We start from the raw sequence: 125,252 nt of genomic DNA on the forward strand, positions 1-125,252 counted from the left end.
AGCCCTCAGCTGTACGTGGTGCCCCATCCTGCCTGCTTCGAGAGCACTCCACTCCACCCACACACAACCTCCCTTTCCAGTCCGTGTCTAGGGAGCCTGACCTGAGGCCACCCCAGAGACTACCCGGCAAAAGAGCACAAATGAGAAAGCAACTTGAAGTGATATGATCTAGGATTTTGTGATGACACAGTACAAAACAAAAAGCAACCAATCCACAGTAAGGATAAGAAAGCACAAGAAAAATACAGACAGGCAGCAGGAGGCAGACAATGTCACTGGGGGATGGGCAAGTGGAAGGACGGGCACTGATCAGGCCAGCACGGCCACCTCCCCTCTCTGTACCCCGATGGTGGGGACAGGGCACACCCAAGGGGCAGCTGGTCAAGCAGTGCTCAGCAATGTTTGCTGTTTCTTTTTCAGCAGCAGCTTTTTCTTTGCCTGAGATGAGCACTGTGAGAGTCGGCATAAATGTTATTTTCCTGTTTGGCTCATTTTATTTTCATTTGTACAATGTTGATTGGATTTGAAAGTGTGTGCATCAGAGGGAAGGCAATACATCTTGTTCAGAAGGCAGTAAATAGGGTCTTTGCGGGGGGGGGGGGGGTGGAGGGGGAGGGATCAACTTGATAGGGAAAGGGAAAGGACTGGGGCTAGCTGGCAAGGGGCAGCACAGGCCAGATGTGGGAGTTGAAGGTCTCTCCGAAGATGCCAACCCTTTGATTTGTTTTTATTTTTTATCTTATAAAAAGAATGTATGTCGTGTATACTGTAGAACAGTGGCTTGGATTTCATAATTCAAGTGGCCAACTTCACAGTTTATTTGAAAGGTTATTTTAAAAGTTTCCTAAATTCCCATTTGTTTTGGTTTGGGGAGGTCAGATGTTCCACTGGGGCCCCAATCACAGAGTGGCAGCTGTGTGACAGGAGAGCCGGAGGGGGCCTAGCCAGGAGGCCTGAAGCAGGCACAGGGTCTTGTGTGGGGTTACGGCTTGAAGGTAAAAGTGTGAGGCTGAAGGATGCCCGTGAGATGGGGGGAAGGATGCGAGGCCTGGGAGACTGTTGGGAAGTGTGGAGAAGGAGAGGCTGGTGGAAATCACTTCCCCCATTATCCGTTAGGCAGTGTTTGAAGCGTGACTGTTTCATGTGTCACTAAGTGTAAGAACTGACATGCACGGGGCACTGTCTTCCAGACGCCAGGAGAAGCACATTTCATGTGCTTTCTCATAAATCCTCAAAACAACCCCCAAAACAACTCCACGACAACAACAAAACACAAGTGGGCAAAGCAAAAATGGGAAAGGACTTGAACAGACAATTCTCCAAAGAAGATACCCAAATGATCAATGAGCACAAGGAAAGATGCTCAATTTATTAATCATTAGGGGAATGCAATGCAAAGCCACAATCATATCATTAGGGTGGCTACTATTAAAAAAAAAAAAACACTAAAAAAGAAAAAAAAACACCAACAACAATAGAAAATAACAAGTGTTGCCAAAACCGGTTTGGCTCAGTGGATAGAGCGTCAGCCTGCGGACTGAAAGGTCCCAGGCTCAATTCCGGTCAAGGGCATGTACCTTGGTTGCGGGCACATCCCCTGTGGGGGGTGTGCAGGAGGCAGCTGATCGATGTTTCTCTCTCATCGATGTTCCTAGCTCTCTATCCCTCTCCCTTCCTCTCTGTAAAAAAATCGATAAAATATATTTTAAAAAGAAAAAAAAAAAAGAAAGAAAATAACATGTGTTGGCGAAGATGTGGAGAAATTCAAACTTTTGTGTATTGCTACTGGTGGGCATGTAAAATGGTGCAGCTGCTGTGGAAAATCGTATGGTAGTTCCACAAAAATTGAGAATAGAATTACTATATGATCAAGCAATTCCACTTTGGGCATGTACACAAAAGAATTGAAAGCAGGGTATCAAAGAGACATTTGTATGCCTATGTTCACAGCAGCATTGTTTACAACAGCCTAAAGGTAGAAGCAACCCAAGAGTCCATGGGCAGATGAATGGATAAACAATACGTAGTTCATCCATGCAATGAAATATCATTCAGCCTTGAAAAGGGAGAAAATTCTCACATAGACTACAACATGGATGAACCCTGAGGACACTGTGCTGAGTGAACTAGGCCAAACACAACAGGACAAACACTGCATGATTCTACTTATATAAGGTTCCTAATGGAGTCAAATCCATAGAGACAGAGGCTGCGGGAAAGGGGAGAGGGATCATTTAATGGGTACTAGTTTTCACTTTCACCAGATGAAAAGAGTTCTAGAAGTTGATGCACAACAGTGTGAATGTACTTAACACTACTGAACTGTACACTTGAAAAAGGTTAAGATGGTAAATTTTATGTTATGTGTTTTATCGCAATTTAAACTTTTTTTATTAAAAAAAAAAAAAAACACCCCCGGGGCGGTGCCTCTGATAACCTGATGTTACAGAGGAGAACACCGAGGTTCAAGCACTGTTCCAGGTCCTGGGGCTAGTCGATGGCAGAGCTGGGATTGGGGTCACTCCACAGACTGTGCTCTCAGCAGCCACATTGTACTGTCCTCCCTTGACTGACTGGAACATTTCCCTGAGACTGCCCCAAAAGAGGGAGAACACACTCATTTCTGGACCCTTCCTGAGACAGAAGCCAGGCATGAGGTGTTTCTTAAGAAAGGCACTATCTGGCTAACAATTTAGACATTAGTCTTGTCCATTCTCTTGGTTCACTAGAAATAGATGGATTTTATATTATGCCAACCCTTGTTATAAATTTAAGGCAGGTAATAGTGGACACAATGCACCGGTGAATGCCCACTGCACCGGTGAATGCAGCCCCTGAATGAGGCTGGGCCCAGCCCCAGGACTCTGGGGTCCACGTGCAGGAGGATCAGAGAATTTTCAGGGGTTAAGCAATTATTTTTTTATTGTAAGTGCAATGAAATTTTACCAACGAACCAAACACAGTTCAACTTGCTGGGACTTAGAAGACTCTCGACACATGCTGAGTGCACTTGGCTTGGCTTGAAGCTCTCTTGAGAGGGAGGGGCTCAGCCATGTGCAGGAGCTCACCCTGGTCTCCCCATGGCCCCCCAACCATCTGGACGCAGGCTTTCACTGCCGGCTGCGAGTCCCAGTTACCAGCCAGGTAATGCTCCTAGGATATTCCCATTGTCCACTGTGGACTTTGTGTCTAAAGAGAGGTTTAAATTATGACGGAGTAAAAGGAAACCAGAGCCTTGGAAATTGTCCTGAAAGAAAGGAGATGAGAGTCATGGTTGTGCTTCCTTCCCACCTGCTAAGCACCCACCACTGCTCTCAGACACAGCTGGGCTCACAGGCAGGCATATTTAGGCCTCCATACAAACCCAACAAAGCCCTCACCCACTGCAAGAAGGTGGTTACTGAAAATGGGTCAGTCTTTTGATACCAGAGGAAAATATGGGTCCCTGGTGATAGGCACACCACACTACACACACACACACACACACACACACACACGGCCGTGCAGCTGGAGGCCCAGAGCACCAGGGACAGACATGACTCTTCCCAATCTTGGCCAGGTCTTTGGAGGGATGATTCCGAGTTTCAGAAGCTCTACCTGCAGCCTACAGCGAGTTCCTTTCTTGGCTGGTGAAGAGTGTCACAGAGGGTAGCTCATCTCTGCAGTAACAGAAACGTGGCCTGAAATCCTGGTGACCTGAATGTTGAGGGGGAGAAAAGAGAAGTGGAGATAAAATATGGGAGAAAGCCTGGCTGGTGTGGCTCAGTGGTTGAGCGTGGACCTATGAACCAGGAGGTCACGGCTAGATTCCCAGTCAAGGTACATGCCTGCGTTGCAAGCTCGATCCCCAGTTTGGGACGTGCAGGATGCAGCCGATCAATGATTTTCTCTCATCCCTTGATGTTTCTCCCTCTCTCTCTCCCTTCCTCTCTGAAATCAATAAAAAAAATATTTTTAAAAAAGTTTGGGGAAAAAACACAAATATCCTTCAATAGAATGAGGTAAAGCTCATCCTTGAAAAAAGGGGGGAAATAATTCTTATTTTGAGTACGTTCCAAAAGGATTTGGAGAGCACTCCTAAACCTAGATCCCAGGGTGACAAGAACACAGTCCCTAAGAATTAAAAATGCCTCCCTTCATTGTCCCAGGCTTGGATGCTACCCAAAGATGACTACAAGGGCAGTTGAATGATGTGTTCTTTTTTTTTTTTTTTTTAATATATTTTATTGATTTTTTACAGAGAGGAAGAGAGAGGGATAGAGAGTTAGAAACATCGATGAGAGAGAAACATCCATCAGCTGCCTCTTGCACACCCCCTACTGGGGATGTGCCCGCAACCAAGGTACATGCCCTTGACCGGAATCGAACCTTGGACCTTTCAGTCCGAAGGCCAACGCTCTATCCACTGAGCCAAACCGGTTTCGGCGGATGATGTGTTCTGAGACTGGGAAGAATTCTGGAGTCCTGAGGTGAGGACAGAGAGGCGGGCAAGAATGGGAGCTGGGGACCAGAGTGGGAGGCATGGGTACACAGTGCCTTGTCTCAAGCTCAGGCAGAAACGGAGAGCTGGGGACAGGTGGAGACTTCTCAAATCAGGCGATTGCCAGGACACTCACTAATGAGCCCCACCCAGTGCTGACTGACGTGTTATTTCTGGGCTCCAAGTCCTCACCCTGATGACACAGGTGATGAAGAGCGTGAGCAGGGCAGCCCCACATCCAAACCCAGTGCCCACAGGTGTCAGAGGAGGAAGGGGCTGCAAAGTGATCCAGAGGCTTGCTGAAGCCTCGCTGGGCTGGGCGGTGAGGGTCCAGAGCTGTGAGCAGGAGGTGGAGTAGACGCAGGGATGAGCCCACCTGCCGGCCCAGGGCTCACCGGGCACACCCACCTACCCTGCTCTGGCTGGTGAGGAAGGGCCTCACCCTAGTTCTCTGCGTCAGACACCTGAAACCCACTCGGGAGACCTGATGGCCTGCAAGCAAACCTCCTAGAAGGTTTTCATTTTAAAAAATATATTTTTTATTGATTTCAGAGAGGAAGAGAGGAGAGAGATAAGTCCACGCACAGAGTGGGGAGGACACGTGAGGAAAACAGTCACTCCATCTGCTGACAGGAGTATGTCCCTCTGTGGCCCCTCCCGGGGTTGTCCATCGGCGCAGATGCGCTGTGGCTGTGCACAGAAGCTACAGCCCCCAAGGTGCAGACTCTGCTTGCCTTCACCCCGTGGCCAGGTCTGCCTGTTTTGACTTCACACGTATGTCCACCCCCATCGTTATGTTTGACCTTCCTATGGCATTTGTGTCCTGGCATGACTCTTACCTCCAAATACCCACTGTGCTCGCCCACCTGATGTCTCAGCTCCTACTCCAGCCACTTGTGTACTGCCCTCCTGGTCACATCTGGCCATGTCTGTCGCATCCTTTTTTGTAGTTTTCTTTTGTTGTTTTTATCTGATTTTTGTTCTGTCGACTATTTGTTTAAAATTTCTGTAAAGATTTGGACCATAAATATAAGCCCAGTAAATCTCCAATGGCGTGAAACTCCTATTTATCTAATTATCAAGACAAACACTGGAGCATGAATAGGAATCAAATAAAAATACAGTAACTTTGCAATATGAAGAATTCAGTGCTTTTGATTTTTATTGCTCTGGTCCTGATTCCCCACCCCTGTTCATGTAACCCAGTCACAAAACAAGTGATTTTAAACTGATACCAAACATCATATTCAAAATTAATTTTTTATTTTATGTTTATTAGATTATAACATTTAAAACTATATTTTTATACTTACGTTTATTGTAATATATAAGTTCAGATTATATAGAATTTATAATTTATAAATACAAAATATGTAACATAATAAATACTGTAGAACATATGAAGAATATTAATGTCACCCATATTCCACAACCCAGAGAAAAATCTCTTGCAAGTTTTGACATTCTTTTTAGTTGTTCTTTGTAAAGTCACACAAACACACTTCCCTAAAAACATAGACTGTTAATTTATGCCCCTCGTCTGTAAGGTAAGTCCATTTTCTTTTTATAAATTGCAAGTCTGGGTCTCTCTGGCCAATAGTGGACATCAAAGGCAGGAGAGTTTGGGTCCAGCTCATCTATGCTGGCCATGCTCACCCTCCCCACCACTGTGAACAATCTGGCAGGGACATTTGCTGACCTCCTCCTGGCCTTTGACCCTGAGGGCTGGAATTGGTTTCAGGGCTGGAACGCCAAGGTCAGCCCAGACTCCGGCTCCGCAGGCTCTGACGGTGAGAGACAGGGGCCAGGAGGCACTGGTCATTCCCAGAGGAAGAAACAGGGATGGCCCTGCCAGTGTGGATCAGTGGTTGAGTGTGGACACACGCATCAAGAGGTCACAGATCCATTCCCGGTCTGGGTACATGCCCGGGTTGGGGGCTCGATCATCAGAAGGGAGCGTGGAGGAGGCAGTGAAAGAAGTTGATGTTTCTATCTCATCTCTCTCTCTCTCTCTCTCTCTCTCTCTCTCTCTCTCTCTCTCTCTGCTCTCTCTCTCTCTCTCTCTCTCTCTCTCTCTCTCTCTCTCTCTCTAAAAAAAGAAAAACATGTTAAGAAAAAACAAAGAAACAGCAACACCTGGAGCCACCTCTCCTTCACTGAAATCCTAATCCTAATGACCTACACCAATACTTGGGTGAGCAACGCTGTCCTAACCAGGGCCCTCACTCGGGGGACGGAAACTTGAGCAGCCTCCTTTGTGCTGACAGCAGACCTTATGGCCACCAAGAGCAGGAGTGCCCTGAACAATGAATTGTTACACCACAGAAATGGTAAAGGCCACACCTTGCACGGGCTGCATGTCTCCCCCTTCAGAGAGGTCGCTTGTTAACCTTTTACTAACACACCACTAGAGTCATCTCGAGAAATGATCAGAACCAATCCCTGGTGTCCTTGCTAAGACATTGAGTCCTAAATCCCAGCTGAGGGTCCCTTGACCATGAATTCTCCCATAGCCCCCAATCTAGCCTTACAGTTGCTCCTGCAACACTTGGAAGATCCCCATCGTGTGTGTCCCTCAGGCCCTGCTGGAACACATTAGGCCAGGCTTGCAGTTCCTTGGATGTGCACGCTGGTCCTTACCTGAGCAGGGCTTACACTCTCTGCTCCACTTGTGCTGAGACCTGACCTCATCACAGGCCTGGAATTAAAGAGAGGTGCTGAGGGGGGGTCTTGAGGAGGACAAGCATTATCTGGCTGCTCCGGGCGAGGCGTTCAACAAGGACAATCTGTTCTCTGGCAAGGGGGAGGCGATTGCTTCTGCCACCTCGGAGCCTCCTGAGAACTCGGGGCTTTGAAATGTTCAGCTCCTCGACTTGGTTGCCCACGTCCATGGCCTCCTGACCTTGTGACTCCTGACCTTGACATAAAGGACCTGTCAAGGCTGTGACTTTGGTCTCCTTTGTAGCCCTGAAGTCAGTGTAGGCCTGATTTCAAAGTCAGCCCGGGGTCTGTAGGAGAATGAATCTGCTGAGCTGCCACGAGGCCCCCAGGCCTGCAGAGTACGCCTGAAGTTGACAGTGAACTGTCCTGAGCCTCTCCTTTTCCTTTCTCAAGGTCTCCACCACTTTTCCATTAATAATATCATGACCATTGTTCCCCACTGGTGGGGCCCCACACCTATTTGCCCTCTGCCTGCGCCCCATCGTAACCGAGCACCGGTGATGACTTCAGTAATAACTATGCCACCACATGATAGAGGGTCACCAGGGGTCAGCAAGCTCTTTCTGTAAAGGGCCAGATAGTAAAATAACTTAGGCTTTGTGGCCTTGTGTGATCTCTGTAGCATAGTCTTTGGCTTTTTTTAACTTCTCTTTCCCTTTAAAAATGTAAAAACCATTCTTAGCTCAAGGGCTGTACAAAAATAAACCATGGCTGGACCCCGGTTACTACAATCCCACTTACCACTAGCAATGGGACCCCTATGACCTTGAGACAAGTCGCAGCTCAATTCCAAAATGAATCCCTGAGGGCCTGCTTTCTAGAGCCAATTTCAGCATCTGAGTCCTAGTCTGGGTGCCCGAGAAACCAGCCTGAGGACAGGCATGAGAATTAATGCTTTCTCAGGAGATGCAATCCCAGGCAGCGAGAGAGGGGGACAGGGGGAGAAAAAAAACAAGATGAGGCTCTCCGTGCTGGCCTCTGTCTCCCGATGAGCCCCACGAGATGAACCCTGTAACAAACCAGACACCCAGCCCCCTGGGACCTCTCTGGACTGGCTGCATGAAAAACCAGGCCTTGGACTTTTGCCCACGGGAGGGCAAAAGGCGAGGAGTTGGCTGGCTGGCTCTCTCCTGCCTCCCACCGGTTAAGTGTAAGGCCTGCTCCGTGCCCACGGAGGGCTATGGGAAGAACCCAGCAGCATTTATGACAGTGACGGCCACTTGGGCTCTGAAGTCCAGCAAGCCCCGGACTGTCTGGGATCCCTCATTTTCAGCATGCATGGGCTGGAGCACACCACCGGTGATCCCCAGGAGGGAACAGTGGGGACAGGGACTCATTCTGTTGATGAAGGATTCAAACAGGGTGAAGAGGACTCGTCCTGCAGGGTGGACCCTGGAGCCACAAGAGCTCCCTTCAGGAACCCACCCAGTATTGTCAGGATCTGGTGAGCTAGCTCTCTAGCTTCACCTCCCGAGTCCTCCAGAGGGACGAGAAGCTGGGCAGGGTGGACCTCAGGGGTGAGAGTAACAGGCTCTGATCTCCAGAAAGCCCCTGGTCCCAGGCTCCAGCTAGTCCCCCCGTTTTCACAGTCTACCTTCACCATCTCCCCGTCTGACATCACACACTTCCCCACAGTAGTCCCATCACCAGGGTTGCCACGGGGCCTTTGTCCTGCTTCTTGGTCTACCAGCCTTCCTGGCCTGGGGCTTGGCAAGCAGTCATTTTCCTCTCAGTGACCTTTGTTCCCAAGCCATAGCCACACGGTTTGGGAGGGAGGCAGGGCTTCCCTGTCTTTGCTCCCCTCTCCTGACTCAGGCAGAGGTTTGGGAGGTCCCCGGGAGTGCCTCCCACCCGGAGGAGCCATGCCAAGGACATCACCGCCGTGCAGGGCCCCACCGACATGAAATTTCTCAGTGTTTCCTGGGTTCAGAGCATCTTGTCAGGGGTCTCTCTGGATTCCCACAAGCTATCTCGGGTGCCCGTAGCCTCAGTGGAGTGTCCTCATTTATGCTCAAGGCCTCAGGGAACTCCTCTGGCATAGGTATACTGAATTCCCTTGAGCACCCATCCCAATACTCGGGCAGGAATGCCAGCCAGTCCAGACTGTTGACCTTGCAGTCGGAGTCCTGGGTTGGCCCCCTCCACCTGCCACTTGCTTTGCTCAGCAGCATGGATGTTGCTTCTTACTGTGCAAACAAACCGGAAGGCTTTCTGAGAGTCCAGGATGCTGGTGGTGGCAATACCAGGAGGAGCCCCCCTCTCCTCCAAGCACCCCTATACTCCCACCTACACGTGGTCCTCCCCCTGCAACATGGGGCAGCAGCAGCCTCCTAGCACCGGGGGCTAGCATCTCCTATTTCCCCCTCCTTTTCCCTCTTAGGATTCAATCCTTTGAGGAGGAGGGGGGGATGACACACAGCAGCTTCCCCCCTAAGTGTCCCCAAGTCCCCTTCACAATGGGACTAGTGTCCCAAGGCCACTGTAGCCCACAGTTACCTGGGCTCCTGCCTTTGCAACTCAACCAGGCTACCTGTCACCACCCCGAGAGGGGATGCCTTCCACCCACAGAGGTCCAGTCAAACCCCTTTGTTGCTTCCAAAAAGCTTTGGTCTGGAGACAACTAGTGTTTTCCCCATATTGGGCTCCAAGAGAAGCTGGTGAGCAAGGACCAACAGTGCAGGGAACGTGCGGTGAGGCAGAGACTCAGGCAGGATGCAGGGGCCCTGTCAGTCCAACAGAGCCGCTGTGAGCCCCAGGGCCTGCACGCACGAATGGTGGGGGGTGGCCCACCAGAGGGACTGTACCCCTGGCGGCCCCACCCGTGAGCCTCTGTGAATTTGAAAGGGAGTTGAGAGGGTGCAGGGAGCACTGGCCAGCCCTGCACGTAGCAGATGGGCGGGGAGGGAGGGAATGTTCTGGGGACAAGAAGGACTTTGGAGTTTGGACTTCAGTCACCTCATTCCCAGGCTCTGCAGGGGTGGGGCGGTGAGGGCAGCCATGAGGTCATTCTGCAGACAAAGGTTGTCTTTCCTCGATGACATAGGCACAGTCCCACACAGTTCCTTACTACACTGTGACATCGAGGGTGTCTTTACAAAGGGGAGAGGGACCTGGACACAGGCCACACAGAGGTGTGAGGGTTAAATAAGAGCTCCGAAAAGTGCCAAGTGCGATGCTTTCCAGGGTAAGGGCACCCTGAGGTCCATGCCCATCAATGAACCCCGGTTCCTAAAGGATCAGATACCCTGACAGGAGAGGCCTTATTGGCCCCCAGGTCCTGACATGGCCCCGGACATCCAGGGTGGGGGTGTCAGCTGGGCTACCTCCTAGCACCAGCCCCAGCAATGCTGGCAGAACAAAGCGGAGGTGACAGCCTTGGGGGTACACACCAGGCACAATGTGACAGGGCAACAGACTCAGCAGGGGCCTGCCCAGTCCAGGTCCATGACCTCAGAGAGCAGCTGGATGATACACCAGCTGATGAAACATCCTCTGACCTCCGAAGGAAGAGTCGCCTCGGACATGGGTGTCATCTCGGACATGGGGGTCACCTCGGACATGGAGGTCACCTCAGACATGGGTGTCACCTTGGACATGGGGGTCACCTCAGACATGGAGAGCCTTGCTGGCAAGCTGCCTGTCCTTGGCCCGCCAGGACAGTGAGGGGGATGGTGGCCCGGAAAGGGCTCAAGCTGCCAGAGACCAGAGAAGCTGACCCAAACATTGACCCTCAAGTCCCGATGCAAAGATCTGACCAACTCAACCTACATATCTCCCTCTCCAAGGGGCACAGCTCTCATCCTAGTTAAGTCCTTGGCTTTTCATTTAATGGCCTCAGGACCAGGAAGTTTGAACTTTAACCCTATCTTAAGTGACACAATAGCAAACAGTTTTTTGGCTTCAGTTAAAATAATGCCTTTTATCTGGAAAACTGATAAGAGAAGTAGGTTGTTAATCCTCAGCTGAGGATATTTTTCCATTAATTTTTTTAAAATGCATTTTTTATTGATTTCAGAGAAAAATGGAGAGGGAGATAGAGAGAGAGAAATATCAATGATGAGAGAGAATCATCGATTGGCTGCCTCCTGCACACTCCCTATTGGGGATGGAACCCGCAACCCGGGCATGTGCCCTGACTGGGAATCGAACCATGACCTCCTGGTTCATGTGTCGACACTCATGCACTGAGCCATGCCAGCCAGACTCCATTGATTTTTAGAGAGAGTGGAAGGGAGGGGGAGAGACAGAGAGAGGGAAACATCCATGTGAGAGAGACTCAGCCACATGAGCCCTGGCCAGGGCCAGGGATCAAGCCTGCAATGGAGGTACGTGCCCTTGACCGGAATCAAACCCAGGACCCTTCAGTCCGCAGGCTGACTCTCTATCCACTGAGCCAAATCGGCTTGGCAGCAATTTTTAAATTCATTTTTTTAAGATACAATAATGAAGTACCAGTAAGCAAGTCTCTACAGAATGCAGCATAGTAGAGACAAAGTTGTATGATTTAAGTTCTTTGCAGACCAGCAAATATAGATTAGATTTATTGGGGGAAATATTTTAAAAGAGTAGTTGCCATGGATTAAAAGTCCCTTGTAGCAATGATTTTATAAAAAGGCTCTTGGCAAACTATCAAAGAAAAATACTGTCTCTATATGACAAAGGGCAGCTATTTAAAAAAACAACACACACACACACACACACAAAAAAAACCACTGAGCACTTGAAACTAACGTCATACTCCCTGATGAAATTTTGAGCACTTTCCCCCTCCCACCAGGAACAGAACAAGGATGCCTATGAGCAACACCTCTCCTAGACACAGTGCTAGAGGTCCTAGTCTGTGCCATCATACTGTGATGTCCAGATGTCTCACAAAGAGACAATGGAGAGATGGCCAAGTGGCACTCCGCAGAGACGTGTTCAGTTCCCTTTAGAGTGTCTTCTCCAGGGGTGGGGAGAGAATGATGGAGGCTGTTCACTGCTAATGCTTCAACCTATGACCTCCTGGGGAAGACCTATAACCACATAAAACACCCACATATCTCCCAAAAACAAAGACCAGCCTTCCCCGGATCTACATTTAGTTAAAAACAAACAAACAAATAAAAACACCCTCTCAGCAGGTGGCTGGCACCCAATAAATTTGCCTTCTCCATACTGGTCCATAGACCACTTCATGATGGATGCATCAGCTCTCTGGGTACTGCCTGACCCAGGGCCTTCCTGACCATGAGGGATAGATGGGCCTTGTCTCACCGGTGTCTGCAACCCCTGGAAACAGCTGCCCATTTCTGTGGGCCCAGCCACCTGAGGGTGTCCCTGCCAGGAGCTGCCACTGTCTCCAGCCTACAGCAGTTGGGTTGAGCAGCTATGTACCAGAACCAGGCATGAAGAAAACTGAGGTCAGAGTCAGGCATTCTCATCACCAAATCCCTGGGCCCAGGAAGGGGGGCTCTGGGTCCAGAGGACCAGAAAGGTTGGCAGTGTCCTTCCACCTCCTTAGAGACACTGGTCCTTCCCTGTTTACAGATATAATTCTCTTCCCAGCCCCCTGTCTTTGCCATCCCAGCCCATGTCCTTGCTTGCTGACCCGCAAATGATGTGATTGGGAGAAGAGGAAGCAATGACCAGCACAATGCCTGTCCTATAGTAGCTGCCCAGAAAACAGCTGGCTGACTGCATAAGCGAATCAGAGAGCCAGTGAGTGGCCTGGCAAGGGCATGGAGACGCAGGTGTAGAGGAGACCTGCAGGCAGGGCCCAGGCCTGGGTGGGCAGGGCCAACTTGGGCCAGACCCATTGGAAGAAAAAGGGTGGTGGGAATGGACCTGGGACTGGGCCAGGGCAGCCTTTGGCTAGGAGAAAGGGGGAAGGCTGAGACTGGATCCCAGCCCCTTCCAGAACAGCATTCCTCAGGCAGCTGGGGACCTGGCTCACCACCCCACCCCAGGCTGCCTTCTTGCCAGCCTGCCTCCCCTGAGGCCAAGAGCAATTTGCCTGGCGAACAGTTCTGGGCTAGAGGTGACAGCTAATCCCAATATGTTTCCAGGTCAGTGCAGGCTGATCAAGAAAGTATTCGTCCTCCCCCTCCCCAACCTGGATGCCCCAACACACACTCACCACCTTGTTCAGTGGGAACGGCACCCCTGGACTTGGACTGGTCCTGGAGTTTGCACCCCTCAGCATTCTTCTGTTGGAGCTGGTGTGGAGGCTTCTGCTCAGGGCTGTCCTGTTTTCCCGGGACTTACACCCCATCTTGGACTGCCTCTGAACTGCCTCATCACTCCTATATTGCAAACTCCTGACGAGCAAAGGATCCAATGAGTTGCATATTTGCACCCTCCTCACCCCCCCCCCCACCCGTCCCGTCCCCCTCCCCCGCAATACCCAGGTATCAACAAATATCCGTGCAGTGAATGAAAGTTTCCCATAACAAGATGAAGAAACTAGCTCTGGGAACACTGAACATGGATTAGATTCTGAAGAGTTCTAGAAGCCCACGACATTTAATTTCTAAAAAATTTATTTCAATATTTTAAATATCAAAATAGAAAAGGCGAAGTTTAAGGTGGAAATGCAACATTAGGCTGCAGGCTGACGATGGAACAAGTCCTAGGAAAGTTGAGCAGCAGGAGAATCTCTGTGTGGATGAGCTGTCTGTTTACACTTGTTTCCAGAACAATGGAGCTCACCATTGACGTCAATGCTGGTGAAGAGACAAAAGGGCTTGTGGGTGTGTTACTGCAGCTGGGCCTGGATTTGCTTGCTTGCGCGCGTTGTGTGTGTGTGTGTGTGTGTGTGTGTGTGTGTGTGTGTGTGTTAGGGAGTGGAGCAGGAAGTCTGTTCAGGTTTCAATGTCAGAGAAACAGGAGGAGGGGACAGTCTCCCAGTGAAGTGTGGGCCACACAGCAGACCTCCCAGGGCCTACATGGGAAGGCCTGTCCCGATGAACTTTGTATTTGCCCTAGTTTGCATCTATGTCTGACCACGTTGCATACACACCTTATCAAGGAGAGGGAAAGAAGTGGTAAGAATTCCTGAATGTGGGTTTGGCTTCAGGAACTGGCAGCTTAGTTTGCCTGCAGGCTATCAGATCATAATTCTTCCTTCCCTTCCATCCCTGGTCCCCAGGAGAGGCCGAGGAACACAGGCACGTGGAGGGAGATGCTGCAGGCCCCAGCTTCTTGGACAGTTAGTTCCCCTTCAGCCCTTCGGAGCCCTGACAGCCTTGCCTCTCCCATCAGACGCTGCCTTTCAGAGCCTGCTGCCTTGGAGCCTGCATTCTGTGTCAGGTCCTACAAGTAAGCTTCTGCTCTCTACTGCGTCACTATCCTGACACTTCATTTATTTATTTTTTAAAACATATTTTATTGATTTTTTTACAGAGAGGAAGGGAGAGGGATAGAGAGCCAGAAACATTTATCAGCTGCCTCCTGCACACACCCTACTGGGGATGTGCCCGCAACCAAGGTACATGCCCTTAACCAGAATCGAACCTGGACCCTTCAGTCCGCAGGCCGACGCTCTATCCACTGAGCCAAACGGCTTTCGGCACTATCCTGACACTTTAGACAGAAGGCTGGGGGCTTAACATGCTCCAAACAGTGTTTACTCAAAGAACAAATGGCCTCAGCCAAGGTGTCCAGGGCCCAGCGCGCTGTGTCTCTGTGGCTTGTGCCTTCCTTCCAATCGCCTCCCTTTCTCACTCACTCTTCAAGTGCTGCCTCCATCATGGAGCCTCTGGGATAATTCCCGCCCTGGTTAGTTTATGATTCACAATACCCAATTCAGTATTTGACTAAATTCCCTTTACACAGGACGGTCCCTAATGACGTGGGGGATGCAGGGGCAACATCATTTCATTCGTACCTCCCATAGTAAAAATGATCCTATTTCCTGAACCAAAAATTGAGACACAAGGTCTAAAAACTAAGAAAGGCCTCTTGGAAGTTGGCAGTTCTGGAAGATCTGGGACCTAGGTGGCCTGGGTGGGTGTGCTCCGGGAGCTCCTGCAGGACCGCCTGATCTTGGTCTTTACCGGAGCTCCAGCGCCTAGCGGCGAATGAATGAGAGTCAATGAATGCGAATGTGTGAATGAAAGATGTCCTCAGGGAGTTTCCCGCGGCCGCTGGGGACGCGCCTCTGGCCTGTCGCTGAAGGTGGTAGCCTCCCGGGCCTGGACTTCAGCGAGGGCTCGCCGGCCAGCCGGCTGGAACGAGCTGCGGAGGAGCCTGTTTCCTCCCCCCATCCCGTGGTGGTACGCGCCACTCCGCGCTCCCCGAGCTGGGGACGCGAGCTGTCTTGAATGGAAGACACCGAGGCCGGAAGTGGAGGGGACCACTCGGGAGGACGAGGAGGGGTGCAAGAGAGCGCCGCGTCTTCATTGAGGAACCGACGCGGTGAACATGGAGTTCCATGTGCGTCTTATGTAAAGAGAGCGACGGGCACCGCGGCCAATGGGTGTGTGGCACACGCAGGCCAGCCCCCCTGGTATGCAAATGAAGATTCGTCGCGACCAATGGGGGGCGCCGGGGGCGGGCGCAGCGCGCGCGGTCACGTTTTCCACTATGTGACAGCGGCAAGTCAGCGGCAGCGGCGGCGAAGGCGGGCTGTGCGGCGGTTACACGCTGCTCACTACGCGCTGCTCTCCGCGGCTGCGACAGTGGGCGCCAGTTCGGCGGACGGACGCGCGAACGGACAGGCGGACAAGCGAGGACGCGGCTCCGCGGTAAGTGCGCGGCGGGGAGGACCAGTGCCAGGTTGGCGCGCCCCTAGCCGTCCGGACGCCGGCTCGCTGGTTACGTAACCGCCGCCCGGCCGGCGCGGCCTCGGGCGGGCGGGTGTGGGGTACCGGCGGGCGGCCTCCGAGCGACGGCGGCGATTCCGCCAGCCCAGGGAAGCTCGATCCCAGAGCTTCCTGGGCCATTTGATTGCCTCTTGGCTTGAAACTGGCCTGGGGTGCGTGGTGGGTACTGTTATCCCCATTTTGCAGATCAAGAAACAGGTTCAGAGAGGTTATGCAACTTGTCTAAGGTCACGGAGCTGCTGGGATCACCACACCGGCCTGTCCTTCTCTAGATGATTTTCTTTAATGAAACCTCCCACGCCCAAAGTGGAGAGGGCCGGAAAGGTGAAGGCAACCAACGGTCAGTGCAGCTGTCTCTGGGAACACGAAGGGCCCCTTCGGAAACTGGCTTCCTGCTCTGGGACCAGAGAGCCAAGTCTCCAGCTAGGGAAGGGCCACTGGTGGGCCTGGGAACCCTGTGGGCAGGAAGGCCTCACCTCATGCTCACTCCCTATGCCCACCCTGGACTTCCCTGCCTTTATTCTCTCTCCCCAGCTTGGGTAGAAGAGGGGGTCCCACTGTGATACATCAGTCACTCCATCCTTCTTGGTGTCCCTTTGGCTGCCAAGTCCCAGACATAGGCCAAGGGGGCAGGTGGCAGCCTGCTAAACTCTCCAGGAAGGCCAGGGTAAGGGATGACAACTTGGTTGCCACGGTTTCTGTAACCCACGCAAAGAAACCAGTTTGGGAAGCTGATTCATACTCAAAGAACAACGGAGCCAGCAGGTACCCTGGAAATCATCCAGGGTAACCCCTTGGCTTGACAGATGAGGCCACTGGAGCCCAGATTCCTGTGGGGTACACATCATAGTCCGGCCAGGCCTAAGCTCAGGGTGTCTGCTGGGTCATGAGCTGGGTCAGGTTGAGCTTCTGAGGTTCCATGAAGGCCTAAAGTTGGGTGCTGGCTCCCTGAGAGGGCTGGAATTTGGAAGGAGGGGCCTCAGATCCCCCAAATGTTAAGAACCCTAGCAGCATGGCAGAGGCCCCCACGAGTACCTCTCACCTCCCCCGTTGGACACAGCAAGGCCACTGACTTCCCTGGCTGCAAATGGGAGATGCCCTTACCCTTACCCAGGGTTTCTGGTCCCAGGCTGGATTTGACTAGGAAGGGAGCAGGACTCTACCTGAGGCTTTAATTGGCCATTGAGTTTTTAAATGCAAGGCTAATTACTCTTTATAAGGTGCGTGGGTAAAATGGGAAAAGGACTCCTTAAGTGGAAGCTACGTGATATGCCAGCACAGGGACGGTATCGTGGGTGTCTGCAGTTATCTGTCACCTTCCTCCTCCTGTGATTCACTGGTACAGCACGAAGGCAGCCCTGGCTTTCTGTGGAGACTGGATGCTGGGTGCAGCGGGGGAGTCCTGCTGCCAGCTGCTGCTGGGTGACTCAGCTCCCCTTCTGGGACTCAGTTTCCTTCTCTATAAAAGGGGCTCAGGTTAGGCCATCTTTGAGGTCTGTTTCATATCCTAGGTCTGTTTCATATCCTAGGATCCTTCTCACTCTAAGGATGACTTCCCCAGGCACCTACACAGATTTTGACACAGTCTTGCTCTCAGGCCACATAAGGTTACTCTGTAAAGGCACATCCCCTGTGAGGCATGTTTGCCAGCTTAGAAGGAAATAGGAAAGTTTCCTTTCATTTGTACTATTTCTGATGCACACACTTAACTTTTAGAAAAATCCTGGCAAGCACACCTCTGTGTTTAAATGATGATGTAACTTCTCTGGGCCTTAGCAAACCACAGGCTCTGTCAGGTCATGGAGTGCCTGGCAGGACCTCTCAGCATTTAGTCAAAAGAAAGAGTGACGCCGAAAACTACGTCTTAGGCAAAGCTCACTAGAAACACATAACCCCAAAGCTATGCAGATGCTCCGTGCCCCTCCCTTGCAGACGCTGGCCCACCTGCGGACCCAGTAGGGGACCTGCAGGTCCTGACAGGGGCCTCTGTCAACTCTTTATGCTCCTTTGTGCACATCTGTAACAAGTTTGTTACTGTGTTTCCAAGTCTAGTGCAAATCAGAAGCAGTAAGTGACCAGGTGAGCAGCCACAGGCTGTGGGCAGGAGTCAAGGCCACTGGTAGTTCTGACGGCAGAGGGGCTCTCGCTCTTGAAGACCTCGAGGGCTCCTAGTGCTCTTCTCCCTGGGGTGACAGAGAGGAGAGTAAGAACAGCTTGGTGTTCACAGGCACTAGGGTAGCCGGTTCCCCGAGTGCCACAGCTGGAAAGCTGGCACTTTTGCATTGTTGTTTTAAATCTGTGCTGCTCCATGTTTGGGGAGTCACCAGGCAGAGCTCAGCGTGTGGAAGTGTCCAGTGAGGCCAGGACGTGCGTCTCCCCAGCCTCCTTCCCCTCCATATTTGGACACTGCAGTCACATTTTCCTCGGTTACCCAGCTGTTGCCATGGAGAGCACGGTGTTTGTTTAGCAGGACAAACATTTTCTTCAGATTACAGCAGGCTGGCCTCGGGGACTTGGCTCCTACCAGGAAGACGCAAACGTATTATAAACCTTGGGTTGTAACATACCGCCAGCTTGTGGTCACGGAACACAGGCTGTGAGATCCTGTTACATAAAGTGCAAAGGCAGGCAGGACCCATCAGGCTGTGAGAAGTCAGACTGGCGGTGGGTGACCAGGGTTGGGTGGTGGCTCGAGGACCACCAGGGGCATCTGGGGGGCTGGGGACACGGGTGCTCAGTTTGTGGACATATATCAAGCTGTGACCTTATGATTTGGGACTTTTCTGCATGGATATATACTTTCATTTCAAAAAGTCATTTGCCTTAAGTGATTGAGCTGATTTCTGATTTCCACAAGGAAATGAACTTCCCCTTAGGCTCAAGGCTATTGAATGAGAGCAGCCTTTACCTGTCCTGGGGTGGCCATGGTGGGTGGACCTGGGGCCCAGGTTATGCTTTTGTTCCCTTTTTTATTTTTTTACTATTTATTATGGAACCTCTTAATATATGACAGTAGAGAGGATAGTGTACTGAATCCCCATGAACCCATCGGTCAGCTTCAAAGAGTTTTAGCTCTGGCACCCTCCTTCCATCCCCACCTCTTCGCCCTCCTGTATTATTGTGAAACCCATCGCAGACTATGACCTCATTGCAGACTGCACTTTCTAACGGTCCTCTCTCTGTTCGGCAGAGGCAGCCCTTGCCACCAGAGGTATGATCAAATGACCCAAGTCAAGGCCTGAGCTTAGCCCCTTTCCTTGGGTCTGACTGTTCTCCAGGGACAGAGCCAGTGTGTAGACATCTGTGAAGGGGGCAGCAAAGGAACCTCGAGGGGCAGGTGTGCAGGCCCCAGCTTCCCTGTCAGCCCCTTTCCTTCCTGGGCCCCTGGCACCCTGGACCATGAGCACCAACCCCAGGGCTGGAAACCTAGCTTTCCCGGGGCTCCCTGGGGCTTGGGCAGTGCTGGCATGAGCAGGTGCTCCATAAATGTTTGTGGAAGGCAGGAGGCAAAGTCTAATTTGATGGGCACATTGGTTTTGCCAACTTGGCAATTTGAGGTCGGTCCATTAGAGCTGTCAGTGCTGAGCGATGCATTTTCTGGAATGATGAAGTTTGGGATGATTTCGTTTCGTTTGTTGTTTCACATTTCTGCATGCTTGCTTGACCCTCTTTGCAAAAAGATTGTCTTCCACCTAAGGTAATCATGTGACTCCTACTCAGTGAGCCCTACTCAGTCTTGCAGGGCCCGGACCATGAAAGCCAGGAGCTCCTGCAAGGAGCTAAGCGAAGCCCTCAGGGCATGATGGAAGCAAAGTGTATGATGCTCTTTCCTGGGGATGTCTGTATGCCTGGGGTGGGGCCAGCTGAGCTCTTAGTCCTTTACATACAAGCCAGAGATAGCTCTCCTGGCAATGAAATATCTCCTTTTACTTTATCTTTTTTTTCTTAAATATATTTTTATTGATTTCAGAGAGGAAAGGGGAGAAAGAGAGAGACAGAAACATCAATGATGAGAATCATTGATCGGCTGCCTCCTGCACGCCCCCTACTGGAGATTGAGCACACAACCCAGGCATGTGCCTTTGACCAGAATTGAACCTGGGACCCTTCAGTCCGCAGGCTAACTCTTTATCCACTGAGCCAAACCAGCTAGGGCTGAAATATCTCCTTTTAAACAAATTATTTCTGTTACAGTGTCTGTGTTCCCATCGTAATGGACAGTGATGATGAAAGCTAGCCTCTCTTGGACACTGACTGCATCCCAGACACCTTGCACGGGCTGCATCCTTTCACCCTCCCAGCAGCCAGTAGGAGGCAGGTGCTGCCGTTGCCCCATCTGACAGATGAGGAAACAGGGACAGGGAAGGGAACGTGCTCAAGACCACACTGTCAGAAAGTGGGGGACCCACTGAAGCCCCCCCCCCCCACCCAGGAGCTGCTCATGTAACCACTCAGCTTTCATAATTCACTCAGCAAAAAAGGACTGGCTGCTTGTCTGAGGAGGACGGCAGGATGGCATAGGAGGTGTCCAGGAAGTTGGGTGGGCAGCCCCTTGGCAACTCTACTGAACCATAGCAAGAGCCCTCTGAGAGAGCTTGCTTCCACCTTGCCCAGGCCTGGCAACCCTGTTAAAGTATGAGTCACATCGTGCATAGAACTCTCCAGCAGTTCCCCATTGCACTCAGAATAAAGGTTCTGCCACTTTGATGTGCAGATCTGGCTCTGATCTAATATCACCCTCCTCTTGCCTTGCCCTCTGCTCCAGACTCAGCTATCTTCTTCAAACTCCCTGCCTCAGGACCTTTGCACTTGCTGTCCCTACCTAAAATATTCTTCCTCCAGCATCCAGCTAACCTGCTCTGTCACTCTGTTCAGTCTGTCTTCGTTCAGTTTCTTTTAAAAGGTGGGGGAGATAAGAGATCAATCAAAGGACTTGTATGCATGCATATAAGCATAACCAATGGATGCAAAACTCTGGGGGGTGAGGGCATATATGGGAGTGGGGTGGGGGGTGGCAATGGTAAAATATGTACACATATAATACCTTAATAAAAAAAATTGGAAAAAAAAATAAATAAAAATAAAAATAAAAAAATAATAAAAATAAAAGCAAAGTCGGGATAGAGGGTTATACTTTACTGGGAGATGCAATCCCAGGGCAGCCATGGTGAGGGAAAGGGAAATGAAGAGGAAAAGGCAGGACACACACACATGATGACGTCCTAATGATGAGGCCCTGCTTCACGGACACCCAGCATACCACTCAGCCCCGGGAGATCTCATCAGCAAGACTATCCAAAAAAAAGACACAAAGGAAAAGACAGGAAAGGAAAGGACTGACAGCTTCAGAACGCTCCAATCAATGAGGGATGGAGAGAGGACTTAGCCGCTGACCACTTCCACTGACCTGTCCCCTGTGGCCAAAGTTCACCCCAAGGAGTGTGATTGCCCTCGGGTCCAAATGCAAATTAAGTCACATCAGTCTGTACTTAACAGTGCTTCAGTGGTTCCTAGTCGTTTCCCAGATAAATTATGTGTAATTTATGGGTAAACTCCTCGCTGGCCTCCCTCCCTTCTGCACTCAACCTACTTCCGCATTCCACTTGCATCCCCTTAGTCAAGCACTGGAAATGCCTGCAGTGCCTGGAACTCATGTGCTCCCCACCTGCTCTGCCCTCTTCACGGGTTAACACCCACTCCTCACAGCCTCACCTCTCCCTCTGCCTGCAGCCTGGTTTCAGGGTCTCCTGTAACTTGTGATGCTCGAGATTTCTGAACCCAGCTGCTCCCCATATCACCTGGGGAGATCCCAGACAACCTGTAGGGTCCCAGGCCCTGCCAGCCACTCAGTGGGAACCTGTGTATTTCCCAAAGTTCCCACATGCTGAGCAGTGATCATCAATGCTCTTGTTGCCTTCTGACGAGGCCATCAGCAACTTGCCATGTCAGGGGGCTGCCTAATTCAACTGCCTTCCTAATTCATGGCAGGTGGGAGGCACCACAAAGAACTGGAGACCAGTGAATAAGAACAAATAAAAATACCCATGAGATACCTGTGAATGACCCTGACTACTACCCCCTCACTTGGCAAAATATGGAGAAAGACCCTGAGGAGACAGCCACGGAAAGGCTGCATTCTTTCTGGCTGACATTTCTCTCATTTTCCAGCTTCCTTCAGGAGCCAACATGAATGAATTTGCTGGATTTGCCCCTAACCGCAGTAGCCCCACCAAGGAGCCCATGGAGTCCACACCCAGTGGGGTCTTGCTCCAGGAGGATGTCGACATGAGCAGTGGCTCAAGCGGAAATGAGACCAACGAGAACTGCTCCACAGGGCGGGACTCGCAGGGCAGTGACTGTGACGACAGTGGCAAGGAGCTGGGGATGCTGGTGGAGCCGCCCGATTCTCGAGAGAGGTAGGGGCAGCCAGGGCCCGTGGAGGCAAGGCCCTTGCTTGTTTTTCAGGGTCTCATTCTGTTGTCATTTGATTGCTTTTCCATTTTTAAATCATGATGATCAACTTTTTCCAGATTTTTGAAAATCTTGTTAACTTAGAATAACTAAAATGTACTAGGGTTTGTCCTTCCTAATGATACCACTTGGCAATTGAAGATCCGGTTGCCAACAGATCGGTAGTGCATAATGAGATCTTAGAGGCGACGTGTCAGGTAACCTCACCTGCAGCTGAGTGCTTTGTAGAAAAGGAACTTGCTCCTTTAGCACTGGCTCTCCACCTCCCAATACCTAGTTTTCCTGGTCTCTGAAGTGTTTTTGTTTCAGTTTTCCCTTAACCTCGTGTTTCTTACTGTGGTATGATCCAGCCTGTTATCGCTGATTAGATGGGGAGCCGTGGATGGAACATTCTCTGAGTTCTGTCTTTATTTCTTGTCCTTATAGTCCAAGTGCCTACAGCCTGATGCTGGCGAAGTCTGAACACAACCCATCTACAAGCGGCTGCAGGTAAGGCCAGTTAGAACCCCTTTGACTTAGAATCTTTGGAGAAACCAAAAGATTTGTCCTTGGCGGTTAGGTTTGGGGGATATGTGACTTGTTTTAGGCTTCTTCTAGAACCTATTGGTCTGCGTTGTGAACCCAGCTGTGCCCTTCCAGACACGACTGTCCCTGCAGGCTGCCTGGAGCCCCCCATGTTGCTCTGGGTCTATTGCTCCTCCAGCTCTATCCAAGCAGACCTTGTCTGCATCTGAGACCTGTTCATCTGGAATTTCCTCACCCTGTTTAGGTATTTGTAACAAGTGTATCCTTAGTTTCCTATCCACAGACACTTTCATATCTCACTGGAGCAACAGCCAGCTCTTAGTCCTGGGCATGAGGGCACTTTGCCATTGTAGACACCTGATGTCATCATTCTCTCTGCACCTTCTGCTCTACACACGTCCATCTCCTTCAGCAGGTGCCCACCTGCCCTGCCTTCCCCTGTCTCTGCTCCTTAAGTTTGAAGATCCTTCTATAAATCTCCTCTCCTCTTGGGGGGTCTTCTTACACTCATCATTCATGTTTATGCTCCAGGAAGCTACTGCTGTCCTCTGTATTCTCCATCACTTAATCATCTTCTAGCTAAGGCAGACAAGGAAGGCCCAGCTCAACCATCAGTCTGCTCAGCCAGACTCTGAGGGTCGACCAGCAGGCCTTGCTGGGCACAGCGTGGCTCTCACTCGTCGGGAAAAAGCCAGCTGGAGGGATGTCTGACCCATTCACTTGTGTTAAAGCAGTGGTTCTCAACCACGGGCGAATCGTCTGCCCCAAGAGACATGGCAATCTCTGGAGACATTTTTGGTTGTCACAGCTGGCGGGGTGCTGCTGGTCTCCAGTAATTGTTAACCTAAAAATAAAAGGCCACACTGAGAGGCAACAAGCATTTATTTGAGGTAAAAAAGAACAGCTATTTAGGATGCACTGATTCAGGCAGAAACCCAAATAGTGTTCCAATGGCAAGGGGTGTTTATGAGAAAGGGAAGGGGAGCAATTACATCCATAGAAGGAAGGCATTTCTGTAGTGCAAATAAGGTAACATAGTGACACTCATTCTAAACACTGTTTTTAATTTTCAGTTTGGCAGCTAAAATATCTGCTTTCCTGTTACCTTTGTGAACAGTTCTTTGGGACACAATGTTGCCTTGTTTTAACACTCCAAAGTTTTGAGGAGTAAGACTACAAGGCAGCTTGCTTGGGGATGGCAGCTCCAACTCCATTTTAAAGTGCCCCCAATTATGTTATTTTTCACATGGGTGAGGCCAGGGATGCTGCTCACCATCCTGCAGGCACCACAGAGAACTATATGGGCCAAGATGTCCTAGTGGCCGGTTGAGAAACTGGACCAGACGGACATCTCTTCAGAAAAGGGCCCCAGAAAGCTAACGTCTGATCTTTTTCACTCTGTAGCAGTGAGCAGTCTGCCAAAGCCAACACGCACAAGGAGCTGATCAGAACGCTCAAGGAGCTGAAGGTCCACCTCCCCTCAGACAAGAAGGCCAAGGGGAAAGCCAGCACGTTGGCGACCTTGAAGTACGCCCTGAGGAGCGTGAAGCAGGTGAAAGGTATGCCTGCCTCATGTGTTTGTTCCAACCTGTCGAAGTAAGTTTCCAATCCCCCCAAATTACAGCTTGGACTGTGTTGGCTTTCAAAACTCAGTCCTGACACAGAAGAAAGAAACTTAGGAGTCTTGTGGGGCTGCCACATTGAAAACCCCAATTCACTGGAAGCTGTCTATTGCATTTGACTTTTAGAGGAAAAAATAAAGTGGGTAGAAAGCCAGCTGATAACAGAAACCTATTTACAACATAAAACTTCTGTGCTGTGGGCTAGGTCAGGTCATGGTGAGGAGAGTGCAGCATCTTCCAGGCTCTGGCTGGAGTGGGTGACCACTGATGGCCCGGTGATGTGGGCAGCTCAGAGTGGAATTGAAGCGAAACATCCCACAGTGTTTAGCTGAGGACTTGCCCCTCCTTTAAAAGAAAGCATGAAGGAATCCCAGGGGTGGGTGGGTTTAACAGAGCTCATCCTTGAAAGACAATATCTTAGAGCTTCTTCATTCAAGACCCCGGGCTCTTTATTTCTTTTTGTTTTAAATATGTTTTTGTTTATTTTTGTAGAGAGAGGAAGGGAGAGGGATAGAGAGATAGAAACATTGATGAGAGAGAAACATCATCAGTCGGCTGCCTTCTATACTCCCTGTACTGGGAATTGAGCCCACAACCCAGGCATGTGCCCTGACCGGGAATCGAACCAGTGACCTCTTGGTTCATAGGTTGAAACTCAACCACTAAGCCACACCTTAATTTCTTGTTTATCTAAAAACATGTGAGTTTCAGTGGTGGTGGTCTTTGGACCAGGAAATTCAGGCAGGGCAGAGTGCCTCCTTCCATCACAGGTGCATGGTAATAGGACCTCCGAAATCCAGCCTCCATCCACCTGTGGGCATGTTTGGATTTTTTATCATTAGACTAGAGGCCTGGTGCATGAAATTCGTGCATGGTGGGGGTGTCCCTCAGCCTGGCCTGCACCCTCTGCAATCTGGGACCCCTCTCACAATCTGAGACCGCTGGCTCCTAACCGCTTGCCTGCCTGTCTGCCTGCCTGATCACCCCTAACTGCCTCTGCTTGCTGGCCTGATTGCCCCCTAACTGCCTCCCTGCCAGCCAGCCTGGTCGCCCCCTAACTGTCCAGAAGGAAGTTGGACATCTGGAAGATGTCCGGTTGACCTGGTCTAATTAGCATATTACTTTTTTATTAGTATAGAAGTATAGATGGCAGCATGTGACAGCTTTTAGCGCTGGTTGGTGGACTAGAGAAAGGATTTTGTCTGTGGACACATTGCAGGAACCTTCACAGATGCAGGAACCTATGAGCAAACACTGCAAACCCAAAATGTTAGCTCATTGGGCTCAAACACTTTCCATTTCAATCAACTCTAAGCCCTTAAGTATCTGCCTTCATTTGCTCCTGCCACCAGACCTTCCACTGGGCAGACACCCCATGTCCTGGGTCTCAGGTCAGCTCGGTGCCTCTGCCTCCAGGCCAGGATCCTGTGCTCAGGGTCATCTCAGGGTGGTTTAGCTATACAGTTGGTCGAGAGGTCCTCGCAGCCTGGCCTCTCAGTCTGCTGCTGGGAAACGGGATGAGAACTTGGAGAATTCTTAAATGTCCTCAGTGCCTCAGAGAAACAGTAGAAGTCTTGGGGCAGGTATGCATGTGTGCAGTCCTGGTCTTGCAACCGGGGCCACTCCATGGACCCTTGTCATTACAGTGAAACCCCAGCCCCTGCACGCGGAGGGATTTCTCAGCTGTTTGGTCCGTTGTGACGAGTAAGCTGAGTCAGAGGGAAAGTCAGTATCTCCTTGGGGCAGATGTGTGAGCCCTCCCCCCACTTTACCTTCACGTACGTATTTCACACGCACTGAGTCCCAGGGGACACCACACATCAGAAACGTGCATAAGAGTAGAAAAACCTCCAAGGCTGATAGAAAGGTGAAGCAGTGCTTTATTCTGTTACCATCAGCTACTGTCTCCAGGTACAGCCTGCAGTCAAAGCAAAGCCTGTCACTAATGAGGATACCAAGCCACGTTTCAAATAATGTTCACATTTCTAATGTTTGGATGACTTTTGTAGGAAGGGCTTGTTTCATGTAGTCCGGCTGGGAGAGTTTGTGCCAGACATGGAAGGTGGCTATGTGCTGGTTTGTGTGGCTTTTTAGGGGGCCCTCTTCGGCCCCTGGGCCATGGCTGGGTCACCCCAAAGCCATGCCAGATGTTCCAGGATGAGTGGCCCTTGTCTTCAGGGTCTGTTCTGAACAGTTTGTTCCACATGTTGTTTCTTGTGCCCAGTGACCTTAGCAGTTGAGTCTGTCTGGATGGGGTATCAGTTGAGACCACCACGGGAGGCAGAGCAGGGGTGCCACAGCCATCCTGCATGGAAATGATGACATTGCATCATGATTAACAACCTCGTGGGGAAAGTGAGCATTAGGTGGAACTCTGTGGCCTTGTTATTTAAGATAACGTGTATTTATTGTTTACAAAGTTCTGTAACCATAGGCCTTCTGATTTTCACAGAAACGCCCAGATTTCTGTTTTGTCTTTGTCTTTCTGTGATTTGTTCTCTCAACGCCCAGGAGATAGTCTCCTAGCCCACTTTTCATGAAAAAAGTGAGTTAGGAGTTGCCTCTTGGTCTCTCCCGCAGCCAACGAGGAGTATTACCAGTTGCTCATGTCCAGCGAGAAGCACAGCTGCGGCCCTGACGTGCCCTCCTACACCATAGAGGAGATCCAGAGCGCCACCTCCGAGGTCATTATGAAGAGCACGGTGAGTGTCTCCTGTTGGGGAGTCCTCCTTCGGTGAGCTGGTGACTGCCTGGCCGGTGGCTTGATGGCAGCAGAGTTTAGAGTTTCAGGAAGTGAGTTCAGACCTTAGAAAAAGAATGTAGTCAGAGGTTCAGAAGTCCTGTTGCAGATGTCTCCCAGACCCTGTGCTCTCCTGGCCACTCCACCCCGCACTTTACGTGTGGGAGAGTAACCCCACCTTGACCAAGCACAGTGCACTTCAGGGTGAGGACACGCCAGGGGGCAATTGGTTCACTGTTCAGGGCTTCATGGGGAGTGCCCTGGGATTAAACTCGGCTTCATGAGACTCCAAACCTCATGCATTTTATTTTATTATTATTTTTTTAAATCTTCACTTGAGGATATTTTCCCATTGATTTTTAGAGAGAGTGGAAGGGAGGGGAAGAGACAGAAAAATCGATGTGAGAGAGACATACCAGTTGATTGCCTCCTGCACCAGAGCCAGGGAACAAGCCTGCACTGCGGTGCATGTCCTTGACCAGGATCCAACCTGGGACCCTTTAGTCCACAGGCTGGCACTCTGTCTACTGAGCCAAACCGGCTAGGGCCAAACCTGGTGCTGATAAAGGTGGGGCCCTTGGAGGTGTGGGGACGGGGAGCAGGTTGGCCGTGCCCTGAGCCCCCATTTCTCAGAGAGCAGAGAGCACCACATTTCTTTTTTTAAAAAAAAATATATTTTATTGATTTTTTTACAGAGAGGAAGGGAGAGGGATAGAGAGCTAGAAACATCGATGAGAGAGAAACATCGATCAGCTGCCTCCTGCACACCCCCTACCAGGGATGTGCCTGCAACCAATGTACATGCCCTTGACCGGAATCGAACCTGGGACCTTTCAGTCCGCAGGCCGACGCTCTATCCACTGAGCCAAACCGGTTTCGGCAGCACCACATTTCTCAAAGCTGCCTGGAGAACTGGGCTCCCACTCCTTCTCACCTTCCTCCAGTACTTTCCCCCCGCACCACCAGTCCTTAGCTCAAGAGGTCCAGAGCCCTGCAGCCTGCGGACAGTCCCCGGCACCCCAGGAGAGGGACACCCCAGCCCAGGTGACAAAGGGAGAGGTATGCAGGGCCTCTTCCACCTCTCAATTCAGACGCCAGGGGCTCTGTGCCCAAGAATACTGAATGGATGGCACCCGTGGGAATCCGCACCCTGGGTTCCTTTTGGCAGTGGAGCCCCGATGTGATTCTTCAAATAATATCCTGTTTGGACCCCAGTATGTATGAGGGGAAATAGAGTTATTCTGGTCAGGACTGAGGAAGGGTCCCAGAGGCCTTCCCTGACCCTCCCGCCCCTTCCTGTCACCTGCCCCAAGTGTGTGCCCGTCCTGTCCGTCCCCTCTGCCCATTCTGACCGAGGATGTTCTTCCTCTCCAGGACATGTTCGCTGCGGCTGTGTCCCTGGTCACAGGGAAAATCCTGTACATCTCCAACCAAGTGGCCTCCATCTTCCGCTGTAAGAGAGACACCTTTCACGATGCCAAGTTCGTGGAGTTCTTGGCGCCCCATGACATTAGCGTGTTCCACAGCTCTACCACGCCTTACAAGCTTCCTCCGTGGAGTGTCTGCAGTGGGACAGGTGAGGGGAAGGGAGCGCCGCCCACCTCACCTCTGCCGGAGACCAGCATAGCCGTGGCAGCCTCTGTCTAAGCGGGGAGATCAGAAGTTGTTCAGAATAAATTTAGAGAGGAAAAATAGTCTTTTCATGAATTTCAGAGAGGGAGAAAACATCTCAGAGGCTTGTAGGACATGTTAGGCATTTTAGAAATGAAGTTCTGAGAAGCTGGAGTCTGAGGTGAGTCTGTGGAGGGGGGAGGGCCCAGGTGCATCTGGGGGCATCAGACCCCTGGCTGTAAACTCTGGAATGTGCCACATTCATGAATATATTTCATTTTAGTCAGAACTGGGATAAAGGCTCTCTAAGGCTTCGCTTTGAGCTCTGGCAGGTTTGTGTCACACCGTGGCTCTGAATCTGATGCTGTCTTTAGGAGGGCACAGTGCTCTCTATACCTCGTTGTGTCATTGGATGGGTGACTGTGGGCTTTTCTTTTAGATTCTTTCACTCAAGAATGCATGGAGGAGAAATCTTTCTTCTGCCGTGTCAGGTAAGCCCAGTTACTGGTCTTCCTAAACTTGAAATGGCCCAACCATTTCATCCTGAGCACCTGGTGGGAAGTGCAGGAGGCCCAGGTGTCTCCCACCAGTCCCTGCTCCACGACAGGCAGTTAGGGCCACGAGCCTGGCTGTCCTCCCATCTTTGGAGCGAAGGCCTTACAGCACGCATACTCCTAAAAAAGTGAGTGAAAAGAAAACACGTGGCCAGAGCTGCATTTTAAATGTTCACAAGGGGTTAAGACAGCCTGGTCAACAGTGGGGTGATTTCAACCAGTCCTCACTGAGTATGTCAGCCCGAGGAGCCGGGACTTGCTGTCCATCACCTGGAAATGGGCCAGGGGCCTTCCCGGTGGAGGCGTGTATCCTGGGGTCCTTGAGGACCTCAAAAGTACATGCAGCCTTTGGTTTGAGTGTATATTTTTTTAAGTGCATTTTCCAGGGGAGAGCCCCGTAGCTTTCCCAACGGGCTTTTAGCCTAAAACGGGGTGACCAGATAAGCCTCCAGCTGCAGTGTCAGGGGTAACCGCTGGTCAGACAGTGGTGCCCTCAGAAAGTGGGCCAGGACCCCACTGTTGGAGCAGCATCTCTTTCCCTAATTAAAACTCAAACTGCTCTAGAGATGGCTCAAAGATCTCTCAATGCTCAGGGCTGATGACTGTGACTTACCCTGTGACGTCATCGGAAATCTGAGGAGCCAGGTGGTGGGCCCCCGCTTCTCAGGTGGGGAGGAGGCACAGACAACAGGCCAAGGGCAGCCCATCCATCTACCAGTATGCTGGGGTGGGATGGGAGGGCATCTTTACAACAAACGAAGGGATTGCTGAGATGACAGCCAGCTGTGGGGGAGGGGACCCTTCTGTCATAATTCCACCCTCTAATGGCACCCTCCTCTTCAGCTTCGGGAAGAACCATGAAGATGAGATCCACTACCACCCGTTCCGTATGACGCCTTACCTGGTCAAGGTGCCGGAGCAGCAGGGCGCTGAGAGCCAGCTGTGCTGCGTGCTGCTGGCAGAGAGGGTGCACTCCGGCTATGAAGGTGACAGCCAGGCCCAGGCCAGCCAAGGGCTCCTCTGGTCCCTCAGTTACTCCCCTGGCTCAGATGTAATGTCTGTAAGGTAGACTCCGGCCCAGCCTCCCCCAGCCATGGACAGGGTCTCCATGTCCCTCGAGACTCAGCACACCCGCCTTTGTCACCTGGCCCTCCTGGGACCCTGCCACACCACCTCCCACGCAGTTAAAGGGTCTGTGTGCCAACATCTCACTGTGACCGCGGGTGCCCTTCCCCTTCCCCACCCACTGCCTTCCATCCATGCAGTGAGAACAGCCCTGACAGTCTGGGCCCAAGTCCCTCCCATCCTGTGTACACCCAGGCCTCGGCTGAAGTGCAGGGACACCAGCTCTTCCTCAGAACCCCAAGCCATCCCCACTCTTACCTTCCACTGAGTCTGCCATCCTCCTGACACCAGGCTCCTGCAGATAGTTGGCCCCCTAACCCCGTGTTTGCTCCTAGCGCCCCCCTCCCCATCGCTGCCTATAGAAACCTAGTCTCTATAGCAGGCTTATCTCGCCAGGTGTCCTTTCCTGGTCCTGCCAGCTCCTCAGGCCACCCCCCAAATTACCAAATCTGGGTTCTTTAAGCATCCGGATCATGTCCTTCTAATGACCCCCCCTAACAAGCTGTGACATAGTCTCGTACTGGCCACAGCACTGTGGCAACTCAGCACATCCCCATGTCAGAACCTCTGAAAGCAGAGAATCTATGACCTTCTCTCAGTGGTTAGTGATGTCTTTTTTTAAAAGGCATTTTATTAAATGGTAGAAATGTTTTAGGTATGTGGCTTGCTTTTAAATATTCGATGGGTTCCTGCATATAGAATATTGTCTTCCAAATAGTTCATAAAGATTTGTAGGGTTACTTACATTTCAGCAGGTTATTCGCCCATAAGGTCAATTGCCATCAAGAATGAAGCATTTGGAATTTGGAATGTTTTGTCCATGAATTTGGAAGTTGAGGAAAGTTCTGGATATGGCTTTCTTTATGCAAATTATCTTTGCCCACCTTATAAACTGAAGTCCCAATACATTGACGTTTGCACAAGTTTCAGTCCAAATACTTAACTCATTTTTAGAAAGAATTTGTTCCGTTCATCTTGTTGGATCTTAAAATCTTGACCATGGCCCTGCAGCAGCAGGAGTTTCTGAGAAGCCTGTGCGTAGCGTGTGGTTTTGTAAGCGGGAAGTCCTGGCTTTCCTGAGTAGGACTGGCCCACAGAGCCGAGGGCCGGCTAGGGCTCTCAGGCTGCTGTCAGAGCCCCATCACTGAACGAAGCACGTGGTTTTCTAGTAGTTGTCATGTAACTACACAATGTGTGCATTTCTCAGAATCAGACATCTGAGCAAAATTCTATTCTTTCAGCCCCTAGAATTCCTCCGGAAAAGAGAATTTTTACGACCACACATACACCCAACTGTTTGTTCCAGGACGTAGACGAAAGGTAAGCCCCGTGTGCTGTCCCCCTGCCCGTGCACGCCTTGTGCTCACCCTTGTTTCAGAACCAGTGCTGCATCCCCGGGCCCGCAGGTGCCCTCACTAGACGTTTGGTGTTCTGTCGCTGTCTTGGTAATTACTTCATAACTAAGGAAAGCTCAATGGATGTTCATGGTTTTGACATGAAGCTGTTAAGCTAAAGCTAAGCCTGCATGTTATGTGTGGTAATCAACAAAAGCATTTGAGTATGTTTAAGCAATGAGATAAGTGTGGAATTATACTAAAAACCCCTGAGATGCAAAGACTGTAAATGGGCTGTCAGGGGAGCTGGTAGTTGTTCTAAGACTGTTTAAACTCGTTTCAAAGTTAGACACGGATAAGCACTGGTGCAGGTGGGGATGGTGTGCCTGGGACAGGTGCACATCAATGGGCGGGTCCCAGCACAAGTACACCTGCCAGCCTGCGTGTCACCTGAGACCCTCTTTGTGGGTGTCCCAGCCAGGATGCTGCAGCTGCTGGGAGCACTGACATCTGAGGGTTCGCTAGCATTGGACCAGGGCCCTGGGGTGCCTTCCGCCAGCTCCTTCTGCACAGAAAATGCTCCAGGGAAGGAGTTTGCTCAGAAGACACACGGGAAGTAGACTGAGAAGAGCCAGCATGCTGAGCTTTCTGAAATGGGACAAGGTCACCTCCACAGACACCATCGAGAGTTAGGTCCTCTCCACTGCCACCCGTGGGCACAAACCTTGGGGCCTCCTGGGAAAGTTCTGCTCTCAGGTGGCCCGGGATCAGCGGCCTCCAGCTCCGGGCTGCTCAGGTGCATGCTGCCCACCACCTGTGGCAGAATGGCTGCAAGGAGTCTTCAAGGCACAGGTTCCTGGGCCCCACCAGCCCTGCTCAACCCGGATCTCAGAGGGTGGGGCTGGGAGCTGAATTTGTGAGGCAACCCCAGCATAATTTTTATTCCTCCAAAAATCTAAAAACTTCTATCTGCAACCCACCCCTGGAGTCTACTTAACTCCCGTGCAGAAGGGTTGGCAAGCAGGCGCACATAGTCTGCACAGCCTTCCTCAGCAAAGCCGCCTCCTCCCCCTTCCCCTCATCTCCTCTCTTCCTTCTCCCTCTTCCTCCTGTTCCTCCTCCCCCTCTTCCTTCCTCTTCCACTTCCTCCCCCTCTTCCTCCTTTCCTCCTCTTCCTCTTCCCTCCTCTTCCCTTCCTCCTCCTTCTCTTCCCCCCTCCCTCCTGGCCAGGCCTAGAACTGGGAGGACGCCAAGAACATTCTGTACATCCGGCCAAAGGAAAACACAAGGCCCAAGAGAGTTCCCCACCACAGGGAACAGGGAGGCCTCTCTCTAAGACTCAAAGGAGAATGTCCTTCCACATGAGCAGAAGAGTTTGGAAAACATCTGTGTGGGTGCAAGAACACTGCCCGAGGAGAGGAAGGCCGAGGTGCAGCTCAGAAGAGGGGAGAGTGGCCAAGCTGCAGAGGGCACTGGACAGCAGAGGGGACAGGACTCTGGGAAGATTGACACAAATCATTTCTCGGAAAACAAACTAACAGCTTTCACAAGATCCATGGGCACTGAGGGCAGGTCCCCAGGCAGTGCTGGTGACACCCAGGGAAGCCACAGTAAATACGGAGTAGGTACCGTGGCCAAAGTAACAGGAGCAGGAAAACCTCTTGGGCTGGAGAAGATGCAGGCAGGGTTTCCAGGTGCAGGCTTGTTAAAAAGCTTTCAAAATGCGTTAAAAATATCCATGCCAAAAAAAATTTTTAAAATGTCCATGCCAGACCATATCTGGCCAAACTTAGGAAACACAAAAAAGAAAAAGATCTTAACAGAAGAAAGGGAACATTTTCATGATTGATTCTTTCAGGAAATGGACACAAAGCTAAAGCCACTCAGCTTAGAAGGGTAGGACCTTGTAGGGTCTTGTTTCATATTACAGACCCATGGGGATGCTGTAATCTTTTACTAATTGAAAGATTGCTTCTCTGTTAACCTAATTCCCAAATTTTGATCCTGTAAATGGGGCTATCAGGGGAGCTGGTAGTTGTTTTCTTTCCTTGTGAATGGACAGACGGTTTTAGAGGTGGTCTGCTCCCCTGTTGGGGGCTGCATTATGGAATGTGTCCCCAAGCACAACTGCAGGGGTAACACTCCTGTGCACTTGTCTTGCAGAGCAGTCCCGCTCCTGGGCTACCTACCTCAAGACCTGATCGAGACCCCTGTGCTTCTGAAGCTTCACCCCAGTGACCGGCCCTTGATGCTTGCCATCCACAGAAAGAGTAGGTCCCTTCTCATGGTGAATCCTAAAGGCTTTGACAAAAGCTGGTTTGTGCCTGGGTGTCTCCCGAGGTCAGCACCTAGCAAAGATGGGTCAGACTGGCTTGCGATGTATGGGTAATGGATGCTCCACCTCCTGCCGGAGTCCTGGCACTGTCCGTGGGTTCCTTTGTGGCCCATGGCCTGAGTGACATCTTGTTCTTACTGTTGGTATCCCCGGCAAGTGGGAGGAGGCGGCACAGGTTCAGCTGCGGTGGGCGAGGTAGTGGCCAGGCTGGGGTAGTGGTCAGCACGTATGCCCCCAAGCCCAGGCCTCACAGATACAATGACACTTGGAGACATCCAGTGGAAGCTAGCAGAGATGTGCATCCTGAAACATGATGATGTGGCCAGAAACAAACATTTGTTGTGATTGAAAGTGGAATGGTTGTATGTATGTATGCATAACCCATGGACACAGCCAATAGGGTGGTGAAGGACTGACGGGGGGTGGTCGGCTAGAAAGGGTCAATGGGGGAGAAGGGGGACATATGAAATACTTTTAACAATAAAGACTTTTTTAAAAAATATATTTTATTGATTTTTTACAGAGAAGAAGGGAGAGGGATAGAGAGTTAGTAACATCGATGAGAAAGAAACACCGATCAGCTGCCTCTTGCACACCCCTTACTGGGGATGTGCCCGCAACCAAGGTACATGCCCTTGACCGGAATCAAACCTGGGACCATTCATTTCGCAGGCCGTCGCTCTATCCACTGAGCCAAACCGGTTAGGGCAACAATAAAGACTTTTAAAAAATATTTAGTATCAACAAAATAATAATTCAAAAAATAAAATAAAAAGACACACACACGAAGAAAGTTGAGACTGAGAGCTGCAGCTTAGAACAGGTGTTGGCAGCTCTTAAATTTTCAAATAGCTGTGAACTTGAGGCATCTGGGCTTGTCTTTTTTCTTCCTGAAAGCCTGGTTGCTTCTCACCCCCGAACGCTCTTTTCCCTCCTAGTCCTGCAGTCTGGCGGGCAGCCCTTCGACTATTCTCCCCTTCGGTTCCGCACCCGGAATGGGGAGTACATCACACTGGACACCAGCTGGTCCAGCTTCATCAACCCCTGGAGCAGGAAGATCTCCTTCATCATCGGGCGGCACAGAGTCAGAGTGTAAGTGCTCCCAGGGCCCTGGGCCGCTAGGCAGTCCTGTGGGGACCTGTCCCTGCCCCTGCCCCTGCCCCCAAGTGGGAGGGACCTAGTTCACGCAGAGCTGTGAGGGGAAAAGAGGGGGTGAGCAGGCAGGTGGCAGCCTGGGGGGCTGCAGAGAGGAAGCAGGGCCTTGCAGGGGTGTGCAGCACAGCCTGACTATCAAACCATGAATATCATGCAGGGGCCCTTTGAATGAGGATGTGTTTGCTCATCCATGCGCAGAGGAGCAGCAGGCCCTGCACCCCAGCATCCAGGAGCTGACGGAGCAGATCCACCGGCTGCTGCTGCAGGTGAGTGCCCACCCGCAGGACAATCTCTACCTTGTAGGCAGCCTGAGGACTGCTCTGAGTCCTGAGGTCCCATCCTTCTGGCGTCTCACTCTGCCCTGCACCCTGGTGCCTGTTCTCTCTTCCACTGTGTGGGTGGTTTGGGCAAAGTCTGTGCCAGGCCCAGACAATTGGGCACACCTGCTGCTTGCCCAGGTTGGGGCAGCCCCAGCCTTGCACTTTGGGGTCTGTCTCTGACCTGCAGCCTTTTGCTAATGGCTGAAGGATGCACCCACACCCCTGCTCCCAACTCAGCTCCCAAGTCCTGGGTACTGACACCACATGTTGCCTCCCACAGGTGGATGGGATCACTCCAATTCAGGATGCTGTGCTGGCACGAAGAGGGACTTGTGAACACCTACCACTATCCTTGGGGACATAGTACTCAAGGAAAACTAGTGCGAGCACAGTAACCCCATGGCTGAGCAGCTCTCGGCTTCCTGGCTCGCCAACTAGGGCTAAACTGTAATATATCGAGTTTAGTTTCTAAAACCCTCGATAGAACCAAGATCAGCCCACCCATGTGAGCAGAGGGGCAGACTGAATGAAGTCCCTCTTAGTGGGTTCTCCCCAGGGCCTGTGATCCGGGGACCCTGGTGCTGTGGGTGGAGGCTGAGAGCTGTGAATCGGGCTTCGGGAAGACAAAGCCACAGGCCAGCTGTGCCCCTCCCCCAACCCTGTACCTAGGCCTCCTGTCTGCTCTCTCCCCAGCCCGTCCCCCACAGCGGTTCCAGCGGCTATGGGAGCCTGGGCAGCAATGGCTCCCACGAACACCTCATGAGCCAGACCTCCTCCAGCGACAGCAATGGCCAGGAGGACGCCCGCAGGAGGAGAGCAGTAGGTCCCTCTGCCCCACCCCTGGGAACCTGTCTGTGGTGCATGCGGGAGTCACAAAGCACATTCAAACAACCCTGGCTGCTCTCTAAGTTCTGTTCATGGGGACTTACTTTACCATCTCTAAGAGTTGAAGCAGCAAGTCCTGGCCGGGTGGTTCAGTTGGAGCCTCGTCCCATACACCAAAAGGTCATGGGTTCAATCCTTAGGGCACATACCCAGGTTGTGGGTTCGATCCCCAGTTAGGGTGCATAGGGAGGCAACCAATCGATGTGAAATCTCTTTCTCCCTTCTCTCTAAAATCAATAAAAACATATCCTTGGATAAGGATTAAAAAGAAAATGAAGGGGAAAAATAGTTGCAGCAGCTAAAACTGTAGTTTAAGCTTTGGATGAAAAGTTATTTAAAGAAGGCAAATCAAGCAAAAGGGAAGGTTTAACTTCAGGGTAGAAGGAAGAAAATGGAAAGTGCATCCCCCTTTCCTTTTATTATTCTTCCAAATCACCGGTCCGTTTTCTCTAACTTGGCCTCACAGATTCCCACTCAGCACCTCCTCCTCGCTGAGATTACTCCTGCTTCTCCCTCCTCGAGGTGGGGCTGAAGTACTATGCAGTCTCCGATGGAGAATAATGTGCTTATTTTGTCTTTATTCAAGGAAAATTCTAAAAACGGTAACAAGGTCAAAAACAAAAGTCATTATTCTGATGAATCTGGAGAACAGAAGAGAAAATCTGCTACAGGTAAAAAATTACTCACCCTTTTCTTAGTAAAACTGTAGTCTGGTCAGGTTTTTCTGGCTTTCACCTGAAATGTGGGTAGCAGAGAATTTACCCTTTAAATGTGTGCACATCCCCCGCCCTGTCCCTCAGGCAGCAGGGCCTTCACTCCTTCAACACCAGTGTGGCTCAGTTGGTTGAGCATTGTCCCATGCACCAAGAGGTCACTGGCTAGCTTCCCAGTCAGGGCACATGCCAAGGTTACAGGCTCGATCCCCAGTAGGGTGTGTGCAAGAGGCAGCTGATCAATGATACTCTCTCATCAATGTTTCTCTCTCTCTCTCCCCTTCCTCTCTCTGAAATCAATAAAAACATATTTAAAAAACAAAAACAAAAAACACAGCCCTAAGCTTCAGTGTGGGCATCTGGCACCCTGCAGGCCCTCGCTCCACAGAGTGGCTGTGGGCCATGTGTTTGCACTCAAGTGAGCATGTGCATACGCTCGCACCAAGGACGCTGCCCAGCTGTCCTGCAAACACTCAAATCCCACCCTGTCTGAGTGGAAAGTGCCAGCTTTGCTCCTGGGCCACCTTCTCAAGTGGGGCCCCACTAGCATGAGGGGCTGTCAGCCCACCCCCACTGCAGCCTGACCCTGCCTTACCATGTCACAACTTTACACCCTCACGCTTGGGCTCCTGCTCAGGTGTGCACATGCATGCTCCCCAGGCATCTGCCCTGGGGGGCTCTCATTCATCCTTTGTGCTTGGGCCACATCTTTCCAGGGAGCCTCCTAGGGAATCTTGCTGCCAGAGCTCACCTCTGGCCAGGACTGTTGGCCTTTGGGATAGACGCACACTTCTGCCTTGTGCTGGGTGCTGGAGACACACTAATGAGCAGGACACAGCTCTGCCCTGGAGGCTCCCAGGGGAACAGCGTGCAGTGCATGTGATGACAAGAGCAGAAGTGTCCACGGCAGGCTGCCCCAGAGGCTGCTGAGTCACCTTTGAAAAGAAGGGACTTCCAGGAGGCAGGGAATACTAATGGATCATAAAGCGCCTGGGATTTATTGGCCCCAAAGTTTCAGGAGTTCAAGTAAGAACTGGCCTCTCTCACTGCTGAGTCCCTGACCCAAGTGCCACTGAGTTATATCCCAGTCAACAGCATCCTCCAGGCTCCATCCTCAGACAGCACAGTGGCCGCTGCCCCAGCAGGGCTGCCCAAGTGTCAGGCTGACTCTGGGTGACTGTGTGTGTGAGCCATGTTCTGAATCCCCAGCTGTATCCTTAGGTAGAAATATACAGAGTGTACTCTTTGAGGGAAACAAGTATTAACTGAAAGCAATTTTGCCATTCTTTCAGAAGCACACAGTAGTTCTCCCGCTCAGATGACAGCTGTCCCGGCCACAGAGGACAGGTCCGGCGCCAGCCCGCCCACTGCCGCCTTTCCAGAGGAGCTGGCCTGCAGGAACCAGCCGGCTGGCTCCTACCAGCAGATCAGCTGCCTGGACAGTGTCATCAGGTGCAGGCACTTCCCATCTCCCTACTCCATGATGTCCTGCTGTCCAGGCTCTGGCCCCGTTATGTGAAGCCGTTTGTGATCCTCCTCACAGGTACTTGGAGAGCTGCAGTGAGGCCACCACGCTGAAGAGAAAGTGTGAATTCCCGGTGAATGCTTCCACGCAGAAGGCCAGCGACAAGCGAAAGGCCACAGGCAGCCCCAGGCCACCTCCTGCAGGTATCGTGTTTAGGCTGTTAAATCCCCCAGGCATCATTAGAAGGGCTGGGGCCCCCTTCTCTCCTCCCATGGGAGTTGTGAGTGGCTTTGGGGACACAGTATATGGTGTAGGCTCTTTTGTAAATGACTATAGTACATAAACATCAGCCACTTTCCTACAAGATAGATGTGAGGGTGACGCTGGACTCTGAGAACAGGACCCCTCAGGGCTGCTGGAGGCCCAGGGGCCTCTCAGGTTATCATTCTCCGGCAAGCCCTTTTCCGTGATGTCTGAGTATTAACTGAGGTTAGGTTAATGGCAGGCCACTTGAACGTGGTGCTCATGCCGGTGGTCATTACTAGGATGGTAAATCAGGCATCCCCTTTGATGGAAGCACATGCAATTGCACAGTCATGCTGTGACGGACAGTCTGTGCTCTGCCCAGCAGAGGCCCCTGACCTGAGCCCCCTGAGTTGCCCAACCGCCTGCCCCTCCCAGACGACCCAGGATGTAAGAGTCGAATTGTCCACATTTCAGAATTTCTCTTCTCCACCTTTCCCCCATGAATAAACACGTGAGGATAACCCGTCACCTGCCAGGATGTGTGCAATCACTTGGGTATAGGATCTGACTAGACAGTGGCATTTCTTACACAAATGGTTCGTTTTCATTGCATTTTTGTGTCTCCTTCCATTTTCTCTTATAAAGAGGCAGTGGTGCCCTCTAGAGCAAACACACATGCGGACGTCAGCGCGCACTTGACCTCGCTGACGCTGCCCGGCAAGGCGGGGAGTGTGGTGTCTCTTACCAGCCAGTGCAGCTACAGCAGCACCATCGTGCACGTGGGTGACAAGAAGCCACAACCTGAGCTAGGTACGCTTGTGGCTCTGGGATGATGTTGAAAGTAATCTAATTTTAACAATGAAAATGAGAAGTTTTGACTGCCATCTTAACTTTTTCTTTAAGTTTATGCAAGTGCAGAGCAGCCCTACCACAGCCTGATAAAGGGGGTCCAGGAAATCCAGAGAGAGACCTGATGTGCAGGGCAGGGTGTGGCCCCACCTGTTCTGATTCCTGCTGTGCTCTGGCGCCACCTACTGGCAGTTGTCTGCTCAGGCATAAATATGGACAGCACTGTGGTGGTGCTGAGCCAGGGATCCAAAGCAACCTCCCCGCATTGGTCTGAGAGAACCCTCAGGCGTTGGATCCTTCTCCCTGCTTCCCATGCCCGGCTTCGCCCTTCCCTTCAGGGTCCCCGCTTCCCTGTTTGAGGGCAGGAAAGAGCCAGTACAGGTCTGAACAGCAGTATAGCCCAGGGTGGCATCTCCAAGTTGTTCTCCAGAAGAGGGAGACGATGAGGAAAAAAATACATGTCAGAGTCAGTGTCCAGACCCCCTTCCAGGACGGTCATTGCATCCACCTGCCCCTGTCCTGTCTGTACCCCAGTTCCACATGATCCGAGCTGCCATGTCCATAGTCCTGAACCTGGGCAGGGCACACAGCAGCCTTAGTCTGTTGTGCTCTGAAAGCTGATGACAGCCAGAGAGTATCTTCCCTGTCAGAGGCTGAAGGCCCGAGGTACCTGAACTTCAGCCTAAGCAAACTGACCCTGGAGCCCTGGGTAGTAGGGTCTCTGCCATTGCTGTTTGCCTTTTATTGTGAACCTTCTCAGAAGGTTTCACAGATATTCATGGACTTCACCCCCATGTTGGGGCTTTGTGCAGTATCTCTCATGGCAGTGGTCTCAGGGTTTGTCAGTTGTTTTAAAACACAAGGGCCCTTGCAGATGAGTGGTCTGCATCTTCTCTTACAGAGACGGTGGAAGACCCTGCAAGTGGACCTGAGTCCCTGGACTGCCTCGTGGGCTCCGCCATGCCCTGCAGCCTCAGCCAGGAGAAGGAGCCCTTCCGGAGACTGGGCCTCACCAAGGAAGTGCTGGCCGCCCACACCCAGAAGGAGGAGCAGAGCTTCCTGTTGAAGTTCAAGGAAACGAGGAAACTTAGTGTTCTCCAGTCTCACTGCAATTATTACTTACAAGAGAGATCCAAGGGGCAGTTGAGTGAAAGAGGTAGGTGGTGATACCTGAATTGTATGTGGATTTTAAAAACCTTTATTCCTAATAGTACTGAGTCCAGTGCAGCTTTCAAAGTGTGAAATGCCCCCAGCTTAGGAAGCCTGAGTTTGTAAGATTGCTGTTGGGACTTGACTAGGGATGCCATCTGTTTCCATGGCCCCCTCTCAAGGATGTCATCTCGTGTTCCCCAGGGAACCGTGCTTTAAATAGTGGTGGAGTGCAGGATGGGGCAGTTGCAATGCCACCTCATCAGATACTTCTTGCCTGGGTGACTGTGAGGTGCAGGGGACTCCACCCCATCTGCCCACCCCAATGGGGCTCTCAGAAAACCAGGCAGGCCACAGCTAACTCAACCCAAAGAGAATTGGGCACAGTACTGATGGGGTATTTGGTGTTGGCTCTTGAGGAAGGAGGGAGTTCAAGCTGATACCAGAAGATGTACCCTCCTGGCCAGGCTGACTCAGGGCTGGGCTGCAGCCTCCAGAACCTGTGTGTGCATGAAGCTGTCCTTTAGGCAGATTGCCACCAGGTGGTTGAAGGGCAAGGGATGAGGGAGAATAGACTAGCTTCTTTGCCCCTTTTCTGGTCCGGGAGCCTGGCTCCAGACCCCTAGCCACCTTCCCAGGCCCCATGGACAAGGCTGGGCTGGTCAGAGATGCCACCTTTGTCCTGGGCTCCCAGGGCTTGACCCAGGGTCAGGGTTAGCGAGCTCAGGAGACACAGCACATGACCCCACTCCCCTGAGCCTCAGGGCAGGCACAGCGAAGTGAATATGAAGTGAGAGAGGCCAACACCCTCTATAAAGATTGTCTTTTGTACTTTTTCATTGCCTTCTTCTTCCCCAGACCCAAGGTCACTGCCAGGCCCTAGGGAACCTCTGGAAATTACAAAAAGGTGTTCTCCCAGCCCTGGGCAGACTCATCCAGTGGACCTGGCTTGGGACAGAGTTGCAGCTCCTTGCCCCCTTGGCTCAGCAGTTTGCGAGGTGCACAGACTGCAGAGCTATGCACAGCAGCCTGCCCAGACCCTGACATGGTATTTCAGGAGCCCAGTGCTCTAGCCACCAGTCCCACCAGGGGCAGATTTCCTTCTGGAAGAACACCCGCTAGAGAGTCTGAATCACAAAACCTCTACCCTCTTAGCAGTTTGCCTCTGGCTGGCCCACTTGCCTCCAGCTTGTAGCAAAGGTGAGGACCCCCTTGGCACAGCTGACAGGTGTCCCGCACACCTGCTGCAAGAGCCCTGAGTCAGCCTGTGTGCCAGGACAGGAAAACCTGAGGTTCCTCGGACCATCCCCTTGCCCATCCCACCCAGCCATAGTACTCCTGGTGCTGGCCCATGGCCAGGGGAGGCATGGGGACATGCCCAGAGTCCCTTTTGTCACCAGTTGAGACCCTCCAGCCTCCTAAAGAAGCTCAGCCACTTGTCACCGGAGAGGAAGAATCTGGCTCTGAGGGCAAGTGCTCCTTCCCGCCCTTTGACTTGCACTCGGGTGGAATCACAGGCAAGACAGGAAGCATCTCTTTTTAAGGACCAGTAGTGGTAAAGCTCATAAAATTCAAAAATCAGCTTAGATGACATCAGATTTCACAAACCAGTACTGGGGAACAGCATAGAAATGCCAGCTTTTTAATTTTTATTTTTTTGGACAAATAAAACCTTTTTAATGCCACTTATCACCATCATTATTTCATAAAAGAAAGGACATTTTAATGCCAGAAGAAAACAAGAAATGTGATCTTGTAATTAAGAATAGTCCTTTAAATTGATTGAATCCAGTTTTATAAAAACTTAACATTTTGCCCTAATTTTTCTCACGGATCAGGGAAACCGTATGGTGTTTCTGACAGTGTTTAGGCTAACATTTGGGAACATTGGACTGTTAAACTAGGAGGTGCCTTCAAGTTTCTGAGATTCTATATGTCTCTGAGAATTGACATAATAGAAATCACGTACATTTTCAACTCTGGTTGTTTTTCCATTATTGTAGTTGCTCCTGGACTAAGAAACACCTGTGGAATAGATTCAGCCTGGAAAAAAACTGGGAAGAACAGAAAACTGAAGTCCAAACGGCTCAAGCCTCGGGACTCCTCCGAGAGCACTGGGTCTGGGGGGCCCATGCCCCACCGGCCCCCGCTGGTGGGCCTGAATGCCACAGCCTGGTCACCATCAGACACATCCCAGTCCAGCTGCCCCTCGATGCCCTTCTCTACCCCAGTGCCAGCTTACTCCCTGCCAGTGCTCCCAGCCACAGGAATTGTACCAGTGCCAGGGGCCGTGGCAGCAGCACCTATGGAGCCCCACACAAGCTTCACGGTGCCCACTGTGCCCATGGACATCCAGCCCCCACCTTTCACTGCCCCCTTGGCCCCAGTCATGGCCTTGGTGTTACCCAGCTATCCCTTCCCCACAGTGACCCCGAACTTGCCCCCGACCCTCTTCCCTGGCCAGATGATCCCTGCCTCGCAGCCTGAGTTCCTTGGTCAGACCTCACTCCCCAAACAGTCGTGTGCTTGTCCTCGGGCAGAGTGTTGGCCACCGGTGTCACGTGTGGCCACCCCGGCTACGCCAGTGTCGTCCACCGGGCCGTTGGGTCGGGCCTCCCCACCACTTTTCCAGTCCCGCAGCAGCTCACCTCTGCAGCTCAACCTGCTCCAGCTGGAGGAGGCCCCTGAGGGCAGCACTACGGCTGCAGGGACAGCAGGGTCAGCAGGTGCTGGGCCAGACTGCAAACCAGGCACATCCTGGGACTGGCCACCAAAGGCACCGCCGAATGCAAGGATTCCCTGCTGCTCTTTCTCTACAGCGGGTGGCCCCGCAGCACCCACGGTAGGTCATCATCTCAGACACCAGTGTTTTATGGCAAGGGTCCCACCAAGTATTTCAATTTTGACATAAATACCTGTGCTGGAAATTAATGTTTTCCAGCTAAACAACCTGATCAGAGTAGACTTGGGGCCTTTTTATTGTCTTGGATCTGAACGAAGGAAGATTGATTGTCTGATGATAAGTGCAAGGTCCAGACAGCCCACATGACTTTGTGACTTGTCATGGGCCTTGAGGTTTTTGTTTGTTTCTTTCTTTCTTGTTTTGTTAATCCTCACCGGAGGGTATTTTTTCCATTGATTTTTAAAGAGAGTGGAAGGGATGGGAAGGAGGGGGGGGCAGAGAGAAACATTGATGTGAAAGAGACACATTGATTGATTGCCTCCCACGCATTCCCTGACCAGGGCAAAGGATTGAACCTATAACCCAGGTACATGCCCTTGATCGAGAATCAAACCCTCAACCCATAGGTACATGGGGTGACACTCTAACCACTGAGCACACCAGCCAGGGCGGGCTTGAGATTTTATGTGACAACTGTGAGCACACAGCACAGCTGGTTAAATGCCAGAACTCAGCTCCTGAGAGGGCAGTGGGGGCAGAGGTTCTCACGGTGAGCCAGCGGCCCCATTCTCCTGTGCCTTCAGGACTGCTGGCGTACTCTTACTCCATTAAAGAAATCATAGTTTCCCACAGGTTTTGTGTCCTGACAGCTCAGTGTGCAGTGGCCTGAGCTATGCCAGTGCAACCAGTAGGTGCTCTCTGAAGGGCATACTCCCAGGCGAGGAAGTGGGGCCCAGGAAACAGATCAGCCTCCCAAGGTGTCTGCCACCCTCCCCACTCCTGTTTCTGGGGTCTGGCCTACAGTTTCAGTTCCAATGGCCAGAGGGTTGGGGTGCTCCCAGGATTGCCCCCACTCTGGGGCACAGGTACAGGAAGCCAGAACCCACCACCAAAGAGCAGCCTTGGGGTATGTGGTGGCCTCTTCCTACACTGGGAAGAACAGAAAACTGAAGTCCAAACGGGTCAAGCCTCGGGACTCCTCGGGAGCACCGTGTATGCTGCAGTGGAAGAGCAGGCATAAAACTTTCCCCCCAGGGATCTGAGAACTGCGTGGTTCTCCCAAAATCTACTTGAATGAGATGCATTCATAGGCCACCACCTAGATCCTAATTGTAGTCCCAATACCGACAGGTCTGTTCATTTGGCACATGAAAAGGCAGGGTCTGAGGAGGAATGCCATCCACTTTCTCCCTGAGTGGCTTTGTGCAGACAGTCGCTTTGCAGCTGCCCGCCAGCTCTGGGGAGCTGTGTCCTGACTGTGTCTTGACTGGTGTCTTCTCTTGTTCCTAAAGAAAGTTGAGCCCTCAGATGCCCAGAACAGTGATGCCCTCTCCACGTCCAGTGACCTGCTTGACCTCTTACTGCGCGAGGACCTCTGCTCAGCTGCAGGGTCAGCTCTGTCTGGAAGCGGGGCCTCTGCCACCTCAGACTCCCTGGGCTCCAGCTCTCTGGGCTGCGATGCATCCAGAATTGGGACAGGTATGTTGGTACCTGAGGTACTTGGGCAGCTTTCACTTCTCCCGCACTAGAGGGACCCAGCTGCACCGGAGCCACAGGCTATGCGTGCTCAGGGCCTAGTACCAGGTGCACACCAGGCCCAGCGGGTGTCCAGCTGGCACTCAAAGCTCACAGCAGGTCAGACAGGCAGACAGGTGCTCTGCCCCCAGGTGGTGGGGCCCTACCCAGTCAGAACCCGCATTCTCACCTGCTGGCTTCCATGTCAGGGCCACAGCAGGCCTCACACCCCACTGGCCCTTATTGGACCATCCCCCAGGCTCCCTGGGCAGGCTGGGAGGGCCGGCCAGGGTTTGCCTTCCTGAGTTGGTTCCCCATGGGTAAGCCTAGCATATGGGTGCCGTGCTTCACCCACCAGATCGCACAAGTGGGTGGACCTATTAAAATGGGACATGAATCCTCCCCACAAACTCAAAGATCCCTGCTGCCCCAAAGTGAACTTCCACTTCTCCATTCTCTGGCCTTGCTCCTTCCAGGAGGCTCGCTGGAACATACTTAGGCCAGCTGCCTCGCGCTTACAAAGCCAAAACCAGCTTCTCTGTGGCCTGTTTTGGTAGAGAGGTGCTGAGCGCTAGGAAAGGGAGTGTGATTTCTAAGACAGGCTCGACCTGGGCTGCTCAGGCCTCCCCAGGAGAGCCACTCCATGGCATTAGTTGGTATCCCATTTTAATTATCCAGGTAATTCGAGGATGGGGAAGAAAAGGGGAAACCCACCAACACCGGCGCAAGTTACCAAATAAGACTCTCGGCTCCCTAACCCGGCATATGTCCACAAGCACGGTCTGCAAGGCATCAGGGGTCTAACCCGCCACTTTTTGTGTTTTGAAGGCAGTAGTAACACCAGCCACACCAGCAAGTATTTCGGAAGCATTGACTCTTCAGAGAATAACCACAAAGCAAAAGCGAAGGCAGACATGGGAGAAAGTGAGCACTTCATCAAGTACGTCCTCCAGGACCCCATCTGGCTGCTGATGGCCGACACTGACGACAGTGTCATGATGACGTACCAGATGCCTTCCCGGTAATCACTCGGCCTTTCCCTAGGGACACGGAAGGGTTGGGTAAAAGAGTCCTCAAACAAGGCCGCCAGCCAAGGGGGAACTTCCCTCTGAAGGCCACCTCTCAGGCTGAGTTGAGTGGAGCAGATAGAGAAGCAGGTTCTCTCTAGATGGTTGCCTGGCCCATAGAGCCCTTCAGAGTAATCCGTTGCGGGCTGGGAGAAAGACAAGCTCCCGGCGACCCTCCAGGGTGTCGCACTACACGTTTATGAAGCATCTGTGCCAACTTCATCGCTTTTGCTCTGTTGCCCAGTAACTTTGTGGGGTAAATGGGGTGTGTATGTCTTAGAGATGCAGAAACCAAGGGTTAAGGTAGATAACCATCCCATGGCCACCAGCTGCTATGTAGTGAATCGGGTCTGTCCCCAGCTGCTCCAAGGAACATTCATGGTCCCTGCCTCTGTGAAGCCTCTTCCATAGGGCAGGTGGGAGGAAAGAAGGGAAAGGGGGAGGGAGGAGGGAAAGGAGGGAGGATTAACTCTGAGGTCAGGACAGCTAGGTCTCTGGTTAAAGTAGACCAGGGCTCCATCTCCAGGGCCACTTCCCAATGGCCCAGCATTGGCAGGAGGCAAGGGAAGGTATTCTACCCACCGCCTCCTGATAGGAACTGCACAGATGAATTGCCCTGTACAGAACCAAGCATCTGCAAACACCCAGCTCCTGTGTATAATTTAAAGTAAAAGTAAAATTGTGACTTGGATTGTCATTTTAATAGAAAAACCACGATTATTACTAGGGATGGTAAGTAACCCTAAACAGGGTAACCTATTTTAAATGAAAAGGAAATTTGCATTAATCAAATTCATCTAAAATTCCATTATTGATACTGAAAGAAAAGGTGTATTCTTTAAGGAAAAAGACATTCTAAAGCTTACCTCTTTCTAAACATGCGATGAAGAAACGTCGACGAGGTTTTGAAGGAGGACAGAGAGAAGCTGAAGCTGCTGCAGAAACTGCAGCCCCGGTTCACCGAGCGGCAGAAGCAGGAGCTGCAGGAGGTGCACCCATGGGTGCGGGCAGGCGGCCTGCCCACGGCCATCAATGTGTCGGTGAGCTCACCGAACTGCTTTTCTGATAGCGCGTTAAAAGGCTCTCCGGAGCACTCGGTATTCTGCTTACTGTTCTGTGAATTTAAAACTTCCAGAATTCAAAGTTTATTGAGAAAGTGAAAAGATACTGGGACACTGTAAGTCTGCTTCGAAGAACTTTCTTCCAATGGCTTTTCAATGTTGTTCCCAAAAAGGTCTTGTGAAATATCTAATCTCAATCATGTGCTGAAATTTGAATTTTTTTCTTTCTTTTAGTTGTGTTTTCTATTTAAAAAAGGAATACCTTACCCTGACCAGATAGCTTAGTTGGTTAGAGCAGCGGTCGCCAACCGGTGGTCTGCAGACCACTGGTGGTCCGTGAGGCCCGAAAGGTTGGTGACCGCTGGGTTAGAGCGTAGTTCCAATACGCTGCCAGGGTTGTGGGTTCAATCCCGTCAGGGCACATAGAAGAATCAACCAATGAATACATAAATAAGTGGAACAACAAATCGATATTTCTCTCTCTCAATAAATAAATAAAAATTTTAAAGTCTTTTTTATATATATATATTTATTGATTTTTTACAGAGAGGAAGGGAGAAGGATAGAGAATTAGAAACATCGTTGAGAGAGAAACATCGATCAGCTGCCTCCTGCACACCCCCTACTGGGGATATGCCCGCAACCAAGGTACATGCCCTTGACCAGAATCGAACCTGGGGCCCTTCAGTCCGCAGGCTAATGCTCTATCCACTGAGCCAATAAATAAAAATTTTTAATCTTCCTATGAGATTAGGTATTTAGAAAACCTTTTTGGGAACAATGTTGAAAAAAAGAACACCTTCTTATAACCCCTCAATATCCAGGTAGACTGTTCAGTAACGATAGGAATATTTAATTTCTGCTCTTAATGGCTGCCTCCCTCCAGCTGTCCCTTCTGTCTCTGTTTCTTTCTGAGAGTTCCAAAGACATGTCTGTACCCCAGCTTCTCTACCCACTCCCTCTTGAGGCCCACACCCTAGAAGCTGCTCTTGCCAGTTCTCGGTGTCCTCCAGGCACTGAACTGCTGCAATTTTTGTCCCAGTCTTACATAACCCCAACCTTAGCGGCATCCGGAGTGAGTCACTCCCTTTAGGACCCTCCCTCCTTTGGCACATTATTGATATCCCATTTTACAGATGAGAAAACTGAGGCTAGTAACTTAATTCCAGGTCTCATAGGCAGACCACCTCTCAGATAAGGGTCCAGCAGAGCTGGCCTCCTCCTAAAACAGGCATGACTCCCACAGCTGAGCAGCACCCTCAGAAACAGCTGGTCCTCTCTCCTCCAGCAGCCTTATAGCTAACACCTCGTCACTGTACCTCACTCAGGTTGAACTGCATTTTTCTTACTGATTTCATGTTTTTTCTCTTTAGGAATGTGTTTACTGTGAAAGCCAGGGAAAAGGCAGCTTTTGTGTACCATATGAAGAAGACAGCCCTCCTCTGGCACTCAGCGAAGCCACAGACAAAAAAGAAAGGGAAAATGGACCTCCCCTGAGCCACAAAAACGAAGGGCAGACGTAACTGCCCCCAACCCACCCCCGCCCACTCCAACAGCCAATCTACCTTAGACAGTGATGGAAGAGGACAGAGCTTCACAATTTGTTTCTAAGGAAATGGACAGATAAATTTTTGTTGGTTTTTTTGTTTTGTTTTGTTTTGTTTTAGGGAAAAAATCCATAGTTTTTTAGAGGGTGGGAAGAGTTTAGGAAGAAATACGTTTTTATATTTAAAATATAAATGTGGTCTTTGGAAGACAAGGAAGAGACATAGCTGTGATATAACTTAAGAAAGACTGAATCCCTTGTGTAAGTGTCAGGGAGGCCACCTGAGCGCTCACAGAAGTCCCTGGACCGACTAGGCTTCCGGGGGGTGTCCAAGGCATCACACCAGGCTGTGCCCATGTGTGACTCCAAGTGAGCTGAGGGCACGCCTCCTGTAGCTCTCCAGGGTGTGTTTGTGTGGATCAAATTCTGTCCTCTCTTGGAAGCTGCTTTTTATCTAAATTATTATCTAGTCAAACTAGATGTTTTTAAAACATACCAAGTGGAAATGACTGCCTCTCCTAATTTTCTTTTTGAAAATGTTTTGCATTAAGTGGTGTGAAGCAAACCGGCAGCTTTGGCTTCAGACACCATAGTGCCAGACATTTCTACCTGATGTCACTCTAGTTTGGGGTGAACAAAGTTGAAATGCCTGCTCTGGTCTAAGGCCTAGTGATTTGTGTAACCCAACTCCATCAGATTAACACTCACCCAGACCCTTCTGTGCATTGAGGTAGAACATCATTCTTGGCTCCTTTTCAGACCATGACCAGTATGTACATGAAAGCATGTTGTCTGTCATCTCTTCATGGTGACTTCCCTCTGCAAACCAGGCTTTGATCCCTGCGTTTGGGACCCATTCGTGTTCTTCAATTGATGAGTCCCAGACATCGGCTCTGGCTCAGGCAGAGCAGCCACTGATCTGTGAGCTCATCCTTCCCATCACACCCTGGGCTGGGACAGCCCTTAGTCTCTTCATGAGCCTCACCTCACTTGGTGCAGCTTCAGTCTCTTTGGTGACTTCCCCCAGTTTCTCTGGCACTTTCAGGTCATTGGGACACTTGGGGAAGAGTGAGGCCAGTCTGCCCAACTTTTTGCAAAACCTCATGTTGCATCATATATCCCAAAGATTGTTCGGAAAAAATTGTATTGGTCCCTGGAGTGAATGAGAAGTTCCCACTGATGAAGCAGTTGACTTAAAATTACATTGAGCCTGTAGAAACTTAAAGGAAGCAGGTTTCTGCTTGTTCTTTGATGGAGAGGTGGCTACCAGAATAGTGAAGTCCCCTTTAATCCAGTTGGTTTCATAATAAAACCATCCTATTCTTGAATATCAATCCTATTTTTTATTAACTCAAACAGAAAACTGTGTCTAACTTTTATTTTATTTACAAAGTAATATCACCTTCAGGAACCCAAGTGGAGGATGTAGTCTGTGCCTCTGTGTGATAATTAGATGCTACAGACTGCTCCCTGCCTCTGAAGTGAGGTCATGAAGGGATTGCATGGGTCTCCTGAACACAAACTGCCAAAACGTCCTCTACTGTTACGAGTGTTTACCGTCGGCATTATTTCATTGTTCGGTGCACACCCACTGGTTGTTGACTGCATAGCTCCATTGTGCTGGGAATGACAACAGGAGCATTTTGTGAAGTTGTTTACACGGTGCCACGCCTCCAGTCATGTTTCCTTTAGTGTATGTGCTGACACAGGTGTTATGAAAACCTTTCCTCAAATTTAAACTGAGCCTTCTTTTTAATATATTTCTAAAGTATATGTAAATAAGCTCCCAGAGTCTGTGTGATGACTTGTTAGCCTTGCCGGACAAGTGATTGGTTCATGCCCAAACCAAGCTTTCTCCGCCCAGTGCAATATGTTGTTGACTGCTTGTGTCTTTTTATGACTTTTTTGCCTTTTAGAAAATTGGTAAATAAAGCAAGTATATTTTTATTTTTATGTGTATGTATTTTTAATGTAACACAGAGGAAAAACTGAATAGAGATAAAAGATTATCAAAAGATGTTTTTTAAAAGAACTCTAGAAATTCTACCTTACAGACTCTTCTCACAAAGGACCCCCTCTTCTTCCCTGCACGGCAGCTTTGAGTTGGTCCCTCCTGTCTGAGTGTGGCCCTCCCCAGTGGACTTTCTAGGATATAAAGCTCATCCTGTAATCACTTGTGGGTGGGGTGGGGCGGGGCAGGGTGTTCTACTCAGCCCTGGAGCTCCTCTCTGCTCTGCATAACCCCAGCCACCGACTTTGTTCCCTTGTGCCCTCCCAAGGTTGTCTGTCCCCCCTGGGCTGGCTGCTTGGATGCTGGCCACAGGGCTGAGGCTAGGACGGCAGGGCCAGGAAAGCCTACTGTCTCCATCAGAGATGATACAGGCAGCACAGCACCATCTCCCCCAGCCCACCTGCCCACTCCTTCCTTCGTGATAATAAAGCCACGCAGGGCCCGGTCAAAACGGTAGAAGACCATGGCGGGTCAGAGTGAAGAGATGAGCGAATCGTGGACCCAGTCCCCAGCCTTCCAGAATCAATCTATAGAGAAGGTAAGGAAGGCTTAATTATGATTACAGGACATAATATAAAGAGATATAAAGCTCATCCTGTAATCAGGAGGCTTGACCCTGCCTCCTGGCCTGACTGCCTACATCCACGTGGTGATGGAGGGAGGGGGACAGAAGGCTAAGTCCTCCCAGTGAGCACAGAGGCCTCTGAAAACTGGCCTTATATAGCCAGATATGGCTGTTTCACTGAAGTTCTGAGTGCCTTTGGGGACCCTTAATTGCATTTTTATTTACCATATAACCCCAAGGGCACAACACCCCCCTTTTTTACAAACTAAAAGGAGCTGCTCAGAGCCCCCTGGGCTGATTGCCCACAAGGGGCCTAGACATCCACAGGCTGCCCACTGCCTTTGTTCCCTGGGGATTTATGGCCTGCCACCTCTGTCGCTATCTGGTCCCCCTGTGGCCACCGGAGCCCTGCCCAGCCTCTGCTGGCCTCTGTTCCTGGATCTGAGGGGATCAAAGGGTATACTCAGGAAGTCTGTGCTCAGGCAACCTTTGAAGGTGGGATCAGTCCAAGGGACAAATGGCAGGAAATAGGTCTGCTCAGGGAGGTCATGTTAAGGAGGAAGTGAGGACTTGGTGGCCCCAAGATGGAGTAGCCAGGCTTCTGTAAGGAAAAGGCCAAACTATCCAACTAGTGGCCCACTGAGGGAAATTGAGGCTGACTTCAAAGATGGGGCCTTGGGCAACTTCCAGTCCAATCAAGACTAACACACCTGTTCTATCCTTATGCTTTTTCCCCCCCAAGGGCTCTTGGTCATATCCCAGTTGGGCATATCCCAGCACTTAATTTTTCCTTCCTTCAACTCTAAACAGCATTCTTCAACACCCCCACCCCCACCCCATGCAAAACAAGGCTTTCTGGTCCCAGCCCTCCTTTCACCTCCTCCCTTCCCCTGACAACTATCTCCTGTCCTTTCCTTTTACAGCCAACTTTATATTATGTCCTATAATCATAGTTAAGCTTTCCTTGCCTTCTCTACAGATTGATTCTAAATGCTGAAACCCTATGAATAGTGTTGTGACTGTGAAAGAATTGGCTACTGAGCCAAATAATGCGCTAAGATTATTCTGGGACTGGTGTTTTTATTTTTTCTGGAGTTCCTTGTTGCCTTTCATTTTTTGCTTGCACCATTTGCCTTTATTTGTCCACCTTGGCCCCCACACTCAGTACCCAATCAGGTGGTCTATTGACCTTTTCCCTGAGGCCTCCCCCAAGGCCCGGATCATCCTGTTCCATTATGAGCTGACTTTCATGGAGAGCACTCTAAAACACATGTTTGGCCTTGTTCAAATAATATAATGGCTAATGACAGGGGTATGAATCATAATTTGAGAAATATCACTGAGTTTATTTTTCCATATCTCAGCTTCTCAAAGTAGTGAAAACTTAACTGTAGTGTGTGTGTGTGTGTGTGTGTGTGTGTGTGTATGCATGTGTGCAGGACTGTTTCCTTTCCTGGAGTGATGTCTAAATGGCAAAGAAGAATAATGTCACAGGCCAGCTTGGGGTCCACCCCCTAACTCTGCCAGTGCCCCCAGTAGGTATGGAGGATGGAAGGTCAGTTGGGTCTCTGAGCAACCAGGAGAGGGCAGAAGGGAGAGCGCTGAGTTTTCTGGCTTGTGGAGGAGACTGAGGACAACAGGGTGAGCAAAGTAAAGGAGTAGGTTCATACCTGGGTGAGTAGTGCTGGGCTGGGGAAGTCTCAGGGGCCTGCTCACCAAGAAGCAACCAAGTGGCAGCTCAGACACAGGTGAGAATCAGCAGAAGGGGCTCCCAGGTAGTAATAGAAGTCAGTGAGGTGACTCTGGGAACCTTCAAACCTCTCATTAAACTAGCCCTGCCTGTGAGGTCCCTCTGGTGGGGAGCCCAGTGAAATTGCCACCCGGAGGGCTGCCAGGTCTGCCTTAAGTGGCTGGGGATGGAGTGGTGATAGTTTCTATGGCCTAGTCCTACCAATCCAAAGTTCCTGGACATTCCCTACCCACCCAGTGCTCCTAGGAGACCAGGTAGGTAGGGGGCCCTAGATCGGGCCGCATCCTTGACCAGGGATGGAGGTACAATCCTAATCCTAATCCCTGGTGAGTAGTAGAGCACTGGTTAAGGGTGCGGTGCTGCTGTGGAACAGGTGCACTCCCACCAGGTGAGTGAATCAGGAAGCTGAGGTCTGAACAGTGAGGAAATAGCCATTGAAGGGGGAGTCTGGAGAGTGTGCCTGGCGGAAGGCGGTGCCACAAGGCATTTTGGCATCTGGCTCTTCCTGGTGGTGAGAACGTAGGCCCGCGGAGCAGGGGCCTGACCAGCGTCCCCAGGGCACTGTTCAGGAGCGAGGCTCCACGGCCCACACATCCCTCCCGCCCGGAGGCCGGGCTGGCAGATGGGCGGCCCGCGGTGGGGGTGGCGGTCGTCTGGCGGACACAGGCGCGCCCGCCTCCTGCCCGCGGGACAAAGCCGGCAGCGACAAAAGAGCGGCCAACACCTGTCTCTCTTGGCGCGGCCACCGCTTTTCTCCGCAGAAGCGGCTGCAGCTGCCAACTGTCACGGGCATCAAGTTACGGGGTCCAGACGGCGGCTTCTGCGAGCCTGGGCGGCGGGGGTGGGGGGGTGGGGGGGAAGGGACCGGAGGGGGGTGCGGCGGCGGTCCGGGGGCAGGAGGGTAAAGGGAGCCGAAGGGGGCGGGCACGGCGGGAGGGATGCAGGAGACTGGGGAGAGGGGGGCCAGGCAAAGGACCAGGGATGGGGACCAGGGAAGGGGGGCTGCGCCCGGGGAAGGGTGGCCGTGGAGCTAAGAGGGGAAAGGGAAGTCAAAGGGGGACCGAAGGAGCGAAGGGCATTAGGATTAGGAGGAGATAGAGGCTCAAGGGGTGACGGGATGATGTCCGGCTGTGGGGGCTGCGGGGCAGAGGAGGGAAGGACGAGCGGGGATGAGGAGAATGGCCAGAGAAGGGGAGCCTGGACGTGCGGCAAAGCCGACGAACCCCGCTCCACTAGGATCCCCGCACAAGCGGAGGGCGGCGGAGGGGAGGGCGGTGTCCAGACACACGAGTCCGCAAGAAACGCAAGGGGGCCACGGCCCGCTCCCGCCCCCGTTGCCCTATGGGCTCCCACTTTCGGGGCTCTGCAGCCACGCCAGTCCAGACCCGGGGTCCCCTCCAGTCTGGAGACCACGGGCTTGACTGACTTTGCCCGCCATGTCCAGGACTCAGCACTCAGCGCTCCTCTGGGGAGGCACTTGATGAACCCAAATGTGGATGCATAGGTGGATGGATGGATGGATGAGCTCCCGCTCGCACGCACAGCTGACCTGGGGGCGTTGTTCAGGGTATGGAGGGAAACCAGCGCACCCGGAGCCTCAGCTCCTAGGGTCACCGCCCCCTGTTGTGCCTCCCCTGCGGGGGTCGCGCAGAGGCGGAGCTGGGGTCCACGCCCGCCCGCCACGCCCCGCCAGCTGCCTACCGACTAGGACCGCGGGGCTGGACAAAGCGCGCCGCTTTCATTGGCTGCGCTGCGCCTCCGGCCAGCGGCTCCAGCCCCACGCGGCCAATGGGCGCATAGAGATGCAAATAAGGCTCTATAAAAGGGGCGGGGCCGTGTGCGGGCGGAAGAAGCGGAGTGGGGAGGGCAGGGGCTATCGCCGGCGGTGCAACTAAGGGCGCTGGGCGCGCCCGCGGCGCTTCGGGCGGTGCTGATTATGGCTTCGCCCCTGGCGCCTAGACGGGACCGCGCGGGCCGGGAGAATAAGGACCGCTGGGAGGCGCGGGGGGACCGCAAGGTGAGGACTGGGGCCCCGGGCGTGTGGGCGTGCGGGGGCGGGGGGCGGGGGCCGGCGCGGCGCTGCGGCTTAGTCGCCCTCTTCCCGCAGGCCCGGAAGCCCCTGGTGGAGAAGAAGCGGCGCGCGCGGATCAACGAGAGCCTGCAGGAACTGCGGCAGCTGCTGGCCGGCACCGAGGTGAGGCTGGCGGGCCGGTGCCCAGGGGCTGCTGAGCGGGCGGACGGGGGTCGGGGCATTGCCTCGCCTCACCTCCCTTCCCCACCTGGCGCCCCCGCCGGCGCAGGTGCAGGCCAAGCTGGAGAACGCCGAGGTGCTGGAGCTGACGGTGCGGCGCGTGCAGGGAGTGCTGCGGGGCAGGGCTCGCGGTGAGTGGTGGCAGGGCGCGCGGGCTGGGGCTCGCCGAATGGAAGACTTCTCCGTCTGACGCCCCTGTGCAGTCGGCGGCGAGAGCTCATCCCGGAGCAAGGCGTGCCCCAGCATCTTCGGGGTGAGCCCCATCACCGCTTGACGGGTGGGTCAGGGACACGGCAGTCCAGGCTCACCGGACCGGGCACGGCTCTCTCCCTCCCATTCCCGGGTGCAGGGCTCGAGCAGCTGCAGGCAGAAGCCAGCGAGCGTTTCGCTGCCGGCTACATCCAGTGCATGCATGAGGTGCACACGTTCGTATCCACGTGCCAGGCCATCGACGCCACCGTCGCCGCCCAGCTCCTGAACCACCTGCTTGAGTCCATGCCACTGCGCGAGGGCAGCAGCTTCCGGGATTTGCTCGGGGACGCTCTGGTCGGCCCCCCGGGAGACACTAGACGAAGCAGCTGGCTCACAGGAGGGGCCCTGGTGTCCCCGATACCCAACCCCCCAGTCCTCAGCCCCCCAGTCCCCGGGGACGACCTGTGCTCTGACCTAGAGGAGGCCCCCGAGGCTGAACTGAGCCGAGCATCTGCTGAGGGCCTGGACTTGGTGCCTGTGGCCTTGGGCAGCCTGACCTCTGCGGGCATAGTCCAGAGCATCTGGAGGCCTTGGTGACCATCACCAGCCTGCCAGTCCTGAGCCTGCAAAGGTGAGCCCAGCCTTCCCGCCTCTAGTTCCTCCTCCCTGGAGTCCAGATGTGGTGGGGCAGGGTCCTGATGTCTCCCACATCTGTCCTTTTCTAGCGGGTGGCTTGTAGGGAAGTCCTGGAGGACCAGCCCAGTCAGGCTCCTCGCCCTTTCCTTAAGAGAGTAACTTTTATGGACCCCACAGTCCTATTCCCCGCTCCACCCCCACCTCAAGGAGGGAGCTGCAGAGCTCCCACCAGGGCTCCCTCTCCCTGGCTTTTGCCTGTCCAGCCTTTTTGGGCTCTGTGTGGACCTTGGGGCAGGGGTGACCGGAGTGGTGCTGAGCCTCTCCTCAGTGCAGGGGCAGAAGGAGTCCTCAGGCCCTGGCAGCCCTGACCTGAGCAGAAACTTGAACTTGCCACTTCAGCCAGGGCACAGGGGAGGCAGGTGCAGAATTGCCCATAGCTGTCAGAGAAGCAAGGCTTTCTGTATGTCTAGCATTTAGCAGACTTGAGTTTGTAAATTAGGTTGCTATTGAACATTCCAATTTACTAAATAAATGATTTTGGAGAGTTAGTTACCCTTCTGAAGTATTACTGAATGATGTGGTGTCATTAATGTGTCAAATATAAATACCAAACCAAGTAAGTTTTTCTTGTATCTAATGCTCACGCTTCGTCAGCAAAGCAAGCAGTGTAATGGCAGTGGCGATGGGATACTCTGTCTCACAGTGGACAGTGCTTCCTCCTCCCTATTGCACGGCAGCTCCAGATGGGTTTCCCCTGCAGGTCCTTAGACCTGACCTGCTCTCCCAGGGGTTGTGTGCAGCCTGGAGATGAATATCATTGGCATGGGGTTTGTCTCCAAAGTAACCAAGCAATAGGGAAACAGCCTATCCCCTGGGCCATTCTCTGGTTCATGAGCTCCCAGGAATAAACGAGTGCTTCATTTCTAGTCACGTGATTTGGAAGTTTCTTTTAAAAACCTGTGTTAGAATCCATGAGTGTGGTGTCAGTCTGCCTGTGTTAGGTCGTCACTTTTCTTGACTGAGAGCGAGCTTCCACTACTGCTGGTGACTTCCGTGACCCAGATCACGACTTGGAGTGAAAGCACCATGGCTGCAGGCAGCTTGGACTGGAGGTCAGACTGGGCTCAGGAGGTCAGGACCTTGGAAGGAGAGTGAAAGGATGGGCAGCTGGGGTGTAGGGAGACTTCCCTCCTGGGCTGGGTCAGGACCTGCAGTTACCATGTGGTCAGTTAACAGCAGTCACTGCTATAGGTAGTCCAGCCGCTCTTTTGCTTCATTGCTCCTCTCTAGTGTGTACCTGTGCTTTAGGAACAACTTTCCCAACAGCCCTCTTACAAAGGCCCCCAGCAGGTCCTGACCACCAGGGGCATTTCACACTGGCTTCCTTAGGATTCAGTCTTAGGCCTCAGTCACCAGGTTCTAACCAGATGCAGCTTAATTTTAGTGACTGGGGATAAGTTGTTGAAGGGGTGGGTGAGGGAGGCAGGTCCATAAGACAGGGCTTGAGAAGATAGAAATGTTATTCTTGGGATTATTTTAATTGCCCCACACAGATAGATGTAGGATGTGTCCACAGGGACACATGAAGAGCAGATCCACCTGTGAGACCTCTGTCCCCTGTGGCTTCCAGAGGCCTCTGTGGTGAACTTTGGTGGCCATAAATGGCTGCAAACTTGGTGGATTAAAGCACCACACATGTATTACCTTGCAGTTCTATTGGTTAGAAGTCTGAGACAGAATTCACTAGACTAAAATCAAGGCAGGGCTGCACTTTCTGGAGGATTGAGAGTGCATCTATTTTCTTTTCCCTGCTTCAGAGGCTACCTGCATTCCTTGGCTGGTGGCCCCTTCCTCCATCTTCAAAGCCAGCAACGTTGCATCTGTCTGACCCTTCTCCCATAGTCACAGCTCCTTCTGACCCTCCTCTTCTGTTTTTTTTTTTTTAATATATATTTTATTGATTTTTTACAGAGAGGAAGGGAGAGGGAGAGAGTTAGAAACATCGATGAGAGAGAAACATCAATCAGCTGCCTCCTGCACACCCCCCACTGGGGATGTGCCCTCAACCAAGATACATGCCCCTGACTGGAATCCAACCTGGGACCCCTCAGCCCACAGGCCAATGCTCTATCCACTGAGCCAAACCGGTTATGGCTCCTCTTGTTTTTAAGGTCCCTTGTGACCCTTGTGATTAAATTGGGTAATCCAGGATACTCTCCCTAACTCAAGGTCCTTAATCCTTAATCAGATTTGCAAGGCCTCTTGCCATGTAAGGTACATTCACAGGATCTGGGAATGAGGATGTGCTTATCTTTGGGGATCTGTTATCCTGCGTACCACATCCACCTTTGGGTCTGCCCAGGCATTCTGCCATCCACCACGATGCACTGTGTCACTGGGTTCCCTCCCCTCTGATCTCTCAGTGACTCTGCTCTCTTCACTGCATCATAAATCTCGCCTTGCACTGGATCGTTCTTACCATCCTACAAACAAGCTGTAATACCTCCATCTGGAAGAAGGGGAGACAAAACCTCCCTGGCCCCCACGTACCCTGTTAGCTTCTGCCTTGTTTCTCACTTCTAAAACAAAATTCCTTAAACGCAACATCGATATTCACTGTCTTCACCTCCCCACCTCTCACTCCCCTCCCTTCCTCTCCAGTCTGGATGTTGTTTCCACCTCTCTACTGAAACTGCCCTTGTCAAGATCTCCAGAGACATCCAGGTTTCCAAGTCCGGAGGTCGTGTCTTTAAGTTTCACCATACCCAACCTTCCAGTGAAGCACTCCTCATAGTACCATTCCTTCTGTCCTGAAACTCTCCAACTCAAGAAAACTCCATCTGGCCCATTTGGTTTCCTCCGTGTGCCCTCCATCCAAAGCCCATCTCCACCCTTGGCCTCCCTCCATCCTGTGTACTCAATGTCTCCACTTGGGTGTCTGGTGGACATCACAAGCCAGGGGTGATTCTCACCCCCAAACGCACTGTCACTGTACTTGTTACCACTTCCAGACACCCCACTGATTAGACAAAAAATATAGAAGTCACCCTCAATTTATTTCTTTTTCTGTCATCCCACTTCCACCCAATCAGATCCATGAATTTAGTTCGAATTCCTATTTCCACGTGGGTCATTTTTCCCACCAACCGAACCCAGGCACCCTCATTTCATCCTTAATCCGACTTGGGCAGCAGACCTAACTCGCCTCGCAATTTCCACGCGGAGCGCCTGGCCGAGGCCTTTAAGACCCCGCCTGACCTCCCTTCTACAGCTCAGCTCTAGGCTCGGGCGTTTGCCAGTGACCCGATGGCGCGGATCCGGCCAGTCTCGTTCCGCGCGGCGCACCAGCCGGTGGACAACCCGGAGCCTGCATTGAGTGTGCGGAACTCCTGGGGCTGGGGGGTGTTGCAGAGTTTTGGCCACGCCCCTCTCTGTGGGCGCGCCCGCTCTGTCCCCTTCTTGCCCAAGGTGAGCCACGGAGCCTCATGGGAGATGTAGTTTCCACCCTTCGACTTCCCTTTCTCCGAGGCCGCTGCTGGCCAAGCCGGGACTGCGATTCCCAGAAACCGCCCAGGTCCGAAAGCCGCGCCCCCTCCGCCGAGGGCTGGGAGTCCTGGTGTCCCGCGGTGTCAACCGAGTTCAGTGATCACCCCTACTCCCATCCCCACCAGGCAGGCCAGTGTTCTCGCCAACATCCCAGGCCCCGGGAGAGGAAGCGATAAAGGCTAAGTGCCCCGCAGCACCGATCCTCCGCAGCTGGAGCCGCACAGCTGCGCTGGCTCCAGCCCAGGGCCCCTGGGATGGGTCCCCTATGGGACCCCAGCCATCGACCGCGGGGTACAGGCGGCCTGCACGCCGTGGTGGTAAAAGCTCCCCAGAGTTCGAAAGCCAACAGCGGCGGATGTCGAGGAAGGAGAGGGTTGTTTCAGGCATGTTACTCGAGGAGGGAACACATAAAAAGTGAATAACTGTGAACTAATCCCTGTCTTAAGTGAATGAAGTATAGTTTTCTAAATTTATTTTCATGGTTCAAAATTTCAGAAAATGTGGAAAGTCAAACATTTGTGAAAAGTCAAATATATTCATAAGTAAATTTTGTACTGCTCACAGGAAAAGCAAGGAACCAGGGGACTGGGCCACAGTCAAGGGACGGGCTGTGGGAGGTGGGATATCTCTATCCAGGTGAGATCGTAGAGGGCCACATAAACATGGCAAAGAGTTTGGATTTTATTCAAAGTAAACGGAAAGCAACTGAAGGACTTACGTAGGGGAGGGCAATGGGCTGAGTTAGGTTTTCAAATTATCCCTCTTTTTTTTTTTTTTTTTAATCAACTGTAGGAAGACAAGAGTCTAAGAGAGAGGAGGCAGTCTCATGTGCATAGTAAGGAAATATGGTGGCAGAAAGGGATGTGGAGGTTTTGAGGTGAACAGGCAAGGCCTACTAAATTGTATGTCTGGGAGGAGGGAAAGGCAGGAATCAAGGGGGTTGCCTAGGTTTTGGCAGGAGCCCCTGGGTGGATGACGATTTGAGAAAGGCTGGGGAGAACAGGATTTTGGGGAGAGAGCAGGAGTTGTAGTTGGCACATATTTAATTTGAGATGCCTATTAAACATCCAAGTGGGGATGCTGATAGTTCCCAGAAGAGTCATGAAAGATATGCACAAATGTGTCATTAGAATACAGCTATATTTAAGGCCACAGAAGTCATAAAGATAACTTTGGAAGAGAATAAATGGAGGAGGCTCTAGGAAAATATGCCCTGGGGCACACCACATTTAGATAAAAAGAAGCCAATAAATTGAATCTGGAAACAGTTCAGAGTGGGCCTAAAGTGAAGGTGAGGGGTAAGGGGGCGGGGGCGGGGAGGCAGGGAGCACAAGGCCTCTAGGGCTCTTTCTGCTGTGACAATAGCTGGGTCTGTAATTCTGTGAAATGACTACAGATAACAAACAGGGTGGAAGCAGGAGAGGGTGCCTTTTTGGAACACTGAGATTTTCTAACTGCAAAAAATGGCTCCCCTGTTGAGTTAAACCTGGTGAAATGATTCCACCTTAACTGTCTCATCCACCTAACTCCTTTCTGTCCCTTACAGAGGCATGGCAGCCCCACATCCATGCCTTTGTGCTCCACCCTCCACCCTCCACCCTAAACGAAGCCCCTGGTAGTGAAAGGAATTTTAGAGACAGGACAGGCAGTTTTAGGGAAAAGGGGATTCATGGGAGAGGAGTGCATATGTGAAGGACAGAAGTAGCTCCAAGACACCAGAATGCTTATCTTACTTTCACAGAGGATAGAGGATAGAGAAATGTTACAAGAGGAAGACATACTTTCATAGAGGATATAGAAATGTTACAGGAGGAAGGCATACATTCACAGAAGATATAGGAATGTTGCAAGATAAGGGGGAGAGAAAAAGGGGGGCACCACATGGGCTTTGACCTTTGAAACTGATACTCTGCAGAATGACCAATTAGGAAAGCACGGGGGTCTTAAATGGGGAAGGGGTCCAATTAGAAGGGAGCATAGATAAAGAACTTCCAGCCTTTAAAGCCTTAGACAAAGGGGCTTAGTTGGTTACCCCCTCGAGAACCCCTCTCTATGTGGGAATGTGTATTTGCTTCCAATAAATTTCCACACTTTTACTAACAAGTCCTTTTAATCTGAGAATTTTATTCTTTAAACTTCATGAGGCAAGAACCCACGAGGAGGAGAGTCTGGGCCCCGAACTCCACATATCATAGGAGGTTCTGGGGGTGTCCAGCCCAAGTGCCCTCAGAGTCGACAGTTTCTTTGCATTCCCAATGTGCCCTGGGCACATTCCTGCAAACACACACACACACACACACACACATCCCATGTATTATGAGGTTTTTCCATTCCTGATAATAGACTTTTTACTCCAGTGCTAATGGGATCTCACCTGAAGACTCCAGGGGAACCCCCTGCAGATCTAAGAAAGGCAGCATTACTTTCCTCACAAGCTGTGAGAGATTAAATAAAATTAACATTTGCAAAACACCTAACTAGTGTCTGGCCCCAAACTGGCACTGACCATGAAAGAACGTCCAGCCCTTAGAAAAGTCGTAGAAGTTTAATTTGAGCCAACTTTTGAGGACATGCCCAGAAGTGAAATCTTACAGGATTGAGATAATGCTCTGGGTAATGGCAGTTTTGCAGTTTGTTTTTTTATACATTACAATCAAAGGAGGAAGCACAACTGGAGCTACGTGAAATCCATTGGTGGTAGATTAGGGAGGCAGGAGAAAGCAAAGCAGGGGTAATCTCTGAGACTGGAGAAAAAGTAAAATGGAGAGACACATACTCCATTTACATTGGTGGGTACAGGATAGTTAACAACATTTTCAGCACATAGAGATGGTACGTGTGGGGCACAAATCTCTAGTGGGAGATTGTGCCCTGAGGGATCAGGGAAAAGGGATTACCCAGGTATTCTGAAGGTATATTATTATTATCATAGATGCAGGCTCAGGTAAGGTCAAGATTGACCTTTGTCAAGGAAGATACCCACCTAGAAAGTTTTGCATTCAGACCATCCCATGTGGTTACTTCAGGTCTGAGTGTCTAAGGCCCACCATGCAGTCGTCCCCTGAGCTTGTCAGGTTTAGTGTGTCGCCCCTTTTCGTCCACACTTGGCATAGAACAGAAAGGTCTGTGTGTGCCAGGCCATCCCTGGTCCCAGGCTGCTTTTCTGGAACATCACGTCCTTCTGTCCCGCTCCCCCCACCTGCCGAAAGGGTGTAGGCAGAGCGGGGATGCCTCCTGTCCGTCTGGCATCTTAGTTGGTTTCAGTCCTCACGCACAGGGCCGCTCAATTAAGCCTCGGTTTCTCGAGCTCTACAATGAATGATCTAGGAACGGACATCTGCCCCGCAGTGGGAGTGTGCGGGTGACGGGGCAGACGCCTGTGAAAAGCTCCATGGAGCCTTCCCAGACATCAGGGCTCACTATAGTTGCCCTTGAACTTAGACATTTCTCTCTGGACAGGCCTTCTTGGAACGGATGCCGGGGCTACAGCACAGCAGAAGAGGCCGGGACTCCCCAGGAAACATGGCGGCCTCAGCATCAAGTCCGCGGCCCTAGAGTCCTGTGCGCGTGCGCCCGGCCCCGCCCCCTCGCCGCCCAGCTTCGCCCGCGCGTAGGATTCTGGGGCGGCCGAGCCACGTCGCGCGCCCATTGGTGGCGTTCCGGGCCCGCCCTCGGGTGATTGACAGCGTCCTGACCGCCACCGCCCAGCTGCTGCTGCCGTCGCCGAGTGTGCAGGCCGCCGCCGCTCGCGGGCTGCGTGTCTGCCTCCGCCGACCAGCTTCCGCCATGGACCTGTTCGGGGACCTGCCGGAGCCCGAGCGCTCTCCGGCTGCCGGTAAGTGAGGGGCTGCCCTGCCGGCGAGGAGAAGGGGGCAGGCGGGCGGGCTGGTGGCGGCCTGGAGGCCGCGGCGCCCGAGGTGGTCGGCGGGAGGAGAAGGGCGGGCAAGCGCGCTCTCCTCGGGCCCGGCCCCAGCGTGCGCACTGCAGCTCTGGAGCCCCGGAGCGCTCCGCCATGTTCGCTGCGTAGGAAGAAAGGGCTCTGCTCGAGACGCGGGCCGGGGACAGCGCCGGCCCCCGCGGCTTTTGTGTGCGGCACCCACGCGCCGGCAGCCCAGCTTCGGGTAGCTCAGCGTCGGCCCGGCGCAGGGTCCCTCCGCCTTCGCACGTGGAGCGGCGTCCGGGGCCCTCTAGCCCGCAGCCCTCCGGCCTGGGTCTGAATTGCTTTTCCCTTGAGCTACGTTTTTCCGCGCGTGCGTGTACAAGTTCAGGGTTTTGTTTTGGTTTGTTTTTACTCCAGAGATTGAAGGAATCGCCAGCGTTATCTTTCGTGTTTTTGAATCATCCTCTGTGCTTCTCTGATTTTTCGGTTGATAGTAGTTTCCCGGGTGACGGGAAGTCTCCCTCTCCCCAGAGTCAGGAGCACCGGCCCAGGTCCACCCATCGGCCCGGCCCTGACCAGGGGGGGGGGGGGGGGGGGGTGAGTTCCTGCAGGCTGCGGTTTGAGCTCTACGCATTAGCCGTAGGAGACCAGTGCCTTTGTTATTGCTGTGTGTCCGGGTTTTAATGGGACAAATCCTGCTGACGTTTCCGTGCTGCATTTGCAGGTGAGACCTTACTTCCAAACCCGACTTGTTGGCAGAAAGCCTGGAACACTTGAAAAACAAATACAGACTTCCAGGCTCATCCCCACTAAATCCGAAAGTCTGAGGCTGGGCCCTCTGAGTCTGTTAATAAATCCCCAGGGGATTTTGCCGGGCCTGCTCAGCTGGAGTCCGGAGACGTCGGGTTCAGAACTGCCACTGCAGGGGACACAAGGGTGAACAAGAGCCAGCCTTTGCTTTCCAAGAGCTTAGTTCTGAATGCAAGTGATTGTAATGATAACTGGCAAAAGTTAAGGACCGTGGGAACTGCTGAGTGTTGGAGGAGAGAGAGTGGGAAGGAAAGTGGTGCTGGAATTGGTTGGGCCTCTACTAGTAAAGATGAATAGACTTGTGATTTGCAGAGATTCCAGGTTGGCAACGATATGCGCAAAGGGAGAATATCTAGCTCTCATCTGACCAGTGTGGAGGGGTACTGCAACTTGGGGTACTGGAACGGCGGTGGTTCTGTCCTTCACGTGGCCTGGATGCTGGCTTGTCACGTGGGAACAGCCTGGCCAGTCTCTGCCATTCCCTGTGATGGCTGGTACAGAAGCATCTAAGTACTCAACTTGGCCATTCGTTTTCGAAATTGTTCTAGTTGTGCATAAAAACTGTGGCTTTGTGTTGGAGTATAACTTGTATCTGACTATGTTTGGGGATGTGCCTATAAGCTTTTCGTTAAAAAAAAAATCATAACTTTTTACCTGAAATCAATTTGGGCCTGCTTAGAGAAAGGCATCCTTGAGATGATAAAACAACCAAACAACTTTTTAAAAAATAAAAAAATTTTTTTTTCAATTACAGTTGACAAACAATATTATATTAGTTTCCAGGTGTACAACATAGTGATCAGACATTTATATAACTTGAAAATGATCCCCCCCATAAGTTTAGTGCCCATCTGGCACAATGCATAGCATAGTTATTACAATATTATTGACTATACTAGAGACCTGGTGCACGAAATTTGTGCATGGGTAGGGTCCCTAGGCCTGGCGGGCAGTCAGGGCCTTCTGGCTGCTCACAGGTGTCTTCCTTTGTTCCATGCCACCCCCTGGTGGTCAGCGCACGTCATAGCGAGTGATCGAATTCCTGGTCTCCTGGTCAAACTCCTGAAGGGACACTTTGTATGTTAGCCTTTTATTTCTATACTAGAAGCCTGATGCACGAAGATTCGTGCAAGAATGGGCCTTCCTTTCCCTCGCTGCCGTCACCGCCTTTCCGCTCTGGCCAGAGCCGCCTCTTTTTGCTTCAGTCCCGCCTTCCCACGCTGCCCAGAGGCCCTGAGCGGCTGGGGCGGTGCGGAATGCCTGCGTCCTCGCTATGGTGACGACGCAAGCGTCCCGTCCCGCCCCTGGCCGCTCGGTGCCTATGTATGCAAATTAACCCATCATCTTTGTTGGGTTAATTTGCATACTCCTCCTGATTGGCTGGTGGGTGTCGCAAAGGTACAGTCGGTTTGCATCTTTCTCTTTTATTAGTGTAGACTAGGGGCCCAGTGCACAAAATTGTGCACCTTGAAAGGAACTGTGGGCCGCGAGGCTGCAGTGGGCACAGAGGCGGGTCTTGGCCCATTTTCTGTGCCCCCGCCGGGCCCCTCCCGCTGTGGCCCCCAGTCCTGCTGGCACTGCTCCCATAGGCTGACAGTGCCCCTCAGAAGCAGGGGGAGGTGGAGAAGCCATTAGGGGTGATCAGGGCCAGCAACGGGTTTGAGCGGGGCTGGCACCGGCAATGGGTGCAAGCGGTGGCTCCAGTGCTGGCAGCGGGTGCAAGAGGAGGCAACTGGGCACTGGCAGCAGGTGCGAGCGCCAGGCGGGACTGTGGCATGTGGGAGCAAAGAATTTTCAATAACCACCAGAGGCTTGCTCCAATGACAGCGACCGGCGCTCCACCTTGGTCTGGCACCCCTGCTCACCTGCTCCACCATCCCGCTGTGGCCAGCGCACATCATAGTGACTAGTTGTTCAGTTGTTCCTCCACTTGGTCTATTTGCATGTTAGGATTTTATTTATATAGATATATATATTGACTAGAGGCCCGGTGCACAAAATTCGTGCATGGGAGTGGTGTGTCCCTCAGCCCAGCCTGCACCCTCTCCAATCTGGGACATCCCTCTCACAATCCAGGACTGCTGGATTCCAACTGCTCGCCTGCCTGCCTTCCTGATTGCCCCTAACCGCTTCTGCCTGCCAGCCTGATCACCCCCTAACCACTCCCCTGCCAGCCTGATTGATGCCTAACTGCTCCCCTGCCAGCCTGTTTGCCCCTAACTGTCCTCCCCTGCAGGCCTCCCCCCCCCCCCCAACTGCCCTCCCCTGGCCAGCCTGGGTCACCCCTAACTGCTCTCCCCTGCAGGCTTGATCGCCCCCAACTGCCCTCCCTTGCAGGCCTGGTCCCTCCCAGCTGCCCTCCCCTGCTGGCCTGATCGCTCACAACTGCCTTCCCCTGCTGGCCTGATCCCTCCCAACTGTCCTCCTCTTCTGGCCATCTTGTGGCAGCCATCTTGTGTCCACATGGGATCAGCCATCTTTGACTACATGGGGGCAGCCATCTTGTGTGTTGGAGTGATGGTCAGTTTGCATATTACTCTTTTATTAGATAGGATAGAGGCCTGGTGCATGGGTGGGGGCCAGCTGGTTTGCCATGAAGGATGTCCCAGATCAGGGTGGGGGTTCCCTTGGGGCGTGGGGCGGCCTGGGCGAGGGGCCTGTGGTGGTTTGCTGGCCGGCCATGCCCCACAGCGACCCAAGCGGAGGCCCTGGTATATGGGATTTATTTATCTTCTATAATTGAAACTTTGTTGCCTTCAGTGGAGGCCTGGGCCGGCCAGGAATTTGGCTTCCTCCATCACCGGGGAAACCCAAGCCTCCTGTTTGCTCTGTGGCCGCAGACATTTTTGTTGGGATTTATTTATCTTCTATAATTGAAACTTTGTAGCTGTGAGCAGAGGCCAAGGCAGGCCAGGGCTGTGGAAACTTGGCTTCCTTCATCGCTGGGGGCAACTCAAGCCTCCTGCTCTCTCCAGCTCCGTGGCTGCTGCCATTTTTGTTGGGATTTATCTTCAATAATTGAAACTTTGTAGTCTTGAGTGGAGTCCATGGCCGGCCAGGGTGTGTTGGAAGCTTGGCTTCCTCTGTTGCTTGGGAAACCCAAGCCTCCTGCTCGCTCTGTGGTTGCAGCCATCTTGGTTGGCTTAATCTGCATACTTGCTCCTGATTGGCTGGTGGGCATGGCTTGTGGGTGTAGCAGAGGTACGGTCAATATGCATATTATTCTTTTATTAGATAGGATAGATTCCCTATGTTGTACTTTACATCCTGGTGAAAATCCTAACAACTTTTTAAAATAAGTTTTTATTGATTGATTGACTTTTTAAAAAAATGTATTTTTATTGATTTCAGAGAGGAAGGGAGAGGGAGAGAAACATCAGTGATGAGAGAGAATCATTGATCAGCTGCCTCCTGCATGTCCCCAACTGGGGATGAAGCTTGCACCCCAGACACAGGCATGTACCCTGACTGGAAATCGAATCGTGACCTCCTGGTTCATAGGCTGATGCTCAGCCACTGAACCATGTCAGCTGGGCTGTTTTTATTGATTTTAGAGAGAGAGAGAGACAGACAGACAGACATTAATGTTTGGGATAGAGCCTGCCTGGCCGTGTGCCCTGACTGGAAATCAAACTGGTGACCTTTTTTGTGCATGAGACGATCAATACTCAACCAGCTGAGCCACACTGGCTTACAAGTTGGTAGCCTGTGACCAGCTACAGTGTGGGGAGGGCATCTCCAACTCTGGCTGAGTTGCCAGGGGGCTGCATGGTATTCAAAACCCCCCTTCCCTGGAATGGATTAGTGAAGTCTCCCTGCCTTCCAGAAGGGCACTGACATAGTCACAGGTCCTGCTTGGCTGTATGTATTTTTTTTTTTTAATATATTTTATTGATTTTTTTACAGAGAGGAAGAGAGAGGGATAGAGTTAGAAACATTGATGAGAGAGAGAAACATCGACCAGCTGCTTCCTGTACACCCCCCACCGGGGATGTGCCCGCAATCAAGGTACATGCCCTGATCGGAATCGAACCTGGGACCCTTGAGTCCACAGGCCGACGCTCTATCCACTGAGCCAAACCGGTTTCGGCATGTATGTATTTTTTAAAACAGCTTTATAAACAAAGAAGATGTGTATGTTTGTAGATGATGGGAAGCTGAGAGTGGTAAGTACTAAAAGTGAGAGACAGAATTGGGATCACAGTTCTCTTGACAGGCAGTTAGTTAAACCAACAAGGTGCCACATTTTGTTTCAGAAAATCTGTAGTATTGACTGATAAAATTAAAAATGGAGTAAGTGAACAGAAAATGTTGATATCATAAAGTGGATGGAAGGATGGGCTGAACTGCACTATCGTGACCCTCACACATGGTGTGTGGGATCACACATTTCTGAGCTATTGCAGGAAACAAGGATTGTTCAGGACATGTGATCTGACTAGTTTCCCATCCCAACTCGGTTCTTATTAACTGCTTTCCGTGGCTGTTCCTGCCTCTGTCAGGTAGGAGAGCACTGCCTCTACTGGGCTTAGCACAGGCTGCAGCACGTGCTCAGTAGGGTAGTGTGTAAGCCGTTAGCTTTAACAGCTATTTAAAAGGGGAAAACATGCACTCTTAACTGGATTTTGTGGAAACACTAAGTGTCCAATGGGAGGAAATATCACACTGCTCAGATACATCAAGTGTATTTTGTTTAGTTCTATGATTTTTGTTTTAAACATCACACCTTTAAGCTTCTTAATTTTTTATGGTTTGAAAAAAAATGTAGAAAGAACACATCATAGGCATACCTCGGAGATACAGCAGTTTCAGATCCAGACCACTGTAATAAAGCATCTGGATAAAGTGAGTCAGTAATCTTTTTGCAGGTGGAGGGTCTTGCCTTCATTTGGTAAAAAAGGTAACACCTGTGAAGCCCAATGAAGGGGAGCACAGTAAAGCAAGGTGTGCTTATAAATTTTTTCAGATTTTGTGCTAAATTAGTATTTTTTGTCCTAGTATTTATGGATTTGATTGCTGAATCAGATTTACACACACACAGTTGAAACAGTACAGAGGTCAGGGGCACCAACCTCCCAACCAATGGAAATTTCTGTAACTACATATATGACTGTAGCCTGCCCTCTGTGTGTATGGACTCCCAACTGCAGAGGTGACTTTTGACCTGTGCGGGTTAACTAAAAATATCTGTGTGTAAGTGGACATGCACAGTTCAAATCTATATTGTGTGTATAGTTTACCAAAAGAGGAAGTATGTTGATAGCAGACAGAAATAACTTCTCAGCTATATCATAGTTCTAGAAGTGCTGACTTGATGTCTTTAAAATTGACAGCTTTCCTGGGCTGGTGTTCTCAGCTGTTGAGCATTGACCCAGGAACCAAGGGGTCACCAGTTTGATTCCTGGTTAGGGCACATGCCTGGGTTTTGGGTTTGTGGACTTGATCTTTGGTATAGGGGGCGTGCAAGAGGCAGCTGATTGATAATGTTTCTATATCCCTCTTTATCTCTTTCGATGAAAATCAATAAAAACATTTTTAAAAATATTGACAGCTTATGTTTGATATTCCAAACAAGTTAAAGGTGTCCTGGTTTAAAGTTACTTTGTCAATAACTCGATTTTAGTTTTATAGAGTAGTTCTTTCATTTAAGGTTATTACACCAGTACACTTTGCCAGCTGTCAAGGACTAAATAAATATTTGCTTGGCAGGCCGTCTTCAAAATATTTCTTTTAAAATTGGACATCTACATATAAAATAAACATTAAGATATTAGCAATAACTTAGACTAATTGTAAGACTTCAGGGTTAAGCAAGAAAAAAGCTCTAGTCATAAAAAATTAAAATGGGTTTAACTATGTAAAGATAAAAATTTCTGCAGGACAAAATACCACAACAATGCATATTACTGATGTTTACTATCTCTAGTAAGTGAATGGCTCATACAAATTAATAGGGAAAAGGCAGATACCCATTAGAGAAATCATCGAAGGCTATATCCTGATAGGTCATGGAAGAAGAAATGGGAATAGCCCACAAACAGGAATCAGTCCATTGCTCAGCTTCCTGAGTCATGGAGGAAAGGAGTAGATCACCAATGTACCATGTTTTTCACTCATCAGTTTTAAGAATTGGCAGCATGGGCCGAAGCCGGTTTGGCTCAGTCGGCCTGCAGACTCAGGGGTCCCGGGTTTGATTCCGGTCAAGGGCATGTACCTTGGTTGCGGGCACATCCCCAGTGGCGGGTGTGCAGGAGGCAGCTGATTGATGTTTCTCTCATCGATGTTTCTGACTCTCTATCCCTCTCTGTAAAAAAATCAATAAAATATATTAAAAAAAAAAAAAAGAATTGGCAGCATGGTGGTGAGGATGTCAAGGAATGGACATTCTCGTGAAGTATGTTGGGAGTGGAAGTTACCACAATATTTTTTGGAACAGCTTTTGGCACCTGTTAAATTTAAACTACTCAGACCTTAAGCATTCTAGCAGATGAGAATGTCTAAGGTTATTTATTATGGCATTGTTTAACTATGTCTAAGTAACTATGTCTAAGGTTATTTATTATGGCATTGTTTGTCATGAAAAAGCAAACAAACAAACAGAATCAGCTTGCATGCTTGTCCGTAAGGGAATTGGACAAGTGATGGGCACTACTTCCCCTATAGAATAGTGTGAAGGTGTGCTGGCCTGGAACATTCTCTGATGGCTTACGTGAACAACGCAACGTACAATATTGTGTACAGTATACTTATACCTTTTAAAAATTAAAATGCACATATACAAGTGTGGGTGCTGGGTGTTAAAATGCCATAGAGTTGGCTCTGACTTCTGATGATCCTGTGAATGAGTGATGTCCTTTGCTCAACATACTCAAGTAAATGAGCATAAAGGAAAATGGAACTTATGCACTCAACTATTACTGTGGCCCAGGAGTGTGGTGGAAAGGTAGGGCCTTATTCTAATAACTCGTGTTTGGAAAACATGTTTTGCATTTGTAGTTGAAGAGAAAATTCAGGCATAAAAAACTGGTTAGGCAAACTAATCTTTATTGTACACTAGGGGCCCAGTGCACGAATTCGTGCACCTTGAAAGGAACTGTGGGCCACGAGGCTGCAGTAGTCTCAGGGGTGGGTCTCGGCCCATCCTCCCCGCCTGGCCCCTCCTGCCACGGCCCCTGTTCCCCTGTCTGCTGACAGCCCTGCTCCCGCCCCTGTCACTCCCACACGCTGAGGCCGCTCCCACACGCTGATGGCACTGGTCCCACTTGTACCTGTTGACATCGTGGAGCGATTGGGGTTGGTGCCAGCAGCGGGCATGACCGGGGCTGGCGCCGTCAGCAAGTACAAGCTATGGCTGCTGCCCCAATTGCCCCTCAGGAGCAGGGGGAGGTGGAGAAGCCCTCGGGCGATCAGGGCCAGCAGCCGCCGCTCGTACCCGCTGATGGCTCTGAGTGATCAGGACTGGCGCTGGGCACCGGCAGTGGGTATGAGTGGGACCGGCAGCAGGTGCGAGCACTGGGCAGGACTGCAGCATGGGAGCAAAGAATTTTCAGTAACCACCAGAGGCTCGCCCCAATGACAGTGACCAGCAGTGCCCTGCCTTGGTCTGGTGCCCCCACTCACCTGCTCCACGATCCCACCATGGCCAATGCCGGCCATGTTCCGCACACGCCCTCTGGTGGTCAACGCACGTCACAGCGACCCGTTCCAGTTGTTCTACTGTTCGGTCTATTTGCATATTAGCCTTTTATTATATAGGACAGTGGTCGGCAAACTCATTAGTCAACAGAGCCAAATATCGACAGTACAACGATTAAAATTTCTTTTGAGAGCCAAATTTTTTAAACTTAAACTTCTTCTAACACCACTTCTTCAAAATAGACTCGCCAGGCCATGGTATTTTGTGGAAGAGCCGCACTCAAGGGGCCAAAGAGCAGCATGTGGCTTGCGAGCCGCAGTTTGCTGACCACGGATATAGGATAGCAACCTTTGGCATCTAAGACCTATGGATTTATTTATTTATTTATTTTAAGAATCCAGGTGCAAGGTATTACTAAGTTTGATCCTTTTATTGATGCAGGAGATATTCCAGCTATTTTACAGAGCCTTGGGATTATTTTTATGGGATTGTTGTAAGGTTAAATGAGATGGTCCTTTAACCTTGCAGTAGTTCCTGGAACAGTGCCTATGTGTGGAGGTAATGTAGCACCTTACCAAGAGCATGGATTAGGAAAACCAGGGTGCCTGGCTTTGAGTCCTCACTCCTCACTGGCTCTTTTTGGCAGTTATTTATCTTAAAGTGCCTCAGTCTCACCATCAGTAGGTGACAATAGTATCTAAGAGTATTACAAGAATTAAATGTATTAAAATATGGAGAGCACTACAACAGTGCCTGGAAGGCAGTAAATGTTAATTATCATTTTTATAAGTTATTCTCAGTTGTGGCCAACAAAAATGTGAGGTAATCTCATGTTTTTAATGGAAATACCGCTCAGTATTCCAGAGTGAGAAAGATGGGGAGAGGAGAGGCTCATTCCATTCAGCAGTAGGAGATAGGCCGTCTCTGGAGTGATGTCCAGTTTGGGATACTATCTTAGTCCAGCGATTTTCAACCTTTTTCATGTAATGGCACACATAAACTTGATACCAAAATTCTGTGGCATGCCAAAAATGTTTTTTGCCAATCTGAACCAAAAATAGGTATAATTTTGATTCATTCATACCGGACACCTATTGTGTTGGCTGTCATTTTTTATTTGACAGTCTAAGGAAAAAGAGATCAGTGCCTCTGACTAAGTAGTCAGGTATTGCATGCTTTAAAAATTCGTGGGGCGCACATATTGAAAACTGTTGTAACCAAAGAAGAAGGGTCAGGCTAATTCTCAAGCTGGAAACTCTTGTGAGAAATTAATTCTTGCAAGACTGAAAATGTGTTACCTGGGTAAAAGAGGACTTCCTGCATTGGACACTGGCAGTGAAAAGACCTGATTTAGCTGAGAAGTTTAATTCAGAACTTAATATCTGACTTGACACAGGTGGAAGGAAGGCTTGGCTGTTCTTCAGGTTGGCCTTCTCCTGTACTCTCTTCATCCTCATGAGTAAGCGGTTGGTTACACTGAATGCCTTTTAATGGCCTTCTAATGCTGCTTTTGGTTACTTCCCCAGAGTCTTTATATTGCTTGTGAGAAAAATGAAAGTATTTGCAACTACTTAATATGTTAAAGGTAATACTGAGGAATTAGGATATACTTTAATTAGTAGTTATTTTCCATTTGAGTTAGGTGTATAAAGCAGAAGAGTTATTTTTTATTAAGTCAGGAATTTATCAGGTATTTAAGGTATTTCTGACTTAAAGACTCCTGAAGAAATTTCCTTCCTTGGAGTTTATAAATTTTAATTAAAATTTTTGTTTTTAAAAGAGTAGAATTGGTACCCAGTTCATTTCTATATAGAAGCAAAAAGACAGTATGGATGTTTTGGATTTTCATTGAGCACATTTCTGTCCTTGAACTCTGAGGACTAGGAGATGGGACAGAGCCTGTCTTGAGACAGTGTGTGGACTTCATGGAACATGAGCACCTTCATTTTGAGCCCTGTGGGTGCCAGTTCATGTATTTAATAGCATAAATAGAGATTTGGGAAGAAGCTGGATAAGAAAGAATTGTAGTTAAATTTTGTGTGGAAAGGAAAAATTGAGTATAAAATATTTAAGACAAGTACTCTGTTGTGTTATCATTCAGATCTTTAAATTTAAAATTTTGCCTGGCTCTCTCCTTAGTTTATCTTAAAGTTTTTGAAATTCCTTATCTTTTCCATGGATTTGTATTGAATTGGGTACTGGGCTGGAGGCACCGAGTTAAGGTATGGGGTTCCCTCAGCCTCTTATCTCTGTGCGTTGAGATTTTACTTTGTGGTTAATTCAGAATGTTATTGAAATGGGAATTTTTAAGACCTATAGATTTTTGGAGAATCCCTCTATTGCTTAATTTATATCTCTTTTTTGGGGGAAGGGGTTAATTCTCGCCCGAGGATATTTTTCCATTGATTTTTAGGGAGAATGGAAGAGAGAGGGAAAGACAGAGAGAAACACATTGATTGGTTGCCTCCTGCATGAGCCCTGATCAGGGCCCTGGCAGGGGAGGAGCCTGCAACCAAGGTACGTTGACCATAATCGAACCCGGGACCCTTCGATCCGCAGGCTGATGCTTTATCCACTGAGGCAAACCTACTAGGACACTGAATTTATATCTTGAGGTATACATTATTTTCTTACTCTAAAATCAGTTTTTGTCTTCCCAGGGTTGATTTAAAAATTTTTATTTTTAAATGTTGATTACTGGCCAACTGGTGTGGGTCAGTGGTTGAGCATCGACCTATGAACTAGGAAGTCATGGTTCGATTCCCAGTCAGGGCACATGCCCGGGTTGCTGGCTTGATCCCCAGTAGGAGGCATGCAGGAGGCTCCTAATCTGTGATTCTCTTTCATCATTGCTGTTTCTGTCTCTCTTCCTCTTCCCTTCCTCTCTGAAATCAATCAAAATGTGTTGTTTTGTTTTTTTTTAATGTTGGTTGCTTTCAGTAATGAAATTACGGTATCAAGAAAAATGTTTTTCTCAAAATACCCATTGGTCCTTAAAATGCCTGTTGGGTCATTTTTCATTGCTTTTTTTTGTTGTTGATTGTAACTGTTGGAAACGTGTCCATATTAAATAGCAGTGAAGAAAATATTTTAAAAATAAATTTCTTCCCACGAGCGGAGAAAATTTGAACTTAGTAGCAAACCTATGTCAAAGTCTCCCCCTTTGAAAAGCCATCCTGGCCGCTGCCCAAGCGCAGTCTAAGCAGGTGTTCCGTGTCCTAGGGAAAGAAGCTCAGAAAGGATCTCTGCTCTTTGACGACCTCCCTCCGGCCAGCAGTACTGACTCAGGTACAGTCTTCAGGCTCTCCCAGGTGTGTGTCAACGTGTCATCCTGGGATTGTAGTTGTCTCAATCTTTTTCCCTTTCCCCCATTTTCAACACACAGATGTTTTAGGTGTTGGACTGTCTTTAAGTTTTGAATCCATGGCATCAGGTAAGGCAGAAAAATCCACTAGTCGCTAGCGCCGAGAAACTGCGTGAAATGTTGAGCAGTTTTCTCTGGTTCGTTTGAGAATATTATAGCTGAAATAAGATGTAACTCCTTAAGGCAGGTTTTTGTTTCCTTTCAATGATAGGACTTTAAAAGACATTATTTACCGCACTATGAGTTGCCACTGGATTGACACAGAGTTTTGAGTTTATGTCAGTGACCTGCATAGGCGTCCTGGTGGGATGGATTCTGACACTTATGCCTTACCCAGGTTTTGTGGGCTCACTGAATGTCCTGCTGTGTTTCAGGACCAGGCGGACCTTTGCTTTTTGATGACCTCCCACCAGCCAGCAGTGGCGAGTCAGGTAAGTAGTAGGGAAAATGCAATGTGCTAGTGGAAATAATACATATTTTACTCTTACGTAAAATTTATTTATAGCTCTTAACAAGGTTTAGGATGGCATTAAATTATAGTATAGCATAAGATTTATTCAACGTTAAGTAGCCATCATCAGATGGAAGGGAAAAGATTAGCTAGATATATAACATCACTTTTTGGTGATTTTTTTTTTTCTCCCTTGGGATTCAGCCTCTTATAACTGACTAAGAATTAAGAATTTAGTAATTTACTTTGTACTTTGTTATTAATGTTTTTAATTAAAAAATCTCTACCTGTCATTCTGGTTTGCCTTATGTTCCTGACCCAAATGTATCCAGCGAAAGTATCTGAAGATATGAAATAGAGTTAAAATACTTAGTGTCACCCAGCCGGCGTGGCTCAGTGGTTGAGTGTCAACCTATGAACCAGGAGGTCACGGTTGGATTCCCATTGAGGCAACATGCCCTGGTTTCAGTTTCAGTCCCCAGTGTGGGTCGTGCAGGAGGCAATCAGTGATTCTCTCTCATCATTGATGTTTCTCTCTCCCTCTTCCTTCCTCCCTGAAGTGTGTGTGTGTATTTAGTGTCCCTGAACCCATAAATACTGATACATAGGTCTTCTGTTTTCTGCCACTTATACTAAAAAGAATTTTGGTTTAAGAAAATGAGTCATGAGGGCATGACTCAGTGGTTGACCTTCGACCTATGAATCAATTCCCGGTCAGGGCACATGATGGGTTGTAGGCTTGACCCCCAGTGTGGGGTGTGCAAGAGGCTGCTGATCAGTGATTCTAATCATTGATGTTCTCTCTCTCTCCCTCTCCCTTCCTCGCTGAAATCAATAAAAGTATATTTTAAAAAAGAAGAAGAAAAAAAAATAAGGTCTGAATGACATTGGTTTAGTGTTTGGTACAGACCTTGTGCAGGAATTGTCTTCAAATTCAAGACCTAAGTTAATTATTTTCCAGTCAATTCATATGTTCTCAAGATTCTGTTTATTGATTTAATTTTATTTTTGTCAAGCCTGTTAACATTGGCTCCACCTGTTCTGTAAATGTTTAACTTCTTTTCCTGTCCCAATTTAGTAGCAGGTAAGAATAGAGCGGATTCCTCTAGGTTACCATAATGAGGAATCTATTACTCTGTCTCACTGAGAACTTCTGACATGGAATTCCCCTGGGGAAGGGAAGGTATAGTGGCCTGGGAACAGTTGGGGATGCAGTCTTTTTCAAATGCAATTAATTGTCTTCTGATACGAAGACCTTCTGTCTGTTGTCAAAAAAAACACTTGCTTTTCAAATCAGTGTCTCTCTCTCTCTCTCTCTCTCTCTCTCTCTCTCTCTCGTTTTTTGTTGTTATTGTTGTTGGTTTTTTTGTTTGTTTTTTATAGAAAAGCAAATAAGAATTTATTAACTGCAGCAAAAACATACTTTAGGGCAGTGAAACAAAGAAGGGCCTAGAAGAATCAACAGGAGAGCCTGGGCTAGGCTGCTTTGGCTCACTGGGAAGTCAGAGAAAAGGAGAGGAAGGGGGCCTTGGAGACATTCAGGGAGTTAGCCTGGGACCAGCTGCTGCTGCCCATTGCTCCCCTGTTGCAAGTCTCATAGGATCCCTTAGAGGTTAGGGGATACATGCTACGGGGGGTGGGGGAGAGAAAGGGAATGACATAAGCGTGCTCCCTGGAGGCTAAGTGCACTTCTTTTTTTTTTGTATTATTAATTCATTACCATAAAGTCGTTGGAATTAGTCTAGAAAATATGAATTAAGTTACTATAGTTTCTGTATTTAGAAAAAGCATTATAGTCATCTTACATACCTATACCAAAAATTATAGCATACTCATACAACTTAGCCTAATAAAGATCTTCCCAATAAAGATAGTACTTTTAGTTATAATGAATGTTGTGTGCAAGCAGGGCTCTTAACAGATTTAATAAAACTACGGAAGATTCAGCATAGCTATGGCTTAGTTGTCCATAGGGCAAAAGACAGTAAATTGGTAATAACTTAGAAGATTTCAACATTACTCTTAACAAGTTTTGATGGTTTTTTTGGATATAGAATCCAATCTTGCATCCAGTATTTTGGATTTTTTTTTTTAATTATATTTTTATTTCAGAGAGGAAAGGAGAGGGAAAGAGATATAGACACATCATCAATGAGGGAGAATCGTTGATCGGCTGCCTCCTGCACACCCCACACTGGGGATCAATTCTGCAACCTGGGCATGTGCCCTGATTAGGAATCGAACCATGACCTCCTGGTTCATAGGTTGACACTCAACCACTGAGCCATGCCGGCTAGGCTATTTTGGATTTCTTGAAAGGATATTCTTCTCAAGCAGGCAAGAAACATTTACAAAAATTGATTACATTCTAGGAAATAAAGTAAATCCCAATGAAGATAGACCACATTCTCTGACTTCAGTGTGATTCTGTTAGAAGTCAAAAACAAAACTTTAAAATATTCTGTTTTCCAATTTGAAAGCAAGAAAGATTCTTTTACATACACATTGGGAAAAGGGAACACAAACAGTAAGTGACAGGAGGCTAAGAAAGAGACCATTGGGAGATTCTCTTGGAAACACCCAGGAAATTTTTTGTTAATTTACCATATTATATGGCGTGGGGTATGTGTGCTGTGTTATACTGTTGTATGAAATAAGAGCCAATTCTTGCAAAAGGACAGATTATAAAATACAGACATCTTCTTTTTCCTCAGTACTCAGAAATGTCTGGCAAAGAGTAGTTGATAAATAGTTGCATGCTTTTATACTTAAATGCAAAGAATACTTAGGGCCGTTTATCATGACAGCAGCTGCCATTTGTTGGATACTTGATGGACAAAGCGCTGTGATATATGCTTTACATAACTTGCCCCCATCAGTTTTCAAACGACCCTCTGAGTTTATCATATTCTTCCCAAGTTTCAGAAGAAGAAACTGGGGCTGGAAGCTAAGTAACTTGCCTAAGGGCAACCCTCTCGTGAGTGGCAGAACCAGGATTTGAAGTTAGACCTTTCTAAACACCCACCACCCCCACCACCATCACCATCACCACTACCACCACGCCTGCCCCTTGCAGGTGCTCTTAGCTCTGGCTTTGAACACAGATTCATCCCTCTGCCACTGGGAATGGCTTCAGCAGCAGTTCTTAAAGCCTGACTTTTATCTCATTTTAAGCCTTTTTTGGTACTTGTGTGTGTTGTTTTTTTTTTTTAACTTGTTCAGTATGTGTCACTTTGCAGATTTGGGAAACTTCCCTAATTGTAAATAAGGGCCTGTGGATGCACAACACCATGCATGTGCTATAGCCCCAGAGTACGGATGTCTCTCTTTACCACTGAGGAGCCTCTCTTGCAGATCCCCTCACGGTTGGTGTGGTCTCCCACTGTGGGTGCCCAGGCACACTGGCCTGGCCCTTGGAGTCAGAGCTATGACTGTTGGACATGGCATTTTGTCTTTGTGGGCTGGGATGGGGCCTGATCTGCAGGGGTCTTTTTGTAAGTCTACAGCTGTTTCTGTCTGGCTTTTACTTTATTTCCAGGTTCTCTTGACACCTCCATATCCCAGATGGTAAAGAATGAAGGGAAAGGAGCAAAGAGAAAACCCTCTGAAGAAGAGGAGAATGGCAGTGAAGAGCTTGTGGAAAAGAAAGTTTGTAAAGGTTTTCAGACAGTTTGAAAACAAATGTATTAGACTTCATAATTTAAAACAACCCAGAGCTCAGCTTTCTGATGATACTGCTTCCTCTCTGTGTCTGTATTTAAGAATTGGGTAGGGCTCCCTTTTTGCAGACAGACGCCTGAAGTTTACTCCTGCCTTCTCTCTCTTTACTTTGCATGGACCTCTCTGCTTCTGACCCTGCCTTGGGTCAGGTAGGAAACCTACAGTTGTTCCTAGGCTTAAACATCACAGAGTTTTCACTTAACCCTTTCTAGTGATCAGGTAGCCTGCAGACCACCCATTTCTCTCAAATTCCTGTCTTTGTTACAGCCTGATGATTAGCGTTTTGATTCTGTGGTTAACTCAGTAGGCAACTTCCCTAGAGGGAGCCCAGGGCTGGGGAAAGCAATTGAAAATTGTAGTCAGCTTTGTAATTTGTCACAGAGTGGGGGAAATGAAAAGTATCTATTAAAGAGAAATAGTTGTGGATTCATTCACTGTCCCAACCCCTTTGTGTTTTTTTGTTTTTCTTTTTACCACAAAGCACCTCAAAGCTGCAAGGTGCACTTGGAGGTATGTGAGAGGACCTACTTTGCTCTGCTGGTCTTCAGCTGAGTTTTCGGCACCCTAGCCTAAAGAGCTCTGCCCACCTGCAGCTGCTCTTCAGAAAGTGGTCGCTTTATTTGCATGGCCCTAGGGGTCAAAAGGTGAGCTTAAGCTAGCCATGCTTTTCAATAGAAGGAGGTATCTGTGCCTCCACTTTATCTTTTTCTTCCTCAGAGTAAAAGCAGCTGATCTTTTTTTTTTTTAATATATTTTATTGATTTTTTACAGAGAGGAAGGCAGAGGGATAGAGAGTTAGAAACACAGATCAGCTGCCTCCTGCACACCCCCTCCTGGGGATGTGCCCGCAACCAAGGTACATGCCCCTGAGCAGAATTGAACCTGGGACCCCTCAGTCCACAGGCCGGTGCTCTATCCACTGAGCCAAACCGGTCAGGGCAAAAGCAGCTGATCTTACCAGTTGTTCAAATTCTTCACCAAGCCTCAGGCATGATAATAACATATTTTCATGTCCACCAGGACCTTTGGGATAAACTCGACTTGCATTTCTCTAGAGTAGGAATTTTTCTGTCCTCATTCAATTATTGACAAGATTAGATTTACTGGAACCCCTCCTCCCCCCATTCAAATGACAGTACATTTTTTAACTCTGGTATTTTGCTTCAATGCCTTAACTGGAGTTGTCCTGTACTAACTTGCTGTCAGCTGCCTGTCTCCTCTCCACTGTTTAGCCTTGCAGAGACCAGCTCTGACCAACAGTGGTCTGATTTCAGTAGTGGGGAGATGCCTTGAGGAGAAGAGCTTGTTTGCCTGTTAAGACTGCCGAGTAAAATAGCCAGAGTTCCCTCTTGTTTGCTCTGGGACTAGGGCTTCTGGAGGGCAGGGCACAGTTTTGTATTGGCTTTTTGTTCTCTTTTCCTTAGCCTCTTCAGTGATTTTTGGTTTGAAAGGCTACGTGGCTGAGCGAAAGGGCGAGCGGGAGGAGATGCAGGATGCCCATGTCATCCTGAATGACATCACGGAGGAGTGTAGGCCCCTGTCATCCCTCATGTGAGTGTCCCTGCTTTGGCAAGCCTGGTGGGCATAAAAGTCTCTGGACAAAGCTCTGATTTCAGTTTTGGACTTTGTCCACTTTGTATTTATTAGAAAGATTGACACATAACACTTGAGCTGCTTGGTTCAACAGTAGGAGTTCTCACCTCGGTTGATTTTAGCCCCCCTCCCTTTGACATTTTTTGTTGTCACAGTGGAAACTTATGCTACTGGCATCTGGTGGGGGAGGCCCAGGATGCTCCTAAATCCTACAACTCCCAAGGTCGCACCACAACAAAGAATCGTGCGGCTCCAAATGCCAGTCATGCTGAAATCGGGAAGTCCTGCTAAATGGGAAATGGCTCCATATTGGGGGCCTTCAGGGTGTTTTCTCTTCCCCACAATCTGAAGAGCTGCTTACAGGGAGTTTTCTTGTTCTGGGACCCAGAAGCTAGAGCTGGAAGCCACTGAACACTGCAGTGAAGGAGAGCTAGTGCAGCTAGTGAGGGCATCAGGAGAAGAAAAACAGGAAATTACCACATCTGTACAAACTCAGTGAAGCCTTCTGGATAAGGTCTTGGGTGTGGTGGAAAAAGCAACCCAAAGGTGGGATGTGGAGGTGGTCATTAACTTACATGTTTACATATATAATAATTACATATATACCACCTAATTTTCGTAATTACATAACATATAGGATAAATTCATTAACTGACATCAGTTGGTTGTTAACATACAGTGTGCTGGAGCCATTGATGCTAGTGGCTTTTGTCCAGTAGATGAGGAGGTGATGGCCCTATAAGGTCATTTGTGTATATATGCATGCGCTCATGCTCACCAGGATCAGAAGTGTACTAGGAATTGCTTTTAAAGCCAGGATAGGTACTTGTAGAGAGCCCTCGGGGGGCAAACCCTTTGGTGGGAAACATTAACCCATACCTGGTAGATACCATGCTGCAAGAGTTTAGAGTTCTGTATCGGATAAAGTTTATTTTTCCTGAGGCTCATGATGTCCCAAGAGAAAAGATGTTGCAAAAATGTTTGGTAAAAGCAGCTCCTCAGTAAAAATGTTCTTTCTCATAAGGATTTTTTTTTTCTTGATATCCTTTATAAATGCCATTTATTCCATATATGTGTGAGTTTTCTGGCAAAACTTGAGAGGGGAATAGGAATAAGTCTGGTGAGGTAGGCTTTAAGATTTAGATATCTGTCAAAGTTTGAGTAACAACCCTGAATCTACTCCCTGCCCTTACAGATATTTTTGATTCTTGGTCAGTAACTGTTTATCTGTGTCTTGGTGTTTAAAACCAAATCTGGTTTAAATAGAAAAAAATCCTGAATTTTAGTTTCACCTTCAGTGAAAAATCAGAGTTAATAGACCTTGATTTTTAAAGCATGTTTGTTTAATTTTGAAATACTATAAAATTTACTTATACATTTGTCTCAGTTAGTGTCATCACCTGTTTTCCATTCATGACGGTGTGACTGGTGTCTTACTGGTGGGACTTCCTCTGTTGTGTCAAAATTCACTGTTTGAAATAAGGTGGGAAAGCATTAATGGAGAGGAATAATGTTTGCTGTGGGAATCTCATTGACTCTCAATCATTCTCCTAGTACCCGGGTTTCATATTTTGCCGTTTTTGATGGACATGGAGGAATTCGAGCCTCAAAATTTGCTGCGCAGAATTTACATCAGAACTTAATCAGGAAATTTCCTAAAGGTGAGATAGAAATAATTCCATTCATGTTCATCTTGGTGTTTTGCTGTTTGTGTGACTCACTGAGATGTTATTTTGGCTTTTGCAAAAGTCATGACAATTAAAAATGGAGCTGAGTCCAGCCGAGTGTCTCAGTGATTGCATATCAACCCATGAACCAGGAGGTCACAGTTCAATTCCTGGTCAGGCACAATGCCCAGGTTGTGGGCTCAAGCCCCAGTAGCGGGTATGCAGGAGGCAATGATTCTCTTTCATCAATGATGTTTCTATCTCTCCTCTCCCTTCCTCTCTGAAATCAATAATAATATATTTAAAAATAATAAATAAGTAAAAGAGCAAGCCTGAGAGGAGTGGGCTCTGAGGTGAGCAGGTGTACCTCGTAGAGCCCCTCATGTCTCTGAGTGGTGGGCACCTCTCCTGGAATGTCTGTGGTACAAGTGTGTGTCTTGCTTTTATACTTGACAGTCTACTACCACCAGTGCAAGTGGCACTGTCCTGTAGGTGAGGAAATAGTTTTTATTTTTTAAAAAAAGTTTTTGTTGATTTCAGCAAGAGGAAGGGTGTGGGAGAGATAGAAACATAATTGATGAGAGAGAATCATTGATCGGCTGCTTCCTGCATACCCCCTGCTGGGGATCAATTCCTGGTCAAGGCACATGCCTGAGTTGCATGTGCCTTGACCAGGAATTGAACCATGATCTCCTATTCCATAGTTCAATGCTCAACCACTGAGCAATACCAGCCGTGCAGATTGTTCTTAGTCATAGTTCAGAAACAGAATTACAGTGGATGGAGGGTAACATTTCCTCCTTAAGAGTTTAACTTTTGTTTTTTTCTGTAATAGGAGATGTAATCAGTGTGGAGAAAACTGTGAAGAGATGCCTTTTGGACACTTTTAAGCATACTGATGAAGAGTTTCTTAAACAAGCTTCCAGCCAGTAAGTGAAACCATATGAAAACATATGAATGGAGTGTGTGTGTGTGTGTGTGTGTGTGTGTGTTCTTTTTCTGAATGCATTTCAGGTCTTCTGATTCTGTTTCATACTAACACTCACTGTCTGAAAAGTACCTGGCACCAAGTAAGTTCTTGTAATTGTTAACTAAATCTGAAACAGAAAAAAAGCAAGCATTAAGGAAACTCTTCATTTTAACCTTTTGCACTCAGGTGTTGAGTGTGACTCGACACGGTTAGCATCGGTAGCAGCTCGAGAAAAAAGCAAGCGAGTGCAAAGGGTTAAAGTTTACACCACTTCCCATTCAAGTCTGGAAATTAGTCTTGAAGTGCTAGCATGTTGGTGGTGACTGTATTTCTGATGTCTTTCCCCCCAGGAAACCTGCCTGGAAAGATGGGTCCACTGCCACGTGTGTTCTGGCTGTAGACAACACTCTTTATATTGCCAACCTCGGAGATAGTCGGGTATGTGGCTCTGGAGCCACCCACTTAGCTAACACCATGTTCTGTGGGGAAGAGTGGCAGCAGGCGCTTATTGGCTAAGATTAAAAAGACGAAGGCTGGGTTGGAATGTTCTGCGGGATTGCTGCAGGGGCTCCAGTGCAGAGTGTAGATTCTGGGTGGGGAGCAACAGCTGAGCTTGGGTCACTTTGACATCCTGCAGTAGACCTCTTCTGCTTTAAAACCCAAATACATTCTTTTTGTTTTCTGTTTCCTTTTGTGTGTGTACTCTGTCAGGTAGTGCTATAGGTTGGAATTTAATTGGTGTGCAGTTACAAATATTATTTAACTTCATATCTCTGACCACAGGCCCTTGCCTCTCAAAATCATTGTGACGTTAGAATAACTCAAAAGCTGCAGCTAGGAAAGTGCTAGGTGATGTGCCATTCATGCAAGGAGCCCAGTTCACAAGGCTAAGGGAGAAAAGCCAGGCATTTCCACTGCTGACAGCCTGTGATGGGAAACAACTTAAAGCTAGAGGCTGGCCTTCTGCAAGGTGGGTTCAGCCCCCCTGCCTTCCATCAGTAGCTTTTTCAGCCAGCCTCCCGTGTCCGTGTTTCTTTGGAGTCACAGTGACAGTGACTCTTCCCATCTATAAGCACCATCTGCAGACCTGAAGACAGCTGCCCCCAGCCCCTGTAGCTTTAAGGGTAATTTATTTCCTGAAGAAATAAACAGTAGGGATGCTGCAGTGAACATTACACATGACAGTCCCTGCCTAGAGAGTTTATATCCTGGAGGTCCTCTTAGTAGGCTATCTCCAGTACATAAGTGTTTTGACCAAGTGACTTAAAATAGCATGAGTAAAATTGGACCAAGACAAAAAAAGGGGCGGGGGCTTTGGAGTCAAATTTGAATCCTGTGTGTGACTTTAGACATGATACCTATCCTCCAGGCCTCGGCTCCCTCCCCTGTAAAATCCAGGTTTATCCGGAAGTTACTACTTGGTAAATGTGGTGTCAGGAGCACATGGAGAAGCACTTGGTCAGCATGCCCACCTCTGCCCTCATCTTTGCCTCATGTAGACTTGGGAACTAGTAACTGGGCCCAAAGGGGGATTAGGTGCTTATTAACTGCCTCCTTTCCAAGTCACCCATGAGAGGACAACATCTTAGAGAGGATGAGTGCCCACTCTAGTCACCAACAGAGGCCCACACCGGGGCCTCTCTCCCTGGCTAGTGTTACTGTGACACCACTTTGCCACTTGGGCTCTGCTTTGAACTCGTGTTTGTCGGCAGGAGGCTGACTGAAACTCCATGGTTGACCTTTGTCTTCAACTGGTAACTCTGGGCACTGGGATCCTGAATTTTACCGCTGTTGTAATCTCCATCTTCCCAGGCAATCCTGTGTCGTTATAATGAGGAGAGTCAAAAACATGCAGCCTTAAGCCTCAGCAAGGAGCATAACCCAACACAGTATGAAGAACGAATGAGAATACAGAAGGCTGGAGGAAACGTCAGGTAACCAGGGACTGTGGGAACTCTAGGGAGGGAGGGAGGAATGGCCAAGACTCCTCCGAGGGCAGAATTTTCCTTGTGCAGTCTTTAGTGTGATGAGACTGAGGTCTGACCTGTGAAGTAGGTGAATGAATGTTGTAGGATTTCACTATGTCCAAGTGGGAGCAAAATGTGTACAAGAAACATGCCTTCCTAAATTTGCAAAGAGAGGAAACCTGCCTCAAATTCAAGGTCACCACTTGCAACAGTTCTCTGGTCCTAGAACTTTAATAAATACTATCATTTGTCACAACTGAATAAGTTAGTTTTAGGGGAGTTCCTCAGAGAGAACATCTAAAGTATTTAGACAGGAAGTATGTCAGGCTGATGGTCTCTGGGTTTCCTGGGGAGCAGCTCCCCTGGCCGGGGGCTCTGCCCTGGTTCTGCCCACAGCACCTCCATTCATCTCTCTAAGGCTTCAGTCTTTCTATACTTAACGAGGATTCCAATCCTGGGACATGGCGTTATGGATTTGACCAGAAGTGTTTTCTGGTTCATTTTACAGTTTGACCATTCGTCTTACATTTTTGTTGGAGATGAGAGAGAAGTAACAGTGATATAAGGCTGCAATCACTTGTCCTTAGACAAGTTTTACTCCAGGGTGATTCTAGCCAGCAGTGCAGAGAGGTCTGGAGAGGAGGCAGCACTCTACGAGTTGGTTCAAAATTGCTGGAATGTTAGTAAGGGATGACCTTGGTCATAGTGTAGCCATCTTAGCACTGATGGGACTGTGGGCATGGTTCTAGACCTTGGGCCAGGGGTCCTCAAACTTTTTAAACAGGGGGCCAGTTCACTGTCCCTCAGACCGTTGGAGGGCCGGACTATAGTTTAAAAAAAACTATGAATAAATTCCTATGCACACTGCACATATCTTATTTTGAAGTAAAAAAAACAAAACGGCAAAAACACCCGCATGTGGCCCGCGGCGGGCCGTAGTTTGAGGACGCCTGCCTTGGGCAGTGGCATGTGCCCCATTTTCCCACCATGGCTGCTCAGAAGTTAATGCTTGAGAATGTGACCCCAGTGTTAATGTCAGCATCATCTTCTCTGCCTTTTCTTATAACTTTAAAATTCTGCTTTGCCTGAACTCCTTGGAAAGGCTTTGGACATTGACAGTCCTATGGGTGAAGGATCAGCTCTGTTGCAGGTTCTTCCTTTTTCCCAGTACCCATTCACTGTGAGCGGTGTGCAGATGCCTTAGGGAGCCCATTGACAGTGTGCTCAAGGTGAGCCCTGCACTTCAGAGGGTTCACCTTGGAGGCTCAGGTGGCAGTGACCTTGCTCCTCAGCAGCAGGGCCAGGCTGTGATCCCATCTGCCTGAGTCCAGGACTGGTGGGCATTTCTTTCCCTCTACCCTTCCCACTTTGATTGTTAAAATTATCAAACATTTTATAAAATTAGAGTAAACATTTCAATATCTACCTTCTAGATTTAGTAATTAACATTTTGCCATATTTGCTTTGTGTATGTGTATGCTAGGCAGAACTAACTGGAAGTTGGTTGCAGACATAACACTTAAGAAAATAATTCTTTAGGTTATCTGTAATTCTGTATTCATATTTCTCCAAGTTGTCCCCAAAGTGTCTTGGTTTGAAAGCAGGGTCCAGCCAGCGCTCATGCTCACCTTGGATTCACATCGTTCAGTGCAGCATGGTCTCCACACTCTTCCTCAGTTTGGATCATGCAGTTGTCTAGGCCAGCGGTTATATAGGGTCGTGTTCTGAGTTTGCCTGTGTTTTCATGGTATCATTTAAGTTGTTTGCATGTTTTTCCTATAAACTAGAAATTAGGTCTAAAGTCGTCTTTAGATTCAGATTAAACATTTTTAGAAAAATATTTGTTGGGGGGTGGCCTATATTTGATAATCTCTCACTTTAGTGGCCACGTAAGGTCACCGTTGCTGAGTTCCCAGCACTGGACTTTGGCAGTAACAAGTCCCCACAGGGAAAGGGACAGCTTTCACTGTGTGATCAGCAGGTGATCTGGGGAGATGCGCTTTAGCACCTTGAGAACATTCTGTTTTCTGTCAGTCTTTCCTCTCATGGTGGTAGATCCCTTAGTGATTCTTGTCTGAATCAGTATTTCATAGGAATGACAAAGATGATTTCCTGCTCCTGGAATTAACAGGCATCCTACAAGGAGAGGCTTTCCTTCATCAGTGGGGTATGAATGAACCATACTTGCTTCCCAGAAAGCAGGGTCGATGTTCAATTCTTTCATTATCAATTTGCAAAGTAAGATGGCCACCTGCACTTATGGAAATTAGTGGGGTTTTTCCCTTATTTTTTTTTAAACTGATGTTTAGAGACAGGGGAGGGGGTGGGGAAGAGAAAGATTGATTTGTTAACTTATTTATGAACTAGAGGCCCGGTGCACGAAATTCGTGCACGGAGGGGGGTTGTCCCTCAGCCCAGCCTGTACCCTCTCCAATATGGGACCCCTCGAGGGATGTCCAACTGCCTGTTTAGGCCCGATCCCAGTGGGCAGTTGGATCCCTAAACGGGCAGTCGGACATCCCTCTCACAATCCAGGACTGCTGGCTCCCAACTGCTTGCCTGCCTGCCTTCCTGATTGCCCCTAACCGCTTCTGCCTGCCAGCCTGATCACCCCCTAACCACTCCCATGCCAGCCTGTTTGCCCTCAACTTCCCTCCTCTGCCAGCCTGGTCACCCCTAACTGCCCTCTCCTGCAGCGTTGATAACCTCCAACTGCCCTCCCTTGCAGGCCGGGTGCCTCCCAACTGCCCTCTCCTGCTGGCCATCTTGTGGTGGCCATCTTGTGTCCACATGGGGGCAGGATCTTTGACCACATGGGGGCAGCTATATTGTGTGTTGCAGTGATGAGCAATCTGCCTATTACTCTTTTATTAGATAGGATAGAGGCCTGGTACAGGGGTGGGGGCCAGTTGGTTTGCCCTGAAGGGCATCCCGGATCAGGTGGGGGTTCCCTTGGGGTGTGGGGCGGCCTGAGCAAGGGGCCTGTGGTGGTTTGCAGGCTGGCCATGCCCCCTGGCAACCCAAGCGGAGGTCCTGGTATCTGGAATTTATTTTCCTTCTACAATTGAAACTTTGTAGCCTGGAGCGGAGCCACGCCTAGGGCTCCCTCCGAGGCTGGTAGCCATTTGTGTTGGGGTTATAATTGAAACTTTGTTGCCTTAAGTGGGTGAGCCTGGCCAGGGTGTGCGGAAAGCTTTGCTTCCCCTGTTGCCGGCAGCAACCTTGGCCTGCTCTCTCAAGCTCCATTCTGCTGCCATTTGTTTGAATTTGTTTACCTTCTATAATTGAAACTTTGTAGCTTGAGTGGAGGCTTAGGCCTGGCCAGGGCAGGCGGAAAGCTTGGCTTCCTCTGTTACCTAGGAAACCTTGCTCTCTGTGGCTGTAGCCATCTTGGTTTGGGTTAATTTGCATACTCACTCTGATTGGGTGGTGGGCGTGGCTTGTGGGCGTATCAGAGGTATGGTCAATTTGCATATTTGTTTATTATTAGATAGGATTCATTGGTTGATTCTTGTATGTGCCCTGATGGGATTGACACTGCAACTTTGGCCTGTCAGAACAATGCTGTAACCAACTGAGCTACCCAGCCAGGGCCTAGTGGTTTTTCTTTTCACTCTGCTTCTCTCCCTTTCTCCTTTCTCTGAACCACCATTTGTCAGGGGGTGTGATTTCATTGCTGATGCTAGTCATAGGGTCTTGATGAGTTAGTTTCCTGCCCGCATTACCCCCAATGTGGCCAGTGAAAGGGAGTGCCTTTGAGCTGACTCTTTAAAACCTAGCTCCCTGTGCTGGGGACTCTTGTTTCACCTGGAATGTCACTAATTCTAAGTCTGTTCAGCACTCTTTAGATGGTGAGCGTAGGCTGCTATTTGTTATTCAAATTTAACAGTACAGGGCTTTCTCTTAACTTCTGTGACTCAATAGTCATAGATCTGTCCTTTTTGCTGAAAATCTTGGTTCCTAATAACAGTACATTTATTTGCATTATCACTATTATGAAGTTTGAGTTCCTTATAGTGTAGTTCTCTTGTCCTTGAACTATTTCTCATGAAGGACATATTTGTAAACCTAGAATAATTGCTTTAACTGTGCTTGTGTTACCACCTTGGTCATTATGATTACTAGTTTCAATTTGTCTTTGATTTTAGGGCTTTTCTCCCTATATTATAAGTCATTTACATGGTGAAATCAGAACCTTGTGCACTGTGGTTGGGGGTGTAAAATGGTGCAGCTATGGTGGAAAAGAGTATGGAGGTTCCTCTAATATTAAAAATAGAATTACCATGTGATCTAGCAATTCCACAAAATAATTGCAAGCAAGGATTTGGACGGGTGTGTGCACATCCATGTTTATAGTAATATTATTGACAACAGCCAAACAGTGGAAGCAACTCTAGTGTCCATCAGTACATTAAGCAATAAACAAATGTGGTCCATCCATATAGTGGATACTATTCAGCCTTATAAAAGAAGGAAATCCTCTCACTGGCTACAGCATGGATGAACCTTGAGGACATGATGCTGAGTGAAATGAGCCAGTCACAGAAGGCAAACACTGTGTTATTCTGTGAATATGAGGTGCATAGAATGGCCAGATTCATAGAGCCAGGAAGTAAAATGGAGGACGCCAGAGGAAGAGGGTGTGGACTGAGTGTTCAACAGAGGTTCAATTTGGGAAGATGAAGAGAATTCTGGAGATGATGGTGGTGATGGCTGCACAATAGTGTGAACTCAGTTAATGCCACTCAACTGTACATTAAAAATAGTTAAAGGTAAATCTTATTTTGTGTATATTTTTATTATAATTAAAAAAATAAAAACCCACATTTACATGGTTAAATAAAAAGGCTTATAGATTCTGTGCCTGTCCCCCTCACTCATAGTTCTGGATTCTCTCCAATATTTCTTACAGAAAGAAGCAAATCTGTATACATACTCTTATTTTTTCTACTTTCTTCTACCAAAGGCAGCATACTGTGTGCAGCAATGTGTCACACTATCTTGGTGAACTTCTCTGAGAAGGTGCAGTTTTATTTTTATTTTACGAGGAAGGCAGCTGTACAGGACAGATGAGGCAGGCTTGCATGTATAGCATTTAGATGTAAATATGCAGTACAGCCCTAACCGTTTTGGCTCAATGGAAAGCATCCGGTCCCAGGCATGTATCTTGGTTGTGAGCTCGATCTCCTGTAGGGGGCGTACAGGAGGCAGCTGATCAGTATTTCTCTCATCAGTGTCTCTAACTCTATCCCTCTCCCTTATCTCTGTAAAAAAATAAATAAAAATATATTAAACAAACAAACAAACAAATATGCAGTGCATGTGTCTGGGACCAGGTCACTTGTAGGTCTCTGATATCAAAAAGGAGATAGTCTTTTTTTTTAAATTTAATAAATCTTTATTGTTCAGATTATTACAATTGTTTCTCCTTTTCCCCCCTATATCTCCCCTCCACCCAGTTCCCACCCCCCCTGCCTTACCTCCCCCCTCCCCCCGCTGTCCTCATCCATAGGTGTATGATTTTTGTCCATTCTCTTCCCGTACCCCCCACACAGACACCCCTTTCCCCCTGAGAATTATCAATCCACTCCCATTCTATGCCCCTGATTCTATTATATTCAGCAGTTTATTCTGTTCCTCAGATTTTTAATTCACTTGACTTTTAGATTCACTTGTTGATAGCTATGTATTTGTTGTTCATAATTTTTAACTTTACTTTTTTCTTCTTTTTCCTCTTTTTAAAGAATATCTTTCAGCATTTCATATAATACTGGTTTGGTGGTGATGAACTCCTTTAGCTTTTTCTTATCTGTGAAGCTCTTTATCTGCCCTTCAATTCTGAATGATAACTTTGCTGGGTAGAGTAGTCTTGGTTGTAGGTTCTTGCTATTCATCACTTTGACTATTTCTTGCCACTCCCATCTGGCCTGCATGGTTTCTGTTGAGAAATCAGCTGATAATCTAACTGTTTTTCTCTTGCTGCTTGTAAGATTCTCTCTTTGTCTTTTGTCCTTGGCATTTTAATTATGATGTGTCTTGGTGTGGTCCTCTTTGGATTCCTTTTGTTTGGGGTTCTTTGCGCTTCCTGGACTTGTAAATCTATGTCTTTCACCAGGTGGGGGAAGTTTTCGGTCATTATTTCTTCTAATAGGTTTTCATTGTCTTGCTCTCTCTCTTCTTCTGGCACCCCCATAATTCTGATGTTGGTATGTTTGAAGTTGTCCCAGAGGCTTCTTACACTATCTTCAACTTTCTGAATTCTCTTCTCTTCTTGCTTCTCTGGAGGAGTGTCCTTTGCCTCTTTGTATTCCAAATCTTTGACTTGATTCTTGCGTTCCTCTAGTCTGCTGTTGGGTCTCTGTATAATATTTTTTATTTCAGTCAGTGTATGTTTAATTTCTAGTTGGTCCTTTTTCATATCCTCGAGGGTCTCATTAAATTTATTGGCCTTTTCCAGGAAATTCTTGAAAAACCTTATAACCGTGGTTTTGAACTCTTATGTCCAGTCGTTTGTTCTCCTCCATTTCTTTCGTTTGTGATCTGTTTCCTTGCCTCTTCATTTTCATTTTTGCTGCTTCCCTGAGTTGGTGTGGTAGCTTTGTGTACTAGTTGTCCTATTGGTTCAATGGGTCAGCCTCCCAGTTACCTGGGGTGGACACTCTTGGTGCACCCCTTTGTGGACTGTGTGTACAGTCTTGTTGTAGTTAAGTCTTGATTGTTGTTGGTGTCACTGGGAGGAATTGATCTCCAGGCCAATTGGCTGTGAGGACCCGCTGTGTCTGTAACAGAAGAATTGCTGTGCTGGAGACACGTTTATGGGGCAGGACTTGTTCCAGTAGGGCTTTGGTGCTCACTGAGTCTGCCTCTTGAATGTGTCCCTTATGAGAGTAGTTTAAATCTGGTGTCATCTCACACCGACCACTAGATACACTAGTTTCTGGATCTCCAATGTGGTGCAGGTCAGCTACTGTCTGAGGCCACTCAGCAGGAGCTACAGCAAGAATTACAGTTTTCTCCTCTTCGCTTGGGGTTTGGCGGTTTTGGAGCAGTCTGACTGGAGCTGCAGTTTATTTGGTTAAGCTTCCACAGAACAGGCCATTTATATGCAAAAGCCGCTGTGTGGAGCCTGGGTGGGTTTGTAGAGTGTGCGGGGCAAGGTCTCAGGGTGTCACTAGGCTAGGGCATGGCAAACGGCGATGGCTGCAGTCAGCCATCTCTGCTTTCCGTGTTTCCAAGTCCCCACGTCCCGCGCTCCAGCGCAGTAAACAATGATTTCTGGGCGCACTTCTGCAAAAAAGTCACTCTCACTTTCCAACCCCATGACCTACACTCCAGCTTCTCCCTGTAGGCGTCTGGGTCCCCCGAGTGTCCCCAGAAACTGGATTTCAGAGTGATCGGGAGCTTGTCTCCCTTCGGGTTGAAAAAAATCCGCGCGCCCAGTCGCCCGCCACCAGCCCGATTTCGCGTACCTCCGTACCTCAGCTTTTCAGCGTTTGTGCTCCTTTCTCTTTCATTCTTAGTTGTAAAACTTCCACTCAGCCAGCTTTCCCGTGGTTCTGGGTGGTAGACATTTTGTCTTTTAGTTGTAGTTTTGAAATAGTTGTGCGAGGCAGCAGTTTAGTTTTTTACCTTTGCCGCCATCTTGGTTCTCCTCTGCTATCGAAAAGGAGATATTCTGGAATCCACCTTCAGTTTCCTCGTTAGCATCCATCATAGTAAGACGCAGGACTTGGGCATCTGGGTCAGAAGAGGATGCAAAAGCATTGAGACCGACTGTGGCCTGCTTTTGCTGATAGGCTAGAGGAGCTGACGTTAGAGCAGTGTCTAGCTTATCCTGGCCGCCAGGGCAACCGTCTCAGTGCCTCTCTCTCATTGTGAAGGAGAAACTGGAAGAGAAAGTACCAACAAAGATCACAGAGATCAGGGCTTCTGTCTGTGTGACTAGCAGGAAAATAGTTGTTTGGCTGAGGAAGCATGAAGCTATGATTCATGGGCAGGTGGGAAAGAGATGGGAACTAACAAAATTCTGAGCAAAAGTGGGGAATGCGCCAGGGAAGGTGGTCCCAGGATTCATGGGTTGAGACTTAAGAGCCCCTCACTCCTCAGCACGGTGGTCTGGGGGAACTCTGAGGGTAGCGAAGAAGCGTGTAGTTCTGTTGAACTTGTCTGAGCATGAAGTCGGATGGTCCAGCCCTGTGCCCAGGTCATGACACTCGGTCTTGAAACGAGCTGCATTCATGATGTGGCGGAGGGGTGCCCACACTGGGCACCTGGCCACTTGGTCTCTGAAGAACCACTTGGTTGGATTCTTATGCTTTGAGTGGCTTCCTTAATGGGACTCTTAGGGCTGAGGGACTCTCCCAACCCTACTCTGTCCATCTTCACTTCTGCTCCTGTGTAACTCGCCCCTGCTGTTCGCTCTAGTAATTGTATTGGGAGACTGCTTGACTTCTCTCAGGTGCCACGTCAAGTCTGTTGCTGATCACTCAGCTGTTCCCACTGGGAGGGTGACTGGGCACAGTGTAAGGCCAAGGCCAGGCTGAACTCTGACTTCGAGACAGCGGTCCAGGCCCAGGCGAGGATGTTCTGCCATGTGCCTCCATTCACACAGCATCTCCTGGCCCAGCTTTGGTGTTTGTCGAGCGCTCACCTGCATCTTCTTCAGTGTGGTTTCTCCTCTGGCTATATACGTGAGGGTGTGAGGGCTCCCCAGTAGCAACTGCCTGAGGTCACACAGTGGTAGCACCACCAGAATTGTTCTTGGGGGCTTTGAGTCAAGTACTGTTGTTCCTGTTTTACAGCATGGTCCCACTTATGGGTCACCTTACCATCTTTGTATCCTTTACCTAAAAATAGAATGGGTAAAAGTGTAATGCTATGCAGTGTGTTACCAATTGATGTAAGTTAATCTTACCCATACCTGGTGGAAAGAAAAGGTACTGCAGAGTCTGGGAATAGTCACTTGAAGTATTTTCCAAACTTAATTAGATTGAAATGCAAAATAGTCCTCTGTTCCACCTTTTCTTAACCCTGCATGCATGCTCAAATCACCTAAGGAGCTTTAAGATAAAAACAAACAGAAAAACAAAGCCAAGCCCCTACCCAGTCCAGTTAAGTTCACTCCCAGCTTTGGGCAAATTAACATACCATTGTGACCACATAAGTGCAGCCAGAGGGGGCACTGTTCCCTCTAATATGCAGCCCGGCCGAGGCACCAAGGGCCACAGAAATATTAAAGACCTAGAATAAGCATGTCAAACTCAAAGGCTAACACCACAGGCCAAATAAGGTTTAAGTTTACGTGGGCCGCAAAAAAAACAAAAGCTTCAATTTTCATAGAAACATAGGTTTATTTCAATAGAGACGTGCTGAATACAAAGGGCTGAAATAAATGAGTAATCGTTAACAAAATAATGGGACATTTTAATAAAAATTAATAGTTTTCCTTGAACATTGACTTACCAGACACTGAATAACTGCACAAATGAATAACTGTAATGCAAATAAACCTATTTTTCTTGTTCTCCGAAAGCGAAATATTTCCTGTTGCACACACCAAACAAGTCAGTCCAAAACTAATGACGTGGCCATCGGCTGCTAAAATATTTGCTGCTAGCATTAGTGGAGAGAAATGTTGGCGTCTTCACGTAAGGGAAATGAATGCAACACGATTATAGTAATCCGTCATTAGAACTTTGTAGTTCGTTATTAATAATTATGTATAATAGGATATTGTAAAAATTAAGTTACAAAATTTTTATTAAAACGTTTCTTACTTACCGTTATATTGGCTGGGCCACAAAAATATTCGTTGTGGGCTGAGAATTTGGCATGCTTGACCTAGAGCAATGGAGACTCAGCACATCTCCTGTGTATTATTTGAGGTCAGGAGATGATGCTGGGGTTTTGTTTGTTTGTTTCGTATTTTTATTGATTTCAGAGAGGAAAGGAGAAAGAGAAATTTCAATGATGAGAGAGAAACATTGATCGCTGTCTCCTGCATGCCCCCTACTGGGGATTGAGCCTACAACCCAGGCATGTGCCCTTGACCGGAATCAAACCCAGGACCCTTAAGTCCACAGGCCGACTCTCTATCCACTGAGCCAAACCGGCTAGGGCATGATGCTGTTTAATGTGACCTTTGCAGGCTACATCTTTCCCACTCTGTCCTTTTTTTCTGATTTTACTATCAGATTGTAAGTACTGTGGCCTTATGATCTGGCAGAATGAGTCTGAATTGTTTTCCCTTTATTTAGGGACGGGCGTGTCTTAGGTGTGCTGGAGGTGTCCCGATCCATTGGGGATGGGCAGTACAAGCGCTGCGGGGTCACTTCTGTGCCAGACATCAGACGTTGCCAGCTGACCCCCAATGACAGGTAAAAGTGCCCGCTAGAGGCATGGGCATGCACACATGTGGTCTATCTATCCTCAACTCTTCTGGCTTGTAAGGAGCCGTATCTTGGGTACTGTGTTAGGCCCTGGAGGTGCAGAGAGATAAAATACAGTTCTACGGTTCTGCTCTAGTGGGCCACACAGTCTGGTAGGGGGCACTCGTGTCCTAGGAGTATGGGCTGCTCTGGGAGCCCGGCAGTGGGGAGTGGGGGGAGTCCCTGTTGGAGGAACAAGAGGGTTTTCTAGTAGAGGAAACACACAACAAAGGCATTAAAATGGGACACCATGAAGGGCGCCAGGCTGCTGCCAGTGACAGATTGATAGGTGAATGGTGACAGGGGATGTGGGTGAAAGAGATGATGGGGACTGACTGAGTTCCATGCTGAGGAGTTTAAATTTTAGCTTCTCATGATGGAGGGTCATGGGCGATTTTTAGGCAGACCAAGCTAGGTTGAAAAAGACGGTCTGTTCAGTTGTCCATCGCCATTCTAAGCTACCTGAAGATGAGGCACCACACTGCCTGGCTGCCTGGTGGCAGGAAGCCCTAATTGTTGGGGTTTGGAGCAGGATGGAGCCCAGAGGCTCATTAGGATCTGGTGGTGGCCCTGTCTGAACTAAGGCGGTGGTGCAGAGGAGAATAGGGAAGAGCTCAGAACAAGGGGCTCACAAGATGAGTGATGAGGGAGGTGAGAAAGGCTCATTGATCAAGCTGCAGCCTTGGGGTAGGAGCTCTTCTGGAGCATAGCTCTGAGCCCTGGTCTCAGTGCTGCAGGTAAGGAGCCCTACTTGGATCTTCCCTGCTCAGCCCCCCTGTTCTCCATGCCTGCCTTCAGCATGCCATGCTCTTGCTGACCCTAGGTTCTTGGGACGTGTTTCCCCCAGCCCCTCTTCTGTTTTTCTGAGTGATGCCCCAGGAAAGTCTTGTCTGCCTGCCCCCAGACCAGGCCCCTGCTGTGTGATATGCTAGCTCCCTCCATTCTTGGTGGTTGTCACCTCACTGGAAGGGACAGGAGCCTTCTGGGACTTGTGCCCCACTGTCCCAGGCACAGACTAGGTGCTGGTAAATACCTGTTGAATGAATGCCCAGTCAAAAGGGGAGAACTAAGACCTGGGTATGACAGTGAGAAAAGAGAGGTGGTTAAAGCCATGGGGAACATTCCTTGGTGCTTGGAGAACTAAAATCTTTATAACTGAGCCACCATTGTTCAGAAGGCCTTTCTTGGGAAGCCCAGAGGATGGGGTTTTTATAGGGAAATAATCCTGTTTTCAGACAGTGAAAGTGTGTGGTTGTCCTCCTGGAGCCTTGGACTCAGCATGGCTTCCAAGATGTTCCATTTAGGTCTAACCACTAGTTTTATGTCTTCGGGAGATGGCTCAAGGCAGGGGGCGATAGAAGTTCTGTGTATATTTACCATAACACCTGATGCTTTTATTCAGTGATATACCTTTTGCAGTACCTACCTAATGTTTGAATTCATACTTTCAATGTTGGTGAACAGAAGGCTTGTCCCAGCTACAATTATTTTTAAATAGTTTTAATCTTTGTCTCATAGAAGTCAAATTACTTTTTAAAAATTCTTAGCTTTTTCGTAGTTGGACAAGTTTTTTGTTTCTTTTTCCTCTGTTACTGGCCATTTTATAGTTTGCTGTTAAAACCCATTTATATTTCTTCTCCGTATTGTAGGTTCATTTTGCTGGCCTGCGACGGCCTCTTCAAGGTCTTTACCCCAGAAGAAGCTGTGAACTTCATCTTGTCCTGCCTCGAGGTAAGAAATTGAACAAGGGAGTGAGTGCCAGTTGTCCAGCTGCACCTTACTGATACCCCAGTTCTCCCCTATATCCCCATTGTGGGGGGTATCCTTGTGTGCATTTTCAGTGTCCGGGAGACTGGTCAGTTTGTCCTGCCTGCCCTGGTGGAGACTGAGCAATTCTTCTAAATATATTTTATTGATTTCTTTACAGAGAGGAAGGGAGAGAGATAGAGAGTTAGAAACATCAATCAGCTGCCTCCTGCACACCCCCTACTGGGGATGTGCCCGCAACCAAGGTACATGCCCTTGACCGGGATCGAACCTGGGACCTTTCAGTCCACAGGCTGACGCTCTATCCACTGAGCCAAACCGGTTTCGGCATGAGCAATTCTTTCTTATGGTGATGTTGTCTCAGGAGAGTGGGGTGGTGCAGGATTCCCCTATTCACCAGCACCCTTTCCTACCCGGTAGGATGAGAAGATCCAGAGCCGGGAAGGGAAGCCCGCTGTGGATACACGCTACGAAGCAGCCTGCAATAGGCTGGCCAACAAGGCAGTGCAGCGGGGTTCGGCGGATAACGTCACGGTGATGTTGGTGCGGATAGGGCACTAAGGGCGCGGCGTGCCACTGGCTTCAAAGGTTCATATGTGTGTGTGTGTACACATTATGTGTGTTTCGTGTACTCCTGCGGGATTCCCATGGTTGTAAATAAAAGTTTCTCTTTTTTCTAATCTTAACTCATTACATTTTGAGAAACTCGTGACCCTTCAGATGTTAATTATGTTTGCTTTTGAGTATACTCTGGTCTTCTTGTTAGGACAGGTGGGTCCCAACCCCAGGGCTAATGGAGCACTCCAGCTTCTTTCAGATTTCCGTACAAAAATAAGGTTACAGAACATTATGTAGCTCGATCCAGGCTTAGCCAGGACAGTAGACTGGTGCACAGAGTTACCTACTCTAGAGTGGTGTGCCCCTGGTGAGCCTCCGAAGCAGCACGGTGGTTCAGCTTGTTTCTAATTCCTGTGAGAACAGGCACAGTCTGGAGGACTGGCTTTACCAGGTCTCCCATCGGGATCCCCTGGGTGTGAAATGTACTTCCCGGATGGAGCAGTCAAGCTACTGTGGAGTGTGGCTTCTGAGAGCCAACTGCGTTGTAAGAACGTGTGTTCAGTGAGCTCTGCTGGGCTGAGTCCATCTTCCAGTAACACCTTACAGGGGTACCCTTCTGTTAAAGATGTTCAAAGGGGGAAATGCATGCATGATCAGCCTGTCAGGAAGATTATAAAATACTTTTCAAGCTCTTATTTCTATATAAAACAAGTCATCGATATTGCTGTAATTACTTTTTAGGAAAGCAGCTCTAAGGTCTTTTTGGGCAAATGCTTGCCCCAGGATGATGTAAGATTTTAAAAACTTGCCATTCAGGAAGCTGTTTTGTAATGTTCTCTGGCCCCCGCCCAGCATACACACATGGTCTTATCACCCAGACGGTTGGTGGGATTGGTGTCTCTGCTTACAAGTACCTCGGGAACATTTTGAGCACACCCTTCCCCAGAGAGTTACATGCCAGGTTCCATTGCTGCTGAGGAACTGGCATCATTGAAGGAAAGAGCCTCAACATCTCAAATTGGGAAATAAATAATTTGCTCGATAAACATTCTCCTATAGCAAACTAGGTGTCAACATGTGACTCACATGCCGCTAATTCCCAGCGTGCCACTGTCTCAGAGCTGGAAGAGGCTTGCCACTGTGGGTTCCCTGGCAAGTCCCTTCCCTCACCTTCTTCATGGAGTTCAAGCCTCCTCCCCAGCTGGGGGTCATCCCCCATCTCACCTCAAAGAGGTCACTCCTCCCCATCCTCAGTGGACCTGGCCTAAAATGATTAAGATCCTATATTTTAAAGTCTATACTATATTTTTGTATTATCACATAACAATTCTTAGGTACTTGATCAATTCATAAAGTTAGTTATATAAATATATTTCATCTGGCAATACTAAACAATAAATACTCTAATAAATGGCTATAATACTTATGTGGAGAAAATGAAAGAGATCTGTGGCTTTTTCAAGAGTAAAAGATAACTTTCCTAAAATATCTGTGGCTACACCAGCCCTTATCAGAGAGGGACACAGGACACCAGGCCAGCTGGCACTTCCTAGTAGGGTGGGTGCAGGTCCTACTGAGAATTGTGCCTGTGCCAGGCCTGGCAAGGGGCACAAGGTTTCATGTTGGGAGCCAGCTGGGAGTGAGATGTTTACTTCTGTGTAGGCTCCTGGGGAAGTCATCCTGAGGCCAGCTAAGAGATTAAGCCATTGTCCCCACAATATCCTATGGCACCAGATTTCATGTGAGCCCATTGTGTATATGGATGGGTGTTGGGGTAACTTCAGAAGGTCCACCTGCTCTGGGACATTCTTGCTCCTTAGATGGAATGTGCTGTAGGCTGACAACTATGTAGGTGCTATCACTGCTGCAGCAGCACGGGACTTGGTGGTACCCAGCCCTCTCAAGACCAGCTCTTTCTCCGTGTGGTCTCAATCTCCACTTGTCTGAGCTTATACCCTATTTTCACCTAACTGGAGTGGATGCCTTGAGCCCCAGAACCCATGGACTCCTGGAAGCTGGGCCCAGACTCTCTGCCCTCCACCCCATAAGCCCTGTCCAGTGTCTGTCATATGTCCAAGGCTGCTGTACCAAGGGGCCACAAAGAGAGTCTTAGATCCTGTGATCAGTACAGGCCAAAGGCGTGGTTGGGAGGGAGCCCCAGGTGGAGATGGGCACAGTGAGAAGGCGGCCCTCCATGCTAAAGCCGGCCCTCCATGTAGCTAACGTACCCTAGGGGGGCCCTGCAGCCCTGCACAGACTGCCTTACCCCTCTACTCAGGGCACCCCAGCAGGCAGACCAGCCATTCCCCTGTGCCAGCACTCTCAACGCTAAGAAAGATGGAAAGGGCGGGGCTTGGCCACAGTGAAGAAGCTGAGGTTTTATTTATTTTTTAAATATATTTTTATTGATTTCAGAGAGGAAGAGAGAGAGAAAGAAATATCAGTGATGAGAAATAATAATTTATTGCCTGGCTCCTGCATGCCCCACACTGGGAATCGAGCCCGCACCTAGGCATGTGCCCAGACCAGGAATGAAACTGACCTCCTGGTTCATGGGTTGATGCCCAACCACTGAGCCATACAGGCCAGGTGGAGCTGAGATTTTAGACAAGCCAGTAGGCCAGCTGGGGGCTTCAGGCTTGGGTGTGCTGAACCCTGGTGAAGCTGGATCTTAAAGTGCTTTCTGGTTCTGGGGCAGCAGGTTTGCTGGTCACCTCCCCAGGCTGCCTGGAGTGGCCATCTCTGGGCTGAACTGCAGGGGCCACTGTGGGCAGTTGAATGGCCTTTCTCCTGCATGTGGCCTCTGTCACTAACACTGCCCAGAGATTGTTGGGACCCAGCTCGATACTGCTCAGATGCCAAGGAGGAGAGCGCTGAACTGGGAGCCGCCTTGCACAGTGACGAGGGAGCCGCTGGCGTTGTCCAGGAAGACGGAGGTGTACTGCCCTGTCTGTGAGAAGGGCAGTGTCAGCCTGGGCACTGGCAGCCACACACCCTCAAATCACAGCACCTCTGCCCCGTTCTAGTGCTTTCTTTCCAGCTCCATTGGCCCCTGCGCTTATGGGCTCCTGCAGTTCGCATGTATGAGAGGGAACCTCTGCTCAGGGCCAGCAGGGGGTCGAGAGTCCAACAGGCTTCTGTGCTGCATATGGAGCCTGTAAGGGTCTAACCTTGGGTATGAGGGTGGCCCGTCCCACAGGCCTGGTGTCTGACCCGTTGGGCAGGGCTATCGTGGGAATGATCAGTCCTCTGGCATGGCTGCTCCAGATGTCCACATACCAGCAGGATCCCATCCCCTGGGAACTCCCAAAACTGCAGACTCCAGGGACCCACCCCTCCTGCATTTTAGGACTCCAGGTGCACCTTGAGCCATTTGACTTTCCCCACGTGTTCGGTGCCTGGGACCAGACCAGACCACTAAATGCCTTTCAGCAGCTGGGCCTCCAATCCTGGCTGCTGTGTGAGCTTGGGCAAGTTATTTAACCGTTCTGTGCTTCATTCCCGTTTGTAAAATGGGAATAATAGTAGTACCCACCTCAAAGTGCTGTGACAATGAAATGGGTCATTTTTGCAACACACTTAGAATGGGGCCTGCATAGCGCTATTTAAATGTGAGCTGCTGTTCACACATCCACGCTGACAGTTTTTCTTTTTTAGTGAATCTCACCTTTGCATTAATTCCTTGACTACTTGCCCCAATCCCCAGTGCTAGAAAGAAAATAAGTAAATGCCCTGCTTCCTGCATTGGCAATGGGCTCAGGTGCTATGAGGGAGGTCAGCCTGGGCCCTGGAGCTGACCCCTGTTCTACCACCAGGAGCACCAGCCCTCAGTGTGAGACTTGGGGAGGTCTCAACGCTGCTGCTGAGAGCCAGTGGCCCTGTGGGCAGAATGAGGTTCGGGAAAAGGAAACCTAGACATGGCCCAGCTTTGCCTGCACTAGTCTGAGGGCTGTGGTGGGGCCCCAACCTCTTCCAGGACTGGAGTTGGGGTGCTGCACCCAGAGCCCCTTTGCCCACCAGCACCCCTCCCTGCCAGGTCACCCTCATGGCCGCAACCAGGTGGTACCGCCCCATGCCCAACCCTGCCTCTGCACCTGCAGATACAGAACACCGTTCACGGAGATGGTGAAGAGCTCACTGCTGTTCTGCAGACCTATGACAGCCTCCAGGGAGCTGTGGCCAAAGCAGAAAGAGGATCAGCCAGAGCCTCCACCTCAGACCCCGCCAATGTCACTCACTGACACAAGACCCAGCTAAGTGCCAGGGGACAGCTATCTCGGATCTGGTGGAGGCAACATCTGAACTGGGCTCCCAAAAGGAGGCCAGTTTCCACAGGACCAGCTGTGCTGCAGGTGCCTGGCCGAAGCTAGAGGCAGCTCTGAGGAACCCCCCTGCACTGGCTACTGCAGCTTAGGTGGGAGGGGCACTGCGCCAGAAAGCCCGGCAGGCCATTGTGGAGGGCTTTCAAAACCAGAATCAGAAGGTTTGAACTTCACTTATTCCTGTCTTCAGCAGCTATTGCCAGCATCTGCCTGGGTCTGGGTCTGTTTGGGGGGGGGGGGGGGGGGGGTAGAGGGAGGAACCCCTGCCCTCAGTGACCACGTGCAGTTGGAAGGTGGGCATGGTCATGTGCAGTGAAGGAGGTTTACAGGAGCTGGTGGGAGAGTTAGTGGGGAAGGGTCGCAGAGTGGTCTGGGGATGGTTGAGGTGCTGAGGTATGCCCAGGAAGCCCAGTTAGCTCCTGCTGCTGGGACGGGAGCATTGGGGTCACCCAGGTTAGGGTGGCAGTGAGGATGGAGGAAAGGGTTCAGGTCCAGTGCCCCAAACTGCCTGCACTCCCTGCCCCTACCCACACGCCCACTCACGTGTGATTCTGGCACTGGGACTCGATGCAGATGAGCAGGCGCAGGCGGTCCCGAGGGTGCTGCTGCTCTGGCTTCCTCTGCTGAGGGAGGGCTTAGGGGAGGGAGAGAGTAGTCAGTGGGCGGAGCCGAGGGCCTTTTCCCAGTCCTCCCTCTCCTCCCCCCCCCCCCCCCACTCTGGCACTAGGTCTCACCCACGTGCAGCGTGGCAGCAAGAGCATAGAAGCCTCCTACTGGCGCTGTGTACTGGCCGCTGGTCAGGTTCAGGCCCAGGCCACGATAGAAAGCGCCCTCGGATTCGGGCTGTGGAGCGCAGACAGGGTCACCTGGGCCCACCACACCCTCCCCCCCCCCCCCCCCCAGGCCAGGACTCACCAGGTAGTAGCCACCAAGTTCATGCAGCGTGCGCCGCTCCACCGACAATTTCTGGCGCAGGCGGCAGTGGAAGGCGTCCCCCACCAGCCGGGGGCTCCTGGCCAGGGCCTCTGTCAGCTCGTCCACCCTGTCCCTGTTCCCTGCTGCCTCCTCTGCATCGTCTGGGGCGAGGCCCAGCTCCCAGAGCGCTCGCAGTGGCACCAATTCTGGCACAGAGCACGTGGAGGCTGAGCCCTCCTTTCCCTGCCCCCACCCTTCAAGCCCTCAGACACTCCAGCCTGCCCGGCAGGCAGAGATTGCCTCTTGACCCAGCGCTACTCCTGTTTCCCTTCACTCTGGCCCAGTGCCCTGTTCTCTGCCTTCCCTCCCTATCCTACCCGCATTTCTCCCTTCGTGGTGGTGTTTTTTCTGTTTATGGTTTTATTGTATCAGCGAAGGCAATCATATCAACCAGCCCTGGTCAACTTTGGAAGGAAGCTGGGCATACATAAATAATCATTGCAACTATACTGGAAATAACACGTAGGTTCTTCAGCCTCTGAAACTGTATGTAACTGACCACTGTATGGAATTAAAGCGGGGGAAAGGCTCTGTCACTAGGTTCTTCATAATAAAATTAATCTGGTAAATAATGTGAGCTACCCATTAGCAGTGGCCACAGTGCAGACATCCCCCAGTCCCTCACCTCAGCTCAGCTCTGCTGTCTCCCTCTCGGCCAGTGGTTCTCAACCTGTCTAATGCCGCGACCCTTTAATATAGTTCCTCGTGTTGTGGTAACCCCCAACCATAAAATTGTTTTCATTGCTAGTTCATAACTGTAATTTTTCTACTGTTATGAATCGTAAATATCTGTGTTTTCCAATGTTCTTAGGCTCTACAGCAGCGGTTCTCAACCTGTGGGTCGTATCAACGAAAATAATTTCATGGTTGGGGGTGACCACAACATGAACTGTATTAAAGGGTCGTGGCATTAGAAAGGTTGAGAACCACTGCTCTATGCCTTCCATGGTGACCTGGTAATGCCAGCCCTGTGCTGCCCCTGTACACGGTCCTCCCTGCCCCACCAGGCAGCCTCCCGAGGGGCTCTGCCAGCAGCTGAGCTCTGTTGGGAAGGGGCGGAGGTGATGGAGGGGAAGAAGTTGGGGTTCGCAGTCGGGGCCTGTGTTGACTGGGTTGGGCCTTAAATCTCCCTGGTGTCACTGGGGGAATCAGAGGAGCACTGTGAAAGCTTAAAGAGCCCTGGCCCCCTCCCTGACGCTCCTCACTTGCAGGGGTGTGGGTTCAGATCTCCTGGCCTTTCCTGGACTCACCTGACTTCCCAGGTTGGGTGTGGGTGCTGGTCCCCAAGTACCTACTGAGCACCAAGCGCTTAAGTCCACCTTCCTCTGCAGTGTCCTCCTTACCACACTCCCACCCCCAGCTCCTCACCCTGAGCCTGGCACAGTGCAGGGGCCTTATTGGGTGCTGCAGACACGCTGAGGCCTAGCCTGACTAGGCTCCTCTGGGAGACCTTCCCCAGCCCCACTCACACCCAGGAGTATATCCCCACATGGTGTGCATCTACTACCTTCTATCATCCGCCGGAGCTCCTTCACCAGTTCTGATGAGTTGATGGGCTTTGAGTTGTTCAGGAGGACAAGGGTTTGGGGGCATGGCTGGAAGGGAAACTTGGCAGTGAAGACATTTGAATGGACAGGCTGGGAACTATGGGCAAACTTCTGCCACTAATAGGTAGGCAAAAGGGGCTCCCACTTTGACCTCTGACCTCTAGGTAGAGGTCAGCCTCTGGGGCCTCAGACTGCTGAGAAGGCAGTAAAGTTCCATGTTTTGAAAGCTGCCCTCCCAGGCCAGCCCAGGTCTCCTATAGCAGAATGTAGAGGGAGGAGAGCTGATGGGGCTGCCTGGCATTCCAGGGGCTCAGGGTAAATGGTAGGAACAGGCCCCAGAGCCACCTGAGCCTCTGGCTGGACACTTTCTGTGCTCTCTGACCCCAGGCCAAAGGTAAGAGTCTGCTTGGTGAAGTGCTCAGGGTGTGATTGGGGGCCGGTGAGGGGTGTGGTGGGCTGGGGGTTCACAGAGGGCCCACAACCGGAGGCTCCTCGCACACACATCCTGGCTGGCCTTGCTCACCTCCAACGTCCTGCCTTTGCCTCTGCTCTTCTTGGCCTTAGCATCCTGCCGGTTATTGTGCCTGAGGAAGGCTTTCCAGCTCTCCCAGGGGTCCTGGCTGGCTCTTCTCTTGGTGGTGGACTCCTAGAAAGCATCAGGTTGGTTCCCACACCCTGCCCCTCACAGTGGGTGTCCACCGAGCAGACCAGACAGGACACTTTTCAGGAGGTCATATAGGACTGGCCTTCAGTGGTGCCCTTGATGCACAGCCCCTGGGAATGGGCCACACCATCATCTGGACGTTGTGGGAGAGGAAGACAGGTGCAGAGCTCTGTAGCAGGTGGCAATCCAGCCCTGCTGCACCACCTGGCCTCTTCCAGCTCCCTCCATCGGAGAGTTACCGGATGGCTCAGACCACTGACACCCACAGGCGACTGATTACCTAGGTCTCCAGCGATCAGCTGGCCTCCCATCCCACCCCCATCTTCTGAAGTTCCAGGGAACCCAATTTCAGCCCTCAGTCCAGGGCACTTAGGGGGTCTGGGTGGTCCAGCACTGAGATGTCAGGATTTTAAGGCCTGTGCACGGGGCGTGACACTGCCCATCCTCCTCAGGATTTACAGGACATTTGACCCGAGCAAGGACATAGCCCTGCATACTGCATTCTGACCAATCATGACAGGTAGGAAAGTTCTCAGCAGGTACCTTCCAGGGAGAGGTCTGTAGCCCTTTGGGCAGCAGGCTTCAGATAGATTATCTGGGCTCCTGGCAAGGCTGCCAGCTAGGAGAGAAACTGGCCCAAGGGGGCTTAGATGAGGTCATGGCACCGACTCCCGGCTGATGGGACCCAGCATTTTAGAGCTGGTCAGGTCCTTTCATCTGAGACAGATCTGGTGGTCTCCCATCCCCGGGCTTTCTTCAGGAACACTGCAGTGGTGAGGATGTGGGGGCTTCTGTGGGAGGAGCCTCCAAGTGTCCAGGGCCCTTGTCTTTCTCCAGCTTTCCCATGTCTTATTGGGTGGTGGGCCCTGCGAGATGCCAACCTGCTGGCTGCTCACCAAAAACAAGGATCTGTGATGCCACCTACAGCCTCACACTGCCCTCGGTAGAAACACATGGCAGGATTCCACGAGGGCTGCATGAGCATGCCAAGTTGGCCCTCACAGCGGGTCCAGTGTCCTGTGCATGGACCAGATTGGACCGCAGTTTGGTGTGGGGAGAGCAGAAACAGGTGGAGCCATGTTGGTCTGGAGACCTGGGAGATGGGCTGTGGTGTGAGTGGGTGTCCAGCAGCTGCCTTGGCTGACGAAGGTCTCCAGCCTCAGGGACTCTCGGAAAGGAGCTGGGGAATCTCGGGTGCCACCTTGACCTCCAAAGAGGGTCCAAGGCCAGAACCCTGCCTGGAAGCACCCCAGCTCCCCATCTGCTTCCTGGCAACGTATCCCCAACATATGGTGGCCCTGCCCCTCAGGGGTGTGGTTGACTGTCTGCGAGGGGTCTGCCTTCAATCCATGGGAAGTAGCTGAGGTGGAGAGACTGGATTTCAGGGAGGACCCTCCCAGGGAGCCAGAAGGGCTGGCTGCCTCCACAGGTAGGGGTGTCCTTGGCCTTGGTGGTTCCAAGTGTGATGCTGAGAGCAGAAGCTCAGGCCTGAGGCCCCACTGCTACTCTATCCTTTGCATGGCCGATAAGCATCTTGATAATGCAGGGACTCCAATCACCTTCCTGTCTGAAAGGCCCCACCACATGAGGGCTCTCCCAACACCCTCCTACCCACCTTCCCCATCCTGATTCCCCTCACCCCAGCTGGGAAAGGAGCAGGGCAGAGCAAGGGGTGACTCCTGCACATCCAGAAGTCACACCTCCCTGGGGTTCTGCAGCCCTCACATCTCCTTCCCCCAGACCTGCGGAAAAGTAGTTCTGTTTTTCACAGGGAATTTCACCAAGTAGATTGCGGGAGGGGGTCAGTAATTTGCTCACGTTTCTTTCCAATCCCATGAATATCGAGTTATTTCCATGTATTTCCTAACTACCTTCTGACCCCAAATAAACGGCATAGTCCCCTGGCCTAATACAATTTTGCTTTAATACCAAAGAAAACTACCCAAAAGCCAAGGTCAAGGCTGGCCTTTATAATACCCAGCTGTGCAGAGGGGTGGCGTCAAGACCCCTTCTGCTCCCTGGAGCCCGGCAAGCTAAGCGTCTGGATCCCCACATTAGAAAGGAGGACACCGGAAGTCAGGTCCCTGCTTGCGAGGCCCCGGGAGCTAGCGCCCTCCTCCCTTGGTGTGTCCTGGACCTCAGGGAGGTGCGGCCTCCGGGTGGGGAAACTGAGGCTCGGAGGTCTGAGTCTTACCGGCAGGCCGGTGGTGGCACGCCTCATGCGGTGATCCGCAGTATCGGCGGGCAGCTCCTGGCGGACGCGGTTTCCTGGGGGCGCACCGGCATCCCCGGCCCCGAGGTCCGAGGCGGCAGCGACGGTGACGGCCAGCAGGCCGGCGCAGAAGAGCAGTAGGCGGGCTCCGGCGGAGGCCATGAAGGCGGCGGCACCGCTGGACTCCGAGCTCGGCGTCTCGGAATGAATCGCTCTCGGGCTCCGCGCCTTATAACACGCTTGAAGCTTGAATCCCCCGCCTCACCCCGCCCACGTCACCGCCCGGCGCCCCCTCCCGGCTGGGGCGTGCGCTGCAGCGGAAGTTTGGGAAGGAGCCGTGGGACAGCGCTAGGAGGGAGCGTGGCGACGAGGGCCTCCTGGGGCTCACGGAAGGCGTGGGGAGCACTCCCTTGGCCCCTGCTCCAGTGCAGGCTTCGGGGTCCCTTCCTGCGCACAGCCCGGCACTTCTGCTTTGCGGAGCCCCTTCTCCCCATCTTGAACCCTCAGCCCCTTCGAAACCGGGACGCTTGCCTCCTCCCAGGCCTGAGGCATTCTTTCTCCCAAGCGCCTCATGGACAGATTGAGCACGTAGAGTGGGAAGACACTCCGGCACCTTTCCCAGAAGGGCGCTCTCCTTGCTGGAGTTGCCTTCTCCCCATGGCTGCGGTGCCCTGAGCCCAGGGATGCACGGTTTTCTCTCTCTCCCCTCTCTCTCTCCCTCCCTCCTCTCTCTCTCTCTCTCTCTCTCTCTCTCTCTCTCTCTCTCTCTCTCTCACTTAATTTTTTAATTTTAATTTTATTTCTTTTAGAGAGAGAGCAAGAGAGAAGCAATTTGTTGTTCCACTTATTTATGCATTCATTGGTTGCTTTTTTAAAAAATTTATTTCAGAGAGGAAGAGATGGAAACATCAATTATGAGGGAGAATCACTGACTGGCTGCCTTCTGCACGATCCCCACTGGGATCCAGCCCACAACCCAGGCATGTGTCCTGACCAGGAATTGAACCATGATCTCTTGGTTCATAGGTCAACACTCAACCACTGAGCCAGGCCACTGGGCTCATTGGTTGCTTCTTGCATGTACCCTATATATAGGGATGGAATCTACAACCTAGGCCTATCAGGACTATGCTCTAACCAACCGAGCTACCCACCCAGGGCCGGGATGCCCAGTTCTTCCCAACTCACTCGGGAGCACCTGCAGGGACCTGGAAAGGTGGCACCCAGAGTGAATCCGTTGCCAGAGAGACAACTGCCCTGCCCTGATGGGCATGAACAAGACCTGGGCTTGGAGTCCTGAGCCCTATGGTGACTTAGCAGGGTGAGGGACAGGCCCCACCAGGGACCGGGCTACCCTCTGCCCACTGGATCAGTGCAGGACACACTGCTGGGCAGGTGAAGCAGACCCTCCAGCATAAACTCCAGGTCCATCCCTGAGAAGAGCGAGTCCCCCCACCCCCAACTTGGGCTCTTTGTCTTATTACATACTGTCCAGGTGAGAAATGTTGGAACCTGTAGAGAATTTTTATGAGTTTATTTGAGCCAAAATAATGAAAATTGCCAGAAAGATAAAATCTCAACAAATGGACAACAATGCATCAGAGAATGGCAGTTTTACAATTTATTTTATACATTAGAACCAAAGAAGGAGATGTCAGAGGGGTTACATGAAATCCATTGGTGGTAGATTAAAGGGGCAGGAGAAAGGAAATTGTAGAAATCTCTGGGACTGGGTAAGGAGTGAACCAGAGAGACACACACCTCTTTCGCATTGGCAGGTCCAGGGCTGCTAACAACCGTTACAGCTCCTAGAGACAAAGCACAGTGAGGAGCTCGTGTCTCCTGCTCTGGTGCGGTGGGTGCCCGAGACGGTCCGGAAAAGATTACTCTGACATTCCAAGGGTGTGTGACTTCAGATGCAAAAAAACAATAGACAGGCACGGTGGGTGCAAAGATGGACCTTTGTCAAGGAAGATGCTACAGGCCTAGGTTATGACCACTGCGATGACCCACTCTTAATTAGGAATTCTAATGTTCAGACTGTCTGCTACTTTGGTCTCTGAGTTTGTGGGGCCCACCATGCAGGTCTCCTCTAAGCTTGTCAGGTTCAGTGTGTAGTCCCCTTTTCACCCACACTTCCTTCTTTACGTCATAAATCAATCCAAAGGATGCACTGATGACCAACCACTTGGTTGGATAATGCGTTCCCAGGGTGCTTAGGAAGGTTCATTCCTAGGAAGTCTTAGCGTCCTCATTTGTCTTGCTGAACAATGGACCACTGGGGATGGGGCAAGACTATAAACTTGATGGAAGTCAACGCCAAGATTTTCTCAAAAGGGAAAGGCAAATAAACGGGAGGCAGTCAGGTGTTATGGGCCTTCATTAAGAGAAAAGCCCTCGTGCCCTAGCTGGTTTGGCTCAGTGAATAGAGCATCAGCCTGCGGACTGAAGGGTCCCAGGTTTGATTCTGGTCAAGGGCACATGCCCTGGTTGAGGGATTGATCCTCAGTAGGGGGCATGCAGGAGGCAGCCAATCAATGATTCTCTCTCATCATTGATGGTTCTCTCTTCCTCTCTGAAATCAATAAAATATTTATATTTTTAAAAAAGACAAAGTCCTCTTGCCCAGCCAGTGTAGCTCAGTGGTTGAACATCGACCCATGAACCAAGAGGTCACCGGTTCAATTCCTAGTCAAGGCACATGCCTGGATTGTGGATTCGATCCCTAGTAGGGGGCATGCATGCAGGAGGCAGCCAATCGATGATCTTTCTTTTTGTTTTTTTGGTGGCCCTTACGGGGATGGAAGATGATCTTTCTCATCGATGTTTCTACCTCTCCCTCTCCCTTCCTCTCTGAAATAATAAAAAGGTATTTAAAAAAAGAAATATAAAACAGCTGTCTGGCCCTACCCAGTTTGGCTCAGTGGATAGAGCGTCGGCCTGTGGACCAAAGGGTCACAAGTTTGATTCTGGTCAAGGAGGAATCTCTAAGGGAATTAAGAATCTAAGAATCTCTAAGATTCTTGAGGAATCTCAAGGTACATGTATGTACCTTGGTGGCAGGCTCCTCCCTGGCCCAGGCCCTGGTCAGGGCTTGTGCAGGAGACAACCAGTCGATGTGTTTCTCTCACATCGATGTTGCTCTGTGTCTTTCCCTCTCTCTTCCATTCTCTCTAAAAATCAATGGAAAAATGTCCTCGGGTGAGGATTAACAAAATAAAATTAAAAAAAAGAAAGAAAGAAAAGAAACAAGCCATCTGGATCATTTCTAACCTAAAAGCTATCATGATTTAAGTTTTGCTGCCATCTCACTTTCCTGTATTTTGCACCTAGTATTACATTTACTTAGAGTTTGAGGGCACACCGTGCATCTCTTTGGTTTTTACAATCTGACCATGAGATGGGTGTTGTTGTTGTTGTTCTTATTTTAATATGGCCTATCTACTTCCCATTGGAAGCACTCAACTGTCATTATCATTATTAATCTGATTCCTGCTAGTTGTACAATTGGGGACTGCAACTTCAAGGTTTAATCAGGGCCAAGGTTGTAAGAACACAATGGTGTAAATTATTATTACCATCTAAAATTTTCCAGAGTCTAGGAGGACAGTAAGAGTTTCACATGTACATTTCCTGTGCCTTAGCAACATTATAGAGGGCCATGTTTTTATAACCACTTCAGCTTCCATCTGAATTAATATAGTTAGTAATTTTTGTTGGGTTAGGGAGTAAGCATCTTCCCATAATTGAGTTCTAGCATTTGTCAACGTAAGAAAAATTCCAACCTGTGGATAATTTTTATGAGTCTCTTTGAGACAAACTGATGACAATTCTTGGGAAGTAAAATCTCAAGGGATTGAGAAAATGCTCCGGATAGTGGCAGTTTTGCACCTTATTTTATAGATTACAATCAAAGGAGGAATCTGTAAAGGGGGCTACGTGAAATCCATTGGTGATAGACTAGTGAGGGGGAGAAAGCAAAGTGGGGGAATCTCTGGGATTGGATAATAAGGCAAAAGGGAGGGACACATAGTTTTTTTACATTGGTGGGTACAGGATAGTTAGCTATCAACATTTATAGCACACGGAGATGGTGTATTCGAGAATAAGCTATCAATGAGGAATTCTGTGTCTCCTGCCCTGGTGGAAGGTTGTGCCCTGAAGGGTCTGGAAAAGGAAATAACTCGGACATTTCAAATGTATGTCATCCTAGATGCAAAAAACAACAGGCAGGCTCAGTTAAGGTAAAGATTGACCTTTTAAAAATATCTATTTTTATTGACTTTAGAGGGAAAGGAAGGGAGAGGGAGAAACATCAATGTGAGAGAGAAACATCAATAGGCTGCTTCCTGCACACTCCCCACTGGGCATGTGCCCTGAGCGGGAATCTAACTGGTGACCTTTCAGGAGGATGTGCCCTGATGGGGAATTGAACTGGTGACCTTTTAGTGCATGGGGCAATGCTCAACTAACTGAGCCACACCAGCCAGGGTGATAAAGAATGACCTTCGTCAGAGACGATACTGGCCTAGGACGTGACTACCTGCATGACTACTTGCAATGACTCACCTTTAGTTAGGAAGGTTTTTTGGTTTTTGTTTGTTTAATTTTCACCTGAGGATGTTTTTCTATTGATTTCTTAGAGAGAATGGAAAGGGGGAGGGGGAAAATACAGAGAAATAAATCATTTTTTAAAAGAAATATATATTTTTATTGATTTCAGAGAGGAAGAGAGAGGGAGACAGACAGAAACATCAATGATGAGAGAGCCTCATTGATCGGCTGCTTCCTGCACACCCCCTACTGGGGATCAAAGCCCCAATCCAGGCATGTGCCCTTGACTGGAATAGAACCTGGGACCTTTCAGTCCACAGGCCAATGCTCTATCCACTGAGCCAAAGTGGCTAGGGCTAGTTAGGAAGTTTAAATTTCAAACCATCCAAAGTGGTTTCTTTGAGTTTCTGAGTTTGTAAGGCTGCCATGCAGGCCTCTCCTGAACTTGTCATGTGGTCCCATTTTGTCCACACATTTACACATAAAATTCCTTTCTCAAGATTCCTTTTCCACTAGTCTTCTACAACTTCCCTTGTCTTTCTTAATTTCTCTTTTTACTCATTCAGAAATAATATTAGTACAAGCTACTTCCTTTTAACTCCTCTCAAAAATATACACATCCCTTTCCTTCCTTCTGCAATAACATTCCTTCTAAATTTTCCAAAGAGAAACCATAAAAAAACACTATCGATAATACAAACGTTATCTTATACACCTTCAGCAATTATTAACAGTTGGGCTACATATACAAGGTTTGAGAAAAGCCCAGAGAACAAGTTAACTATTATAATGACCAATATTATTAGTGGACAGATGAAGATAATCAAACGAATGTATTTTTATGATCAACATCAATTTTTAGGTATCTAGGTGTTGCTGATGTCTTTGGATAGCTATCTCTGATGTCAGTGACTCATCATTTTTTATTTTTTATTGATTTCAGAGAGGAAGGGAGAAGGTGAGAGAGAGAGATAGAAACCTGCAACCCAGGCATGTGCCCTTGACTGGAATTGAACCTGGGACCCTTCAGTGTGCAGGCCTACGCTCTATCCACTGAGTCAAACCAGCTAATCCTTGAGAAGTCTTTGATCTCTGCTATGGGTGGAGGCGTATCAGAGACAGGGGTAGATATCCATTTGAGGTTGATATATTTTCCAATAGACAAAATCTCCTGGTTGTAAGTTGTGGTCTTTGAAGTCTTTGTTTCCTGGGAGCACACTCTGAAATGAATCATTTACCAATGTATCAATTTCTTTAAGCTGGTTAATAAGTCCTTGACAATAATGCAGAATATCTCTTCTTTTAAAAAAAAAATAAATTCTTATTGATTTCAGAAAGGAAGGGAGAGGGAGAGATAGAAACATCAATGATGAGAAAGAATCATTGATTGGCTGCCTCCTGCATGCCCCCTACTGGGGACTGAGCCTGCAACCCTGGCATGTGCCCTTTCCCTGAGTCAAATGAGCTGTGACCTCCTGGTTCATAGGTCAGTGCTCTACCACCGAGCCTCAGCAGTCGGGCCAGAATGTCTCTTTTTATTTATTTTTTATTAAAAAATTTATTTTTTATTTTTATTGATTTCAGAGAGAAAGGGAGAGGGACAGAGAGAGAGAGAAACATCAATGATGAGAGAGAATCATTGATTGGCCACCTCCTGCACCCTCCCCCCCCCACACACACACCCACTGGGGACTGAGCCCGCAACCCAGGCATGTGCCCTTGACTGGAATCAAACCCAGGACCCTTCAGTCCACATGCTCTATCCACTGAGCCAAACCAGCGAGGGCGAATGTCTCTTTTAATAAGGTTGGTTCATGTGCCCTTCATTTAGATGCATAAGCAACAGTAACTGTTTTACAAGGAGAAAGTGTATGTTTACCAAAAGTGGTAGATATCAGGTTGGGGAGCATCATAAAGAGCACTTTTTGGCCGAGAGAGATGAAACGTGTCTGAAAGTTTACCTAGCTGAATTGTAATTGTACCATTGGTACATTCCACTAATCCAGAGGACGAGGGTGATAGGCACCGTGAAAATGCCGTAGAATAGGCCAAATGGTATAGGTGGGCTGCCCAGTGAATGAGTCCCTTCAGTCAGTGTAACTCAGAGGGAATTCCCCCACTGGAAATTATTATTTTTTCAATAGCAATTTATCTACTGTTAGGATTGTTGCTCTCCTGCAAGGGAATGCCTTAACCCAGACAAAATATGCAAATCATAACTAAAACATATTTGTATCACTGAAGTGGTGGCATTTGGATAAGATCCAATTATCATACCTCACATGGAAGTGGGAAATGCCCTTGGGACCTGTGGATTTGACAGCTGGAACATTCGCTATACACTTTATGAGCTATAGTGGAAGGTTTCCAGTAATATTATTTATTCCATGAAATCATCAATGAATTAGCTTATGTACATGTTGAAGTATAGGGAGTGGGGCCCCTATAGGTAAGATTGTTTTCTGACTGGGTCCAAACCATATCTGTTTGTCTGGCTCAAAGTTTCCCCCTTTTTGTTGCCACGGCCTCTTTCTTTCTTCTGCAGTCGTCTGTTAACTGTAAGAGTCTTTCACGTATTTGATAGGCAGTAAGAAGCATTCTCAGGTCTGGGTAACTTATCTGTTCAATGCTGTGTGTCTAGCTACATGATTTCCTTTTGCTTCCATGGTGGCAGCTTCAGAAAGTCCTGCCATTTTGAATAATTGTCAACTGTGTCATTTGCTGTATGACGTCTAATAATTCTGTAAGCCGTTTTCCATTCTTTATAGGCTGACCTCGCTGCTTCCACAATATTCCCAAGTCATAAGCTACAGCAAAGCCATAGCTACCGTCAGTGTCAATATTGGCTATTTATTTGGCCAATTAACAAGCCTCAGTTAGACCAATTAATTCAGCTTGCTGGGCAGATCTCATTCAAGTAAATAAGAACCTTCTATTGTGTCCACATGGAAGTTATTGCATATCCAGCTCAGTAACACCCCTACCCATCTTTCAAAGATCCATCTGTAACCAAATCAAGTCAGCATTATCAATAGGAGTTTCCTGTAAACCATTCCAAAGCAAGAAGGTAGTTAATAAGCAAAACACAATAGCAAAGCCTACAAAGAAGCTAGTGAAGTTGCTGGGTTAAAACTGTTACATCGAGTTAAAGTACTATTAGGTGCAGAGAGCAGGAGAGCTTCATGAGAAGCCAGTCAGCTAACGCAGGAATCTGAGTGTGATGGGAGTTCAGTAGAGATTCAGCCAGCGGAACTTCAATAAGGGGAGCTCGTAAATATCACCTCCGTTTGCTTACAGAACACGTCTATAGCAGAGCTGGTTGTCATGCTGGGAGGGAGCCCTTTGGCTACCGAGTCTGGTTGTTGACTGTAATAGCCTTCAGGTCTATGATGATCTCTATGTTTTTGTTATTCTCATGTAACAGGAAGAAGGTTTGTCGGGAAGTTGTCCTAGAGCAGTAGCTCGTTCTTCCTCTGGAGCTCCTTCAGCTTGTTTGCCTTCTGGGTCCTGCTCGTCTGGAGGGGTACCTTCTGTCACCGCCACATAGATTCTTAGTCACCTAAGAATTCCCAAAATTCAAACTGGAGGGAGAAAATGACCCTTATTTTTGGAGCTGAACACACTCAGATTCTCATTTATCTACTCAAAGGTTTTGTTCAGACCTCTCAGTAAGCAATTCCAATTGAAAAGCCAAAATTAAAAAAATAGCCAGCCACCTTTGTTTTTCTCCTCCTGTCCCTGCCTCATCTCAACCCTTAACCTTTAGTTCACCTTGAGAATTTTTTTTTTAAGACTAGCCCAGGGCCTCCTACCTTAAAACCAGGAGGTTCAGAATTCCAAGAAAAGCACCCAGGCCCTAGCTGGTTTGGCTCCGTGGAGAGAGCATCGACCTTCGGACTAAGGGTCATGGGTATGATTCCGGTCCAAGGGCACATGCCTGGGCTGCGGGCTTGATCCCCAGCGTGGGGTGTGCAGGAGGCAGCCAATCGATGGTTCGCTCTCATCATTGATGTTTCTATCGCTCTCTCCCTCTCTCTACCTATCTGAAATTAAAAAAAAAAAAAAAAAATAAATAAATAAATAAATAAATAAATAAACAAATAGCAAAGGACTTGAATAAACATTAAAAAAAAAAAAAAAGCTCACCCAGGTTCACCCAATGCAAACAGGGAGCAGGTGGGGCACAGTGGGTCCAAGTTGGGCCCACAGGGTGGTTCTCGGTGGGTGTCTGTGGAATTTTGGCGACTACTTCGTGTTGATGTAAGAAACGTCCAAACCTGTAGGTAACTTTTATGAGTTTATTTGAGCCAAAATGATGACAGTTGCTGGGAAGCAAGATCTCAACAGACTGAGAAAATTCTCTGGAAAAAAAAAAAAAAAGGCAGTTTTACAGCTTATTTTATACATTAGAATTAAAGGAGAAGCCCTAAAGAGGGTTACATTAACTCCATTCGTGGTAAATTAAGGGATGGGAGAAAGCAAAGCGGGGAAATCTCTGGGATTGGAAAAAGTAAAACAGAGAGACACAGAATTCTTCTACATGAGGGGCGGGTACAGGCCAGTTAGCTATGCACATTTACAGCACGTGGAGATGGATGCGGAAACGATGAAGAACTGTGTGTCCCTTGCTCTGCTGGGAAGTTGTGCTCTGAGGGGTCTAGAAAAAGGAGATTACTCTGATATTTCAAAGATACATAATCTTAGATGCAAAAAGATAGTAGGTGAGCTCAGTTCAAGTAAAGATTGACCTTTGTCAAGGAAGCCACCGCCTAGGACGTGACTGTGGCCATGACTTCTCTTAGATCAGACCATCCTCTGTGGTTACTTTCGGTCTCTGGTCTCCGAGTTTGTAGGGACGCCACGCTGGCCTCCCTTGAGCTTGTCAGGTTTAGTACGTGGCCCCTTTTCGTCCACAATGCCCACTGCCTGTCTGTCCCCCTCCCAAGTTAACGGCCTGAGGGCAGCACGCTGGGCTCTCTGGGCTCCTCCCCCCCCCCCCCCCCCAAAGGGCTCCAGCACCTGGTGGCCACACAGTGCACTCTGTTCAAGCTGAGGAGGGCACTCCTACGGTCCTGCCATCCACACCAGGGCACGATGTTGGCCTCTTCTGAGAATCAGGGGCCTCACCCTGTCTTATTTCACAGAGGGTAGCACCTGCAACAAAAAGCAGGTGGCCCTGCTCCACAGCCTGGGGCAGGAGCCGTGGGGGATGCTGGGTCCCGGGGAATCCTGCCTCACCCACAGTCTCTGCCGCTGAGCCCCTCACGCCCTGTCCCAGGGGTGGCTTCCTGTCCCGGATGGGCAAGCAGGAAATGCCCTCACTGTAGAAAACGCCTGGTCTTAGGTGCTAATTGTTCCTTGTGATCCCAGCTCTCTACCTGTAGGATGTGGGGATGCTGATAGAGTTTTTGGGGGTGGGGTGTTTAAAGAAAAAACTACCCTGCCCACCTGAAAAGTGTGTCCCCAGGAGCCGTGTGCCCCGTTACTCTCTGAGGATGTGTTTCGAAGCACATTCGGACCGCAGAAGAGTTCTGTCTTTGTCTGTTTAGCAATGAAAAAAATTATCCGTGGAAAGAAAACAATTGCAATGCCCATGAGAAACATGGCTTATGTAACTTTTACTTAACAGTCTATGCACTCGCTTCATCTGCAAACATTCAGCAGTTTTATTACAAATAAGGACATTTGCTCCCAGGTCTTCGGAGCGTGTCGATGGAAAGCCCTCCGAGAAGGAAGAATGCCTGGGTGGCCTCTGTTTCCGGCCTCACGAGGAAGTCTGTTAGGAAGCCGGGTGTTGGACTTGTAATGACGTGTTTGTGTGTGTTGGGGCGTGTGCTTCAGTGTTGAGTGTTAACATTTGGTTCACTTTCCTTCATTTGGGGAGACTTTATCTGGGACCGGAGGACGCTGAGGGTGGGATTCTCTCGGCTGAAACCTGTGATGGGCCGGGAGAGGGGCTCCTTCGCCAGGAGATGCTGCTCTGGGAAGGGCCACACCCAGCACCTCATCCCTTCTCACAGGCCCAGGGATGAGCCCAGGGAGGTGGGGGCTTGTCCAGGGACACACGGCCTGGGCTCAGGCCAAGGCCAGGCCCTCTTGCCCATGAGGCACAGCCCCATCTTCACAGACACACAGTCTGCCATTAGGGTCCTTCCTATTCTAGCTGGTGTGAGATAGGAGCTATAGGATCAGCTCAAAGGTATTTATTTTTATTTTAAAATATATTTTTATTCATTTCAGAGATGCAGGGGAGAGAGAGAGAGAGAGAGAGAGAGAGAGAGAGAGAGAGAATAATTGACGGGCTGCCTCCTGCACACCCCCTCTTAGGGCTTGAGCACACAACCTGGGCATGTGCCCTGGCCGGGAATTGAACCATGACCTCCTGGTTCGTAGGTCGACGCTCAACCACTGAGCCATGGCAGCCGGTCAAGGTTTTTTTTTAAAATTTTTATTGATTTTTAGAGAGAGAGGAAGGGAGAGGAAGAGAAACATTGATGTGAGACAGACATATCAATTGGCTGCCTCTGCACACACTCTCCTGGGGATTGAGCCCACAACCCTGGCTTGTGCCCTGACCAGGAATCGAACTGGCAACTTTTCGGTGCACAGGAATGCCCAACCAACTGAGCCACCCAGGCCAGGGCAGCTCAAAGGTTATTGAAGAAAATATGGCCCTGCCTTTTCCTTAAGAAGCAGGTGCCCCATGTGTGGGATTTCCTTCTGCGGGCAGCTGGGAGCTGGGAAAACACGTGTGCCTGGCCATTCTTAAACCCAGAGCCTCCCCCCGCTGGGTGGGGTGGGATGCCACTCGGGCAGCCCAACGTGGCAGAGGAAAGGGGCTCTGCTTGTGGCCGGCCTCTCCTGGAGCTCCTTGGAGTCTCGGTTTCCCTGCCGAGAGCTAGGGTTGATGCACATGAGCCCTTGGGCCTGCTCTCGGGTGAGCTGGGTTCACGGTGGGTGCTGTGTGGGGCCATGAGTGAGGCCAGCTTGGCTTCTGGGCTGCTGAGCGGTGCAGGTCCCTGGGCTAGGCCGTCAGCACCATGTCATGGGGGTGTCCTCACACAGGGTCCAGGCCATGGGGGCCATGGCAGAGCACGTTCTGAGCCCAGGGAGAGACCCAGCTGTGGGTCTGCTCAGCAAGCCGGGTTCTTGCATGGCCATATGGAGCAAAGGTTGTGTGTGGCTTTGAGGAGGCACATCTAGGCCCTCCCAGACTCAGTTTGCTGGTCTGTAAAGTGGGCATGATAGTAGCTGGTGGTCCGGAACCCTTGTCTGGGGACCACTCACAAGTGAGGTGTGAGCAGACACAGCCAAGGCCAGGAGGAAGGAGGCAGCAGTGCTCACCCCCAGCACAGAGGCTCGGTGCTTGGGGACCCGCTTCTGGGGTTCTGGCCACAGGGGCCCGGGGCCCGCTGTTCTCAGGGTCAGATGCCATATGGGCTAACCTGCACCCTGGGAAGGTGAGGCTCAGACTCTGCCCCCTTGGTGACACTGGAAACGTGTGGGGACAGAGAGACCCAATTCGAGGCACACGTGATCCTCAAAATGTTTGTGTGACATCACTTCCACCTCACCGTGGGGGGCTGTGGCTGCCTGAAGCCGGCACTGAGGACCGGAGCCGTTGCCATGTGAACAGAGATTTTCCCAAACAGTGAACAATCCTGGTGATGTCACAGGCCTACAGAGGACCCAAATCAAATTGGTTCTGGTGCTGGGCAGCGCCTGTAACACTATCTGAGGTGACGACACAGCCTGGCCCGGGCAGGAGGGTTCGGAGGGTGGGGGCCTTCAGGTGGGCCCCGAGTGTTTCTGGGGTCCACGCCTGTCAGAGGAGGTTAGGGCTTAGCAAAGAATCACCCAAGCAGACGACCCCAGAAACAGTGTTCTAATGGCACTAGATGCCCCTCCCCACAGCAGCCCATGGGGCCACAGTGGGGGCAACACGGGGGGTGAACAGATCCCAAGGTGGAGGTGCTGAGCGAGGGGCCGCAGTAGGGGCCTGGCGGAGCACAAGGTGGCCTCCCCCACACGCCTTCGTGCCTGGCTGAAACCGAATCCTCATTCTTGGGCCCTCATGTCACAGCCTCAGCCCTGGCGGCCCCGCAGTCTGACGCAGTGAAGCTGTTTCCGCTCTCCTCTCTTCCTCCAAGGGAAGGACCTTGGCGGGTGAAGTCATGGGAATAAAAGCTCCCTTTGCCCCCCAAGACAATGGGAGTCTGAAGTCGACTTGCTCTGTGGCCTCCCTCCTGGTGTCCAGGCAGGCGACCGTTGCTGTTTGCCAGAGCCCTCCCCGCAGGTGACATCATCTAATTCTCAAACCATGTGATTGTCCCCCTGGCTCAGATGAGGACACCGAGGCTCAAGTCTTAGGAATGGCCCAAGCTCACACCGTCACCAAATGAAACCTCGTCCAGGTCCGGCCCCCACATCTTGAGGTCAGTATCTCGGAAGAATCCACAGACTCAGCTTAAGTCAGCACACCTTGACTCAGTTCCCACTGTTATCAAGTACAAGGTCAGCTGCTAGGAGTCAGCCCCTCGTGGACAGGTCCTTGGGCAATCTTACCGTTTTCACGTCTGCCTAGAGTGTCCCTTGGGTTATGTCCTGCAAATGTTATTGTGATAGGCAGTCAGATTGACATGAACTGAGTAAGGACAATGAACTGAGATGGTCACCAGGGCAGAAAGCCTCAGGTGCCTAGTAAGGGGCAAAACTGGGAAAACAAGAACCTCACCCTTAGGTAACCTTCCCTCCCCTAGCATATCGATGATCATGTGGTTTAGACCCCCTGATCTTTCATATCACTGGTCATGCAATTTAGACCCTTGGCCCTTTCCTCCCTAAGGATAACATCTAGGCCTCAGCTGTAGTTCAGCTCCAGGCCTGGAAAAGCAACAAAACCAGACAAGCTACGCCTTGGCTGACTTAGGACCAGCTGCATTGACTAATGACCCCCTGCCCTGGGGGCGGATCAATCAGAGGAGACCATGACCCTGAAAGGACACACCTGGAAAGCTGATGAATATTCTATAGAGACCCTCCCCTGAGACCTCCCCTAAGATTCCCACCTGCAAGAGAGATGACTACCCTCTGTGCAGAGGACCCAGCACATGCTCTCCCCCAGGGGAGCATGTCCATGCCTTTCCCTTCCCCCTTCTTCCCTCTAAGGGACCCCATGAGGCCTGCAACCAGGGGAGCATTGGGCATTGGCAGCTCATCCCGGGATTACCCCCAACCTGTCTCCAAGGCCCTCTTTCCTCTGACTTCCCAGGAGCCAACGCAGCCCAGGCTGGGCTTTCTTGTTGCTTCTTCTGCGCTAGACCTGTCCTTGGTTCACGGTCCCCAGCTTTCATAAACGTTCCACCTAAGTGTGCATTTGCTGCCGCAATAAATTCTTCCTTCCTTTGCTGCACTTTGTCTCTTGAATGAAATCTTCCCTTCAAGACAGGAAATGAGGTCTCATCGTCTCACCGGTAACATTATCATGCTTTTCTAATAGATTAATTTAAAAAAATTACACTTTAGTTCACCTTTCAATTGAATGCAAAAGGGTAGATATCCATGACTATATTTCCCATTTTGTCAAGAATCAATTTTTTTAAATTATCAGAGAATGAGTAATATTAAAAATATATATTTTTATTGATTTCAGAGAGAAGGGGGGAGAAAGAGAGAGAGAGAGAGAGAGAGAGAGAGAGAGAGAGAGAAGAATCAATGATGATAAAGAATCATTGATTGGCTGCCTCCTGTATGCCCCTTACAGAGGATTGAGCCAGCAACCCAGGCATGTGCCCTGACTGGGAATCAAACCATGACTTCCCAGTTCATAGGTTGACACTCAACCATTGAGCCATACCAGCTGGGCAAGAATCAAATTCTTAAATGTGATGGTGGCTCACCTGGGAACCAAAGGGAGCTGAGTCCAAGTTGGCTGTGACCACTCCTGGTTCTGAGAAACCCTGGGACAGTCTATCAACTTTGAGGAAGTCATGTGGCTCCTGGGTGTTCATTCCACACAGGGAAGAACTTCCTCCATGAAGGGCTCATCACAGTCCATGTCATGCTTCACTCATCAGCGTCATGCCTGGCCGCCTTCTGTGCCTCGTGCTGGTGGCTCAGGAGAATCAACGGCAGCCACGCCTTGCTCCAGGCTGAGTCTCGTGCTGGAACCGATGATGAGTGACACAGCCCTGGGAGAGTGAGCATCCTCACCTCGTTTGTGGCTCTGACCACCCACTCCGTGAGTCACTCACAGATTCCAGGTCAGTACAGTAACTCCTCACCTAACATCTTTGACGGGTTCCAGGACTTTAAGCACAACCAGGACATAAAGCAAACCAATTTTACCTTAGGCTAGCTAATAGAGACAAGAGTCAAGTTCCTATGGCATCTCATCAACATTGTAATGGAATGACATTGAATGAAACAACGTTATTCAAAACCTGCTGCCTGACTGGTGTGGCTCAGTGGTTGAGTGGTGACCTATGAACCAGGAGATCATGGTTTGATTCCCAGTCAGGGTATATACCCTGATTGCAGCTTGGTCCCCAGTAGGGAGTGTGCAGGAGGCAGCTGATCTGTGATTATCTCTCATCATTGATGTTTCTCTCTCTCTCTCTCTCTCTCTCTCTCTCTCTCTCTCTCTCTCTCTCTCCCTTCTTCTCTGAAATCAATAAAAAGAATTTTTTTCTTTTAAATAACCTGCTGTAGTCAGTTTCCACTGGGCCAACTGGTTGACCTACCAAGTGGAGTGGTGCTTGAAATTGACTACAGTGAATTGTCATGTGACCAGTTCATTTAATTACAAACATTTCCATGGAAGTGTCAACTGCCTGATTCTAGCAATCACTGTCCCTAGTCCAGGGAAGATGCTCAATAATAAAAGGGCCCTGTCTGGGATATCCGAGAAAACCCAAGTCAGATGGAAGTGGTTGGAAATATCCCCAGACCCTGACTCACCTGGGACCTTAAGGGAGCTGAGCCCAAGTTGGCTATGCTGAGCCTGGCTTCGGAGGACATCGTGTGGTCACTGAAGACTGGGGTCTGCTGGGTGGGGTGGTGGTGCCTCAGTTTACCCAACATTGTCTGTGGGAAAGGCAGCACGCACCCACCTGGCAGACATGAGCACCCTGGTGCTGAGGAGATGGTTTCCTGCCCTCACCCTCGTGGGCCTGAGAATTTGGTGGGCTTTTGCACATGTTCCAAGGTTGTCCACTCCCGCTTTCTGGAAGCCCACAGTAGCCCCAAACCTTCTAAAGAGTCCTTGTATCCCTGGGACTTTGGTAAGGGGAGAGGATGGCTTGGCTTGCTCTGGGGATGTTCCTTGAGTGAATTACGCCTGTCCTGTTACACCCTGTGAGTGTGTGGTGGTATGCTACAAAGCTTCCATGGGCCGGGGCACCCTGTCCACCCTTCCCCGCCTGCTGTCTGCCCCCTCACGCTGGCCGCTACGCACAGTGGCAGTGGCCTGTCTTCCCTCTGATTCTGGTTGGGTTTGGTCGGGGGAGGCACTATGGAGAGACTGCGGGGCAAAAATGAGAGTGAGGTTGGGTCCCTATTTTGCCACTTCCTCCCCGCTGGGTTGCAGGGGGCAGTGGGCAGTGGCTGTGTTCCTTTAGCAAAGGCCCAGCTCCTTGGCAGCCCTCTCTGCCAGGCTCTGGAGTCTGCACCTGCTCCGCCGCTTGTCCCTGGGGCAGAAGGTGGGGGCAGCTCCGCTAGCCCTGGGAGGCTTCCCACCTCTTGCCCACACCTGGGAAATGGCCCTTCATTAACCCTCTTCCATCACTCAATTTGAGGTTTCCTCCAGGGACCCTGAAGGGCATAATTGGTCTGATCCAGGCTCCCCAAATAAGGGGAGCTCAGCCAGTCAGAAGAGGGGCTCCCACCCCGGGTATTGCCCCCCGCCCCCCCCGCCGCCCCATTGCTGAAGATGTGCAAGAGCAGAAAGCAAGACCAATTCCAGGACACCAGCCCTTCAAACACCCGTTTGTGATCAAAGTGAGTCCATTTCAACCTCGGAGTC

General features: G+C 49.8%; 4 protein-coding genes and 1 long non-coding RNA gene across 10 annotated transcripts; 3 read left to right on the plus strand and 2 right to left on the minus strand.

Moving 5' to 3' along the window:
- Nucleotides 1–2,978: 2,978 nt before the first annotated feature.
- Nucleotides 2,979–13,365, minus strand: LOC129150775 (uncharacterized). The gene is made up of 4 exons (XR_008557531.1): nucleotides 13,320–13,365; nucleotides 5,320–5,486; nucleotides 3,598–3,696; nucleotides 2,979–3,247 (listed from the first exon to the last, which is right to left on the minus strand). It is a non-coding gene; the product is annotated as an uncharacterized LOC129150775 (long non-coding RNA).
- Nucleotides 13,366–15,921: 2,556 nt separating this feature from the next.
- On the plus strand, nucleotides 15,922–51,142 carry PER2 (period circadian regulator 2). The gene is made up of 23 exons (XM_028140733.2): nucleotides 15,922–15,927; nucleotides 22,174–22,421; nucleotides 22,903–22,965; nucleotides 24,406–24,560; nucleotides 27,204–27,325; nucleotides 28,738–28,939; nucleotides 29,414–29,465; nucleotides 30,372–30,514; nucleotides 31,895–31,973; nucleotides 34,151–34,257; nucleotides 35,261–35,414; nucleotides 35,635–35,743; nucleotides 36,491–36,616; nucleotides 37,269–37,353; nucleotides 38,688–38,847; nucleotides 38,939–39,063; nucleotides 39,752–39,916; nucleotides 40,857–41,111; nucleotides 43,108–43,946; nucleotides 45,299–45,485; nucleotides 46,350–46,542; nucleotides 47,478–47,628; nucleotides 49,023–51,142. Exons 2-23 carry the CDS (start codon nucleotides 22,192–22,194, stop codon nucleotides 49,170–49,172), a joined length of 3,852 nt encoding a protein of 1,283 aa, XP_027996534.2. The 5' UTR covers nucleotides 15,922–15,927; nucleotides 22,174–22,191; the 3' UTR covers nucleotides 49,173–51,142.
- A 4,236-nt stretch (nucleotides 51,143–55,378) lies between these two features.
- On the plus strand, nucleotides 55,379–57,526 carry HES6 (hes family bHLH transcription factor 6). Of its 2 annotated transcripts, none has more exons than XM_008138447.3 (4): nucleotides 55,379–55,538; nucleotides 55,629–55,715; nucleotides 55,822–55,903; nucleotides 56,122–57,526. In XM_008138447.3, exons 1-4 carry the CDS (start codon nucleotides 55,458–55,460, stop codon nucleotides 56,559–56,561), a joined length of 690 nt encoding a protein of 229 aa, XP_008136669.1. In that variant the 5' UTR covers nucleotides 55,379–55,457; the 3' UTR covers nucleotides 56,562–57,526. The 2 variants fall into 2 exon arrangements, with proteins under 2 accessions (XP_008136669.1, XP_008136671.1); XM_008138449.3 differs by having other exon boundaries at nucleotides 55,822–55,863; nucleotides 56,122–56,250.
- A 6,347-nt stretch (nucleotides 57,527–63,873) lies between these two features.
- Nucleotides 63,874–103,520, plus strand: ILKAP (ILK associated serine/threonine phosphatase). 5 transcript variants are annotated; one of them, XM_054723537.1, is made up of 14 exons: nucleotides 63,874–63,981; nucleotides 75,695–75,760; nucleotides 75,858–75,905; nucleotides 76,211–76,267; nucleotides 79,826–79,945; nucleotides 81,432–81,558; nucleotides 83,155–83,261; nucleotides 84,103–84,196; nucleotides 84,588–84,675; nucleotides 86,050–86,171; nucleotides 96,461–96,580; nucleotides 98,281–98,362; nucleotides 98,819–98,986; nucleotides 103,057–103,520. In XM_054723537.1, exons 1-13 carry the CDS (start codon nucleotides 63,933–63,935, stop codon nucleotides 98,957–98,959), a joined length of 1,221 nt encoding a protein of 406 aa, XP_054579512.1. In that variant the 5' UTR covers nucleotides 63,874–63,932; the 3' UTR covers nucleotides 98,960–98,986; nucleotides 103,057–103,520. The 5 variants fall into 5 exon arrangements, with proteins under 5 accessions (XP_054579512.1, XP_027996520.1, XP_008136668.1 ...); XM_028140719.2 differs by lacking the exon at nucleotides 103,057–103,520 and having other exon boundaries at nucleotides 98,819–99,078; XM_008138446.3 differs by lacking the exons at nucleotides 75,858–75,905; nucleotides 103,057–103,520 and having other exon boundaries at nucleotides 98,819–99,078.
- Nucleotides 101,785–108,838, minus strand: ERFE (erythroferrone). The gene is made up of 8 exons (XM_028140718.2): nucleotides 108,659–108,838; nucleotides 106,324–106,446; nucleotides 105,761–105,848; nucleotides 104,194–104,399; nucleotides 104,013–104,121; nucleotides 103,822–103,912; nucleotides 103,051–103,129; nucleotides 101,785–101,906 (listed from the first exon to the last, which is right to left on the minus strand). The coding sequence occupies exons 1-8, from the start codon at nucleotides 108,836–108,838 to the stop codon at nucleotides 101,808–101,810; spliced, it is 975 nt and encodes a 324-aa protein (XP_027996519.2). The 3' UTR covers nucleotides 101,785–101,807.
- Between the last annotated feature and the right edge of the window lie 16,414 nt (nucleotides 108,839–125,252).

The sequence above is a fragment of the Eptesicus fuscus genome, chromosome 11 (genome assembly GCF_027574615.1).
Source record: "Eptesicus fuscus isolate TK198812 chromosome 11, DD_ASM_mEF_20220401, whole genome shotgun sequence".
Lineage (NCBI taxonomy): Eukaryota > Metazoa > Chordata > Mammalia > Chiroptera > Vespertilionidae > Eptesicus > Eptesicus fuscus.

Coding starts and splice junctions, on each gene's coding strand:
- PER2 (XM_028140733.2), top strand. CDS start 22,192: ATGAATGAATTTGCTGGATTTGCCCCTAACCGCAGTAGCCCCACCAAG. Junction 22,422..22,902: donor CCGCCCGATTCTCGAGAGAG/GTAGGGGCAGCC, acceptor TTGTCCTTATAG/TCCAAGTGCCTACAGCCTGA. Junction 30,515..31,894: donor GGTGCACTCCGGCTATGAAG/GTGACAGCCAGG, acceptor CTATTCTTTCAG/CCCCTAGAATTCCTCCGGAA.
- HES6 (XM_008138447.3), top strand. CDS start 55,458: ATGGCTTCGCCCCTGGCGCCTAGACGGGACCGCGCGGGCCGGGAGAAT. Junction 55,539..55,628: donor AGGCGCGGGGGGACCGCAAG/GTGAGGACTGGG, acceptor CTCTTCCCGCAG/GCCCGGAAGCCCCTGGTGGA. Junction 55,716..55,821: donor AGCTGCTGGCCGGCACCGAG/GTGAGGCTGGCG, acceptor CCGCCGGCGCAG/GTGCAGGCCAAGCTGGAGAA.
- ILKAP (XM_054723537.1), top strand. CDS start 63,933: ATGGACCTGTTCGGGGACCTGCCGGAGCCCGAGCGCTCTCCGGCTGCC. Junction 81,559..83,154: donor AGGCCCCTGTCATCCCTCAT/GTGAGTGTCCCT, acceptor TCATTCTCCTAG/TACCCGGGTTTCATATTTTG. Junction 84,676..86,049: donor CCAACCTCGGAGATAGTCGG/GTATGTGGCTCT, acceptor CCATCTTCCCAG/GCAATCCTGTGTCGTTATAA.
- ERFE (XM_028140718.2), bottom strand. CDS start 108,838: ATGGCCTCCGCCGGAGCCCGCCTACTGCTCTTCTGCGCCGGCCTGCTG. Junction 105,849..106,323: donor GCAAAGGCAGGACGTTGGAG/GTGAGCAAGGCC, acceptor TTTCCCTTCCAG/CCATGCCCCCAAACCCTTGT. Junction 104,400..105,760: donor GCTCCGGCGGATGATAGAAG/GTAGTAGATGCA, acceptor GCTCTGTGCCAG/AATTGGTGCCACTGCGAGCG.